Below are 131141 nucleotides of genomic sequence, written 5' to 3' on the forward strand. Positions count from 1 at the left end.
AAATGAAATCAGAATCGGCTAAAATCGGTATCGGCTGGTCAAACTCAAATCGGAATCGGCCTAGAAAATTGTAATCGGTGCATCTCTATTATAAATGCAAATTAAGGTAATTTAAAGATACAGATAAAGTTTGCATATATATACCAATGTATGTAGTTTCAAAGTGATCTGCACATTCCTCAATTTTATTTTCAATAATGCTGTTTATAATAAAAATGAAACAATGAATATCTTAGCCCTCCTCTCTCTCTCGACTTGCAACATGTTATGTGCATTTTTTTTTAAAGTTATGGTAAATTCAAAACTAAATTTCAGAGGAATCGTAATGCTCAATATGGTGGATTTTTGCTTAATCTAGAACATGCACCTTAGCTGGACGTGTATTACTGTTGTCAATATTTAGTCTTGATTTGAAATACTATATAAAACAATAAAGGGGCCAATAAATAATTAAAAAATGTTTTTTTTTTTTTATCTTTTGACATGTCATACTATAACAGATTCTGTAACAATTTTTTTTTAAACCGAGCTGAAAAAACTACTCGTTTTGCACTTCCTCCAGTTTGTTAGGTAATAGAGATGAGTACACCTGCCTGCACAGAGAAAGGCTAGTGGCTGTTTATTATGTGAAGTAGAGCGTTATTAGTTTGATGGGTTACTTTCACATTGGTTTCTTTGGTAATTCGATACAGACTTTACAAACAGACTTTTACGGATGTAACCAACAGTAATGCGACAACGTGTAAGTTTTAATTCTATTGCCTAAACAGTGATTTTTGATATGTAAATGAACTAATAATTTTAGTTATATCACATTATATAGCAATTTATGACATGGCATGATTTAAATTTATGGCCATTTAAACATGCAAGTATGCACTTCGAATAAATAAGATGACATTTATGGCTATTTACACTGGCTATTCACACTCTTAAAGTAACATACACCGACCATTACAGTGGGATTAATCAAAGACTCTCAACCTTAACATGTCCATAACATCTTTAAACGGCAAAAGCAGAACAAATCACACCACAAAAGAGGCCAGAGAACATGAGTGGTGTGGAGTAGAAGCCAGGCAAGGTTTTTTTTTTTTTTTTTTTTTTTTTAAGTCTGAGCGTCTGTGTTTTCTCTCACTCCAAGATCACTCTAATACCATTCCATCACGTGCAAAACACATGTTAACAGGCTAATGTTAGTGTTTCAATAAAGCATAAGACTTTTCTCCAAGTACTGTTTATGTATTTTTTCAATCAGTATATCTTGTGGCCAGACTTTTGTGATATATAAAAATATATATTTAAAGGATGTTACAGTGAACTGGGCATCATATTTGCTATGACGTGAACACAGAGTGGCTTTTCTCTCAAAACAGGGACTGGAGCTATGGAGCAGGAGCTGAGCGATTACAGGAACCTTTGAGTGCTGTCACTCCATACCTGGATCAAAGCCCTATTAACTCGGCATTCAGTATATGCTTTATGTGACTTAATTGTCTTTCCATCCTCAAGTATAGGACCTCTGAAAAAATCATTAAATATTTGCATAGTATAAAACAAAAACTTGTAACCCAAAGGAACCTGACTGATTCTCCAATCGAACATCCCTAGTTCTGATTCTAAATGAGAGGACAGGACACATGATCCTTAAATACTGCTGGGAACACAAAACATTGTAGCAAGTGTCAACTCTACAGCACTACTACTTCATCTATAACTGAAGAACAACTGAGAAGCTATGTGACCGCTATTTGTACCTTACTGCTCATCAAAAAGGGTTACAATGAAGATTTTGCAAAATAACTTTCCAATAAGATGTAAAACTGCAAAACATCTTAGGTTATGCTTGTAACCATGGTTCCCTGAGAGGGGGAACAAGACGCTGTGTCCCCTAGAGGGCACTATGGGGAATGCCTTCAGCATGACTGGTGCCTGAAACACGAGTCTAAACACAACAATAAACTTGACATTGGCAGGCGGCAGCCTATGAAGTCATTACTGGTGCGACCGTGAGTATAAAACGGCACTTGAAATACGTCATCCCCTTCTTGTCTGAAGGAGACGTGCTCAGGAATACCTTAAGCATGAGGCACGCAGCGTCTCATTCCCCCTCTCAGGGAACCATGGTTACATGCGTAACCTGAGATGTTCCCTTTCGAAAGGGAACTTGCACTGCGTCCACTAGAGGGCGCTATGGGGAACTAAAATACTGGCTTGATGGCTGACATAAGTCAAAGACTCAAAGGAGTCCCCATCCCTAAGGTGCACACCAGCATTGCGATTAATTCCCTGTGGCCAGAGCCCAAGCTATAAGACCGCTTACAGGCAAGATCAAGAGCTTGATATTTCTACGAACACCTTTGAGGGAATAATGTCATAGACCGGAGATTCTCAAGAACGTAGGCTTCAACAGGATGAGTCTAAAAGAGAGGAGGCCTAACTACGTTCTCTATTCAGATAGGCAATAAGAGGCCTAGCAACGTTCTAACCAAAAGGCAGTTAGCTAGCTACTTCTAACTGGCCCTGACATACCTATGCCTCAACATGACGACTCTACATTCCATGCTCAGGACAGCTTACAAGGAGGCTACAACTCGCAATTGTTATCCTGGCGGAGCTCTGGGAAGCGGAGGCCTCAGCAAGATAACTCTCTCTAGCGAGAGGAGGCCTAGCAACACTTACAGTAGCCAAGGAGACTCACAGAGAGCCTAAACACTTCACCTATGGCTGAGCTCATGGGATGCAGGCCTCAGCACTACGTCCTATGCCTGTCAAGGAGGCTACATTTGAGCCAGCAGCTTGACACAATATCAGACAATACTCAAACTAGTACAAACAAATCTCCTGAAGACAAGAAAAAGGATGACGTATTCCACAGGTGCACTTTAATACTCACGGTCGCACCAGTAGTGACGTCATAGTCCTGCCAAAGTTAAGTTCATTGTCGTGTTTAGATGTTTCAGACACCAGTCATGCCGAAAGGCATTCCCCATAGCACCCTCTAGGGGATGCAGCACAAGTTGCCTTTCGAATGGGAACTACATTTGCTTTACAAGCAAATCGGTTAATTCCGATTGCCGATTTTTTTCTTTGTTTAAGCATCCACAGCATTTTAATCACAATCCAAACAAAGATGCTACATACATGCAGCATGAGCAGTTATCACTCTCTGACAGTAGGTGGCACTTATAGAAGAGCAGCGATTTCCTTTACTTTGTTACCGCTGTACACAAAGCAGCGCTGCACTCATAAACACTACTTTATATGGAGGTAAGAGGAAAGAAAATGCCATCGAAACGTTTTTGTAAACAGGCAGAGATACATTGAAATAAACCTACACCCAGGGTCCGAAATTAACACCCGCCAAGCGCCAAATGCGGGTAGATTTTCCATTTGGCGAGTAAATCTCAAAAGGCTATCCGCCACACTGGCGGGTGAATGTTCATACCAAAATAAATAGTAATGTAATAAAATGTTTGTCCCGCCATAGCAGTAGCGGCGCCAGGATTTTGATTGTAGGTGGGCCTCCAGAAAACTGGATGGGCCAGTTAAAATAAGCCAAATAGTCCCCTTCATCTCCGTTTCAGCGCTTTTCTGAGGACAGCGACCACGTAGCCTACCTACGCAACACGTTCTAATGAAAGTGCGTATGATCGTATCTATACCACGAAGTGTATTTCTCGTGTCATTTATACGCCAAAAATGTTTTTGGTTTTTTTGCCTGCGCATGACACACAGTTTTCGCGTGCATATGGTACGCACTTTATGGCGTGTAATAGGCAGGCACTCCGCACCCCTAATCCTACCCAAGGGGTTTACAGTGCGTATATGCACGCAAAAACATGATTAAATGGCATGAGAAATAAAACTCTCTTGTGTCGCTGTCCTCTTGTCTTGGCAGTAAACATAAATATTATATTATTATAAATTCAGAAATTCATGAGATAAAAAACAAACATATTTGAATAACTTTTAAAATGAGGTGAAGTTGAACATGGAGCAGTTTTTCCCGTGTACGGGGATGGAAAACCCGGAGTGGAGTCAGAGCTGAGGGATTACAGAACGCTTAGAGTGGAGAGAGGAAAGTGTTTTCGCTCCACTCCAGGCTTTGATCACATCCCCCTCAGTAATGTAAATAGGCTACACTTCATCTTTCCTTAATTTAAGACCTATTCAAACTGAAATTAAGACATTTATTACACTATTTGAGAAACGTAAGCATATTTACGGCCTTAAAATTATGAAAAGTGAATAAAAAAAATTAGGACAGGCGGGAACCCTGCAATTAACAGAAATCCGTCGTAGCGGCGGAGAACTTTAATCCCTGATACAGACAGCCTTTGCGGGCGGCCTAACCTTACTTGCCTTGCTGGTGTGAGGGGGTGGCTACTGGAGGACTTGTTGGGGAAAGGGCGGCCGAGCAGGACGGAGTTTCCTCCTCCTGGTCCAGCTCCTCTGAGCATTTTTTGCTGAATTGAAATGAAAATAAGCTGCTTTGTTTTGTTTTGCGTTTCATATTAGCTACTGTATGTGTCTGTCTCATTGAGCTTGCTTGAAAAGCTTTCGCGCTAAAGTCATTCATTTCATTGGATCGCTTGATGGTGACGATGCAGCCTGTGGGCAGGCTTAAGAGTCCACACGTGGGGTAGAAGCCGCTGATTGGCGCTTTCACTCAAAGCTTTCCTCTGGCTGCTTATTGGATGAACTGGGTCAAAATGGGTGGGCCCGGACGGGCCCAATGGTAGCGCCGCGGCTGCGCCATAGTCTTATCTCTGATCGGTGAGTAGCCGAATGTAGACAAACTGCTGCGCGTGTGACAGGGCGCATGTTTAACTGAAGAACGAGCAGAGAGAGAGAGCGAGCCCCGGTCGCGCGCGCGCTCTCTCTCTCAGTGCACAGTCTCCTAAGCGCTGTCTTCAGCATCCCGCAATCTTCAGCAAATTAACACCCGCCAAGCGCCAAATGCTGGTAGATTTTCCGTTTAGCGAGTAAATAATAAAATAAAATGTTCGGACACTCGGGAGGTCGTGAGATATTGCACACGTTACGAGTCAGTTAAACTGATAATCGCGTCAAAGCAGCTGGTACACGGCACGACTGTCCGGCGGCAATCACATGAGCTTTCGCGCTAAACACAAGAGACCGGAGTTTTCAATGTTGCAGTTTTCAATATTCTTCAGATAGAAAATGACAGAAATGTGTGTGCAAATGAACAGTAGCCATTCCTTTCAACATAAAAACGAGAGAGAGAGAGATTTTGAGAGAGAGAGAGAGAGAGAGAGTGTGTGTGTGTGTGTGTGTGTGTGTGTGTGTGTGTGTGTAAAAAAAAAAAACTTTGTAATAGCCTACATTTCAAATTTTGCTCTGGACAATTTTTTATGTTTGTATTTAACATAATACCTTATCATCTCAATTAAATGTACTGAAATTAATGTATGTGACACAAAAAGGCTGTTTATTATTTTGGCCGGTAAAAAATATGCTTGGCTAGTGGATTTTTTCATCTACCAGTCCCCGTGGCAGGTGACCCAAAAAGTTAATTTCGGACCCTGCCTACACCCCCAATTGCACACAAATGACATTTTGGGAAATGATTGCAATGCAGTTTGTGTGCAAGTCCGGAATAGAGATCAGCCAAAATAAATTAAAAACTGGTTGCTGACCCTGCGTTTGAAGCAAAACATGTCTGGATCTGATTTATGGCCAGTCGACCAGTGCATCTCTAAGTAAAACTTTCCGGCTTCATTGTTGCACAAGCATCATGACGCAGTGTTATCTATGCATAAATGTGGGTACATTCCATATTTATGGGGCACATTAAGAAAACTGTCTTTTCACATTAATATGTAGCCATAACATTCCAATATTCCATATAATGACCTTTGACTGCTGTGAAAGTAGTTTGTGTATATATAAACCAAGCGTGCTGCACAAGACCTGAAAAGTGAAGCCAATGCCTCTTGATCACCCCCAGGTGGTTGGTCCTAGTATAGGTCACAAACCCCGCCCTCTCCATGTAGTTTAATGGGACGTGAAGCAAACTAAATCAAATTACACTTCAAAAATTTTTTTCTAAAGAAGTTTTCTGTCATTTTAGGTATTATTTTAGTTATTTGATGCTATAAAAACGAGAGTGTGATGTCATGATTGACAGCTGTGATTGACAGCTTCTTTGAGCGAAGTAGTCACTGAGGCACCAACAAAAGTTTTGGAGGATTTTCGGGAGGAGATTTGAGCTTCAACTTTAATTTTTACATTTCCATAGCTGTTTATTTCACACCGACATGAGTTGTTCTGCAGTAAATTGTACCAACCGTTTCTGCGGGAGTGTGGGTGTGGCCTGGATACCGCGGCTCCTCGTCACGATCACTACTGCGCAGAATCAGGTCTCAAATCAGCGCAAGATGTCAGCGCCATATTGGGACACTGAAAAGCTTCACTTTTCTACAATGGATCAAAACAGCGTTGTCCTGTCTGGCACTAACATTTTTTAATGAAATAACTGTGAAGCAATAATACACTGGAAATGGACTAGAATGACAAACATTTTCCTAGAACAAAGCTGGCTTTTCGCTCTGCGCAACAGTCATTTCTCAGACTATGTGACGGAGTCTAGGGTTGTCTTCTAGTCGTGTTCCGTTGCCTTGTGCACGAGACTGTGTACGCTCATATGGCTAGACGGTGTTCCCCTCTCAAAACATTTCACCAATTGATTCCATGGAAACTATTATTTCCTCTGTCTCTCTGTCAGCATAATCACTTTTTGCTGCCTTTACACACCACACTAATCTCCCAGGCGCACCGCAGAAGTGATTCACGTTAATTGGCGTTTATTGCATGGAATTATAAACTATTACAGCGCTACCGACGAACCCTGCCAAAACAAAGAGGGCTCATTTATTTAGCCAAAGTTCAAAGTAGTTCGACTAAAACTAGGCTAATACATAAAGACCGCAGACTGTATTGTGTCTTTGCTTTAGTGGTATGAAATGTCTTTATCATACTATTAAGCAGAAATGACCTTAGATTATAAGGCTAACACATTTTTAATTGGTGCAAGCCATTTTTATAAAGCCACAGCATGACGGTCTATTTTACTTGCTAGACTGCTCATTTTTTATTCCATACAGTAAAAAAAAATTATCATCAGAAAATCTTTTTTTTATTATAAATGACGTGGTATACTTTTGAAGCATTCCTAGTGTGCTTCTCAGTGTTTTCCGCAATTTCCTCATTTGATAATAGTTGGCTTGAGCATTGCAAACTGCATAACCACACTGTAATTCATCATTCTTGCAATGACACCCCACTGCTGTTTTTTTCCCACTCAGGGAACAAACATGGCCCTCGCTTCACGGTCGTGCCTTTGTTGCCATTTTCCAAACCCAACAGAATATGAAGTATTAGGAGCCCAGCTGTACCTTTCAATTACAAGAAGCCCTGTGGGAGGATACCCATTACTTACAGCAGGATTCTCCCACTCTTCCATTTGTTAACGCATCAATTATGGCCACAGGATTCCCAGATGTAGAATTTGTCAAGATTGGAGCTGTTCTGGCAGGTGATTATCAGCAGGTGGGCTTAGTCTGCACAGTGTTTCCCCAAAAATTGGCTGGAGTTAAGTACCTAGTCCAAGTGCACAGATCCAATTTTCTTCACTTGAGTTTGATTACTTGAAGGGTGTTGATAAAGGAGACGTGTTTAATTTGCTTCCTGCGAAAGCTTAGGTGGGTTTGAAGAACATGATGACAGTGACGAGAATGAATCCAAGAGGATGTGGGTGTATATTTCTTAGAAATTCAGTTGTTGGAAACTCTGTATCTCTATGGAAGGGAGAAGAATAGAACTTGTTCATTGTTAAAACGCATTACCTACCAAATTTAAAAGGAATTGTTCACACAACAAGAGTCATTATTCACTTTCTTCCTTCTGTGCAAAAAATTAATAAATAAATAAATACAATTAAGAATGTTCACGCATGCACAGACTACTCTTCCTTACAGTCACAGCTCATAGTGATGACTGCTGTTAAACTCATATAATTGTAGTAATACCCATAAATGTAGTCCAGGTATGTTTGAGGAACCGAACCGAACTGTCATGAATCAGACTGGTCAAGATTTCAAGGTAATTCACTTAGACAGTCTGGCTTTAGCAGTCCACTGGACAGTTATCAGCAAATATCAATAACGGTCTGTTCCAACCACATCATATAGTTTCAGAATAATTGGAATATAGCCTAGCACACAAGTCATATTCGTATAACCTTGTTTTTTTGCAGTTTTAATACTATAAACTGCTGAAGTCGCTGTATAAGGGATATTTAAAAGTATATTCTAGTATACACCATTCCAGAGAATAAAGAAAGTCAAACGGGTTTGACATAACATTTTCATTTGGGTGAACTATTCATGAGGTAACTATATAAAGTCAGTATGCATTGCATTCATTAGATTTTATTCCTCAACCCTGACACTAAATAGCATTTATTAAGGATTGGTCACAATTACATAATAATAACTGTGGATGAGGTTCCAAATATTTCTGATTTTGAATCTAAAATGACTGACTACATTTGATTATATTTGATTTACAATCCTGCACTGTTCCACATAAAATACGAATAACATGGTTGAAATGATCCAATTTAAGAGAGTATTTAAAAGATTAGGCCAAGAAAACTTTGTGCACAATATAGTAGAGAAGAACATAAAGATGTTCTGGAAAAATCATAATAAGCCAAGCACATAGGTTACTTTTAGTGCTAAAACCACAAAATGCTATTTTTGTTTCAGCTTCCAAATCCATGAGTTTTTCAATATTAGACATTTCTTGTTTTCAAAAATATATCTACCTCAATAATTATGGCATTTTGGAGAGGATAAATTGTATTATGTATAAAACTGCTTCTGATGTCTAAACAAGATGTGGGTCCTAATATATCAAATGTTTCACTATATTCATGCACTGCCAACTGCAAATTTACCAAAAAACAAAACAGTTGTATTGCAGTTTACAGTCAAAAGCATAGAATTCCTCCACATAGAATTCCTCCATCATTATCAACGACTTACAAAAGACCACACACACGCACACTGAAGGAAAATTGTCCAAAAATGAACAACAACACACTACTGTACAAAGCAACAAACAGGCAACAACCTTTGACCTCGCAAATTAGACTCAGAGAATGTGAAAGCATGTTCCCTTATCTAATCTTCTGGCTGATTCCTAAAGCCCCCTTCACAATATTTATCCTGTCTGCTGTCATACACAATCCAAACCTTGGAAGAATATTGGAATTACTATAATTTTCCTTTTGCTTCCACAAAAAGGGGGCTGACTCCTCTCTTCTATTTAGTGAAGTTCTCCTTATCTGCGTCTTATTTCAACCTCTGTAACCAAGAGGGAGAGGGAGAGAGAGAGAGAGAGAGAGAGAGAGGGAGAGAGGGAGAGAGAGAGAGAGAGAGAGAGAGAGAGAGAGAGAGAGAGAGAGAGAGAGAGAGAGAGAGAGAGAGAGAGAGAGAGAGAGAGAGAGAGAGAGAGAGAGAGTGAGAGAGAGAGTGAGTTGGAAGGTGAATGGAGAGGGCAGGCTCACATCTGCAACTCTGTAGCCTCCTCAAACCCACCTCCTCCAACCCTGTGCTTTGCACAACCCTGACCATGGGACACCAGACAGAGTGAGTAAGGGGGATTTTATTCAATAAGACTCCAGCTCCGTGCACATCCAATTCTGGTAAATCTTTGTCTTTCTTTTTTATTAACTGTTACGATGCATTGATTCTCTTTATTGTTGTGGTGTTTGCAATTTTTCCTCTGGCTGCAACCAGCATGTAGAAGATACTGTTTCACATCTCATTATCTGAAGGCTACCCCAACAGGTTAGGTCATTAAAGAAATGCTTGTTTGAAATTCATCCAGGGCTTCTTGAAAACCTTTTTTTTTTCATTTGATGGTGGTGTGCATTATTGTCTATGGAGGGTTGAGTTAATGTGTTTCTTTTTGAAAACATCTATAAAAAAAAGATGCAAGAGAAAACTGCATGTGCATAGAATCTCACATGCTTTGTCCTTTCTAAAAGCTTTGCACATCTTTGATCATGCATCGTAAATATATAAGAAATGGTTATCAGTTCCTGACTTGCGCCACTGTCACAAGTGAAGAATGAATGGAATTATTTAACAGGGCTTTGTCCGGCAGCCGGTTCACGGGTAAATGTGCAGACAAGTTATGTTAAGAAAGTTAAGTTAAGAAACAATATAGCCTTCTTTAACTCATACGAGTTGTGTTTCCTTGTTTGGGTAACAGCTATGATTAAAAAAGGCTGCACAGAAGAGCTGGAAAGCGCTCAAAAGGGAGATTCTCTAACAAACTCCGTAAGACATGTATTTTGATCACGTACGTAACTTGGTGGAAACTCCCTCGTAACAGCTCTGTCCTTGGTAGACTGTTGCCTTTACGGTCTTGATTATGTGAAATCGTTTCAGCGGTCTCTCTGATATAATGTTTTGGCTATTCCATTGGAGCCTGAGGAACTTGGCCCCCCATTTATTTTCCCCTCATGTTGGCAAACTAATTGAACATGCCTTACAGCAGTTGTTGATTTTGGTATTGAAAACCACTGGATTACAATAGCACATTTATAGCTGTGCAATGGAAAACAGGCAGAAAGGTTTTACTAAGACAATGGCTGCCAGTTAGAAAACATGAAGATAACTGATCCAAGACAAGCCATACACAATAAATCAAGAGTAACTACAGATGTGGAGCGAAATTAGAGCTACATGAAACATGCCTTTCCTGGGAAACCGACTAAATAAAGCATACATATTTGGCAGCTTTCCCACCTAAAATACGGAGAGGTTAACGCCTCATCTGGAGGACAGGGAGGAATCAGCTGTTCAACAAGAGTTTCCTGCCTCCCACATCCAGTTGGACAAAACCCATCAATGTGAAATAAATCTTAAACAAGTATCACTACAAACACGATGAATTACTTGTGCTAAAATTCCACTGAGATTTAAATGTCATGTTTTGGAAGATACATGCGGAGGATACATTCGGCTAAATTTAAGGGGGAAATTCCTTTTGGTAGCAGAGAATGTTTAAACGCGTTGCATTCCAGCTACATTACCGTTCCAAAGTCTCCTTCATCTTGACCTGGGGAACCATAAACTGTCTGGAGGTCCCCAATAACTTCCAAGGTCAATGAGTAGGTCATGGTGCAGAGAAAAGCCATATGGTTAGAGGTTGAGACTGGCAGACACACGTCTTTCCAGTTTTTGTGCGAGACTTGTAGTCATTAATTCCGTGAGAGTAATGGTGCATTACCAAATAGTCAATTCAAATTCATTCTGCACAGTATTTTTTTTTTTTGGTCTAAAGTTGCTTTGGCTTTGTCACATGAACTTGAGCTTGGTCATTGTCCAGAGCAATGATTTCTCTGGCAGAAAGATAACCAGTTCCAAGGAATAGTGTGTGGGGAGGCGTGGGCTTGGGTGCTTAGCATGCAGACATGCTCGTGAAAATAATGGAGCATTCCACATACCTCCCCTTGTGCTGGACTCTGCAAAGCACTGGAGTGAGGGCTAGTTATACCATAGTCTCTCGTAGCTAGACCTTCAGACTGACAGCAGAAGGTCTGGACTCCATTGCAGCTTTCATTGGCCAAGGACTGCCCAAGAAGACGTCTGACTGACATGTAAAGCAACCAATCACAGTTTGTTTTGTTCCGCGTCATGTTTAGGGGTATGAATGTCCCTAGGATAACAGACCAGCGTGCATGAATAATAAATTATTCATTCAAGAACGTTTGGCAAGTTTCCTGCAACAATGGAGCCACAAACTTCACATACTTCTGAAAATCCATGGATTTTATTTTCAGCATTTAGTTGATCCTGATTAGAGCTCATTGCCAGGTACAAAAACTATGGTGTTCTTCTTCGATGAGGGCATTTGTCGCCACAACGGCTTTGTTTCCAGGCGGACCGTTAAAGAACACGACACACAATTCAACCAATCAGATGACAACTTTCAAAACTCCTAAAGTGGTTCCCATTTTGTGTGCCTCATGCATCAGACGTTTAGCCAACAATCCGTAGTTGTGCTAAGACTATTTCTACCATGGCTGTCTTCTGATATACCTCCAGGTCAAAGACTGGAAAACCCCAGTCACATAACTAGTCAAGGTTGAAGGATATATAAAAGTTTCACTCGTGTTCCAGTCATGCTCATGATCTCTCAGCTGGTGAGGATGGTAACTTGCATTGGGAATCTTTGTTTGACCGCAGCAATCAGTAGGCCAAAAAACACCCCCACCCCTTCCAAAGGGAGCATATCTGGTCTTCATTTATTACGGTGTTTTTTTTATAATGTCTGCAGTTCTTTCTCTTGCTGGAAACAGCACACAGTTTCCAGAAGTCAGAGTTAGATGAAGAACTGTTCTGAACATGATTCTACTTGATGAGATTGTTAGGCTAAAATAATAACACCAATAATAAATTCACCCAACTAGACTACTTAGCGTTCAATACAGTTTAAGCTCAATCGACAGCACTTGTGGCATAATGTTGATTATTACAAAAGTAAATTTGGAGTGAATGGGGCAAACATAAAAATGCTTACTGCTGCAATAGCATAGCCACAAAATGTAAACAATATGCACTTTGACATGTTTGTAGTGAGAATAATGTTACTTTTCTGTGTAAAGTTCTATGCATTTTTACAACTTTGTTGCCATGACAACACAACGCCCAAAAGCATAAAACAAACTTGGAATAAGGACAAGAACCTTTACAATTCAAGTAATACGTTTTAACAGATGAATGGAGGAAACTTTATTTTATAAAATTGTAAGCTTTACATACAAGCTCCATAAACTTCACATTTGATCCAAAATCCATTTTAAGGTGTCTCACCATAAGCTTGATTTTTGCTTTTTGAAAAGGACATTTAGGCCTAAGTGATTACTTGATGCTCAAATGATAGAGAAGTATTGCAAAATATGCCTGTTTCTCATTCCAGTTGCACAAACAGGTTACACACTACCATAATTTCCATTCTGTGGTTTTCATAGCCAGGCCTAGAAATGCACAACTATCTTTGTTAGCATGTACCGAATTAACCGCATTATATCCTGTGCGCAACAAATGCAAAAAAACTGCATCTTCTCAATTGTTTTGGTTGAGATGTTTACATTGATTACAAAAAGCATGTTATTCATTTAACAAAACTATAAAAACTAAACATCTGCAAATCCAATGGCATTCATGTGAAGACATCTAAGAAATGCATGTCTTATCTTCATTTCTCTTCAGGTGCTAAACTGGAGCTTGGTACTTCAGGAACATGGGTTGCAAAATGAGATCCATGCATTTTGTGTTTTGGTGTCTTTACTTCATGCTCCTTCACTTGTTTTGCACAGCACAAGATGAGGACATGAGATTAAGTAAGCGTGCTTCTTTCATCTTCATTAGTGAATGTTGCATGGAGACTATTGATAATAACATGATCTAATGATGCAGTGGTCATTGTGGCTGTCTTAATGCAGAGCAAATGTAACAATTTCTGCAACTTCTTTAGAGCTATTTGGTCATCCAATTGGGAACATGAGACAGATTGTCAATACTTTAATAACATAACCATTACCACAAACATAGAAACAATAAAGATAGAACATTGGAGTCAAGTGTCCAAAATGTGCCTTGGTCCAATGGTCAACTCACGCTGTGCAAAATCTTGTATTCGTTCCTCAATTTCAGGTTGTAGGACAGCACCAAGTGATTTAGTATTCATACTCGATGGATCATGGAGTGTGGATGACATAAACTTTGAGATTGTCAAACGGTGGCTGATGAATATCACCATGAGCTTCAACATCGGTCAGAAGTTCACCCAGGTTGGGGTGGTGCAATATAGCGACGACCCCTTCTTACATATACCCCTGGGAAAACATTTCTCAAGCAATAACCTCATCAAGGCCATGGAGTCCATAGAATACATGGGTGGAAACACACACACAGGGAAGGCTATCAAGTTTGCCAATGACAAACTCTTTGCCCTGTCCGAGCGAGGTCCGAATGGCATTGCAAAAATTGCTGTGGTTCTGACGGATGGGAAGTCACAAGATGAAGTGCTGGCAGCTGCAGAAGCTGCAAGGAAAAAGGGGATAATTCTCTTCGCAATTGGCGTCGGGTCTGAGACCGAGGAGGCAGAGCTCAGGGCCATTGCCAACAAACCATCCTCAGCCTATGTTTTTTCTGTGGAAGACTATAAAGCTATTGCAAAGATCCGTGAAGTTATTAGGCAGAAGCTGTGCGAAGGTAAGCCTCCATGTTCATCTATGTCTCTAGGCTTTCATATCTCACTCATTTGTATAATATTTTTCACAGGTGTCACATTGAAATTATACAGTTTTATGGCCTCGAGCTTCAGCAGGGGAGCACGACTTTGTTGCTTTAGCATGTCATGTACCCATGTAGACAGGTTTATGGCATCTCCATGTTTGAGCTGCATGCATAATTTGGTGCCTCTCGCCTCAATGCACGAATTACAGTTTGATTTATGTCCTACAACATCCAGGTGTTATGAGTTCACCAAGGTGGCTATAAATTTTCTAAAAGTGTGAAATTAGGATCATGCATTGCTGAGCACGTTTCAGAGATTGTGACATCAATTTCTAGCAAGCTTACAAACAAGCCAGTCGGATTGTTTGAAAGTTCTGCAAAAGGCCAGTAATTCTGAGATGCGTGTACACATTTAATCCAAGTTTGGCAGATGCAAATGTCAAGTTTGTATAGTTCCCTCCAACCAAAATTATTTCATTACTGCAAGGTATGACTTGGAGTAAAGCAGAAGTAGCACAATATTAAGTGTAACAGTGGTGGAAAAGAAGTGATCAAATGCCAGTTGATCAACCTCAATTCTTGAAATGGGGAGGAAGCATATTTCCCAAGGCGCTATTCTGTTCTTACAATGGATTACCTCCAGACAGACTTGTTAAAAAGCAAAAATAAAAACAGATATCAGGCCTCCATAAAAGTTTGCTAAGACTCCTGAAACTCATGATAGAAAGTCTTTCCGGACACTGGAAAAGTTAATGATTAAGGCACTTTATGATAGAAGAGGTCATCTTTTGTCTGGTATTTCCAATGGCGGGGACATTCTTCAGTCGGACTGCATATTTGCACAATGTCCAGTGTCTCACTCCAAGGTATTCCTACGATTTTTTTAGACTAGTCTTCAAGCCAAATAAAATAAACCACCTCATTCCATAAATATTTAACCCTTTTCAGCCATTTTTTCTCACTGTGCACATATTTCTTGGGATATTAATATCAAATCAAATTCAAGGCAGGGGAATGATAGGGTATTGCTTAGTTAGCCTAATTCCGATTAAGGCATTATTTGTTGCAGTGTGGCAATTTACCTTGTTTTCTCTATTTAATGTACTATAGAGACTGTATGTCCAACAAAGATTCCATTTAATTCTCGGGATGCGAAAGGATTTGACATTCTTCTCTATCTCAACTTGGCTAAAAAAGCCAAAAAGACACAAGGATCATTTTATGGCAGCAAAGCCTACCAGGTGACATCCCGAGTTGACCTGAGTGAGAGCACTAGGTAAAGGTATTTATGGTATCAAGCTTCTCTGTCCTTGCAATAATACTCTGTTTGATTTGAAACATCATTTTCATCTTAATGTCCGTAGGATGTTATTTCCAGGCGGACTTCCTCCATCCTATGTTTTTGTGGCTACGCTGAAGTACAAAGGCTCTGTGGTTATGGAGGACTGGGATCTATGGCGTATACAGACTAAGGATGAAAAGCCTCAAATGGCTGTAACTCTAAATGGTCTGGACAGAACAGTGATATTCACCACCACAACCAGCAGTACACCAAGCGGAACTCAAACTGTGGTCTTCACAAAATCACCTGCTAAGGTAAATACAGAGCACGAGAAAAGAACACTGATACAAATTCATGAACTCTGTGTGCTAATTAGTCAAATCCATCAGTTAATTCGGAAACACTTTATTTTGATGATCCACTTTAGACATTCTACTACCTTTGAGTAACTTTGCAGCTAACTCTCATTAGAGTATTATGGCGCTTTTCCACTACACAGTACCAGCTCGCCTCAGCTCGCCTCGACTCGACTAGACTCGCCTTTGTTTGGTTTTCAACTGTGTAAAAGTTGTACCGGTACCTGCTTCCAGGTACTTTTTTTCGTATCACCTTCGGCGAGGTTCTAAGCGAGCTGAGGCGATACTAAAACGTGACGTGAAAACACGGCAGACTGCTGATTGGTCAGAGAGAATCGTCACTATTCAATGCATCATCATTGCACGCGCCAGACGGAGTATCCTGAATAACCCCAACATTTTTAAATAGTTTTGCCAGGGACTGCGTGATATACCCATTACTAATATTATGTAAAGCAGCATACACTCGATTTCCTCCATTGTCCTGTGTGTGTGTAGGTAGCGGGTGTGTGTCACGTCGCTATGACGACCAGGTACTATTGTGGAGGTACTATCTGCAATGGAAAACGGAGCGAAACGCGAGCCGAGGCGAGTCAAGTCGAGTTGAGTTGAGCTGGTACTGGTAATGGAAAAGCGCCATAAGTAGACAGTCTGCTTAATATCCGCTTCCACCACTTTATATGGATGGTCCCCAACAGACATTCTACGGACTATAAGTAACGACATGTCAACGTATTCAACATACCTAAACCTTAACACCTAACCCTAACATAACAGTCAACTACAGTCTACAAATACTTGAATGAATATTAGTTGACATGTAGTTCCAAATGTTAGATGACATGACGTTCCAAATTTTACTATAGTTAGTAGAATGTCTAAACCATCAAAATAAAGTGTAATCGTTCATTCTCCACCAGTTCAAATTTCCATGGCATAGTGGCATACACCTAGAAAATCCATGCTGATCATCACCAGCATACTACATGTTGTGTTTTGGATGCTTGGGATCCTCAATTGATGTGCTATCTCTAAATGGTTCTGCTTCACTAGATTCACCAAAAAGACCATGCTGATGCTGGTTGATGTTTTGGTCCATGAGCTATATCAGCACTTATCCAGCCTGAAAATCAAAGTGTGCCTAAGCTGGTTTTAGAAGGGATACTACAATTTCAGACAAATTTCACACAGAACATCCCTTAACAGTGGACTCACTGCCCATGGCAGCCAAGTAAATTGGATACCAGACTTACTAGTCCCATATGGATAAAAAGTTGCTGGAATTTGGAAAAGAAATACTGAAACCATTTTTATACATCATAAACTTGATCTTTTCCGTTTAGTTTATATTCTCTCCGATACACTTTATGGAATGATTCCTTAGTATTTCAATTATGAGCACCCAAAGTTGAGTGACAGAGAGCCCTAGTATGTTTATTATTTAACGTTTACATAAATCCTTCTTTTATGATGCCAATGCTACTGAATAACAGTTTACTAAGACGTTCTTATCTTCCTCATAAACTCCCATTTATGGTATATAAACTAAATGTACTAATGTAAAAATGTAATGTTAAAGACCATCATCTGCATTCTGCTATGTTTTATGTATTTTATAGAAACTATTTGATGAGAAATGGCATCAGCTGCGTCTTCTAGTAACAGAGGAAGACGTCACTCTGTACGTCGATGATCTGGAAATTGAAACCTTGGCACTAGAGCCTCCTGATGGTATTTTTATTAACGGAAAAACACAGGTTGGGAAGTACGTCAGCAAAGAAACAACTGTACCTGTAAGTATGTTAATGACTTCTTGGATCTCATTTTACAGAGTTTCACTGTTATGTTGTTACTCTGTAGTTACTGTTATTATATTATTTTTGTTAGTGAAGCACTCTGTGGTTATGTTAGACTTGCTTAAACTTGTATACATTGTATTCCATTATATTGAATTACTAAATGACAAATAATCACTCAATATCTTACTCAAGTAGTGTAAGTTATTGCCTGCTATAAGCACCAATAAAATATATTTTCTCACTGAATACACTGGCTGGTGCTGTGGAGATGTGATGTTGAGGTGATGCCTGTCCATTTAAGTGAATCCAAGAGTAGGAGAATTTAGAGTTTTATTGTTTTGTTTTTTGATTGTTGAAGTTAGCTTAGCTAACACTGTTATAAGGGAATCCTAACATTAAAGGGGCTATATATAAGAATTGTAATGTAATATTCGCTTTTTTTATTGCAGATACTTGAACAGCTTGTAACAACATTTTAAAAAAAATAGACCTTCCCCAACTTCCTAGCTGGTCTTTGAAAGCCTGTGGACTGATTTTTAAGAAAAAAAAAGAAGTTACGTTTAGGTGCGCTCCCGCGAATGACACATGAAACGAATGCTTATACAATGTTCAGGATAATGCAGAAAGAGCTATTCTTTACTGTAATATCATTAGCCACATTTCCATTACCCTTAAAAATTTTGCAAATTGAAATTGCGAATTGAAAATAGCCTACGCCCAATGGAAACACATCAAGTTCGCAAAAACTCCCATATACTGCAAAAAAGTTTTTACGCTTGCATGAGATGGGTTTCAGGCAATTTGAAAGGATTATTTCACAAAACTGCCATTGAAATAGCTTTTCCGCATTTACAGGTCACCTGACGTACGTAAAAGTTGATCGTTCTTTAAAGATGACGAGGAATGTTTGGACAGAAGACGAGACAGTTCTTCATTAAACTCATAAAAGACAAAAAGTATTACAGGAATTCTGGATTCTTAACCATAAAGAAATGCCGCAATTTATCAAGACCTTGAAGCAGATAGGAGGGAGAAACTTCTCATACGTGCCGTCCCAAGTATAAGAGGCTTTGCTTGCCATTAATGCTTGGATAACACGCCTACGTCTCCTTTGATAAAAAATAATGGCTAGTGCAGTGGCTGGATAAAGCCGTTTAGAAAATATAGCAAAAGTTTTGCGCAAATCTGTAATGGAAACGCAGCTACTTTGTCAAGCAAAGTAAATATATTAATTCAAACTATAGTATCAAATAGCCAGATATATATATATATATAGTCTTGAATATACTTTATAATCAAACTATCATAACAGTGTTATTTTCATTACCTCATCTGTCGACATGAGCTGGTGCAAACATATAAACATCATTTTGATCAGCTTTCTTAACTGCTATTTTCTCAACACTGTCATTTTTGTGTTTATTTTGTTATTGAGAGGAAAATGTGAAACACATATTTACCTATTCATCTAAACATATATCGCTGCTAAGGTTATTTCTAACTTGTTTTTACTTCTAAGTCAAGAGCAAAAAAAATCTTCACTGAGTATATCGGGCCTTGAATCACATTCAGGTGCTTGTACACTATGTTAGCAATACGATGCTGGCTGCAGTTCACTTAACAGCCACTGGTGTCGCTAATAACAAGAGTTTCTGAATTTTTACATATAGCCCCTTTAATATAATTGTGTGTGTGTCATATATCTCAACTTGATTGCCTTCAATTCTTTTTTTGGACTACAAACAAAATGATGACAAAGCTAATAATATAATTGTATGAAGGAATATTGGAGGTTATTGGAATGTGTGTGTGTGTGTGTTTGTGATCTTTTGCCAAAGAATAAACGTATCATGGAACATTTTCAACATGTGCAACACAGCAGTGTTCTTGTGGAAAAGCAGACACCATGTCATGTTGACACCAAATGTGTTTTATATGTAACAGGGAGCACCTTTCCCCTTCCCCACAGCCCCAGGCCTTGATTTTTCTAAAACTACCTGTATTTTGTACTCTTTCCCTCTTCTTGAACAGTTTGAGATTCAAAAACTCAGAATCTACTGCGACCCGGAGCAGAATGACAGGGAAACGGCCTGTGAAATACCTGGAGTTGTAAGTACCAGAATCTTGGATCTTTCCGTTTTGGCCCATTCAAATAAATTCCACCTATTAATGTCACATCAGATTAGGAGTGACTTGATATTTGAAATATTTTATCTTATTACCAGACCATTCTTTAAAAAGTCTTTAAAAACTGATAAGTAAAACACAAAGGACTTTGTAAATCCAGTCATTCCAGTCCACCATGTTTTGGAATGTGTTTAATGTACTAATCTGATCTAATCTGTTCAATTATACTAACAAGATAAAAGCACCTCCTCGGCTTCAAGCTGAGCATGACATTTGCTCAGAAATGTTTATTAGAAAGTCAATCACCGTCTTTGTCATAGTTCTCAGTTCACTAACTCAGTTTGCCTGACTTGGCACTATTTCTTTCAGACTCACTGTTTAGAGATATAGGACATTTATAAACACTGTGGCTGTTTATTTCACATTATTTTCCTTTTCTGCTTGTGCATGTAATGCCTTGTACCTCTTAGCAAAGTTATGTTTTTTGCCCTGGCCCCTTCATGTATTTTCACTCCTTTCATTTTTTAGGATGGAGAGGTATGTACTTTTGAAGATGGCTTTGCTCGCTTTCAAAAGTAACTGCTTATCTCATTTTGAATTGCAGAGGTAAGATTTGCCTCATGTTCTTTTGGAGTGTATTGTCATAGCTGGAAAAATCTTTCAAAGGACTGTCAGCAGCTTTGAGAATGTATGGCTGAATGATGCTGGTGTGAACCTTCTCACTCACAAAAGCTGAAAAAAGTTGGCAGTGCTATGGTACTCCACCGTACTTTAAAGTCCCCCTGTAGTCAATAATCTTATCCCTTAAAACTCAGCTTTGAAAATTACATATTTAAATGTTTTTTCCTTGACATTTTTTTTTCTTTGTGCCTTAAAAATAGCTTGAATGTAAATTCCACTCCAATCACTCAGATCCACTGGTTGGCGATCACACGTTGATCTGATTGGTTACAAGGTAGTTTGTGACGTCAGAAACACCAGCGATTTCAAACCGTGTTTTTGAGACCGTCTTTGGTTCACTGCAGTTTTAAGCAGAAAATACTCAGCAATGCTGTCCACTTATGAACTTACACATGGTTTGTCTTAAAGAGTATTAAAAACACCACATAGACACATAAACAACATTAAAAGCTGGATTTTCACCACAGGGGGACTGTGTCATTATCATGGTACCATGTCTAAATCTCTGTACTTTTTGGTGTATCACATGGTCACTTAAAGTCAGCATGAAATGGAAGTTCCAACTGTATTTTCTTCCCTATTGTAACATATGTCGGCTTCTCCAACAGAATAAATGTAGGGTGAGACCATTAGGAATTGACTGGATCGTTGTCGTTAGCTAATTGATATGATTGATGTGACGTGAGTGACAGGTTGCTAGAGGCGAGGGATTATTGTCCCGTCTTCACGCTGGTGCACAGGCCATCAGAAGAGGTCGAGTCCTTGCGAGGGGAAGCCATTTTTTATTAAAGATTACAAGGGCACATAAAAAAAAATAAAAAAAAAAATATAAACTACATACAGTTAAATCATTTAAAATTAACATGGCAATATTCCATACAAATAAAATTTGACAATTTTGATTTCATGGTGACTTTAAAATGGCTAATGTCGTGAAACCGGTTCAACAGTGTTATGCTAGGCTGTCTCTATTATTGTTGTTTTGCTATTTCCAAACTACTGGGCCGCACTGCTGAATACTGCAAGTTTAGCTTATGCCACAAACAGGAAATGTCTGACGCTTTATGTTGTTTTATGAAATGCAGCATAGTAAACAATGTTTTTCTATTTTCTTAGTGTGATAATGTACCAGGTGACATTGATCCAACCCCAGAGCCCTGCATTTGTCCACCTGGGCCACCAGGTACCCCAGGAATGAAGGTACGCTATAGCCTATCCTCAACCCCTTTGGCAGCTTTATACAACAGAACACATTATACAATCTCTTCATTGCATCAAAAGTCATTGCTTTGCACATAAACGTCTCCAAAAGGCAAGTTTGAAGTTTATAAGGTCATGCCTATGCTTGAAAACACATGCTGCTTTTCAGCAGGTGATCACCATAAAATAGCCCACAACACAATTCTGAAGCTACAGACAGATTTACTGCATTACTGTACTAGAATTTATATGGATTAATTTATTCAATATTATAATTATAGCTTACTGTTTTTAATTTCTCATTCAAAAGTCCAATAAATATTCTCATATAAAGCAAAGCATTTATGAATAAATATATGCATTCAGGGCTTTACATTAACTTCTGCCAACCAGCCAAATGTGGGTGTATTTCAGCAGTGGCGTGTAAAGCAATCACTCCAACTAGCCACTTTGTCGGGTTGAATTTTATATATATATATGTTTACACTTTTCAACTGTAGTCTTTTATAAAGGCACCTGAAATAATAAACTAAGTGTTAAATGGTTTTAATGGTGCCCTTGAAAAAGTATTTAAGAAAAAAAAGAAAAAGAAAAAAAACTAGCTTGTTACCTATTGGCAAAGATACAAATAGTTATATAAGCCTTTATGTTCTTTGATCAATAATTTGTAATGCAATTATGTAAATACTATTTGCATCACTTTCTCTAGGGAGAACTGGGCAGAATAGGAGATCCGGGTCAAACTGGTCCAGCTGGTGCTGATGGTAAGCCTGTGAGTACTACACAGTTTAATACAACCTCAAATTAACTTGAGCACGTGTCGTGTTCAATGCAGTATCCAGAACTGCAACATGCATTAACATCCCCAAGTTTGTTTTAGATAGAATTGTCAATGACAAAATTCACCTTACAAGAATGCTGATAATACCATTTTGAATGTAAGAATGTACAGAATGTAAGAGGATACAAGACAGTATGTCTGGTAATATGAGCAAATATACAATGAGTTCCAAAAATTTGATAGATCAGCTTCCAATCGGATACATAAATAATCGGATTTTGAACGTAGCCTTATAAACAAAGCGGAGTGTAGTCACTTATCTTTACTAAACAGCATTGCAACTAGTTGCATTAATATAGAATTAATATATGCAATGAATGTAACTTTGTTTTCAAATCATTCACTCAGTGACTTTTAACATATAAATTTACATATTTTTAAATATAAAATGTAATAGTTTTATGATCTGTCCTGACAGTGATTATTTTTTAATTTCATGAATAAATAGGATAAGTTAATATTACAAACTGGTTCTTTACATTTATTGTCAGTACTGGGCTCTCAGTTCACATGGGTAGGGTACTTTGTACCATGTGTGTGGATGACTGTGTTCTTGCGCCATTTTTAACACATAAAAAACCCTAAGGAACTGTCCATTTTAAAATATTAGTTGCACTGTTGTGAGTCTTATATATTGAACTTATTTGTTAATGTAAAGTCGTTTTTGCACTGATGCCAGACAAATTTAACAATATTATTCCATCAGTCATTTATATTAATATTTCATTCACTGGAACCCTAAATAGGCATTAACAAGTGGTAATTTTAAACAATTTTAATAAATGTATATATATATTTTATAAACATATGACCTTTACATCTCACTTGGTCCTACTGTTCACCCCTACATAAAAGTAAATATATGTATTGGTTTTAGAATTGAAGATGATAGGCCTATTACTTTAAGTATTAATTTCTTCTAGTACAGGGGCTTAATTCGTTTTTGTGAGTTTCACTGCGAGTTTTGACTGAAAGCTTTTAAAAAGAGTAGAGGGGCACTTATTTGCGGATCATCAGTCATCAAGCTCTGTAAACACTGGTCACAGACACATTTTATCCACATTTAAATGTAATCATTTGGCAGACAATTTTATCCCAAATTACCCCAGTTAGTCTAGCACAGTACATGTGGTTTTTTAAACATATATAGAATAGTAAGTGTTAGTATTAATGGGTCAAGTGTTGCCGAAAGAGAAGGTTTCTTGAAAATGGTTAAAGACTTGTACAAGGGTTGAGTTGGGCAGGTCATTCCACCAGCAGGGAACCATCCAGGTAAAGGTCAGTGAAAGTAATTGTGTGCCTCTTTGAGATGGCACCACAAGGCACTGTTCACTTGCAAGCTTCTGGAGGGCACATAGGTCTAAAGTAGTGAGTTTAGGTATAATGGAGCAGAGCCAGTGGTTGTTCTGTAGGCAAACAACGGTGCCTTGAATGTGATGCGAGCAGCGATTGGCACCCAGAGCAATTTTATGAGGAGAGGTGTGACGTGCGCTCTCTTCGGCTCGTTAAAGATCACTCTTGCTGCAGCATTCTGGATCAGTTGCAGAGGTTTGACCGTGCATGCTGAAAGGCCTGCCAAGACAGCATTACAGTAGTCCAATCTGGATAGAACAAGAACTTGGACAAGGAGTTGTGTAGCATGCTCCGATAGGAAGGGTCTGATCCTCCTAATGTTGTACAGCAAATCTGCAGGACCGGCAGTTCTAGCAATGTGGTCTGTGAAGTTCAACTGATCATCAATCACAACTCCAAAGCTATGTCCCAATTTGCATACTATCCGTCCTGAATAGTATTTGAAATTAGAATTAGTGTGTCCCAAATCGTAGTATGTTGAAACGAGTATTCATAAGATCCCCAGATGGTCTACTAAGTGCAGATCCATGGACACTCTAACGGCTGATATTGCCCACAACCCATTGCGCGTCGGACGGGATTCGATTAGAACTACAAACACAGGGGGAAAAAAGTGTTAAAAAAACTACAAACACGGCTGATGTCCGAGTCTGACGGTTAAGTAGAAAGGTTTAGACAGGGATTGGAGTGATTCATTATCAGTATCTAACCTGACGAAAAAATATTTATTCAATGTTATCTACATTATATTTCATCTGCAACAGCATTGTGAACTTTTGCAATGATACTTATAATGGCCATTAACTTTTAAATGCATCATTATTCAAATTGCAAACACATAAAGAGAGTCTAGACTCCACATGAAAGACCAACAATTGGCAGACCAACATGCTGCTACATTTCTCTCCAAAACGGTAGGAAATTTAATTAAATTGAATGTGGAGGATGTTAACTGTCGCAAGATGATTGACAGGGCAGTTTAAACAGTGACAGGATGCACGTAACGAAACGAAGACAGAGAGATGTCCGTTAAAGATGACGCAGTAGTATGTCCCAAACACTTGCCAACTCTTCTGCTACACACTCAAAAGTGTACTTTTTCTTCACAAAGTACATACTTTTAGGGTGACGTATAAGTAGGCAAATTGGGATCCAGCACAAGGTTCCTGGCTGTTCTGGATGGAGTTATGGTCGACAAACCTAGCTAAATGGAGAAGTTGTGATGGAGTGTTGGCTTGGCCGTGACCACAAGCGGCTCTGTCTTCGCAGGGTTTAGTTGAAGGTTGTTGTCCTTTATCCAGCAAGAAATGTCTGTCAGGCAGGCTGAGATGCGAGCAGCTACCTTCGGATCCTCTGGTTGGAATGAGAGGTAGAGTTGTGTGTCACCAGCATAGCAGTGATAGGAAAAAACATGTTTCTGAATGACAGATCCTAGTGATGACATGTAGATGGAGAAAAGAAGTGGTCCAAGTCCTGAGGCATCCCAGTAGCTAGATGTTGCGACTTAGACACCTCACCTCTCCACGATACCCTGAAGGACCAATCTGAGAGGTAAGACTTGAACCATTGGAGTGCGGTTCCAGAGATGCCCTTTGTCTTGAGGGTTGACAGGAAGATCTGGTGGTTAAATGTCTCAAAAGCAGCAGACAGATCTAACAAGATGAGTACTGAGAATTTGGAAGCTGCTCTTGCCAGTCTCAGAGCTTCACTAATCGAGAGCAGGGCAGTCTCAGTCGAGTGTCCGCTTTTGAAACCAGACTGGTTGTTGTCCAGAAGGCTGTTCTGTGCAATGAAGATAGAGACTTGGTTGAAGATGACTAATTCAATTGTTTCAGCAATGAATAGAAAAAGAGATACCGGTCTGTAATTTTCTAGATGTGCTGGATTTAGAGTGGGTTTCATAAGCAGTGGGGTTACCCGAGCCTGCTTAAATGCTGTGGGAAAAGTACCAGTGTGAAGAGAGGTGTTGATGATATGAGTGACTGAAGCTGCAGTTTTTCTCAGCATGAGTAAGTTTGAAGGAAAACAATAGTTGTGCACGAATGATGAACGACCCTCGGAAGAGCTCTGAACATTAGGTGAATGTGCAATAACAACACCTGGATGCCATACTTGCAAGTCTTCATATCTTTATGAACACATGTCCACATTATGCACATATGCCTGCATGTTAAGTCAATAAACAGCAGGTTTTTATTGATGTAAAGCACATTTCACCTCATGTATTTTCATTATACTTATAGTATTTGCAGATAACCAACAGTTAATGTACCTAATACAATGTTAAAGTAAACATCTTCTGTGCAGTTCTGTGCAAACTGTCCAAATCTAAATAGGCTATACAGATATATAATAAATAATAAGAAATCAAACATTGCTCTAATACTTCTAAAAAATAACTCAGTCAAGTGGGACCAAAGTACATGTTTGTGGAAAACCTTTTTCACCCTCTTTTGTGAAAATGTCTATTGTCAAGTCACTGTAAAGCTAACGGTTTAAATCAATAAAAAAAAATTATTGAGAAGAATCTCATGAATATATTGCCCTTTCAGTCTTGTCAATTGCGTAGTCTTCTCAGAGAAGCGTGCAATATTCTCACAAGTCAACAATATTTTTGTTTCAAATTTAAAAAACAACAACTCAAAAACAGTGGGGTTTATTTTATGTATCAAAAACAAAGACATGAGTGTCATCGTCCAGCTGGAGTCTGCACAAATGTTTCACGTAGGCGCTTACAGACTGCACACACTAATAATAAATAATACTCATGACATAAATATGCCTCTGAAATCTTCACATGACCTTTATCTCTTGAACTTGCTGCTTTAGTTCTTGTCTTTGTGTGTAAAAACAATGTCCTTTTCAAAATACATTTCACAGCGAACCAAGATCACAAGTTCACTTGTTACCAAAATAGTTCAACAATTTTATGTTTCCAGAAACCGTAGTTCCAAACAACATTTGCAAACAGCAAGTTGTGTGGGTCAAACTACAGTTCTCAACCTGTGGTTAAAAGTTTTCTTGTTAGTGTGATGTGACAGATTACACTTTATTTCTAACTGTAAATAACTTTAACCAAAATAAGCAAGCTAACATGTTTTACAATCTACATCTGTCATTCTATGCAAATTTATATGAGGGAGAATGGAAACACCATTATTGAAGATTATGCATGTGTGTAAGTGTGCTACAAGCCTGGGGAAACCCCGAAGTATGATGTAAGAAGGAATCTGCAATTGAATCAGACATCTAAAAATAAAAGCAAAACAAAATAGCAAAGTAGTCCTCAGATGCCATGTTCGTTATTACAGTTTTTCTCGATTGCTTAAACACTATAACCAGGCTTTTGAACAAAAATGTCAAAACCATAATGCCATTTATCAAAAAGCACACCCATTTCACTAAACTATAAACACAAATCCCTTCATTTCTCATTGCCTACACCATGTGGTCATTTAGAAAGCACTAGTATTCAGTATTGTTCACTCAAGTCAGCACAGCTTTAGCTCAGTTAACACACAATTCCCCAGGTGAAAACACTGAAAGTCAAAATTTAACACACATCAATCAGATCCTTCAATAGATAGATAAAAGGGCCCGAATCAGTTTATTGAGTTTTGGAACAATAGATCCAGAAAGACATGAAGAAAGAAGTCAAGGAGGGATAGGAGGAGGAGGAAAGGCAAAGGGAAGGGCAAGAAGACAAGTAGTCTCGGATGAAATTCAAGCCACTTTAGTTGACCATGTCCCTGTCCATGGCATGACTATGAGGGAGGCTGGGCTACGAGTAAGGCAGAATTTGAGACACTTCACCGTCGCCTCCATCATCAGAAGCTTCAGGGAGGTGTGCTGGCAAACAAAACTCTATCACTGAATAAGAGGCAAACATTTCCCATTGTCTTTGATGAGGTTTATTTTCTTGCAAGAAAAGGCCAGCAGTCGTACAGTCACACAGAGTGTCTGCAGAGTGTGACAGTGAAGGGAGAGCATCCTTCCTCCTTTATAGTCTTGACTCCCAGACTGTTATCTTTCTAGGCCAATGATGGTTTTTCAACCATACGTGGAACATTCTTAGACTTGTTCATCATATTTTATCCTTTAGTGGAGGCCCTCCTGTCACGACCAACACTCTTTACCATTCCAATACAATTCCATATTTGAATAAGGTTTGTGTGTGCTCTATTACTGTCATATGATGGTCACACACATCTCTTACGTAAGTAAATATAAATATATTAAAAAAAAAAATTAGAGGAGAGAGTAAACATTTTTTTTTACTTTTACAAGAGTACATGAATGAATAAAAATATGCCAATGTATCCATTAGTTGTGTCTTTTGTGTTCATCATGTGAAAAGGTTTGTGAGGGGGGAACCACAAGCAACATAACTTACCAGTTTTGGAAATGTTGTTTTGAATTTATTACACCAGTGTGTAAGACTATGTTGTAGTGTGTATGATTTTGATGGCTTGTGTGTGCAGTCTGAGGACAAAGTTTGGTTTTTCAGCAAGAGTGAATGGTTTTGAGTGTGGAGCTTCATTTTGACCTGAAAATAGGATGTTAAGGGAATTGGGTGAGACGTTATGGATTTGTGTTTACTGTTTTGAGAATACGAGGCATAGTTTCAAGAAATGTGTTTAAGCAATCGAGAAAAACTGTAATAGCAATAATCCAAAATGTATTTAATGAATGAGGTTAATCAGTTAATCTCAAACTGAATAACTGGTTAAAGTTATTGTTCACCACCTGCATCATTAACGACAGTTCTCTTTAACTGTATTCTTATTCTTAAGGTTTTGGGAAACAGATGTAACAATTTCTCCAATTATGCATTGCACTATGGTAGTTAAGAAACACTCCTCGGATCAGTTAACCTGACTCACTAGAACGAAAGGTTTAATTTCATCAACCTTTGGTTATTTTTAAACGTGACAGTAAGCAAACATTTGGTAACACACTAGCAACAATAAACCTGTTCCAAAAATAGCAGTTGATGGGAAATGCTATTCAAGTTGCAAAAGGCATTCATATAGTATTCACATAGTCATCTAAAGCCATACAATAGGTATTGGTAAGAAACTTAGATTTAAAATGTTATTCAGTTAAGTCATGTGTTGATGCACTAACGCCATCACAAAGTTTAACACAAGTCACTTTTGAAGCTTAGTTTCAATAAATGCACATTTTGAACTAAGGACTGAGAGTTAAAACTATGTGGGAACCGATCATAAGCTGTGATCTTTCTTTTTTTCTTTTAATTTGACTTAGATATTCATTTGTATGACTGTGGGTCAGACTAATACAAGACTCTTTCTTTATTAAAGGGTGTACCAGGTTTTAGAGGAAGTCCTGGCATTCAAGGTTCTCCCGGCATGGAGGTATGAGTGCATGTGTCATAGACATACTCTAAAACACTTCACTCTACACTTGATGACACTACTTTTCTATCTCTGTTTGAGCAGGGCCCCCATGGAGCTGATGGACATAAGGGAGAAAGGGGAAGTCCTGGGGAAGCAGTAAGGAGCTATGAATTTTGTCCCTTTTATCCTTAAATGCACCATTTTCATTTTGGCAACATATTTAGTCATCACATATTCACATTTGCTTTCATAGGTTTACTTATTTTGCAAGTTTTTGCATGCAGATTATTTGAAAAAACATCATAAAATTAAATAAAATCTACTTCAAAGTTGAAATGAAATTCAGCAAATTAATCTAAGGTAATTTTTACCTATACTGACAAAGTTGCTTTAAGGTATGACAGCTCAGGAAAAATTAACTAATACATATCTAAAATCTCAAAAGATTAGGTTAAAATCTTTCTACTTCTTGCCAGTTTTTCCCAGAAACCTCATGCATATTGCAAGGTTTTTTTGTATGTTGGAGTCAATATTTGTGACTGACATTTAAGTTCACGTTTAAACTTGTTTAAATGTACTGTACATACAGTATTGGGAGTGCCATCAATTTTGTGTTTTGCAGAGTTTGCTGCTTCAGTTATTGTGAGGTTGATTGACATTGTTTCTAGATTATTGCGCTGAGTGATCAGATGCACTTTAAATAATTGCAAAAAGCTTAATTGGCCAAAAACAAACTTTATAACAAAAACACAAATTTCACAGTCATTTCACTAATCACGTGAATGAGTACTAGTCACTCTAATCAATCACTCTATCATTCTGATCGGATTATAAGAGCAGACCAGTCTTAGCAATGGTTACCTCCAAAGAAAGAGATGCAGCCATCATCGCTTTGCATCGAAATGGCCTCAACATGCAAGAACATTGCTGCAAAGAATATTGGAAACCAAAGAACCATTTAACTGATCATAAAGTTGAGATGTTCAGCAGAAGTGAAGAAGGCTTCAGGGCGTCCCAGAGTGTCCAGCAAGCACCATGACGGTCTCCTCCTAAGGAGTCGGCTACAGAATCATGTTACCATAAGTGCATCTGGAAAATCGATTGTCCGGAAAAGAAAAGGTGAACTCTACCATGAGTCCTGTGGTGTGCCAACAGTGGAGCACCCTGAGACCATCCATGTGTGGGGTTGCTTTTCATCCAAGGGACTGGGCACTCAAAATTCAGCCCCAAAACACTGCCATGAATAAAGAATGTTATCAAATGTCCTGCAAGAGCAACTTCTCCCAACAATCCAGAAGCCTTTTTTTTCTGATAATCCATGCATTTTCAAGCATGATGGAGCACCATGTCACAAGGCAAGAGTGATAATGAAGTGTTGCGGAGATCATTACACTGAAATTTTGGATCCGTAGCCAGACAACTCCCCGGATCTTAATTCCAAACTGTGTTCAGAACTCAAAGACGAATGGACAAGCAGAAGTCCACAAATTGTGATCAACTATGAGCACTAATAAGGCAAGAATAAATCGCCATCAGTCAGGATTTGGCCCAGATGCTGATATCCAGCATCCCAGAGTGAATTGCAGAGGTAATGAAGAAGAATGGTCAACACTCTAAATATTGACTTTTTGCATATATTAAATGTTTTTGGGGTTTTTTGCCAATAAAAGCCTTTGAAACTTATTAAATGCTTATCGTTGTTTTCAAGGAGAGGACTTTGCAAAACACAAAAATGTGTCACTGCCAATGCTTTTGGCAATGGCTGTACAACCTTTATGTAGAATTTACTGAAATGAATGTTTTCAGTGTGTGTGTCTTTGTCTTTAGGGTGAGAGCGGCATTCCAGGTTTACCTGGGCCACCTGGCAAACCTGGTGAAAAGGTCAGTTTTAACCCCTTACTAGACAGCCCCCATTTTGGCATATGGGGCATAAATGACATACCCAAAATAAAAAGGTTGCTGCTCATAAGTCATTCTGGATAGACAAATAATCAACATATATTTAGAAAGCTGACACTTGAGAGTTTACAGTTCAAGACTCAGAATTACTCAGACTAGGGATGTGATGGTTTGACCTTCCTGCAGAAACTGCTGGATGCGGCTATACTTCATAACTCTTTATGCTCTTCGCATTTCAGGAGTGACGCGATGCGAGTGAACCATTTCGAAAGGGAATGTTTCAGTTACTAACGTAACATAGATTCCTTAAGATATGGCGATGAGCATTGTGTGTGCTGGCTTTGCTACAGCGCCGGTTAGTCGACTCTTGCTGCTCAGTCGAAATATTCGTATTAAATGGTATTAAGCGCTGGCTTATATAGGCAGATGGTAGTCATCAGGTAGTAGAGACGCTTTGTGTGGTATTCCAAAAACAACAACAACAACAAAACACACATCACATTAAAACAGCCCTAAAACGAGAAGTACATTTATAACAAGATCATTTTCTGCTATTACAAATACTTTGCATGCACACCTCTGTTTGTGTGCCGCTGTTACATTGCAGGTTATAATTTACTAGCACTTTTGTTCAATGTTATGTGGATTGTCTTATTAATGTGGCTATATATGTCTGAATAATGGCTAACTATTTAAACATATTTGGACCCTTACTGTAAATATGTAAGACTGTAGCATTTGATAACAAAGCAAGTGGAATGTACTTTAAAGAAAGATAGCACAGGCAAACAAAAAACAATTCCATGGTTTAAATGATAAAACAGTAGATACTATTTTAAATGAAGACAAAGTTTTGTGTTTCCTGGCTGTCAAAGTAAAACATGTCTATAACTTGAGGGGATGTTCGCAGATGCCAAATAGTTTGTAGTGACATTCATATATTTCTATACATGAATTAAAACTGTCCAAATACTAGTTGAGGTCACTGTATATCTTTATGTACCGGTTTGAAATTGAATTGAATTTTAAATTAAGGTCACCCAGATAATTATATATATATATATATATATATATATATATATATATATATATATATATTTACACTGAAAATAAATGTTTTACATTGTTATTTTTTTCTCATTAGGGATTTTCTGGTACTCAAGGCATACAAGGACCACCAGGCAAAGATGGGCAAGTGGTATGGTTACTTTAATCTTCATTTTCTTAACCCCATACAGAGCATAGAGCTTCCCCTTTCTATTTCCAGCTCTCAAAGGCAGTTTTATTTAAGCCTGTTGACATGATAATTTGTTACACTTGACATTCAGGATATTTTTGGTAAATACTTCTCTATGTCACCACCTGACCAGTAATGCTTTGTGTTCTTGTTCTAAGAAACACTGCCTTTGGATTTTATATGCCTCAGCACTTCATTGGTCATTTTCTTAAGCCCAATTTATACTTCAGCGTCAAACTTACACCGTAGCTACGTCGTAGGCTGTGTGTAGCCCAAGGGTGTAATCCATCCGCCGGAAACCGAAGCTTCCCCGGGAGCCGCCACTGGCTATCAAGCCATCACCTGCTGTTAGCATTCCATTGACTCCCATTCATTTTGGTGTCAATTTGACAGCGAATAACTTTACATCTGAGGCGTTTAAAGACTCCATTTGTCCATTATTTATTTATGAAGAAACACGACAATGTATAAAAGGCTTCATTACCTTGTATCTTACATTATGGCCCCATAGAAGCAGTTTTTGTAAAAATAGGCTAACTATTGCGTCATAACCACTCGACTCTCTGTCGCACAGACCAGAAATTACCGTATAGATCGGCAGAGAAGCTTGCAAGCAATCGGGGGACGTGGAGGCATAAAGTCTGATAAAGTCAAGGAAAAAGCCCATAGAGAGTGATAAAGTTGCTCCCGCTGCTAGCTCATGGACAGCTAATGCTCACGCTCTCCGTCTCTGCGAGATTCGGAAGGGAATGATTCAGATTTCTCTCGGCACAGCGACTAGAAGACTGACAGCTGTCAGACAGGTTGCTCACGTCACATATGCGTCATCAAGCTCAGTTTGAGCCTGCGCAACACGCTCAGCCATCAGGAAGTGAGTGCTTTTAATTGACTTCGCTTTTCTCCTTTGAAATCTATGGGGTCGCTGTGTCCAGTTTATATACTGTCTATGTGTGTAGCGCGCATAGCCTACCCTTCGGCGTACCCTGACGTGCACCTCTCCAAAAATGTAACAATGTGTCAATTCTACACGGACACAAGCGCTGTGATTGGTCTGCTAGAACCCCTCCCTCGGGTTTCACATGCTCCCTCTGCATGAGTAATTGCGCGTCAACGCGGACAACGACGCAGAAGTATAAATTAAAACCAACGCGTTGCCTACAGCGTAGAGGCTCAGGCGTAGGTCCGACGCAGAAGTATAAATTGGGCTTTAGCCATGAGGACGGCTAAAGCCCAATTTATACTTCTGCGTCGGACCTACGCCAGAGCCTCTACAATCCTTCTATAATCCTTCTTGGATACTTGCTAATGAACAGCTGGGACATTTCTTGCATCATCTTGGTTATTGAATAAGTCCCTGTCCTGAAAAGTGCTAAATATAATGTTGGAATGATGTACTTCATGTTTAAGGAGATGCTGGTATGGATAAATATAACAATATCTTTTCACAAAACAAATCTGTTAATGACTTGAACAGCATTGGAACCTCATTTGTTTGTTGTGTTCCAATACTTAATGCATTAACTGACATACTGTCTATCTTAGGGAGAAAAAGGGAGTATAGGCCCTTCTGGTCCACTTGGATATCCAGGAGAGCCTGTATGTATATTACTATATTTATCTTAATTTTGGTAAGTGGTCAGTAATTACGCTTTAATGCCATTTGTGTGTGTGTTTATCAAGGGAGCACCTGGCAGGGATGGAAAAGACGGAATTCCGGGAGGAATTGGTCTAAAGGTATGTACTGATCTAGTTCTTCTCATCGTAAAAAAATTTAACATGTTTATTGGTTTCCTTGAACTGTGAACATGGACCATTGAAAATATTTGGCAAGCCCACTTCGAGGAGGATACGCAAGATCCTAAAATGCCGTATTATTTGACAGAATTGCATGAAAATTTATGCTAGTACAGAATCTCCTTATGGAAAGCCATAAAAAGGTTTGCACCATCGTTTCCTCTTTCATGCTGATCTACACTGTCTTTTTCCAGGCTTACAGATGGCTTATATTAAACCAAGCTGTTCTTCAACATCTTGGTGGTTGCCTATATGATAAATCCTGGATTATATGCTTAGTTTCAGATATTCTATAAACATGCACTACTCCATTAAATTTTAGCCATGCAGAGAAGAGTAATATGCACCCTGGGCAGCTTAGCAATGACTTTACAGAATTATAATCATTATGTTGGCAAACTTGCCATGATTAAGTACTTACACACTTTCTTGTCTATCATACCCCTTGCTTTGAGAGACATTAATAATGCGTTCAGTGCCTCATGTTCTCAAAGTCATGAGACGCCAATATCTGCAAAACACACGATTGCTTTCTTGATTTGATTCCCAGCTGATTCAGTGGCATGCCATTTTTTCCCCCAGCATCTTGTTTATAATTAAAAAAAGATGCATTTTAAGTGAAAGTAATGTTCTCCATATTGTGTACATGAAAAACGTGCTCAGTTTTATTTACATGGACAATTATTTCTCCCAAATGCAGTGTGTGTAGCCTATTGTCTGCATCACCAAATTGAAATACTAAAACAATGACAACTTTCCAATAAATTTCAAACACTCCAATCCACCTGCAACGTTGCACTTTTATTCTGACTATGTGATCTCTGTCTCTTCAGGGAGATCCAGGACCGCCTGGAATTCCTGGAGTGGATGGAAGAGAGGGACATCCTGTGAGTATATCTTAAAACAGCTAAGATCATTGCCAGGTGTTTTAGTGGGTGGACCGCATTGAAGTGCAAGCTGTTAAATAATACCAGGCAGCATTTGAGCATAGAAACTCGTGAGAAATACACCCTTTTTACTGCATCTAATACAATTTTCCAGTTTGGCTGACTGAATTGACATGATTTGAAGTCTTATTGGTGGTTAAGTCTTTGCACCTGGACAGGGCAGAAGAAGATTTCTATGTAGCCTGAGAAAAAAAACATGAGTGACTCAGCAATGCAGTTCAACAGACTAGCGCTGGCAGTTGAACTCTTCTTTAGAGAAATGGGGTCTAAGAGCCATAGTTTTGTGGCTCTACTGAGTATAATGAAATTCTGCTAACTGGAGCCATCTAGCTGGTCTTGGGATAAACAGCAAGCAGACTAAAAGCATACAGTACAATGTCTCTCATTTTAGATGATTTAGTTCATTCTCAGCATTTGCTTCAGGATCCAGATTTTACATTAAACATCAAGTGGTTGACCCAACATAGTACAAAAATCTAATAAATGGTACCAGATTATTATTCTGCGGACATTGCGACCATTCAAATCCAGAAAACAAGCAATATCAAAGTGAATTGACCAGGTTTAGAAATGTTGATAATATCCTTCTTGGTTGAAGAGGATGGCTCCTTCCTCTTGGCCATTTTTACTAAAACACAACAAATTATGTCTAATAATCAATGAGTAACTGCACTACTCATCACAACGTCTTTATTCATATTTATTTATACAATTTAGTCAAGTAGAGAGAAAAGTGTCTTATATCTTTGATACTCAGTAAGTGTACAAAGTAGCCAAAAAGATACTTAAAGGGGTCCTTTACCGCTGGCAAAATAGGCTTTCAATAAAACTGGGCTGCCTAGACAGTAGAAAGAGAATTTCATGAAAGCCTTGGAAATGTCAAAGGGGTGATGTGCAAAACACGTCATCCAGCGGACTTCTGCTGACAAATAAACGTGAATTTATTAGTCCGGGTAATACAGAGAATGAGTAAACATTGTTCATTTACATATACTACTGACATTGTAACAATACAAAGCGGGTTGAAAATTGGTGAAGTTATGCTTTAAGTACAGTAACTAATTACATTTCCTCAAATGTTTTACACCACTGCTAATAATAAGGCTAACACGGTAAAAATTATGTCCGCACAATTCGGGCATGTTTCATTGCATTTCACAAATTAATCAATTGAAATGCTGCATACCACGTACATTAGGCTAGTTTTACACCCCAAGCACAACTAGTCTAGGCCTATATCTCGCAAAATTTTAAAGTTTGGAAATGTCAGGTCTCCTTTGGCATACATTACTTTTGGCCATGTAATGTACCTACAGTAATTAGAAAGATTATATTCCAATTAGGCCAAATTCAGTTCAATTCATTGAGTTTCGGTTTAATTTTAGTGCTTTACTGGCATTACAGAAACAGAACTGTTGTCAAAGATTGGGCATTGCACGGGTAATTGATAATTGATAGTTGATAATTGGTGCTTAACTAGTTTGGGGGGGGGGGGGGATCATGCACTATATATACATTAACACTCACTGTTAGCCAAGTTTAGTTTTTAAAGGTGAACTAAGTAACTTTTTTACCTTAATTGATCAACTTCGGAGTCACTGGAATGGTTATATTACTTATTTTGGGTTGAATGGTGGTGGTTTCGCACCCCCCTGGTGCCCGTGAGCGGAAAAACAGCGTTTGCAACTTTGGGCCGGCGGCCCGCCGGCCTCTTCGTCTGGAAGTATCGTGTGATCCCAAGTCTCGCGAGGTAAAGAATTGCTTTACTGCAAAAAGAAATCTGCTATAATGCTGTCAATATTGCGCTCCCTCACGCTGTTGGAACCCGAATGAAGACGACGTTGCAAAGAGTTTCCCATCTGCTTTGATGTCGTTGATCTACTAAGCCTCTAGTGTCTGAGAATAGCCAGCGAGTTTTTAACAGTTGTTGTCAAATATCTATTCCGAAGCTGCGGGGGGAGCTCTAGAGAGAAACCTCCGAGCAAAACGCGAGGATACAACAAAGAAATCCCGATCTTACTGAGTGCTGCTTTAACTCTTGTACTATTCTTTTCCAAGGTCATTTTCAGTGACATGAGAATTTATGTCCTCAAAGCAATGGAAGGTACTTTTTGCAACAAGTTTCCATGTTCTTTTACTGGTCCCTGCAGAGCAAACTCAGACCAAACATCTGCTTCCGCTTATCACGGAAAATGCCCAAGGTGGCTTTGTTGGATATGCTAAAATTGTAAAACATTGTTTATTTTGCTGTTCATTCATAAACCAACAACTGTTTATTACCGTTTATACTGAGGCTATTTAAATGGATACTACCTTTAGACATGCAATGGTCCCAAAAATAATTATCAAAATTGCTAACACTTATTGTTGGATCATGATATCTTATGCTTTACCTAATTGAACTTTATTGGAAATTGTTAAAGGATAATTAAACATTTACTCACTTAAATTTGATCATTTTCATTGCATTCGATGGCAAACTTTAAAACTTAAAAAGAAAAACAATAAGCAAACGACAACCTTTTACACACATTGGCAATAGAATCGCCATTGGCTTGTCATTTTTTGTGTACTTTCCAGACTTAGCCGGCAATGGCTTCTGCTTAGTCTTAAAAGCTTTAATTCCAAACTAATTCTGTCATTTTGACAGGAATATCCCTCTCTTCGCGTATGTGTCAGATAAAAGAAGCAGAGTGTGCTGTTAGCTAAGTCGGACGCCTACACACAAGTTTACATTGCGTGAGGCTATTTCTCTGAACTAACTTTTCTGAGCAATTTTTACAATGACTTTTAACCAAATGGTGTCAGTGTGATTTTAGGCTGTGTTCGAAATCGCCACCTATACCCTCATTCACTATCCCCTATACATTACTCAACTAATTTAGTTCACTTGAAGGAGTGAATGACAACGAGTGAGTAAATTGGGACACTGAGTGTGCCTGGAGGGCTGTTGATGTTGCATAGTTTGTACAGCTGTTTAATAATCATTTGAATTTTAGCAAACCGGCAGCTCCAGTTGTAATGAAAAGATTATCTTGAACTCTTGTCATGAAAACTTATAAACCTTAATGAAACTTTTTAATAATCAATTAAAAAGGAATATATACCTGTATGATATTATGCTGTAGCCACATTGGAACAGCGGTTTGGAAAATGGATAGATGATGATTCAGCTGCAGGCGCCATCTTATGGTCAGATGCGGGAATTCATTCGGTGCATGACTCGTAGTGCATTATGGGTATTCTTTAGCTGTTGAGCGCACATCGGTTATACAGTCATTATTGGTGCATTATGGGATTGAATGAGTGCACTCAGTAACATCCAATATGGTTTCGGACACCACTACAAATGGCTGTCCCCTCAAATTTAAGGGTATAGGGGGCGATTTCGGACAGAGCCTGTATGAACGTAGTTGCACTCAAATTCACACAGGTGTAGTAGCGAGTAATGACAGATGTAGTTCATCACATTAACTTTGGACATGTTTCACTAACTTCTACCAAATAAAAAGAGTCCAAATATTAAAACCCACTACTTAAATATATATTTGAAAAACTTTGAAAAGTGTTGTTGTGTTAGCTTTAAAATAAATGGCACTTGTCGTTTCATGCGTTTGTCAAAATACGTTTGGGGCCACTCCACTGTATATGTTATATTTTTCCTCTCTGGATAATGTTCTATGCCCTGCTCAAGAAGGGCCTGCCAATAACAATTTACAGCATAACATTTGTGGTACTGACGTCTAAACATTGTACTTGGCAATAGTTGCTTAAAACATTTATGCATTGACTCTTGTTTCACTTCAGTAAGACGATGTTCAGAAGGCACCGCCAAAATCCTGGCAGATGAAATCAAGACAGCTGTTTCTCAGTTTCTTACAGACCCACAGCACAAAGAAACCGCATATAAAGAAAGAGATGCAGATAATCCGAACAGCGCTAGTTTTAAAAGTGTTGGGGTGGAGGGAGGTCTTTCACAAGATGCACATATGGGGTCTTCAGCGTTTTTCAGGGCAAGGACCCTCAGGCGACAGAGAAACAGAGCAGGGACTCCCGATACAAAATGTAAAACAGATCTACTTATGAAATATAGTTTTCGATATTAATAGAAACCAGCCCTATTGTGATAGTTATATTATGTTAAGACAATCAGAACTATGCACGTCGTTGTTGTTGCACATGCATCATATTACTTTTCATTGTTAAAACTGAGATTTATGCATCATAACAAATACACATGTTATGATAAAATAACATTGTTCACCATTGATATAATCACAATTATGTAAATTGATTTTAATTTTCATACATTTATATTTTTCTGTGAGGTGGACAATTAGACATTTACTAGAACTTTAGTTTTAAATTTACTAAAAATTCACATTTTAATTTTACTGTCAGATAGACAATTAATAATCAATCAAGGGTGCTTCTGAAATCAGCAAGGGTACTCTAGTAAAGTGCAGATGTAATGTGTAAGCAAGCAATGGCTCCATCATAACAAGACTAGCAATGTACAGTGAGACATTTAAGATTATTTACAAGTCATTACTTTTACAAATTATTGGAATATAATAATTTTTTTTAATTCTATGAATCTATTAGTCTGCATTTACATTGCTTAATGCGTATCTATTTTGACATGCCATATTTTTATCCTGTGCTAGTTATCACTTTGTCAATCATTGACATTTCGAGAATGAAGTCTGCATTTATGCAGCATGTAATTGGCCATCAGTCCTCTAAGCAGCATGAAAAAAACTTTTATTCAATGGATTATATACAGTATAGCCGCAAAGTGTGCTCCCTTTATAATCACTAGCTGTCACTCATCTCATTCATTACGATCTCACCAAGGTCTGTAATAATCAATGAATCTGTCTACACTGCACAATTAATCTCTTATTTATAGGGATGCACAATATATCGGTCACCATATCTGTCATGAATTTGCGTGGAAGCAAAGGCGGTAGACCGATCTAAATGCAAGCAGTAGACTTTAATTACTCAGAACAGGATAAACTCAGAACAAGGAACAGGAACACTCACACGGAACATACATACAATCACTGACTACGTTTACATGCTGTTAAAATTCAGGTTATGGTCGGGTTAAGGTCACTATTCGGGTTTCTGAAACATTCGGGATAACCCGTTTACATGCGTGAGCAGAGAGAGTTACTCCTGTATACATGGAATGTGTAATCAGTCGCCAATATCCCGATGTAAACGGCGACGCACGGTTAGCGTACGGACAACATTAAGATGCAATATGCGTCATTTCCGATTCTTCTTCCTGTATCCAAAGACAACAGCAGCAGCAGCAGCAGCCGGATAATGAACAGTTTGGGGCAGATAGCGATAGTCTTTGTTTGCGCTATGGCGCTGGTACTGATCCACCAGCACCACTTCACACTACTGTGCCTCATGGTCTTTATTAATAGAAGGAGAGAAATTGAGCAAGAGATGGGAAATGTAGCTGGAGCTGTGCCACACATATGAAGAAATTGGTCTCCTCCTTGCTCCAAAAGTGTGGTGCTGTGCTGCGTCTCGCCATGTTAACCTCGGCTTGTTTACTTCCGCTATACTGCACGCGGGTTTTTTTATGCGCCGTCTCTACTCAAAAGACCAAGATTCCTTGCGAATAGAACATGCGCAGAACACACATTTTGATGGGGATATACCGAAACGCGTTTACAAGACCAAATATTCGGGTTAGAAAAGGGGTCAACCCAGGTATAATATATGAGTATATCCGGGTTTTTGCCGGTGTTTACATGGCCGTGCGCGACCGGGTTATTGCTAATATCCCGGTTTTGAACGGGTTATTGGCTGCAAGTAAACGTAGTCACTGACAAGGAACAAGAGAGAACACAGGGTTTAAATACACAGAGGGGAACAGGGAACGAGACACAGCTGGGGCAAATGATAACAACGAGAGGGACCATACAAACTAACAAGGCAACACACCTGAAACAAAGGAACTAATAAGTAAGCATGCTAGGGATAATTGAATACAATAAGCACACGCAGAATCAAGGAAACTGAATTAAATAAAACAAGTCCAAACACACAGAAACATGACAAAAACAGAACCTGGTCATCACAATATCGGTATCGGCCGATATATGTAAATTTTTACGGTTATCGTTATCGGCCTGGTAAGAAAATTATATTAAAGCCGATAAATAATGTATTATTTCCTTCAGATGAGACACTTCAGATGCGCACTGTTCACCATGATGGATTTGGATTGCTTGTGATATTATTTGAATCACTTCAAAAAAGGAAAATACAGTTCAGCTCAACATGAGCAGCACAAGTCTGTCATATCGGCTACATAACATTATAATGAGAACATTATAATTGTGTGTTTGGGACATGACTTTTAATGGTAAGATTTTTGTTTTTGTAATCAGGCTCTCAAATATTATGAATTAGATTTATCGGCCCTAAATATATTTATCGGCTTTCAAATATAAAGAATTATTGTTAACGGCCACAATTTTCATATCGGTGCATCCCTACCTGTGTCTAATGAGAGGTTAATGAGAGGATTCGCGAGTGTGCAGAAATCCAACTCAGTAAGCCAACTCAGATCCTTGTTATTCTCCTTTCTGCAGACTTCAGTTCCAACCCTGCTCCATTATTACACGAATAACTGCCTGTTCTTTTCAAGTAGCTGAATACCTTGATTTGCTGGTTCAGGTGTGTTTGATTTAGATTTGTAATACGAGCTGTTAAAACCTGCACTCATAACAATTATAAAAGATCTAGCAAAACATACTTTATTTAGTGACTAACATTTCCAAATTTCCCAGGTATTTTATGTCAACTACCCATCTGCAGATATGGCCTTAACCACTGTAATTCATGTCACATAGCATTACATATGGTCATTATGAGATATTAATAATTACATAGTTCTGGCATGAAACTGAATGGTGCAAGCTTATTGGTCTTTAACTGATTGGTAGCAATCATGTCATTATCTACATAGCACAGCTGAGCACTTGCCAATGAGCTTGCTGCTCAAACATTCAAATACTTGCCATAGTTTTCTGTTACTGTCTGCAGCGCACTTTCAGAACGCATCTGGAATTAACATCTAAGATAAAGAAAAATTCTCTTTTATTAAACATCTCTGCACATATTTTTTGGTCTTGCACATTGATTCGTAAAGGTTTCAAAGCTTCATGAAGCAGTGTTTTGTAATTGCCATCACTATTTCATATACTGTTAGTCTGGGAAAACAGTTAAAGTGATAAGCATTACACTTTAAATGGCATTCACCATATTTAGTGGTATAACGCCATGACGCGTTAATTTATTTCCAAGAGTATGTTTTCATTAGCGATGCTAAATGTGTGTGGTTGATTCAAATGCTTGTTGTGTTTGAGTCACGCTAAAAGATCAATCAATACAGTTAAAATAGCATCATGTTTATAGTCTGGCGAGTATTTACTATGCATAACCTGAGTGTTATGTAGTTGTGTGTATGAAGCAAGGCAATGTTCTATCGTTTGTATCTGTGAACATGCTCTCTAAACTAAGCTATTGATGAGAAGGTTAAAGTAAAACAAGCACTTGCATAAAAAAAAAAAATCTTGACTTATTTTATTCAAGGGTAATGTTCATTAGCTATGCTTAACATGTAGGCTACTGTATGCAGCGTCAAGGTAAGGTTGGCAAGGTAGCCAAGGCGCACATAGCCTTGAGTCATTAGTGCCAAGCCGGTCAGCATGGTAGCCAAGCCGCACAGCCTAAGGTCACTAGTGCTAAGCCGGTCGGCAAGGTAGCCAAGGCGCACATAGCCTTAGGTCACTAGTGCTAAGCCAGTCAGCAAGGTAGCCAAGCCGCATAGCCTTAGGTCACTAGTGCTAAGCCAGTGGGCATAGCCAAGGCACACATAGCCTTAGGTCACTAGTGCTAAGCCAGTGGGCATAGCCAAGGCACACATAGCCTTAGGTCACTAGTGCTAAGCCAGTGGGCATAGCCAAGGCACACATAGCCTTAGGTCACAAGTGTTAAGCCAGTGGGCATAGCCAAGGCACACATAGCCTTAGGTCACTAGTGCTAAGCCAGTGGGCATAGCCAAGGCACACATAGCCTTAGGTCACTAGTGCTAAGCCAGTGGGCATAGCCAAGGCACACATAGCCTTAGGTCACAAGTGTTAAGCCAGTGGGCATAGCCAAGGCACACATAGCCTTAGGTCACTAGTGCTAAGCCAGTCAGCAAGGTAGCCAAGCCGCACAGCCTTAGGTCACTAGTGCTAAGCTGGTCAGCAAGCCAGCCAAGGCGCACACAGCCTTAGGTCACTAGTGCTAAGCCAATGGGCATAGCCAAGGCACACATAGTAAAACATGTGGTCTAATTAAAACGTCTACAAATGTATAAAACTGACCAGAGATCAGGTAAAACCTACAGACACTTGTTCATTGGTTCTCAGTGACTCCTCGTGATTAATGAGTTGACAGACATCATCGTCCCCGGCAATGAACCATTGAAATTTCGAAGTGCTTCAAAACCGTTATGAAGCCTCTTTTACTGAAATCACGTGACTCTGGCAGTTTGATACACGCTCCAAACCATTGATTCGTAAAGGTTTCAAAGCTTCATGAAGCAGTGTTTTGAAATTGCCATCACTATTTCATATACTGTTAGTTTGGGAAAAAAGTTAAAGTGATAAGCATAACACTTTAAATGGCATTCACCATATTTAGTGGTATAACGCCATGACCTGTTCATCTATTAGGTCATTAGTGCGAAGCCGGTCAGCAAGGTAGCCAATGCGCACATAGCCTTAGGTCACTAGTGCTAAGCCAGTGGGCATAGCCAAGGCACACATAGTAAAATATGTGGTCCCAAAAAAAAAAAGTACATATGTCTTGCCAAAAGATCTGCTTGTTTTGGGGGGGGTTTGGTTCTATCTATTCCTGTCTATTAGGGCTGTGCTGGTAAACTTGACACCCACACCACCGCGGTGGCCGAGTAGCACCTGCGGTGGTCCGTCAAAACAACTTTTTGGTATGTGAATGCGGTTTTACATGAATATTATGATTATATGATTATAATGCACAAAGCTTTGTTTACAAAAAAAAAATAATAGGTTAGCAATAAAATGTTACATGGCAGCCATGGAAACATTTGGATTCATGACGAATGAGAGAGTTGTGCGTGAGCCCATACATTTAAGCTTTGTCGGCTTTGTATTCTGTTTTGCGATCTGGTCACCCGATCATCAGCGAATTGAACAATATTACATTCGTTATTCAACTGGACATAAAATCTCTCGTTTCTTTTCCCAAATCTTCACTCACGTCTCACCCATTTTCGCAGGGGATTATAAATGTTTCTTCCTTTTGGTTCGTGTTTGATTAGGCCTATTATATCCGCATTCTTTACTGTGGTAAATTAGAAAAATGCTGTAGGACAGATAGCTTTTTACTTGCACGTCAAATTCTTTTTAACACCATTTGTGCTTGTTATTAGACATGGTAAGGCGCGTAAAGTTTATTTGTAAACCGTGTTTCACACACACGGTGTGGTTTCGCTTTCTCTGGCAGTGCAAAATCAAAAAGCCTAAATGCCTTGCCCTTGTGGAAGATAAAATTCGCTCTTCAGATCTTTTACAACAAGTTTCAGTTGCTTGGAACATCAGGAGAAAACATGAAAATATTAGAAAAGAGATTCTTTCCTGCTCGTGTCCCACATCCCTCTCAAAGCGCAGAGTGGTAGCCTATGATGCATCTGTGTGGAAATATAAAACAAATGTTTTTTTTTATATATATTTAACTTTATTATATTATTTAAGTTATCATTATTTACTGATATTTATTTAAATGCTTTACAGGCTTTAGTGTGTTGTTTCTTTGACGGAATTGCTCAAATAAACACGCATGTATATTACGAAATGGGTGTTTGAGCCTTGTTTATTTTATTGTTTTTTATTTACCAACCCCCCAACCTCCACCCGTAGTTGGTCCATTACCACCACGGTGGTAAAAAACTGCCAGCGTCACAGCCCTACAGTCTATGTTAGGGCTGTCACTTTACATTCGAAAATCGATTGCACAATCGATCGGACCAACCAACACAAGTTTCGAAAACGAAAATAGGGAATCGGTTTTAACGGCCTTCTCTCGGAGCACGTCCAGCTCGTCACGATACGCCCGCAGCAAACACGTGTCACACAGCAACTGCAGGCTCTGACAAACACGCATAACAGCAAACTATACTTCGGCATGATGTGTCTCTTTTTACAACAAAAATGTGAATTCTGTCGGTATTCAGACAGTCTCATGCATCTATACAGATTCGGGCAATCGCCAACGTAGGAGAAATTTGTTTGACATTTCTAATCGTAAACACAGCATGTTGAAGCCAGCAGTAACGTTTTTCATTGATGTTATGGCAGTCCACTCTGCTTATTGTTTTTCGAGAATGTTGCACGCCAATAAATCATCAGAAATATTGCTGATTTGTATGCATCTCAAGCGCCCTCTTTACTTTCGCCCTAATGCCTAGTTACCCGTGGATTTGCCTATATTTGGCGTTTAAAATGGAAACGAATGGAAAATGGAAAAAATGGAAAATCGATTTTACAATCGATTCAATGAACCCTTATGTCTCAAATCGAACAGGATTTTTTCACAAAAGTGACAGCCCTAGTTATGTCATCATTGCTCATCATTCTTTTCAGCTGTTGCACAACAGCTTTATTGGCATTGGTTGTGCAACCTGTAAATGATCAGTTTGGTTGTTTGTGTTGAAGAGTGCTCTGCCCTTTTCTCTTGTCTCCTGCTTTGTTGGGGGGTTGATTCATGTATGTTACATGTGCAGCATCAGCATGTCTTACATGCTCACAGCAGTGTCTGTGAAGGTACTTGCTCTGGAGCACAGCAGCAGCGTAGCAGATCTATTCCGTCAAGACCAAATACTGTACATTAACATTGCCATATCCAATTACCATGCCAATCTCTATTACCAAACTAATCTCCTGAGTTGTCACTACAGAATGAGAATTATTGGTGATTCTTCACAGTAAAACACTTCTCATAACAAGTACTCTCCTTTGCATGCTTTTGTGAATAAGGCTTTGCTAGTTCTCCTGATATGAATAGTTTATTGACTTCTGGCAAATACAAGTCTGCTTGTCTACTGTCATGATTATTTTTTAAAGGCTCAATGCTGATTTTTTTTTTTTTTTTTTGCACTAATACAAAAATAGAATGCAGAGCTTGAACAGCTGTAAAACTTGGAAGTGAAGGAAATGTTTTCTGCAGATTACATGGAAGTGCACATTCATCATAAAGAGGAAGCATTCAAAGGGGAAATGTGCTTGACCACGAGATGCTTTATAAAAGATAGAATGACGACTCTTGGCCCATCTTGGCATGTTCTGCAGTTAACCTTAACTTTCCAGAGATCTAAAATGTCACGCTTTCTAAAAGCAGCAAATACAGACATCAATCTGTGCAATGGTCTGTACTTTGGGTTTTGAGAAAAAGTTTGATGTTCTTCATTTTTCTTCTTTTTTTTTTTATCATGCAAACAAAGTCTAGCCAGTAAAACATTATACAAACACTTTCCAGGGGAAACAGGACAATCCGGATGTGCGTACATAACATAAAATCTGTCCCTACATTTTGCGAAATGATGTGAGTCAGTTATAAGTAACAAGGTGCATGCTTTGCACAGAGAGGGCCGATCAGGGGCTCTCCTGCAGAGAAGGATATGTTTGTTTGCACTGTATTTTATTGGTGGGGCCACTTGCACTATAACATTTATACTAGCATACTGGGTGAACTAGGTGGTTGCCAGATCATTACTCTGTGGTTGCTTATTAGGCCAAGTCAGGAAGATTTCACACCCAAGTCTCTGAAATTCTGCAATAGAAATGTCTTGTATCCTTCCCTTAGTGCAGTAATGGCTGTGTTCAAAATGGCATACTATTATACTAATCTATTTCTGCAGTATTCAGTATGTATAGCTAGTGTGCATTGTATCCAAATTTTCTGTATTTTGTAAACTCACTCCCCTGGCCTCAGGAGGTGTGTTAATGAGTCTTAAGTCTTTAGTGTCCTTGTAAGCACGCCCGCCTCGGCGCCTCCCAATCCCTGAAACGCCAGGTTCGAATCCCGTTTGGAGCAGGGCGAGTAGAACCGGAGGGGTTACACATGTAATACCTGGATGACCTACTACATTTGCCATCATCTGCTAAATGCAACTCAAAAACACTGAAATCGATATGGAAGCCTTGTTCAAAATGATTCATACCACCATACAACCAGTGGCGGATGCAGAAAGTGGATGATGGGTGGGCCAGAATACTTAGCATCACCCCATGTTTTTTAACCAGCTTAATTTGGAAGAAAAATAGTTTGTGTGCGACACTATAATCGCCCATGACTTAAAGGTGAAGTATGTCATATAAAGATTAAACATGTCATGGACACGTCAAAGCAAACAGGGCATTGCATTGCAAGGTGCTACAAATAACGCTTAAATACAACATTATCATGCACTCGTTCATTAAGACAAATGTTCCAGTTTATTAAGTTTCATTTGATGTGTCCAGCACAGCCTCAAATAGTTGTGGCGCGTCATGTGCAGATAGATTGTTGGATGGAAGTATTATTTATAATACTTATCGCTTATAAGCGTGATGCTTGTGTTCGCTCTAGAATGAGTGTTACCTATTTGATTGCTTATTCATGACACATAGCTACACGGCTAAAAGTAGTGATGGGTGCTTTCGAAACACTGCTTCATGAAGCTTCAAAACTATTTTACACGCAGAAGGGCTGTTTTCAAGGTTGGTTTATTTTTGAAATTACGCTAGCTGCCACTAGTGTCTCAAAAACTACATACTTCACCTTTAAGCACGAAAGCGACTTAGTGCACAGCGCGATCGAGTGTGAACGGCCGCCACGCAACAAAAAAATAAAACAAAGCAGAAGAGAGATCCAACCCGAGTCCTGATAACAACTACATGTCTCGACAACCTGGGGGGTATTCCAGAATACAGCTTATGTGACATACCCGGGTATGTTTAAGGGTAAGTAAGTGGATAACCTCAACTTTCGGTTCGGTTTCGGTTTACTTCAGAGGTGTTCAGGGTTAGTTTACTTCAGAGGTGTTCAGGGTTAGTTTACTTCAGAGGTGTTCAGGGTTAGTTTACTTCAGAGGTGTTCAGGGTTAGTTTACTTCAGAGGTGTTCAGGGTTAGTTTACTTCAGAGGTGTTCAGGGTTAGTTTACTTCAGAGGGGTTCAGGGTTAGTTTACTTCAGAGGGGTTCAGGGTTAGTTTACTTCAGAGGGGTTCAGGGTTAGTTTACTTCAGAGGTGTTCAGGGTTAGTTTACTTCAGAGGTGTTCAGGGTTAGTTTACTTCAGAGGTGTTCAGGGTTAGTTTACTTCAGAGGTGTTCAGGGTTAGTTTACTTCAGAGGTGTTCAGGGTTAGTTTACTTCAGAGGGGTTCAGGGTTAGTTTACTTCAGAGGTGTTCAGGGTTAGTTTACTTCAGAGGTGTTCAGGGTTAGTTTACTTCAGAGGGGTTCAGGGTTAGTTTACTTCAGAGGGGTTCAGGGTTAGTTTACTTCAGAGGTGTTCAGGGTTAGTTTACTTCAGGGGGGTTCAGGTAGGGCTGGGCGATATGGCCCAAAAAAAATATCACGATATTTTTTTTTATATCAGTCGATATCGATAATTATCGATAAATGTCAAATCTTTATTTATTTCAAGTTTAAAGACAGATTTGTACTCCTAAGTGAAAGCTGTAGAAACCAGAGTGTTGTGTTTTTAAAATACTCTTTATTGTCAGAACATTTCATGACAAACACTTGCCAAACAGGTGAACATTTCACAAATCCAAGGTAGAACATTCAAACATTTGACATTTTTCCTTAACAAAATAAATATCTTTATTTCAGTAGTATTAGCTTGAGTTAGGATGCAGATTTACTTTATACAATTTATGTTCATTAACAAAAACAGTAAAATCTGTTAAAAAAAGTAACAACATTATTTTTATTTGGTAAAATGTAATATTCTTTAGTTTTATTAAAATTAACCATTGGTCATCCAGCATCATGCATTTAGATCATGATAACCACAGATAAAATGTAACTTTATGGTTTCTATGGTATTTATGAAAACCAGCAGCCTAAATACATTATTAAAAACTGTAATTATAATCCATTAGTCTTTTAATACATTGTCTACATTAATAATATTATACAATTCAATATATATATATCCCACATTTCATGGTGCAGTTAATATTACTAGGCTAACGTTACAGTAACGTTAAATCCGTGGTAAATGATGGGAATGTGTAGACGGAGAAGCTTCTGACTGTATCGTTGCGCACAGTGTTTCTCCTGTTCGTCAGCCCTGCTTCATCTGCCTTTAAACTGGTTTAAATCACTGAGACATTTGTGTTCCTCGCTGAATTCAAGCGCTTCTCACTGGATCTAGTGACCGAGACTGATCAGAGTAACGCCGCCTTCACACTGGCAGTTGAAATCAGCTCCGTAACACGCAATACGCCCCCAGTGCACGTCGTACTACACCGTTGAAATGCGTCGGAAAGCTTCGGAAGCGAGTAGAACAAAAATGGCGGAGAGATTAGAATGATTAATATTGTCAATGTCTGAGTGTTCAATTCTCTATTATCTCTCTGATGAGGGTTATAGAGACCATCATGGAATTTATGAATAAGCGGAAATTTTTTGAATGAGCGGGGGTCACAATATTTAATTATTCATTTTAATTGTATTAACTGCCCTAATAATGTTAGAAAATCATCAAAATAAACAAATGACATGACAACTTATCGTTATAAAATTTTATTAAAAGTTAAGAATTCAGGTTTGTTTATCAGTACCATAGCAACGTTACACTTCCGCTGGAATTGTCGGATAGGAACCGTCCGTAGCCTTTCGCAAGAGTTCAATTTTTTGAACGCATCCGGACGACCAACGGACACGATTTTTTTCGCACCGCACTCGTTCGGACCATAGACAGTATATAAACTGGACACAGCGACCCCATAGGTTTCAACGGAGAGCAGTGAAGTCAATTAGAAGCACTTACTTCCTGATCGCAAGGCGAACTGCGCAAGCTCAAACTGAGCTTGACGACGTAGATGTGACGTGAGCAACCTGTAGGTCTTCTAGTAGCTGTGCCGAGAGAAATCTGAATCATTCCCTTTCGAATCTCGCAGAGACGGAGAGCGTGGGTATTTGCTGTCCATGAGCTAGCAACGGGAGCAACTTTATGACTCTCTATGGGCTTCTCCCTTGACTTTATGCCTCCACGTCCTCCCGATTGCTTGCGAGCTTCTCTGCCTGTCCATACGGTAATTTTTCGACTTGTGCGACAGAGTCGCGCGGGTATGACGCAATCGTTAGCCTGTTTTTACAAAAACTGATTCTACGGGGCCATAACGTAAGATACAAGGTAATGGAGCTTTTTATACATTTTCGTGTTTCTTTAGAAATAAACAATGGACAAACGGTGTCTTTAAACGCCTCAGATGTAAAGTTATTCGCTGTCAAAGTGACGCCAAAATGAATGGGAGTCAATGGAATGCTAACAGCAGGTGGGGGTCCGCTAGCCAATGGCGGCGCCCAGGTCGGCTTCAATATCTTTCGGAACACTGCCCCCCTGGTTCGGACCCGATTCGGACCCATTCGCATGCGGTCTGCGAATCTCCATAGGAAATGAATGACTTCCGGTCGTTTCGTTGCCGTATCGGAGCTGATTTCAACTGCCAGTGTGAAGGCGGCGTAAACGCGTCTGCTCTAGTGAGCTCGCGCTGCGCTGCCGTTTGGACTTTGAGCCGAGCGGATAAACGGTCCGTGTGGCGCGCGCGGTTCAAATGAGATTCGTTCCGCTTTTGGCGCAAAAACATTATCGAGCATTTATCGAGCTCTTGATATCGTTTTATCGAGAAAAATTATATCGCGATAATTATCGTTATCGTTTTATCGCCCAGCCCTAGGTTCAGGGTTAGTTTACTTCAGAGGGGTTCAGGGTTAGTTTACTTCAGAGGTGTTCAGGGTTAGTTTACTTCAGAGGTGTTCAGGGTTAGTTTACTTCAGAGGGGTTCAGGGTTAGTTTACTTCAGAAGTGTTCAGCGCATACGTGCCCTATTGATGAGGCTCTAGTGGGACAGATTGCGCACAGTATTATATATTGATATATAAAGCGCTATTAAAATAAGGTAATGTTAATTTTATTATAATATATAACTTAGCTATATAATTATCTCACACATCGTTGATCTACATTCAGACATTTTTTTTTAGTTTTGCAACAGGACATTTTCTATGCTATAATGTATTTCTATAATAAAATATATAATATGATATATTACCTTTCAAGCAATGTGGAAGCAAAATGACTAAAGAAAATAAACTTATACAGACATGTATGCAAGCACAGACTATTTAATCATTATTAACGTTACTCAACTTTTAGTTTTATCATTATTACTCAACTTATTTCTCAACGTTTTATTATATAATTAGCATCAAACTAATAGTTCTTATTCACAGTGACTAAAGATTATTAAACGGAAATATTTAAAAATAATTGAACAACCACCAAATTGGTGGCAATATGCACTAAGTGTGTAAAGCAGCATTTAACGAAAGAAGTAGCCTAGTAGGCTATGGCGCGCTTCTTAACGTCTGTGTCCATGGTGACTCGTCGATTGGTCGATCTTTTGAGAACAGACTCTGAGTTGCATGAACTTACTCCCGGACGCGTTTTTGGAACCAGCATACCTCGAGTTAGCAAGGTTTGGTAACTGTCAACCGACAGTTCGGGCCGGGGTAAGTTTGACAGTAGACCTTGCTGTCTGGAATACCCCCCTGCCATTGATAAGATACAAGTGGCTTATATAGCTACATCTCAGAAACCCCTTGGTCACAAAAATTAAATGCAAATAGGCTATAGCATAATCATGCCACGGCGGGCCAGACTAAAAAACACACGACCCATTACCTGTAGTGCGGATGTCTGTTAGACGGAGGCTGGGCTTGATGTTGATATTGATAATCGTCGTAATTTAAATGATCTGTTATTCAATTTCAAAATACAAAAGTGTCAAGTTGTTACACCTGTCATCTTTATCTAGATGTGTTTATTTCTTACATGTGTCACAGATAGTGATTAAATTTAAACCATTTTTGTAATAGGATCAAAAGGGCGCTGCTAGTTGGAATCCGAATATTGGCACGAAGAAGAACATAATACGGACGTGACGTAACTGAAGAGACGAATTTGCATATTCTTATCAATATTAGGACAGTGTTCTAATGCAAGACAAAACAAATCACATTTAAAATAATTATTGCAGAATTGTTCAAGTTAAGAAAATTGTATAGACTAATGTACAGGGTGGGCAAGATGTCCAACTATATCGCAGTATGCAATGTGCATAGGCTACTGAATTATTTGAATTACCAGATTACCAGATTATCTGCATCTGATTCTGAGGACACAACGCAACGCGCTCAATGTGATGAAATAATTATAAATGTAACACTTTTACTGTAAACACACACATTACTGTAAAGTACAAACTAGCTGCACAAACACTATTGTTAGTAGCACATGAATTGTACTTTAATCTCTATGGCATGGTTCCAATCAAGTCGAATCAAGTCACCCTTATTTATAAAATACAGATTTCAACGTAGCTTTTTTTACAGTGATAAACAGGAAAATAATGATTCTGAGTTCAATGCTTCAACAGAGCTCTAGAAAAAGCGTCATTGTTCAGATGAAGTCTTGTCATCCCAAGACAACCAGAGACAAAAGTGTGCCAAAATAAACCCTTATGGTTTATGGTCTGTACACCGAGTCAAGTGTATCCGTTGTAGTTCATTTGATCGTGATGCGCTCATGGCCTTAAATGAAGGAGCACAGATATTGGCTTGGAACAGAATGTTATAATGATACATTATGACAGTCATTCTGTTTTGGGAAACATGTGCTTCTTAGTAATGTATCTGCTTTATCTAAAACTTAAAATTATAATTGTGTTGCAGGCTGGGTTGAGTCAGTATTCTCTTGACAAATAGGCCCAAAACCATATATTAACACATCAATAACTTTTTTATGCTGACAAAATATAGTGCAATAGCCTTATTATGTTGTCAAGCAAAATAAATTTGAATCAACTGATTTTAAGTGAAAAACATGATTTAATTTGACCAAATCATCTTGACTTTACACCAACAAACAGGAAAACAGAAATAGGATTTCAAACCACATGAATGCAGCTCGAAACAGATTTTAAAAAATCGCATTTCTTGTGATTTCTGGCCGTTCACACTAGCTAAATCTGATCGGATATCGATCAGATATGCACAAAAATCTGTCACGAAAGTCTGATAGAGTCCTCTCCTAATGAGCTGATGATCTGAATCAAGTGTGTTAGATAAGGAAGATATGTAAAGTGTGTCCCCCAAGGGTCATTTCTAACTTCAAGTACACACTAGGCTTAGTAGCTAGTTTGTAACTGACTCCATAGGCCTACTTTATTTGGTTGCACCATTTGTTCTTAAGGCTGAATGTAGGTTGTAAGCTCTCTGTCAAGTAATGCGCATAGTCACATAATATGACATTAACCCTCACTGATCCAATAGCAACCCTCAAAGTGAATTTCAGTTTACACATCTCCTTAACAAGGTGCTGGACCTGAGATGCCTTTTATGTCTGAAGCACAAGTGTTGAAGTGTAATACTTTGGGTCAGGTTTGTTGACATCAGTAGCTGCGTTTACTTGGACTTTAATAATCTTGTGATTAGACTTTTAGCATTGTCAGAATAAAAAAGTAATGTAACCATGTCAATTGGAATAAATTGGCCAGATTCAATTTACATTTATTGTAAGGGGTGATGTAAACCTTTTCTAATCCGTTCGATGAGGCATGTACTTGATCAGAAAACTGAAAACTGAAACTGCAAAGTTGGAAAAATGGCGTAATGATGTATGACACACAGAAGGAAAAGAACATTTCCTTGTTGTTGAAGGAAATATTTTTCTGAAATTCTCACTCATGGTCTGTGAAGTTTGCAGGACGTTGTTTCAGACTCTCATCCACAGACGGCTTGTTCAGGAATGAGTGTTTTTACTGCTGGATAAATAAAAGCAATGGCTTCATGTGCTCATCTCCTAAATAGGTAAATATTAAGTCTGCTTTTTAAAACAAAGAAAATAAGCAATGGTTGTCTGGCTAAGTCTGTTTACACGGAAACGGTCTGAAGAGAAAACGCAAAAGTGGCGTTGCGTTATCACTTTTTATTCTGCGTTTAGACGAGTGTTAATGGGGGGAAATCTGCGTGCATATGGTGCGTGCATATCGTGCATATGGTGAAAAGTGTGTGAAATTCTATGTAGTGTGCACTCCAGGCGGCTAGGTGGCGATGTGGAGCACTGAAAGTGAAAGAGACGCTGACACTGTTTTTCATGTTTAATACGGTAAAGCTGCTGCTTTAACCCTCGGTGCTCTTCACTTGCCGCTCAAAAATTACAGATTTTTTATTTTTATTTTTGTCAATTAAATTAATGCTATATTTTAGTTTGATAATGTTTTGTTATTTTCCTGTTCTGGCGCATTCCTGTGACGTAAACACGTACACGACGCCTTCACTGTCTAGTGAAACGTTTTTACCGTTTTTACCCTTTAGACGGGAACGTGATGGTGGAGCATTTTTAAGATTTCCACTCTGGAGGGGGGTTTCACTTTTTTGTGTTTTTAAGCCCCAAAAACGCCGTCGCCGTGTAAACGAAAGGCACATCCAATAAAATATTTTTACGGTTTTACCCACGAGCGTTCTCGTGTAAACAGGGCCTAAGTATGCGCAAACACCGGGAATCTTTTTATTCCGATTGAAACAAAAAGTCTTGTTTCCTAACCCTGTTCCTGGAGGCACATTTCAGATGTCTCTCTTATCTGACTCCTCTACTGATGAGTTGAATCATGTGTGTTTGATTAGGAAGAGTTTGAACATGTGTGGTGTTGGTCTGTCTCCAGGGAAGTAACACTTGCCTAAAAGTAAAATGCAAGATTGAATAGTAATGTACTGCAGTACATTGTGATTTTAAGGCACAGTATGTAAGTTTCACAGCTGAGTCACTTATTCAAAGCAATAACAGGTGTAGTTTGATGATGCAGTAAATGTGTGTGGAAGTTGGGAGTTGTAGTATTCACCTCCACAGCCGATGGAGAGCAATCTGATGGGACTCAGGCAGAAATCATATTCACGGATGAGCAAATGCATTTTGCAAGTGCTGAATTACTCATACGTCAATTAGGGCTGTTACTTTTTAGAAAAATCTAATTCGAACGGATATCAAATACCTAGCTATGTATTCGAATATCTACCCCCACCCCCGCCCAAAAAAAAAAAAAGGTTATTTTTAAAAACCGGATAGTTTATTTATAGTTCGATTACGGATATTCCACGTCATGTTCGAATGCATATTCGAATATCGAATAAAAAGTGACAGCCCTAATGTCAATTTATTTGACGAATTAATATTGTGGGGTAACGCAGTGCTGTTTTAGTTGGTCAAAACAATCTTTCTAAAAATACATTTGAGTGTGTTGAAACTTATGTTGTAACATTACTCTGTAAGCTAGATCAATATTAGAATATCATATTAATAAAAGCTAGGTGACTTGTGTTGTTAAATGGCATGCAATTCATTTTAAAATGTATTTTATGGTGGAGAAAATCCTGTATTATTGTTACTACAAATAAAGCACGTTCTGATTATGCTTAAGTTAGCCACTACGTACAAACATGTTACTCGTGTTAAATCAAGAAAACAAGATATTCAAACAATAAGACTAAGCTGAGCTATATAACAAATAGTTTCTCTGGATTTAAACATTATTGGAAACATTTGGGATAATGTAAGTACACAAGTCAACAAAATATATATCGTTGTTCTAGTGGTTTTTTGATATTTTAATCCTAAAATATTGCATATTGTGCCTTTTAATGATAAGCAGTTATGACAAAACATTAATCTCATATATGTCTTGTACAGTGTGGTTTCAAGAATCATGTAAAACACATTATAAACTTACTCTATCATTTTTTTAAGCTCATTTGAGGAAAACTATTAGATTAATAAAGCAGTTGCATAGACTATATAGACTAATAAAGTGTACACAATGAAAACTATATAAAAATAGCCTAATGGTTATAATTTGCAATTAGCAACCCAAAGGTTAAAGCTATTAAACAAATGTCCATTTGTGTGCATTCATTTCTCTTATTTACTAGATCTATTTTTGAAAACATTATTGTTTTTATATATTATTGTAATGCTATGTAAAATACTAGCACTTTAATTATTATAGCAGGAAAGATAAAGTTGCAGTACTCAATCCTCCCACAGATCGTGTAGGTTGGTCTGATGTATCTCCGGTGGAGCTGCTCCTATATTACAGTAGTGTCCGAATTTAACAACGTCCTGTTAAAACTATTACTTTCTCTGGCTGACAAAGCTTCAAGATGCCAGGAGGGATGCATTTCATACGTGATTAATCCAGACATCCCATGCATGTTAGCTTCATCAGAGGCCAGGAAAACCCACTGGTGTCCCGACCCAGCGCTGTGTTCACCACGGACCTCAGATGCTCACTACATCCCGGAACTGGGTTTCAAACTCTGTCTCTAGTGCTTAAAGCTGTTCATGAATGTGTTAAATAGTTCATTGTTAAACAAGAACTGAGCAAGTTTGTTTTTTAACAGGGCATGCCTGGTATACCTGGAAATGATGGTCAGAGGGGAATTAAGGTGATGTTTTCCTTTGCTCATGTGGACAGTTTATTTCTCATGTGTTGTTGTATAGAGGTTATGCTTCTTGCTCTTTTACAAAACTTAGTTCTGCATGGACAGACAATATTTTGAGTGCACATCCAACATTATTATTGTACCTATTGGCAACTTAATTCTATTAATTATAAATATAATTAAGTAGCATGTTCTTAAAGGATTAGTTCACTTTAAAAAAAACTTTTGCTGATAATTTACTCACCCCGATGTCATCCAAGATGTCCATGTCTTTCTTTCTTCAGTCGAAAAGAAATTAAGGTTTTTGATGAACACATTTCTCCATATAATGGACGTCAATGGGCCCCAAACGGGTCAAGGTCCAGATGACAGTGTCAGTGCCGCTTCAACGGGCTTTAAACGACACCAGACGATGAATACGGGTCTTATCTAGCGAAACCATCGTCATTTCAAACATAAATAAAAAAGTTTAAGTTTTATAAGCACAAATGCTCGCCTTCCTCTGTTCTGTGATGCGTTCGTGACGTCACGTAATACGCAATTACGCTGAAAAGGTCACGCTTCACAGAATCAGTGTTTACAGATGTGCGGAAGGAGGACCATACAAAAATTTTCGTCAGGATAGAAATGTTTTACTTTTCATAGAAGCGTGACCTTTTCAACGTAACTGCGTATTACGTGACGTCACGAACGCGCATCACAGAACAGAGCAAGGCGAGCGTTTGTGCTTATAAAACTTCAACTTTTTATTTATGTTTGAAATGACGATGGTTTCGCTAGATAAGACCCGTATTCATCGTCTGGTGTCGTTTAAAGCCCGTTGAAGCGGCGCTGACACTGTCATCTGGACCTTGACCCGTTTGGGGCCCATTGACGTCCATTATATGGAGAAATGTGTTCATCAAAAACCTTCATTTCTCTTCGACTGAAGAAAGAAAGACATGGACATCTTGGATGACATCGGGGTGAGTAAATTATCAGCAAAAGTTTTTTTAAAAGTTAACTAATCCTTTAATATTTTCTTTTTATTCAAAACCGATTTAACTTTTTCTTAAAGTCTCCAAATATAATTTTGCGACCAGTGTATTTTGTTATTAGTTTCATTATAAATTAAGCTATCCCAAACATATTGAAAATGTACATCTGTTGGTTTCTTTAAAGGGTGAAGATGGCCTGCCAGGACCAAAAGGAGCCAAAGGTATACCTGGAGACTCTGTAAGTAAATCTAAAAATATAGTAAACACTTGAAAAATCACAATGCAAAAGTGAGTGTAACTTTTAATATGCTTGTGATTATGTCCACTGATCATATCATAATGCAATACATTTGTGTTTTCCTTTTAAAACATCACTGAGAGAGAAATAAGTTAAACAAATGAGGCAATCGCATTATGTGTTGTACAAATGCTGTAGACAATAGGACTATTCTCAGTGGACAATGAGCAAGTTAGCTAGGATTGTGGTGACCCTGCTGCTCAAATCGCTTCCATTCGTTGGCATGCGAACATAAGAGAGAGGAAACACTCGCACATGTGAAGAGATTTAGATTGTAGATCCGTACTAATGTTTGCTGGACCTGTGAATTCATGCAGTATATGATGAAAACATGCTTTACCAATTGACAATGCCAATGTCACTTATTGATCTCTTGGCTCAATACACCGAATATTTGACATTTTGAATGTGCCTGTAATTTGTGATCTAGTAGTTATTAAAAACAGAAGCCCTAGATAATGTCATCATATCCTGTTGCTGATATCCATGCTCAAAGCTAGTGTACCTGCACCTAATAAAGTAATAAAGTGTGTAGTGTTGCTGTGTGATCATGAGAAAGCTCCAGTTCTTCTCTATATCAGTGTCAGTGTTTCTGAACTCCTGAAACGCCTCCATTGTAGTCTTGAGTTTCTTCCGGGAACGAACACGTCACAATATTCCTCATTATAATAATTAATACGCAGAATAAAGGGGCGGGGCCTGGTTGAGTTAGCTAGTAGTGTGTTAAACTGGAGGTTATGGTGAGGGGCGGGGCATTTCCCAAACACACTCGATGCGCTCGACCAATCACAAACGATCAAGAATTGTTCTTATGTTTAGACCAAGCTTATGAACCGAGTGTGAAAACAGTGTAAGTTTGGAATTGACCTGACTTAAAGGATTTTAATGGATGTTATTAACTGATAACGGTTTGTTGAAAAAAAATTTGTTGAGTAATTTACAACGGCTTCGAACGCAGCTCAACCAATCAGAATCAAGGACTGGAACTATCCGTTTTATTAGTATGATTTAAGCCATGCCAATAAAATTCCACTAATGCCAACATAATTTTCAAGTCTATTCAAAAGATAATTAGTATACTAATTGGTAATTTAGAAATGTATACTGTATGTAACCTTTATTTTGAGGTTTTTAATATTTAAATTTTTTGGTCACACTTTAGATAAGGGTCCAATCCTCACTATTAACTACGACTTTTGCTGCTTATTAATAGTTAGGAAGGTAGTTGTTAAGTTTAGGTATTGGGTAGGATTCAGGGATATATAATATGTTCATGCTTGATAAGGCATTGATATGTACTCATAATGGACCCTAAACTAAAGTGTTACTGATTTTTGTTAATGGGGTACATCTATGCAAAGGAAACCATGTGGCATGAAAGTTGAGTAACAATTTACATAAAATATGCCATATTGTTTGATGGGGACATAAAATCCACCAAACTGACCCATTTTTAGAGTGAAACAGGATATTCAACAAGAACAAAATCAGGGCAGGACTAGGTTTTATCAATCAGGAATTGATTGGATCATGAAAAGTGGGCATTCCTCATAGCGATTGGATGTCAGCCGGAAAAAGACAACAACTCTGTTTCAGAAGCAGAACAACTTCATTTTGATCAAGTATTACAAAGACAAGTTTCTAAAAAACAAACAACCAAAAAAAACACACAACAAATCGTGAATTCCGATCGCAAGTGACCTGCTGTAAAGTTAAGACTGTGTGTTTGATTGTGTTTGTCTCTCTACAGGGCGAGATGGGATTGCCTGGAATGCCCGGTTCGAGTGGACAACCTGGCCCTAAGGTCACAATGCATGTATTTGCCCTTTGTAATGTTGAATTCATATGGAAACCATTATAGGGATTGATTACTGAGTTGGAGTCACTATTACATTATTGTAGTGATTTCAAAGCACTTGCTAGACAGATGGCGAAATCCCTTTGTGCTGTCTGCACCGCTTTTCTCCGTCGCCTTTCATCATTTGTATTGACATACATGTGGATTGCTACATGTGATGTGTAATTGTGCAGATAAAAAGCCATAGATTATAAATAGTTATGATACTTCAAACTTGTTCCGCTTCAAATCATGTTTTTTAGATTGTGTCCAGGGAAAGAGAAAACAAAGCATGTCCAGATTTCAAATCTCTAGTGCAATTACCATCAAACTTCAAAATACTTGCCAACAACGCTTTTCTTCATGACTTATTGAACACTTTATGACACAAAATGGACATTTTTCAATGAGTGCAGAGGAAAGAAATATGTGCACACTGTTATATTGTATAATCCAAAGAGGCCTGTCAACTTTTATCTCGGTTTGGGGTCGGTAAGATTTGTTCATGTTTTTGAAAAGTCTCTAATGCTCGTTAAGACATCATTTATTTGATCAGAAAAAACAGTAAAACACCACTACTGTGAAATATTACTACAATTAAAAAAAAAAACATATTGTAAAATGTGATTTATTCCTGTGATCAAAGTTGATCATTACTAGCAAAGTTTACAGCATTTATTTACTGTCTTTACTGTTACTTTTGATCAATTGAATGCTTCCTTGATGATTACAATGATTAATTTCTTTAAAAAATAACTGACCCCAAACTTTTTTTAGTTCACTCTTAAGTTCACGTATTAAGAATATTCAAAAATGGATATTCTGTCAGTTACTCTCCCTCATGTCGTTCCAAACCCGCAAGACTTTCCTTCATCTTCAAAATACAAATGAATATATTTTAATAAAATCTGAGAGATTTCTGTCCCTCCATTGACAGCTACGCAACAGCCACTTTCTAGTTCATAAAGTTCATATGAATCGAGTGGTTTAGTCCAAATTTTCTCAACAGACACGATCACTTTATATGATGAACAGATTGAATTTAGACTTTTATTCATATATATATAAACATTCATCAACGCATAAATCAGTTATGGTAAACAGAAGCTCAATCAAGTTCGCTTAATTTGCAAAAACCAATGAGGTCATTCTCGTGTTACGCAGCACGTTCAACACGATCTCATGAAAGTGTGTATCTATACCACAAATGTTATTTCTCGTAGCATTTATACTGCAAACATGTTTTTTGCGTGCATATGGTACACATTGAAAACCCTTGGGTAGGATTAGGGGTGGGGAGTGCACGCGTATAACATGCCATAAAGTGCGTATCATATGCATGGGAAAAATATTTTTTGGCATACAAATGGCACGAGAAATAACATTTGTGGTATAGATACGCACTTTCATGAGATCGGGCTGGCACGTTTGAGTTCAGCAAGAACCGATGAGGTTCATTCCAACACATGAACGAGAACCGCACGCCTGAAGCCTTTTCCCACTCCTCAAGCCTTTAGGATATTTAATAAAAGTTCTTACTGATAAACTTTGACACCCAAACTTGAATTTCCATTATTAGGGCACTAAAGGGGGAAGTGGAGGGCCCGGTCAACCAGGACCTCTAGGGCACGAGGTAAAATATTATATTCAAATTAAACCTTATCGGGTGGTTGAAAGAAGAGGAAACATACTTGATGAACTGCATCTTTATATGCTTTAACTTTATTTATTATGCTTTTTAATGAAGGGTAAGCCTGGAGAGCCCGGGACCGCTGGTCAGCCAGGACATCCAGGAATGCCAGGATCACAGGGACAGAAGGTGAATAATTGATAACCACTTCATAAAGATTCCACATCACATTACATCTGGGGTTTGGATGTCTCATACATTTATGAAACTTTCTGAAAATGATTTTGTTACTGCATCCAAATTGCATTTATTTCTTCTGATTTTAATGAGAAAGAAAACTCTGACATTGCATTTTTGGTCAGTCTTGGAGGCGCAAGCCCACTTTATGGTGAGCAGATTTTCCAAGTGTAGCTCTATTAACTTCAGTAAGGTAATGATCTACCATGGCGAACAAGAAAAGCATTCATGAAAATGTTGCTTGTGGTTTACAAGCATTGGCCGCTTTCAGTGAAACTTCATGAATTATTGACAGCTGTTTTTAAATTTAGAGCTAAATCTTAATTACTATGGGTTTGCTCTCTGTTAGAAGTGGCAATTTTGTTATGAATCTATCATTCAGAATTTTTGTTTAGTCTTTTGAAAATGATCTCAAGACGGTAAAACGGTAGCAGTAACTGCCTCACACATGGTACTTTACACGTGATGCTCTTCTTAGAAACTCATTTCATCTTTGGAGAAGGTTTTCAGTTTTAATTTAGTTCATTGAGTTATGATGCAAGTTTAGAGATACATAATGCATAAATCATATGTATAGTTTGGTATACAATTTTAAACTACAGTACTAGCCACAATGCATTAATACAATATTGTTCGGTACAAATTACAGCATAGTAATTTGAATGTAAACATTTACCTTAATTTCAGAATGTCTCAGTGTTTTGGGAATCACAAATAAGACAGAAACCCAGCACAGTAGCTCAATGGTTGTTGTCAGGAAGCCTTTCTGTGTGGATTTTGCATGTTCTCCATGCTGTACGTCTGCATGGGTTTCCTCCAGATGCATTAAAGAATCGCTTTATTAGTTGAGGCAAGAGGTTACTAATACATGGAGCAGAGTTGCAGTGTCTTTTGGGCTTAAAGGGAAAGTTCACTTTGAAAATGAAAATTATGTCATCATATACTCACCCTCAAGTTGTTTCAAACCTGTATGAACTTCTTTCTTCTGCTGAACACAAAGGAAGATATTTTGAAGAATGTCGGTAACCAAACAGTTAACTGGTCCCATTGACTCCCATTTTTTCCTACTATATGGAAGTCAATGGGACCAGTTAACTTGTAGTGTCTTTTGGGCTTAAAAGTAAGTGTTGACGTGTAATGTTGTGAGGGTGGAAGAACACAGTAAACGGCGGAGAACAAGGGAGTTAATATGGGCTTGAAATTAGAGGTATTCGAAATCTTAGATTAATTAGATCAAAGTAACAACACGCTACATTGGATGCTTCAGTACCACACAGCATAATCATTCTCCTGTTCAGCGCACATACCTGTATTTACATCCTGTTTTCGGTCGAAGTCCAAAGTAGTCGATTATCGAGTTCACGCGCGTGATCATTGGTAACTAAACCTATGCGCGTGAACTCGACAATCGACTACTTTGGACTTCGACCGAAAACAGGAACTAAATACAGGTATGTGCGCTGGCTGATTCATTTTTATTAATATCTTTCACATCTACTGCAGTCAGATTCACTCGTGTTCACTCTGAAGGAATCACTCAACATGGCTGGGCACTTGTAATGACACATCAAGGATGATAAGAGAAATAAAAGCAGGTATAAAATTAGACCCCATTCAAGTCAATAGGGTGCAAATTTTAAAAAGAGGATAACACGATTTTGTCGTTGTTCTCTGTATTGACAGCTCTCCAAATTTACAAAAAATTGAGCTCAATGTTAAAATTGACCGGAGTTCTCCTTTAAGTTTTCAAAAAGCATTAGACATATGACCCACTATTAGTGAAGACGCGAGCCACAAGAGAAAACTGTATCCGCGGCAACACTGATCGCAGCGGCAACGAGCACTTTGATCACTTCATAAAAAATAAACACATTTCAGCGCTAGATCGTCTCTAATTTAACAAACGAACGAAATGAATGCTCTGCTAGTTAACTGGAGATGTTTTATGTTTTTGTATTGGTACATTCGAGATGTTTTAAAAAGTGGTGCGGACAACATCGACCCTGGTAAAAAGTGGTGGGGACATGTCCCACCCGCAAATTACGCCTATGTTAGTTTAGAATGTTTACTTAGACGTGTCCAATGTAAACCGCCTCAAACAGACACGTTGGGTTGGTTTATTATCAGAGAGACATTCGCGTTCGCTCTACTCAGTATCTGTGATGATTGAGTTGGAGGCGAATCGTGAAAGGCACGTTTAAGGTTGTTTGAAAATAAGCTTTATTTTGTAATTTGGCTAGGTGCCAAAAGTGTCACTGAAACTACATACAGTACTTTAAGTCTATCACACCTTAACGTCTATCACACAGTGATAGAAATGTATCTTAGGTTAGGGCTAAATAACAACATCAAAAAGTAAATAAGTAAAGGCTGATGTGCAAGATTGTATTTAAACAAAGTGGAGACAGAATTGTTTGCCTTCTTTAAGATGGATATATGAGTTCCTACTTTTATTTTTAGCCAAAGTAGCTCTGCCGGCTACCTGATATAAGTGCTGTTGGTGTTTTTATAGACCCCGTCGGAGCAGATACATAGATCTAAAGGCCAATGCCCAACGACTTTAGTTTTAGTTGTGTATTGGTAAATGGTTCGACCAGATGTCCCCAGCTAAATTTTTTTTATTTTGTTGATATTTTTTTCTGGTGAAAGACATACATGAATGAAGAAGAACGCATAGATGAATATTTATTGAGTAATCCAAGATGTTTGTCAAAATTAAAATTTTCACCTAAGATTTGGAGCCAAATTACAGGGGGGTAAAATTATTTTAGAAAGATGGCAGCATCATTATTTTACTGGTTGGTCTGTTAGTAAAATCTCTGGACTTTAGCCATCTTTTTTGCATTATATATGCCAATGGTGACAGTTGAAAAATGGGAAAAAAGCACTTCTTGAGTTTGTTCCCCCTGAAGTTTGCATACAGTAACTCAAGAAGCATTAAATATCTCTTAATATCCTTTTAGGTTTTGGTTAACTTGTATTATTTTAAGGCCCTATATTGTTAATTTCAAAAGGATTGGGATGCCTGACCATTACACCAACAGGGACTTTAATGACGTAACATTCTAAACACATAGACATTATTATGGCGTTGGTCTCCCTTTGCGACTGTAACAGCTTCCACTCTTCTGGGAAGGCTTTCCACAAGATTTTAGAGAGTTTCTGTGGGAATGTTTGCACAGTCATCCAGTAGAACATTTGTGGGGTCAGACACTGATGTTGGACGAGAAGACCTGACTCGCAATCTCCAATTCAGTTCATCCCAAAGGTGTTGGATGGGGTTGAGGTCTGGCCAGTCAAGTTCTTCCAAACTCATCCAACCATGACTTTATGGACTTCATGCTGGAATAGAAAAATTTGGAAGCACAGCATTGTCAATGAATTGGTATGTTGAAGCATTAAGATTTCCCTTCACTGGAAGTTAGATGCTAGCCCAACCCCTGAAAAACCCATTCCCCTCAGAAGCCCCATACCATCATCCCTCCTCCACCAAACTTTATAGCAGACACAATGCAGTCAGACAGTTCACGAGTTCACACTTACAAATAAGTCAGATGGAATAAATGGTATGCATATTTGGCGTGCTGTCCGAGGAGAGGGCTCCGGGCTCGGTATTCGGCCCGAACCCAGAGTACTCCCCCCGTATTGCTGGTTTAGGAAGTAACCAGGCGAGTGTGAGGAGATGGGGTGGTGGAAGGATGCTGAAAAACTGTCGAGGAACGTTGGTGAGTCAAATGAGTATGTATATAGGTCTCCACTCATGCTGATTGGATAGAAATGTTGATTACTGATTGTTGACAGCTGGTTGGAATGATGTGATAATTGGATCAATTATTTGAACGTGCTCCTCCCGAACTTTGTTTATAAAACATCATTTAATGTTCTCCATCAGAGCATGTTTGCTCTGCTCCACACTCAAGTGCCGGTGTGCTTTACACCATCACATCGCTGACTTGCTTGGCCATGGAAACCCATTCCATGAAGCTCCCGCCGCACAGTTTTTTGTGCTGATATTAATTCCAGTGGAAGTGTGGAACTCTTCAGCAATAGAATCAGCTGAGCGTTGGTGACTTTGGTGACTACACACCATGCGCCTTAGACACAGTAACCCCGCTCAGTGACTTTACATGGTCTTCTGCTTCGTGGACGAGTTTCTGCTGTTCCTAAACACTTCCACTTTCCAATAATACCACCTACAGATGACCGTGGAATATCTAGCAGGGATAAAATTTAATGAACTGACTTATTGCAAAGGTGGCGTGGCATCAGCACTTGAATTAATTGAGCAAATTTTTCCACAAATCTCTGTAAATGCAGACTGCATAGCTGCTTGATTTTATACACCTGTGACAATTGGTCTACTGTAATTCAGGGGTTTTCAAAGTGTGGGGCGTGCCTCCCCAGGGGGGCGCCAGAGCATACCAGGGGAGGCGTGGCGAGTGGTAAAAATTATAGCCTAGAATAATTCATTCGTTTAAATTAATAAATGTAAAAAGCTAAATTGTTATTATTTTTAAAATAAGTCCTCGTTTACACTGCAGGACTTGATGCCCAATTCTGATTTGTTACCGTTATTTTTTGACCGTCCGAACACGTTCTTTCAATTGTATCCGATTCATGTTACACTTGCCATCTGAAACATTGCGCATGCTTAAAGGGTTAAATTCTCTTGCACAGATGGACGAACGCGAAATATGCTTGATGCTAGCTCTGCAATATGCAAAGTTCGCCAAATATCACCATGATTTTGAGGTGGAGGAGGACGACAAGTTAGTTGTGTCAAAAGAGAGGCTCGCTGTCTTAGACTTTGAAAACCCCTGGTCTAATTGAAACACCTGAAATCAATAATTAAATGGTGTCCCGTGTTTATACCAATACTCAATATTGCTAATTTGGAAATAGTTAAGCAACATTGCGAAGTTAAGGTCCTCGTATACTGAGTCTGAAATTCTTGTCCGAAAGTTTCGCAATTTAAAAAATAAATACGACCTCACGTTGTGTCAATCACGTTTACACACTGCCTCCGAAACTTTAGTCCGTCATAAAATACATTCGGATCGGGTTCGATTTTCTGCGTTTTTCACATCCGTAACAAGCATTTTGAGAGGTGTTTTGACAACCCAGAGCCACCGTACAAGCTAACGCCAAAATCCAGAACTGTTCAAGATCAATTGGTTAATGGAAATTAATTAGTGGTCTTGTTTTCACAGTAAATCTCTCGGGATAATCCCGCAGCGAACCCTCCTTCCTCTCTACGCAATCTCAGGATTGGATGAACCCAATATTTTCTCTTTCTTTTTTTGTTTTTAAGAAGAGAGAGGACAACAAAATCATCCTCACTGCTGGAAGACTTTTAGAATTTTTTTGCAACGGATTCATTAATACGCATCGGACTCAGTGTGCAAGGTTTCTGTGCGTGACAAATTTTTAGGATGACGAATATGGAAAAACACATACGGAGATTTTTCTGCATGGTTTTTGGGAAGTCCTCAGAAATATCTTTTGATTGAAGCATGATGAGTGACTATTACCAGGTGTCTGTTCTTGATAAACACACTCCTGACTTCTATCCCATTAATCAAAACTTCAGACTCGAATGACCCGTTTAATTACCACTGCTGACCTTAGAGGTTCTCATGCTTTTCTCCAACAAAGACATGTTTGTCAATAAATATGTGAAATAATAGGAAGATTTCTGTATTTTGATTCTTTTTATCTAGTTATAGAAATTTAAATTTAATTTGTAAGTATATATTTGTATGGTTTTCCAACTAACCTTACTGTGAATGTTTTTTACAGGGTCAAAGAGGAGATGCTGGTGAAAGAGGAGCTGATGTAAGTTAACCATTTACAGTTGTGGTTTACTGAAAAAAGGGGAAATAATGGCTAGAGATAAGGATTAGGATTTTGGTGGAAATGTTTTCTTATCTCTCAGTTATTAGACTGAAAGGGAACCTTCTCTTCTAACTTAAACTCTTTCAGTCTTCCTCTTCAGACAACTCGATTTTTGCTGATAGAAAAAAAAATCTAAAATGTTTTGTTACATGATCACTAGTAAATGTTGGCGAATGTCTTTTGGCTTGTATTCCAGTGGAAACTGTGGCGTCTTGCGAGTTCTACTAAACGGTTTTCAGATGTAATTACAGTATACTTACAATGACATGTAAGATGTTGCTTTTGTCACTATAGTGAGGTCCGAGGAAAACACGGCTGGAATCATTAAAATCCAGTCATAAAAATGGAATTTACTGTATAACGCAGAATGTAATGGAATTTGGCAACATTTGGATGAATAAATCAAATATAGGGCTGCAGACTTCATCAAATCATAAATACTGATATTTAAATATGATTATGAAGAGATTAATTACATTTTTGAAGATGAATGCATTTGTTTAAATACCACTTTTTTTTGTTCATGAATTTGTATTATAAAATACCGAATCCAGGATTTTTTAAAAAGACAACAGGATTTCTAAAAAAAATAAATATATATATATATATATACATTTCATAAGGCTCTATTAACATTTTAATAAATTATAAATGTGTCAAAGTTCGATTAATTCAGTTGATTAGAAATTCTTTTTGATTTTAAAAATGGAACTAACCCATTAAAAAGGAAATACATGAAATATGCAGTTTGGGAAAAATTAAACTACTTTCCTAGGGCCCTAATATATCTTGAATATGCTGTATGAGAATGAAAATCTCTGTGACAAGAAGGATTGTCATTTATCTCAGATTCAGTTGGCAGTCTAATTCATTCACTTCATGGGGGATTTTTTAAGGAGCAGAATGTTACTGTCCCTAGGAAGAATACAGTGTAAAATAGAATATTATTGAAGCATAAAATAAAACAAATTCTGTGAAATTTAAATGAGGAAAAAGTCAAAAATGTCAAGTATTCTAATTTATTTTTAAGCATTACAAAACAAATATTAACTTGGTATTTATTTGCAAATTTTAGAATTTAGAATGTATACGCTGATCAAGGCCATGATCAGATCTTTAATGCAGGGCAGATGATATAAATCCATTTTTGACATATTTGAAACAAAGAAGTTTAATTTGTCAAGATTTCAAGTACTCAAATGTATTTCAGAAGTAGCCCATGTTGCATTCAGTACGAGTGATGTTAACGAACCTAAGATGTCCTAGAGTCGAATAGGTCCACATATTTATATGTATATGTAACTAAAAATGTTATGCAATTGAACAGGGGATGAAAGGTGAAAGAGGAGACTCTGGGAGACCTGGTGTTCATGTAAGTTTGCATGTGTGTGTATATATAATGCACACTCATATTATTATATTTATGGCAAAATGTAACTTTGACCATTTTTTCTAATAAAACCCACAGCGCATTCAATTTTATACATTTAGGAATTACAGGACTGGATGAAGAGATTCAATAAATAAACACTTTAATAATAAGTAACAATTTGTGTATCTGAAAATACACAATCAACCACAAGGTGGAGTAGTTACTCTGGCTTTATTGCCATTTGCAAGGCAAGACATTTTATAACACTTTTATTGCAATAAAGTAGTATTTTGCATAAAAATTTAGAACATAACATCTTATGTTTTTATTTAATGGTTAAGGGTGAGAAACAAACTACAGTGAGAAGTCCCAACTATTTGGACAATTATGCCACACTCTTTAAGTCAGTGGCTCATTTTTCAAACAGGTACAGGGAAATACAGTGACAGCAAAACTATACTGTACACTTTTTATGAATTTACTACAAAGCATTTAGATTCTGATCTAGTGATTTTGCAACATTTTACAGATTTTTATTGAAGTGTTTAATCACAGACTCATTTCTTGTCCGTTTTAACAAGAACTAGCATCACATAATATTAGGGATGCACGATATATCGGCCACCATATCGGTATCGGCCAAAATATTTTCATTTTTACTGTTATCGACATGGTAAGAAAATGTGGCCGATATATTAAAGCCGATAAATAATGTATTATTTTCTTCAGCTGAGACACTTCAGATGCGCACTGTTCACCATGATGGATTTGGATTGCTTGTAATATGATTGGAATCACTTCAAAAAAGGAAAATACAGTTCAGCTCAACATGAGCAGCACAAGTCTGTCATGTTGACTACATGGAATTATAATGAGAAGATATTATTTCGTGTTTGGGACATGACTTTTAATGATGAGACTTTCGTTTTTGTAATCAGGCTCTCAAAAATGATATACAAATTTGGAATTAGATTTATCGGCCAATACATCGGTTATCGGCTTTCAAATATAAATAATTATCGTTATCGGCCAACATTTTCTTATCGGTGCATCCCTACATAGTATTTTGCCAAATCATACAGGTGTCTTTGTAAAAGCTAGTGTTGCTCTGTTGTTTTGTAACACAGTTGGTAAATGTGGCTTGTCTCCACACAGGGTTTAACTGGGCCAGCTGGGCAGAAAGGAGAGGTGAGCACATGTCTGATCTGAACGTACAGTCACCGTGAGCTCTGGTGTGAGTGTGTTGAGCTGTGTGTGTGTGTGTGCATGTCAGAAAGGGCCAGCAGGAGAGCCCGGTCAGAGGGGCCCGAACGGCCACCAGGGGGTCCCGGGACAGAGAGGACAGACGGGACCCTCTGGGCCCAGGGGACAGAGCGGAGAAACCGGCCCCGCGGGAACACCTGGACCTGAGGGACGACCTGTACGTGATATGTTTCCTAATAACTGTATTGTTCAGTGTGTGTGTATGCCTTCCTCTCCTGTAAGATCATCTAGTCAATGGAGGATATAATATTATGATAACACTTTACAATAAGGTTCAGTAGTTAACATGAACTAAGAATGAACAATACTACAGCATTTATTAAGCTTAGTTCATATTAATTTCAACATTTGCTAATACGTTATTAAAATCAAAGGTTGTATTTGTTAACATTAGTTAATGCTCTGTGAACTAACATGAGCAAACACTGAACAGCTGGATTTTTATTAACTAACATTAACAAAAATTAATAAATACTGTAACAAATGTGTTGCTCATTGTTAGTTCCTGTTAGTTAATAGTTAACTAATGAAACTTATTGAACAGAAACTTTTTTGGTGTGTGTTTTTGCAGGGCAGAGAGTTTTCTGAGCAACACATTCAGCAGATTTGCAGAGACATCCTTCGATGTGAGTATCCAAAATTATCTGGCATTTTTTATATTTTATTTTAAAGTGAATCTCACACAAAAAAATCCTGTTCAGGTCATCATCCAAAAAAATAAAATAAAATAATTAATTAATTAATAATAAATTATTTAAATATTTGCAAATATTATTATTATTTTGAAAATGAAGCCTTTTAAGGACCAAAATTATTTTTGAAAATGCTGAGAACAGTGAGACTGTTAATATTGATATGCAGAGCCGTTGTGTGTGAACATGATCCCTATTTTAGATCTAGACTAGAGTGCAACTCACATAGTTCCCTTTCGTAGGGAACTCGCACTGCGTCGTTGAAAACGACTCTTTGGGGACGCTCCCTAAGCGTACGCCTCTGAAGTATGAATGAAACTAATCCAATCCTGATTGGTGTTGCGTCGTGACGTAACATGTGACGGCATAACCGGATGCATAAAAGTGTCGCCGGCGCACACACACATTAGCTTTTCGCTCTTCAGCAAGCGCTCTCTGTTTTTGTCTGTCTTATTTGGTGTTGTCTGTCTGATCCAGTCACTGTATTATGGCGAGTGAGCAATTCATTAGATGTGTGCACCCCTGCCCAAAATATATTACGAGTGGGGACACGCATCAGTTGTGTGTGAATTGTTTTGGAGTGTAACACACGCACGGGCAGCTCTCGAGGGGGCTGTCTGTGATCTCTGTGAAACACTCCCTATCAGTACTGCGCCTGCGTTCCCCGTGGTTCAGGTCCCGCGTCCGTTGAGGCGGCGCGGTGACTCAGATCGCGGGGTTCGCAAAGGGATCTTGCAGATGAGGATGAGACTGCTGCGGCACCTTCTCATTCTTCATCTGAAGGTTCTAAGGCTCTCGTTCATGGTGCAGAAGCCCGCGCTGCGGCTTCTTCTGCCCGTGACGAGACCTCGATGTTTGAACTATCTGCTTCCGAGGGAGTGGATGTGTTCAGCATCGAGGCGGCCGGAGGAGCGTGAGTTAAATTCACCAGCTCGCGTTCCCCGCGGTTCGGGTCCCGCGTCCGTTGAGGCGGCGCGTCGACTCAGATCGCGGGGTTCACGGGGATCTTGCAAATGAGAATGAGACTGCTGCGGCACATTCTCATTCCCTATTTGAAGGTTCTGTGGCTCCCTTTCATGGTGCAGAAGCCCGCGCTGCGGCTTCTTCTGCCCGTGATGAGAACATGATGTTTGAACTATACACTTCTGAGGGAGTGGATGTGTTCAGCATTAAGGCGGGTGAGCGTGAGTTAAATTCACACAGCTCGCGCGCGGCGAATCAGATCGCGGGGTTCGCGATAGGATCTTGCAGATGAGAATGAGACTGCTGCGGCACTTTCTCATTCCCTATTTAAAGGTTCTGGGGCTCCCGTTCATGGTGCAGAAGCCCGCGCTGCGGCTTCTTCTGCCCGTGATGAGAACCTGATGTTTGAACTATCTGCTTCTGAGGGAGTGGGTGTGTTCAGCATCGAGGCGGATGAACGTGAATTAGACTCGCCAGCTCACGTTCTCCGTTGTTCAGGTCCGCGACTCAGATCGTGGGGTTCGTAAATAAAATAAATAATAAAATATGAACTTTGCTGATGAGAGTGAGACTGCTGCGGCACTTTCTCATTCGAATGGTTCTAAGCCCGCGATGCGGCTTCTTCTGCCCATGACAAGCACCCGATGTTAAAATAAAAAATCTTCAACATCGAGGCTTAATAGCGTGTTGTGATCCGTGCTGTGGCCAGATGAAAATTAACTGGCCACATGTTAGACAGGAAGCGCTTAATAAATAACTAAGAAAGGAAATAAGTGAACACTTCCTGCAGCAACAATCACAACATCAGCGCTGGAGCTTACCATTTTTATTTATTTATTTATTTTTCCTGACTTGTATAATTATCTAAGTCATGGGATAAACCCCACTCCTTCCTCTAGAGCCCCTCCCTCTGGAGTTTGGCAACAGATAAATTTATCTCGCTCTTTTGATCAGAAGGATGACCTGAGGGCCGTCCTTCAGGCAAGAGGGCTTCAGGAAAGAGGTTCTACCTGAAATAAAAATTAGACCCTTTCCCTCCCCCCCGTTGTAGAGCAACTGAGGTTGTTCTCACAGCGGAGCCCTCAGGAAAACTATGTGGTTGCCCGCCGTCCAAGACGCTTCGGGCCACATCAGTTTCCAGCGAACGCATACTGTTGTGTTCGCTCCAAAAAGCTTGAAAAAGGGCATTGACTATGGTTACAAAATCGGTCTCGACTAATCCCTGCCGGTCATCTGCTTCAGGGGGTCGAGAACAATGCTCAAAGAATACCCGAAACCAGCCTCAAGGGGCTGGTTCCCGTAATAGATTTTGTTGAAGCGTGTCAAACGCTTACCCAACATATATGCATGGGTCCTGCGTATAAGCAGGATTGGGTGATGGAACAAAAAGTATACTCGTTACTGGTCAGAGAGGCCATATGATGGGTTCCTCCTCCAGACAGGGAGTCCGGATTTCTCAGCCGGTACTTTATAGTTCCAAAGAAGGATGGAGGGTTCCTGCCGATTTTAGATCTGAGTCACTTAAATCGTTCTCTGAGGAGCTTCAGGTTCAAGATGCTCATCGTGAATCAAATCAGGTCCGAGGACTTGTTTATCACGATAGGTCTAAAAGACGCATACTTCCATGCTCCATCCTTCCAATTTACAGGAGGTTCCTGAGGTTCGCTTTCGGGGGCGAAGCGTACCAAATTCGGGTTCTTCCGTTTGGCCTAGCACTCTCCCCTCACAAAAGCTCCAAGTGTATGGATGCAGCTCTGGTCCTACTGAGGCTTCAGCACATCCTCACACTTAATTGAATCGACGACTGGCCCATTCTGGCTCAGTCTCGAGCAATGGCAGTTCGGCATCAAGATGTCGTCCTTGGCCGTATTCCGAGCTTGGGGGTGAGACTCAACACGAAGAAAAGCGTGTTGGTACCAGCTCAGAAAACTACGTTTCTGGGCGTGGTATGGAACTCAGATACAATGTGGGCACATATGTCTTCCGCGTGTATCGAGTCCATCTGGGCCATGGCATCCGGGATAAAGCTAGGCCAGGCCATCACTGTAAAGCAATTTCTAAGACTGCTGGGCCTCATGGCAGCTGTGTCCAACATAATACCTTTTGGACCTTCTACACATGAGGCTCCTTCAGTGGTGGCTGAAAGCCAAGGGGATTTCCCCAAGGGGGAATCCGTTCCGAACAATCAGGGTTACACGCCGATGCCTTCGTTTCCCTAATTAATATGGAAGAAACCTTGGTTCCTGTCCCAAGGGCCAGTGTTAGCAGCGTCATGTCGCCGGAAAACCGTTTCAGCAGGCGCCTCCTTCACTGGCGTGGGCGCGGTCATGGATGGCCGCTTTGCCAGGGGTCTGTGGCAGAACCATCAACATGTTTGGCATATATTTTGCCTAGAGATGTTGGCTGTGTTCAGGGCTCCGAGGAGCTTCCTCCCAGACATCAATTTATCTGAACCGACAAGGGGGACTCAGATCGCGCCCTCTATCCAGAATGGCGCATCAGATTAATCTATGGTCCCAGGGGAAATTATTATCTATTAGAGCAATATATGTCCCGAGGGTTCAGAATCAGGGAGCAGACATCCTGTCGAGGCAGGGGCTGAGGCCCGGGGAATGGAGACTTCACCCAGAGGTGGTGAAGTTGATATGGCAGAGGTTGGACCAATGGAAGTGGATCTGTTTGCGTCTCGAGAGACGTCCCACTGTCCACTTTGGTTCTCCCTCACTCATCCAGCCCCACTGGGGTTGGATGCCATGGTACAGGCTTGGCTGAGGCTTCGCCTGTATGCTTTTCCCCCGATCGCTCTGCTCCCGGGAGTCCTGGAGAGGGTCTGTCAGGAGGGCATCAGTCTTCTTCTGATAGCCCCGTTGTGGCCGGCCCAAGTATGGTTTTCAGACATATTTTCACTTCTGATAGCTCCGCCGTGGCAGATTCCTCTGAGGAGGGATCTGTTGTCTCAGGTGGAGGGCACAATATTCCACCCTCGCCCGGAGCTGTGGAAATTGTGGGTCTGGCCCCTGAGGGGGCTCAGTACCTAGATGCCGTTCTATCAGCTGGGATGGTCAAAACCATACTTAGCTCTAGGGCTCCGTCTACTATGAGATTATATGGCCTCAAGTGGTAGGTTTTTCCACTTGGAGTAGAGAACATGAGTTAGATCCAGTTAACTGCCCAGTGGCTTCAGTTCTGGAGTTTCTTCAAGATCGTTTCTCTGCGGGTCTCTCCCCGTCCACACTTAAGGTGTACGTGGCTGCCAGTTCGGCGGTCCATGCACCGCTGAGTGATGGGCCTTTGGGGAGGCACCAACGGGTCATACTATTTCTCCATGGTACATGGAGGTCAGGTCCTTCCTGGGACCTGGTGGTGGTTCTCGAAGGGCTATCCCTGGCTCCCTTCGAATCCCTCCAGTCGGCTTCGCCTAGGACCTCACGTTCAAGATAGCCTTTCTCTTAGCTGTTTCTTAAAATTATTAAGAGAGTGGGAGATCTCCAAGCCCTGGCACTAACGCCAGCTTGCTTGGGGTTTTGCCCCCGGCAGAGTTAAGGCCATCCTGCACCCGAGACCCAGCTATGTGCCTTAAGTGCATTCTAACATGGCTAGGTCCATGGTCCTGCGAGCATTTCATCCTCCACCTCATGTGTCGGCAGAAGAAGAGAGGTTCCTTTGCTCTGCCAGTCAGGGTTCCGAGTATTTACCTTGAGGGGTCCTCTTCTTCGAGGAGGTCGGACCTACTGTTAGTGTGTTTTGGGTCACCTAATAAGGGGCTCCCGGCATCCAAACAAACCATAAGTAGGCCTACAAGGTGCGCAATTTGCCTTCACCTTTGGCCGTAAGGGCTCATTTTAACAGAGGCATGGCGTCCTCTAGGGCCCTCCGTTCGGGAGTGCCCCTCCAGGAGATCTGTGAGGCAGCCGGTTGGGCTACCCTGCACACTTTCATCAGGTTTTATTGTCTTCACCTCCTTAGTGCGTCTGGCGCACGAGTGCTCTCGTCCTAGCTTAAGTGCCTGAGATCAACTTCACTCTAGGACAGGCTTTTTCGGTGCGTGGCCTAGTGGGTATTCGTTCCCCAAAGAATCATTTTCAACGACGCAGTGCGAGTTCCCTACGAAAGGGAACGTCCCGGGTTACGACTGTAACCCTTGTTCCCTGAGGAGGGAACGAGACACTGCGTCGTCTTGCCACGCCCCTTAACTCCTGGGAGCGGCTTGTTTCATCGCGAGGCTAATGTGTGTGTGCGCCGGCGACACTTTTATGCATCCGGTTATGCCGTCACATGTTACGTCACGACGCAACACCAATCAGGATTGGATTAGTTTCATTCATACTTCAGAGGCGTACGCTTAGGGAGCGTCCCCAAAGAGTCGTTTTCAACGACGCAGTGTCTCGTTCCCTCCTCAGGGAACAAGGGTTACAGTCGTAACCCGAGACGTTTTCCTTTATGTGAGACTGGTATGCTAGACTGCATGGATGTCCAGGGAGTTCTTGCCCAGAACAGAACCATACCGCCAATCCAAACTATATGCTAATTGTCAATTGTATTTGACGATAGTGGTCCTGACATAAATATTTGTATTGTACATCTTTCGGTAATAAAGTCTATTCTTAATATGAAATAAAAAATAATAATCCAATTTTTTTTTTTTCATTTTGCTCTTTTTTTTCAAACCTAAATTCTTTAAATTGATTGACGACACTTTGTTCATTCTTGAAGTGAACATTTGCCTGGTGATATGATTGACGGTTTTGAACCGCCGTCTTGATCTTGAGAATGCGAGGCCAGTGAAGCGTCCAGTGTGTGATTCCTGTCTGGAGCCCTTGGACACAAGGACACTTTACAGCTTTCAAATGGATGTTTAATAAGGCTTCAAAACATTAAATCCAGTACACTGACTCTTGTGAGGAAACAGCTGATCACTTGATGAATTGACAGCCTGTCAATCTTTAATGTGTTCACCATTAAACGTTCATTTTGGACTCAGATATATTTCGAAATTACAACAAAATAAATCCTGTTTTATAAGAGAAGCCACTGAGAATTTTTTTTTTTTTATAGTGTCCACAAACAGTGGTTGACTGTAATAAAACTAAAAGGTACTCAATGATTCATAATCTGATTTAATAATAAATACATTTAAATCAAAGCAGTCATTTACAGTAATATGGTTTATTTCTAATGTTTTTGTTTTGAACTGTAGAAGTTCTGAATAGCCTCTAAGTTAACTAATGTAGTAGCCAAATTGGCTGGTGTGTGAAAAGGGTCACACTTTAGTTTAGGGTCCAATTCTCAACTATTAACTATGACTTTTGCCTCAATAAACTCCTAATTACTGTTTATTAATAGTTAGTACCACAGTTGTTAAGTTTATGTATTGGGTGGATTGATGCATGTAGAATATGATCATGCAGAATAAGGCTTTAATATATGCTTTATAAGTACTAATAAACAGCCAATATCCTAGTAATATGCATGCTAATAAGCAACTAGTTAATCGTGAGAATTGGACCCTAAACTAAAGTGTTACCAAAGTTAATTTTAAACGTTGAATGTATATATTCACAAGTTTTGACAGAGGTCTTCCTGTGTCTGATTCTGATTTGTGGTTACAGCTGAGATTCCTGCTCTTCTGTTGAGTAACCAGCACAATCATCACAGAAGCTGTGAACACTGCTACACACGCGTGGGACACCCGGGGCCTCCGGGGCCACCGGGCCCTCACGGCTCTCGAGGATTCCCAGGTTTATCTGGCTCGAACGGGCTGCAAGGGCAGCGGGGTTTACCTGGGCGGCCTGGTGTTCCTGGCATGCAAGGTACAGACATGCTAAACACACATCACACTGTGTCTACGTCTACATTAATCCGGATACATTTGACAATGGTGTTTTCGTTTAAAAAAGCTGTCTGTCCACACTAGCGTTTTCCGACATTTCAGTGTGGATTAGAAACTATGAAAAACGCTAAATTCCCCTTACTGCACATGCGTAAAACCTCAGCAAAAGCTCACTGAGATGATGCAGACGGAAAAATAAATGATAAAGTTACATGTTAAAGATTTATTTAGCAAAATATCTCAGCATTCACTGAAGCACAGGTCACACTCACTTACCATTATATGTTTGGAGTAAAACGCAACTGCTTTCATGTTTTGCCGCAGGACAGCAAATGTGAGTGAATTTTCTGTCATCTTTGCAGGACTGTGATATGAAGAGTGTGTGAATTAACATATTTTAGCAACAGTGTGAAAGTGAACAGCACATTACAGACACAATACCGGTATAAACATGAATATCTATGGGTTCAATGTGCGTCACATGACAAAACTTACGTCATCGTTTTTAAAGTCGGCATGAAATCAAAATTGACCCTATTTACTTTGTTAGCGGATATTACTAGTCTTGTGGTGAACAATTAATCCGTGCAAGTTAATACACAGAAAAAAATTGTTTGCCGAAGTTATCTTTAATCAAAGTCTGAAAAGTTACTTCCGGGTCTGGAATGGTTCTTTTTCTGATGACATAGGCTTGACGGCTTGGGTTGGTTAATCACTTAACCACTCCCCTCGAACCGTTACTCTGCTATGGGCGAGAGATGGAGAGGAGGAGCGCTAAAGTAAAACCCTGCCCTCTGTTCAATATTCCTTTTCACTCGGAAATCACAACACTTGAGAAAAGTCGTTTGCAACTTCCGGTTCACGCGGACTTTAAATACCTCCGTTTCACAGTCCACACTACTACACGAAAACAGCATTTTCAAAGGTATCCACTTTGAATTAGCGTTTTCAAAAAGCCTAGTTTTCATGAATAAAAACGCCGTCTCAGTGTGGACGGAAGGCCAAAACGGAGAGAAAAAGATGCGTTTTCAAACTAAAACATATTAGTGTGGACATTGGCCTGTGTCTACAGCGCTGTACATTATCTCAGAATGTTCACAGATTTCCATTGATTTATATACTGTAATTGCTCTCGTCTTTGAGACGTCTCACTGTCCATTCTGGTTCTCCCTGACGGATCCAGCTCCTCTGGGACTGGATGATATGGTACAGACGTGGTCGAGGCTACCTTTGTACACTTTCCCCTCGATCGCTCTTCTCCCGGGAGTTCTGGAGAGAGTTCGCAGGCACCAAGTTTGTGGCCGGGCCGAGTATGGTTTCCCGATTTGGTGCCTCTCCTCGACGGGCCTCCTCTAGAGTTACCTGTCAGGAGGGACCTTCTGTCCCAAGCAGGGGGCTCGTTTTGATTGGCTCGATTGTTCACCCCCGTCCAGAACTGTGGAGCCTGTGGACTTGTTCTCTGAGAGGGCCCAGCCGTCCAGAACTGTGGAGCCTGTTGGCTTGTTATCTGAGAGGGCCCAGCCGTCCAGAACTGTGGAGCCTGTGGGCTTGTTCTCCGAGAGGGCCCAGCCGTCCAGAACTGTGGAGCCTGTTGGCTTGTTCTCTGAGAGGGCCCAGCCGTCCAGAACTGTGGAGCCTGTTGGCTTGTTCTCTGAGAGGGCCCAGCCGTCCAGAACTGTAGAGCCTGTGGGATTGGCCTCCGAGGGGGCCCAGCCGTCCAGAACTGTGGAGCCTGTGGGCTTGTTCTCCGAGGGGGCCCAGCCGTCCAGAACTGTGGAGCCTGTTGGCTTGTTATCTGAGAGGGCCCAGCCGTCCAGAACTGTGGAGCCTGTTGGCTTGTTCTCTGAGAGGGCCCAGCCGTCCAGAACTGTGGAGCCTGTGGGCTTGTTCTCCGAGAGGGCCCAGCCGTCCAGAACTGTGGAGCCTGTGGGCTTGTTCTCCGAGAGGACCCAGCCGTCCAGAACTGTGGAGCCTGTTGGCTTGTTCTCCGAGAGGGCCCAGCCGTCCAGAACTGTGGAGCCTGTGGGATTGGCCTCCGAGGGGGCCCAGCCATCCAGAACTGTGGAGCCTGTGGGCTTGTTCTCCGAGGGGGCCCAGCCGTCCAGAACTGTGGAGCCTGTTGGCTTGTTATCTGAGAGGGCCCAGCCGTCCAGAACTGTGGAGCCTGTTGGCTTGTTCTCTGAGAGGGCCCAGCCGTCCAGAACTGTGGAGCCTGTGGGCTTGTTCTCCGAGAGGGCCCAGCCGTCCAGAACTGTGGAGCCTGTGGGCTTGTTCTCCGAGAGGACCCAGCCGTCCAGAACTGTGGAGCCTGTTGGCTTGTTCTCTGAGAGGGCCCAGCCATCCAGAACTGTGGAGCCTGTGGGCTTGTTCTCCGAGAGGGCCCAGCCGTCCAGAACTGTGGAGCCTGTTGGCTTGTTCTCTAAGAGGGCCCAGCCGTCCAGAACTGTGGAGCCTGTGGGATTGGCCTCCGAGGCGGCCCAGCCGTCCAGAACTGTGGAGCCTGTGGGGTTGTTCTCCGAGGGGGCCCAGCCGTCAAGAACTGTGGAATCTGTGGGATTGGCCTCCGAGGGGGCCCAGCCGTCCAGAACTGTGGAGCCTGTGGGCTTGTTTTCCGAGGGGGCCCAGCCGCCCAGAACTGTGGAGTATGTGGGATTGGCCTCCGAGGGGGCCCAGCCATCCAGAACTGTGGAGCCTGTGGGATTGGCCTCCGAGGGGGCCCAGCCGTCCAGAACTGTGGGGCCCCAGCTCATAGCTACTGGTCTCTCAACTGAGATTGTGGAGACCATTCTCCAGTCCAGAGCTCTCTCCATGAAGTGTAGTGACCGTCAGTTGGACCCAGTTAACTGCCAGTTGGTACAGTGCTGGAGTTCCTGCAGGAGCGGTTCACTGTAGGTCTATCCTCGTCCACTTTGTAGGTTTATGTGGCGGCCATATCTGCTGACCACATTCCTTTGAGTGGAATGTCCTTGGGTAGAGACCCCTTGGTATCTCATTTCCTCAGTGGTACTCTGAGGCTGAGGCCTGCAGCTCGTACCAGGGTGCCGACATGGGACCAATGCCTTTCCCTGGCTCCTTTCGAGCCCATCCAGGAGTTTCCGGGCCAAGTTTCTGAATTTAACTGCTTTGTTTCTCCTTGCTATCTCTTCTCTTAAAATGATAGGAGATCTGCAAGCCCTGTTGGTTTCTCCCTCGTGTTTGGAAATTGCACCTGGTATGAAAGCGTTACTTCACCCTAGACCAGGCTACGTTCCTAAGGTCCCCACTAATGTGGCTAGATCTATTGTGCTGCAGGCCTTTTGTCCTCCTTTTTAAAATCCGGACCAGGAAAAGAGTAACCTGCAGTGCCCAGTCTGGGCGCTAGATGCTTATGTCCACAGAGCTGCCATGTAGCGTAAATCTGAACAGTTGTTTGTGTGTTTCGGGCCCCCTAACAAAGGGTACCCTGCATCAAAGCAGAGAATGAGCAAGTGGGTGGTCGAGGCTATATCACTTGCTTATGAGTTGGTCAGACAACCTTCACCTATGTCAGTCTGTTCCTACGTATGACGGCCTCCAAGGCCCTTATGTTAGGAGTTGCTCTCCAAGATGTCTGTGATGTGGCAGGCTGCTCCTCACCACACACATTTGTTAGGTTGTACTCTTTGAACCTGGACTCTACACCAGGGTCCCAGGTGCTCTCATCCTAGTGCTGCTCTTCTCGATTTCACACAGGACAGTCACTTCTTGCTATGGTGGCGTTGGTATAGACGTTCCCTCAGCGACAATCGAGGCAGCTCGAGTTCCCTTGAAAGGGAACGCCTTGGTTACAACTGTAACCTCGGTTCTCCGAAGAGGGAACGAGACACTGCATCATCAAAATAATAATAATAATAATAATTCACTAATAAACCATCACCAATGTGCAGCATCCACCTGGATAATGCGACGACAGCCATATTGCGTCAGAACTCCCACCACACACCAGCTTACTGGTGAAGAGACAGAGTGATGAAGCCAATCGGTATATGGGGATGATTAGGAGGCCATGATGGACAGAGGCCAAGGGGCAAATTTGGCCAGGATGCCGGGGTTACACCCCTACTCTTTCGAAAGACATCCTGTGATGTTTTTTTTTTGTGAACACAGAGAGTCAGGACCTCGGTTTAATGTCTCATCCGAAGGACGAGCATCACCATGCCATATCTCCTACGTGCCTGTCAGCGACTACTTGTGACTTTTACGAAGGTAGCGCTGCTTGGTTTTGGGCAGGCTTTATAGTTTTCTGGTTTGTGAAGTCATCCGCCTCTGACGTTCCACCACACCATTGGACTGATTTCGCATGTGCTTCAAGACGTCATCACACATTCCCCTCAGTGTCAATCGATGCAGCGTCTGGTTCTCTCTTTTACAGTCGTAACCGAGGCATTTTCAAGCCTTCAAAACGCCGTTGTTGTGTAAATCAACGGCCGTTTTCAAAGGTTTTTATTTGAAAATAGTGTTGTGTAAACGGAGCCTAACTTTACCTGCATTAGTTAATGTTTCCTTTGTCCCTGTTTACTGGTTGCTATGGTTATTTGTTGGTTAACTGATTCACTGCACCTGCTCCTTGTGTTCCGTGACACAGACTAAACAGATTTGGAAGGGATTCAAATTGCAAAGTATATTTTTCAGTTTAAGACTAAGGTTTTGTTTACACGGAAATAATCTGAAGAGAAAACGCAAAAGTGGCGTTGCGTTAGCACTTTTTATTCTGCGTTTAGACGAGCGTTATGGGGGGAAAATCTGCGTGCATATGGTGATGCAAAAGTGTGTAAAATTCTATGTAGTATGCACTCCAGGCGGCTAGGTGGCGATGTGGAGCACTGAAAGTGAAAGAGACGCTGACACAGTTTTTCATGTTTAATACGGTAAAGCTGCTGCTTTAACCCTCGGTGCTCTTCGCGTGTCGCTCAAATTTTGTAATTTTTTTGTCAGTGAAATTAATACTATATTCTAGTTTGATAATGTTTTGTTATTTTCCTGTACTGGTGCATGCCTGTGACATAAACGCGTACACGATGAGAGCAGATCGGTGCCTTCACTGTCTAGCAGACTTTTGAGTTTACCCTTTAGACGGGAATGCGACGGTGGAGCGTTTTTAAGATTTCAACTCTTCACTGAAAAGACACGATCGCTTTTTATGATGAACAGATTGCAATTAGGCTTTTATTCACAAATAAACATTGATCAGCGAACATAAACATTTTCATTTTTCGTTGAACTAACCCTTTAAAAGCTTCCAAAGTGAAATCTGTATCAGCATACATTTACATATATTAATTTATTTTGTCTGTTTTGAAGCACACAAATTGTTTTTTTTTCTGGCTATGTTTAGGTGATCCAGGAGAAAAGGGTGATAAAGGAAATCAAGGACGATCACAAATTGGAGACCCAGGTCTCCCAGGACCTCCAGGTGAGCAGATACTAACCACCACTACCACTAATTATTAAACAGGCCATTCATGTGTGTATTAAAAGGGTCATATACTTTTTATCATTTTAGTTTTTCCCTGAGACGTGCGCAACAAAAATGATGTCACTGAATGTGTAGTATGTAAACCAAAAAGATACTGTATATTCAACAATATTCAAAAATAATTATTATAAAACATTTAAAAATGTGAAAATATAAATCCTGAAATATGAAACATGGCTCTTACAACCGGATGGAAACAGTAATGCGCCTCGGCTGACCTCCTGTGATGGGATCACTAATCTTCTTGTGATTCATTTTTAACATCCACGATGCATAGCGTCACATTTTTGCATCACAATATATCGTTACACCCCTACTTAATAGTATACTAGCAATTAATAGCAAATCCTGACTTTTTTTCTCGCAATTGCGAGTTTATATCTCGCAATTCTGACATCTTTTCTAAGAATTGCGTGATATAAAGTTGCAATTGCATGTTATAAAGTCAGAATTGTGAGATACAAATTTGCAATTACCTTTTTATTTTATTTGTTCATTCTGTGGCGGAAACAAGCTTCTGTTTGATTCAGATGTAGTCTTTGACAAAACATTTTCTCATATTTTCTCATATTTTTGCTCACAATGTATCTTTTTTTCATGAAACTTCCCCACATTCAAATGTTGATAAAAAAGAATGCATTAAGCTAAAATAGCTTAATGCATTTTCTTTCTTTTTTTAAAGCCAGTTTTAAAAACTTTCTTTCTTTTGAAATATTGCATGTTCAGATATTCATACAACAAAATATTCTGGGCGCCATGAAACTTTTGTGAAAATGTTCAAAAATGCTTGCGCTCACTGGCAACGTATTTTCAAAAACGCTGGTGGGGAAAGTGTTAAATAATCAGGGTGGACATTACAAGCAGGCATAATTATTTACATGGTGGACAGTAGTTGAAAATGAGCACACAAAGAGCTTGAATGCTTGTATTCATGATAGAAACTGTCAGAATGTCCCTTTGACACAGAACATCTCTTTGACTGCAGGTCCGATGGGTCCGTCAGGAGTGGGGAAACCAGGACAGGCAGGGAAGCCGGGGTCACCGGGTCACAGCGGAGAGGAGGGGAAGAGAGGACACCCCGGGGAGCCCGGCCAGCCAGGAGTGTGCCATCCGAACATGTGCTACGCTGCAATGATGAGAAGAGACCCTTACAGTAAAGGGCCAAACTATTGACCGAGGCAGACAGTCAGTGAATGAGAGAAACAGCCAATCTTTCCAATCTCAGGACGATCAAGAGTGTCTCACACTCATGGACACATGAAGTACCTCTTAAAGTGTAAATAATACAGTAACACCAGCGATTGTCCTCAACTCCATTCGACACTTGCTGTCACAAGCTGAGATGTGCCATGATTTATTCACGCTGTTTGTCACGAGGAATGAGACGCATCGGCTTGTGAAAAGCATGTGAGGAGACGTCGTCCTCGCTCTCTTGCTCCCTCAAGTGGCGTTCACCATCACCAGCCCAGCGTCTCGCCGTATTTATGATGCCGGACTCACTGTCCCTTCTGCATTTGTTCTTCTGCAACGCTTCATGCCTTCTTCATCCCTTTAGATATGGCTAGGGTTCCCACATCTTTGTGACCAATGAATTTTCACGACTTTTCCTGGTATTTGTGATTTACAGGAAACTATTTAAAACAAATTGTAATTTCTAGCCTGTAATATTTTAGAGCAGAAAAAGTATATATCCACTATAGAAATGTCCATGAGTGTTTAAGATTTTATTCATTTCCACAGCTTTTCCAGGCTTTCCATAGTCTTCGGATCACACACGTGAGTGTGGTTAGATATCTATATTAAATGTTGAAATGGTAAATTTAACAAATTTATCGTATACATTTCAATCCGCCTTTCTCAACAGTAAATGAGACACAATTCTGATGTTTCTCTTTCTTTTACCCTTGGTTGATAAAGGGTGTGTAGAAGAGTGTAATAAAGCACACCTTCCAATAAATGTATAATTTTTTTGTTATTTATAAGAACTGACATCAGTTGCAGCTTCTCCTGTGAGAGCGCTTTCTTATTTTTGCAGTGATTATTTTTTTATAACATTCATGTGTTTGAATGACTTTTAATAATATTAATTAAAGCCTTTTTTTTATTTTTATTTTGTCACTGTTGTTGCTTCATGTTCTGTTCCAAAAACAGTATTATTTATGATGTTGTGAATGTTTTGTACTATAACTTCCAGCACATGTTTATCCCTATTTCTTATAGTGTCACATAACAGGGTCATAAATGAAACCGAAAAAAAGGGGTGAGGAACAAAAATATTCTGTTGGACTCCCGTCCATGCCCTGCGATGGATTGATCACTTTTTTAATTGTAATTGATATATTTCTTAATGATCTACTCTTATAGCATTACACCCGTTCATGGTGAATTCATTCTAGGTAACAGGCAATCTAATCAAATTAGTCTGAGATTATGGAGTATTACTGTTGATTACATGAAATAATAATACGTGAGATTCAGCAAAGCTTTTACTGGTCAAAACGCTGCTCTTGTGATGAGCCCCAGATCCAGTCCTAGGTGGCGCTGTTGCTCTTTCTTACATTAGGATGTTCCCTGACAAGACTTTCCTGCGAGGTCTTCGTCTGAGCCTGATGTGTCCTCACGGGGAGCTGATATTCATAGGATTTTTACACTACAGTCAAAGGTTTGGGCTCACTCACTCTTAATATGCGTCTCATTTAGTACAGCAGGCTAAGTCAAACCAGTATCAACTCCATACGGACCCTGGCTCTGTCATCAGGAGCATCCTGCCGCTCTCTTTCTACACAGTTGTGACCCAGGAATATATGTATTTAGTCAGGACTTTTTCAGAGATGTTTGTAGGTTTCAACATGTCAACAACTTCTCTTTGGTCTTTAAAAAGGACTGACATTAATTTAGTGATCAAATTTAGCACTCCTATGCACTGTAAAAAAATTGCTGCGATTATTTATCACAACTTACAATCCAACATTGTTTCAACTTTGAAAAGTAAGTGTTCATGCTTGACTTAACATATTAAGTTTAGTTAACTTTAGTTTAGTTTAGTTAAGTTGGATATTTAAGTTATCTCAACAAATTTTAAGTTGTTACAACTAATCGCAGCCACATTTTCAGTGTGGAAATATTATCATATTTTGTAATTATCATGCTAATTAAAATTTGACAATTTTTCAAATTGCTTTGTTCTGGGGTTTCTAATCAAAATATGACTTTCTGTAACAAAACAGGGCATTAATTAATGTAGAGACAGCAGGACTTGCAGCTTGTTTAATCGGGCATTTTAGAGACACAACAATTGAATAGGGAAATCAATTATATATCAATATTCCTGTGGTATAGTAGATATTATTACGAAAAATGTTGCCAAATCTTACTTCTATTACTTCTTTTTTATTACATGATTCCCCAAGAACACATTCATATTCCAATTAGATACAGTGTATAGATACATTTAGATACATTGGGATAACTCATTTATGGGCACTTTATTTAATAAAGTTAAATGGTATATACATTAATTCCGTTATATCTTACTGTATATAACATGTTGAGGACCATCTTTATACAAAGTTTTCATTTTTTTATTTTTATTTTTTTATCCTGAAACCTAAAAATTGATTGGTGAATGGGAAAAAAATCCCATCGTTTTTGCCTATACGTGTCATTTCATGCCTTGTGTTCACATTGCATAACCAGCTATGCTTAAAAAAAAAACTCGCCATTTTTTTCTTATGCTCTAATAACATGAAAAAAATACTACATTACTGTCCTTCACTAAATACTCAAAGTAAAAATACAATTTTAGTTTTGTTAAGAAATGAACACGTGGGTACAACAATGTAATCCTATCATAATCCTTCAGTATTAGCTTTAAATCCAGCGTTTACAAGATTTGAGTTTGCAAACGCGCAGAAGTCTCACAATAGCGCTTTTACAGAGAATGGCACTGCCATAGCGAGCTATAAGCGCACTCGAGCTGTGAGCTGAATATAAGCCACAGACCCAGCAACGCTGAAATAAAGCTGACAGGTGTTTGCCCGCCTGGACTTCTCTTTGACTAATCACGAAAGGTCTCATATATCAAGTGTCTCTCATTTCACGGTGAGCTTGCATTCATGCCCCAGGTCAACGATGTTTTATATACGACCGCTAGAGGTTGATGCAAACCCTCCAGAGTGTGGGCCGGACTCTGCTTTCAGCACTTCTTCAGGGATGTAGTCTTGTGTTGATGCGCGCTCAACTTCACCAGTTCATGCACTGACTCCTGAGAGCGCGCGCTTCTGTTCACAGGCTGTTCTCAGTGAATGCACAGGGGAACAGAGTCCTTGTAAGTTTTGCTTTCTCTCTCGTATTTGTTTGATGTTAAATAATTCAACTGAGAATGCAACTGAACGGCATTAGTGAAGATGTTGCCTAACAGTGGCAATAGGCATGACCCGAGGCATCACTTTGAAAACTAAGAAGGAGTTATTCTAAAATATACTGAGTAAAAGACTTGATTAGGCTAGTAAAGACACTAAAACAAAGTTATTAATGGTGCACCATGGAGAGCGCCATCATCAACCCAGCACTCGCTTGGTGAACGCATCATCCTGAGAGAGAAAGATGAGAGCGCCAACATTTGGACTTCTGTGGAGCTGTCTCGGTTTTCTTCACGGGGTTCAGTGCGGTTTAGGAGACAACCATGTGCATTCGAGCTTCATTTACAGGCGGTTGCGCAACCACGAGCGGCGCGAGATCCAGAGAGAAATCCTCTCCATCCTGGGCTTGCCGCACCGTCCCCGGCCCTTCTCCCCGGGGAAACAAGCGTCGTCGGCACCGCTCTTCATGCTGGACCTGTACAACGCGATGACGACCGACGAGGAGGACGCGATACTCGGGAAGGCGCTCGCGGGGACACCGCGTAAAAGCGCGCCCGGAGTTCCAAATGGATACTCGCGCGCCGCGCATCAGCCGTACCGCGCGACGCCACTGACCAGTCAGAGCCCGCCGCTGGCCAGCGCGCACGACAACAACTTTCTGAATGACGCGGACATGGTGATGAGTTTTGTCAATCTTGGTAGGTATATGCTATAGAATTGGGTGTTTCATAATGCTATATGTTCGATAATAATAGTATTTGTTTTTACTTACTATCAATTAAAATAGGCTACTTGGAAATTGGGTTTCACTTTGATGGTCCCTTTTTAACACATTCTGTTGACTATAAGTAACGTTGCACCTACATGTCTACTCACTCTCATTAGAGTATTAGTAGAGTAGCCTAGACTGGTAGGGTTAGGGTTAGAATAAGTTGACATGTAGTTGCAGTTACTTATAGTCAGTTGAGTGTCTGTTGGAGGAGGATCACAATAAAGAGTTATCAGATATTAAACAGACTAATACTCTAATGAGAGTTAGTTGACATGTAATTAAGTTACTCATAGTCAACAGAATGTTCAAAAGGGACCATCAAAATAAAGTGTTACTGTAATTTGTTCCTCTGATCTAATCAAAAATTTAAATTTGAATGTGTATCCCCATAGTTTTACTTATTTCGGTAACACTTTATTTTACAGTGTCATTGTTACACTGTTATACATTTATATAACATATAAATTATGCATAATTACATGCAAGTAACCCTAAACCAAACCAAACCCTAATCCTAAACCCTACATGTAATATTACTCATTACTTAAATGTATAATTACACTGTAACAAAGACACATTCAAATAAAGTGTAACCCTTATTTCTATACGTTTATGCATTTATCAGAAATGTGAATGTTAAACAGTGACACTGCTTACATTTGGTGTCACATTATAGAAAGAATAAGTAAAACTAGACATTTGAGTGCATTTCTACAGCATTAATGCCAGAATTACCAGATTCATCGCATGTATTTGTTGTATATCTGCGGTCTTATGTGCTGGTCTTATGTGAAGTTTTGTTCTATAAAAGTGAGCGAGTGAGGCAGTGGCAGTCTGAAGCGCGTGTTCTCGACAGAAAGGGCCTCGCGGCTCTCAGACTCAGAACACGGAGGCTCAACTTCAAATATGTGCTCGTTTACAGGAGGAATGCAGTTACAGCCCGCTCCGGATTTAAAATGCTCATTACTGATAATTGCCAGCTACCGTTAGGTTTGTCACATATTACAGATTTAGTGCTTCGCCAAGTTTATAAAATGTTAAATTATAACCTGTTGTGTAGCAGACACACTGGAGTCTGAGAGTAAACACACTTCTGAAGATTTGCAACAACAACAAAAAAAACTTTAGATGATGTCCATTTGCTGGATATTAAAGTGAAAAAAGCTTATTGGAAAAAAAAAAATGCTAGATTGTACAGGAATTAATGGATTGTGTGAGTGTAGCGTTCAACAATAATGATGATATAAAAATGCAATCAATATGTTGCACTTTGACTTCATTTGCTTATATTGTGCCCTGAAGTGATTGTACATTTATATTAGACTTTTATAGCCAGTTTTTCTGACGAGATTAAACACTTTGGTCCTTGAAATCATCTCTTTCAAAGCTATTAACATCTTGTTTGATCTCAAATATAGTGTCTTGTGATTCCAATGAATGTTAAAATAGCAGGTGCTTTTTTTCATATTACTGGAATATAGTCCTCCACATTTACCCTGTCCTTGAAATCTCTATAAACTGCGTATATATAGGACTGTATGGTTACTGGAAACTCTGAGGCAATTGCAGGTTCTAGAGAGAAAATAAAAATGTGGCTATAAAGAGTGTTATTATATGTGAATACACTCGCATGCACGTACCGTAGTGAAAGGAGAATCAAGCAAATCACGCACGACGTTTACAAGCCGGGTTAGTTAATATCCTGTCGTTAGTAATAACTGCTTTGTGCTGTTATTCGAAGAATGCTGTGATAAGATTGAACTGTATACAACTTCAGTGGCTGTGACCTCTCACCTCACAGTCCATGTAAACTTATCGAGTGACTGTCTGACCTGAGGATAATTTGCTTTAATTACTTCCTGTTGTTAAGCAGAGGAAAGAGCTTGAAGAAAGGCCGCTTTTCCTCAAATCTGCTAATCTGGTGCCAGCAGCTACTGACTTTTTTTCACTAGCTTTGCAGATGTAATTTACGCCTTAGACGTAGAAGGTTTTGCCTTCTCGTTCTTCCATTGAAGGCCATTGTTCTGTTTATTAACAACATAGAATCTTGGACACGGATGAATCACACAAAACGTGAGCGGTTTTTATGGGTTTGTCAGACAAATACAGAAGGGAGTTCTGTGTAAAGAGAGTCTGGGCCTCAGAGATGTCCGAGGAAATAAGCGTGTGTTCATCACCTGAACTGCTTCCACTCATCAGGGCAAAGCTATCAGACTCAAGTGCTCAACAGATTCTGGATACATTACAGCCAGGGTTTAACATTGACTTATTTGCTCACCAGCTAAAAGTTACGAGCCACTCAGCATTTTCACTGGCCACAGTTCTGACATCGATACCATGGGGGAAAATGTAGATATTTTGGTTACACTTTATTTAAAAGTGTCATTGTTACATTGTAATTATATATTCAGGGCCGCGCGCATCACGCGCTGTGCGTAGGGCACCAAGAGCTGAGGGGGCACCAAATAAATACCCTAATGAAAAATCAATAATTATAATGCCGATATTATTTCAATACAGAAATACAGACATCCCGGGAGTCTCCCGCGTATTGATAGCGGCTCACTGATGCCCACGAATTAGTTAAAATCTCCCGGAATCTAGAGCGAGCGCGCCCGCGAGACAGCGACTGCTCCAAACCGCGCAGCAGAGAGCAAGAGACCACGCGCGTGCCTCATAAAGCGCATGTAATATCATCATAAAGGAATGATGCAATTATGCTTAGGGCACCAAAATGGCTAGCAGCGGTACTGTATATATTTAAGTACCGAGTAATATTAATTACAGTTTTTTTGGATTGCTTAAGCACGATTTTCAAAACAGGGCCCGTGTTTTCAAAACACTACACACAATTAGCACAACCACAAACCCAATTAGCAAAACATTACAGATCCTTTGCAAAATTAAACACTCTTGTAAAAACTATACACTTCTGTTTAAAAACCACACTTTGTTACCATATGAAACACACACGTTTCACATTGCTATACTCTGTTTGCACGAGTTACACTCTGCTGTGATAAACATAAAACACTTTTAGCACTTCTACTTCCCTATGATTAGAGTTGGCTACCATCAACAAAGTACAAATATAATGTAAATTCACCAAACACTACACAAGACCAATGTTGCAGACTGAAGAAACTCATTTATTTCTCAACAAGGTCAAAATGTTGACATGGAGATTCATAATACTGTAACCAAACGTCACTTTACGTAAAAAAAAAAAAAAAAAAAAAAAAAACACACTAGACATTGTCTCTGCGCCTAGCTGGATCTGGCCAGAGAATTTCATCAACATCGCAGGCAATGTTGTCATTAGCAAGACACCTTGGAAAGAAACGTCTTGAATGACGAATCCATCCTTGTATTGCTGCTACCTCCATCTGGTCACAGGCGTCCTCCATGGCTTGGATGAGGGGTATCTCAGCCTGGAGACGGAGATCATATACCTTCCACCGCCATGCCGAGAAAAACTCTTCTATAGGGTTGAGGAATGGAGAGTATGGTGGAAGATATAAGACGGTGAAATGTGGATGTTGCTGAAACCAGTTCTGAACCAGAGCAGAGCGGTGGAAAGACACATTGTCCCAGACAACGATGTATTGCATATGATCGATTTGATTTGCTGCTGTTATGTTGTGCAATTGGTCCAAGAATGTAAGTATGAGTGCTGTGTTGTAAGGGCCCATGTGGGCATGGCGGTGGAGGACCCCATTCCGTGTAATGGCTGCACAGAGTGTTATATTACCCCCACGTTGCCCCGGGACATTGACTATAGCCCTGTGGCCAATGATGTTTCTTCCCCTCCTTCGTGTTCTCGTCAGGTTGAAGCCAGCCTCATCTACGTAAATGAACTCATGCTGGATCTCCTCTCCATCCATTCGTAAAACTCTCTGAAAAACAGTGTCAGGCAAAATTGTGTAGTTCAGTGTAGATCTAGTATACATATTACAGTAAAAGATTATGAGACAGTATGCAAGATCACACTGCTAAAGTGAATACATACCTCTGCATAATCATGCCGCAGTCGTTTCACCCTTTCGGAATTGCGCTCGAAAGGCACTCGATAAATTTGCTTCATTTGAATATGTTTTTTTTTTAGGATGCGTGCCAATGTTGATGTTGAGACCTGATGGATATTGTTGAAAATGGCGTGGTCATTGACAATGTTAGCTTGGAGCTGCTTGAGTGTTATAGCATTGTTGGCCAAAACCATGTTAACTATCTCCCTCTCTTGCTGTTCTGTGAACATAGGAGGCCTTCCCCCTTGTCGTCCCTGACCCTCAATCCTATGTAGAAAAAAAAACAGTATACAATAGTACAGTAATTTCACAGGAAAAGGTAACAGAAGTGCTGATAGTGCATAGAATACAGTACTGTAAGCAGTTACTGAAACCGTGCAGATGTTTTTGATATGATGATATTTTTACAATACCTATTTTCCAGTCGAAATGTTCTTAACACACTTGCCACTGTGTATCGGCTTAGATTTGGCTGTACTCGCAGTCCAGCCTCCCTCAGCGTCAGGCCGTGGTTGACAACGTGGTCAACCAGTGTTGCGCGGATCTCATTGGTCAGATTCGGTCCTCTTTGAGCACCTTCTGGTCTTCCCCTTCCTCCCCTTCCTCCCCTTCCTCCCCTTCCTCCCCTTCCTCCCCTTCCTCGTCCTCCTCCTCGTCGTCCTCGTCCTCCTCCTCGTTCTCCTCCTCCTCGTTCTCCTCCTCCTTGTTCTTGTTCTCCTCTTCCTCCTCCTCGTTCTCCTCCTCCTTGTTCTCCTCCTCCTCCTCGTTCTCCTCCTCCTTGTTCTTGTTCTCCTCTTCCTCCTCCTCGTTCTCCTCTTCCTCGTTCTCCTCCTCGTCCTCCTCGTCCTCCTCGTCCTCCTCGTCCTCCTCGTCCTCCTCGTCCTCCTCGTCCTCCTTGTCCTCCTCGTCCTCCTCGTCCTCCTTGTCTTACTCTTTCTCTGACTCTTTCTTTCCATTGTGCTTGAAGACAGATGAACTCACCTGCTGCTTTTTATAGTGCTTATACACCTGATTGGTGTGTCTGCAATTAAGCAAACGAGTGTTTGCACACCTGATGACTGTGTTGAACCAATTGGTTGTACGGTGCGGTAATTTGACAGTCAGTGCTTTGGTATTGCAAGGAAGTGACTTCATGATAGATTTTTGTGTGTAATGTATGTTAAGTGTGTTTAGTGTTTTGCAAATCACTGTGTGCAGAGTTTTGCAACAAGTGTGAGGTTGACAATGTGCTTATAGTTGTGCAAATATGGGCTGATGTTTTGCTTCTTGGGTGTAAGGTTTTGCTAATAGTGTACTACTTTTAATTTTAGTGTGTTAGCAATCCAAAAAAACTGTAACTACATGTACTTACTATAGGGTTAGGGTAGGATTAGGGTTTGGTTGAGGGTTAGTTGCATGTAATTATGCATACTTTACATTTATTACTATGGTAAATACATGTAACATATGTAACAAGGGCACTGTAAAATTAAGTGTTACCGATATTTTTAATATTAATAATTTTTTTTGCAGCCGTATATTAGTCTGCTGTCCCTTTAAGACCTGACGCACGGATCCATTACACTGTTACACACACGTTTTCTTTCTCCACTGTTTACGTTAAAACAGAACTGACTGTGTTTATGTGAATACTCATCAAGAATTTGTCATTATGTTTTGTGTGTATTTGAATGTTGAAGTGCAATAAGCAGCAAAAAAGAACTAAATTTAGCACTGAGAGGCGGCTCTTTGTGCGCACTTTGAATGCGTAAAATCATGCGCAATACACACAATCACACGGCAAAATTCAATCCCAGTATCAGCAACAATATTAATCCGGAGCGAATGAAATGAGCGAGTGCGTGGAGGCGGGTTTTGTGTGTCACTCGCTGTCGGAGAGATGAGAGAGAGACTTCTTATACTTTCAGTATCGATATGAATCGGAAAATTTTTATATTTTTGTCAACACTACATTGCACTTAGTTTATTATTTCAGATGCATTTTTAAAATACTGCAATTGAAAAATGTATGTAATGTATACATTATATATCAAATTCAACCTGACAAAGTGTCTAATAGTAGTGGCTGCATTACACACTGCAGATTTGCATTTCAGTACAAAATCTGTGTATGTTGTAGTTCATGGGTTTATAAAACTACAATAGAAGGATGAGAAGTACAGTCATAGGAAAGAAGAATTAGAAGAAAAACCCCAACTATGAGTGCAGCTTAAGCCTCTGTTCAAAGATAAAAGCTGGATCATTGCCATGCACTCACAATATACTTTAAATGATGTCTTGAAATAAATGCACTGAAATAATGACAGAATATCTGCTATTGGCCGGAAAGCACTCTCTCCCCATCATCCTCTGGTGTTCATTAGCATGCAGGATGCTGGAGTTGAGTCTGGCCAGCTGCTGTAACTGTGGCCTGACCTCTGACCTCTGCGTGTTAAGTAACTGCAGACTTTCACTGTAGATAAACTATCAGAGAGGCCGAGCTGCGCTGTTTCACCGGCACCGCAGCGCACACACACTTCACACTGCGCTTCAGAAGCAGTGCTGGACGGTCAGTTAGTTCCTTATACGTTCAAGTTCAGTAATTACAACAATCAGTTTCAGTTTCAGTTTCATCTCGACCAAACTGAGCCATTCATTTTAAAAGTACATTCATCAGTTCTGTCATTTAAATAAAATGCCTCCCCACTTAAACATATAGGCTATCTTTTATCTTTTAATGAAAATAGGTTAATAAAAAAAAGGATTTTATGTTGGAACACATTAATACTGTATACAGTATATAAAGCAATTATTTTCTCGATTGTTTAAAAACAGCCGATGATCAGGGCTGATTATATCCTGTCAATCAAAAGTGTCTGGAAAGCCGAGACTGCAACTCATGCTGTGTGTGAAGAAAATCTCTCGTGTTGAATTTAGGGCTGTCAAAGTTAATGCGACGGAAACACAGAGAACGTGCTCTATCTGAATCACCCGTAGTTCAGGGTTGCAGGTCCTGGTTCTTCCATCAAACATTATTCAGGGTTCCCACACCTTGGTTAACCTCAAATTCAAGGACCTTTCAAGGACTTTCCAGGTCCAATGGACTAAAATTCAAGGACCTAACCCTCTGGTCATCTTCATTTAGGGGTCACACTCGGCTACGTCACGGTCAAAAGTGACCGAAGCCTTGACATGCAACTTCCCCCCCAGGAAAACCAATGTAATATATTTTTGTTCAATAATATTTTTTGATTATTTCGAATTTTGAAGGGATTTTATGATACTATGCAATATTTATAAAAATTTTATGAGCTATTTTTTTTCCCATTTGAACTTATATATTTATATATATAACATTTATTTTCACATTTCACATTAAAAGTGGAAGCCTTTAAAAAAATGTTTGAAGTGAGGAAAGTGCCATTTGGAGGCATTGAAAAAATAAAAACTTGTAATGTCCTGTAACCAACTGTGTAGCTCCCTATATAAAGGCTAATGGTAAATGGTAATGGTAAATGGACTGCATTTATATAGCGCTTTCATAGACCCATGGCCACCAAAGCGCTTTACAATTTGCCTCTCATTCACCCATTCACTCATACATTCATACACCGACGGCGGTGTCAGCCGTGCAAGGCGCCACTCAGCTCGTCGGGAGCAGCTGGGGTTAGGTGTCTTGCTCATGGACACCTCGACACTTGGTCCAGTGGAACCGGGGATCGAACCACCAACCTTTCAGTTTGTAGACAACCTACATGAACCACTGAGCCACTGCCGCCCCCCTATATAAAGGCTAGGATGGCTTGCGTCGGGTGCACGCAGTAGGTACGGCGTAGCATACGCATAGACGTGTACCATACGCCGTACCCTGACGCGCAAGATCTGTGATTGGTCGGCTTGGTAGCATTGCGTTTCCTCCTATGCGTTTCCGGCGTGTTCTTCTGCACCGCCCGCCATTTTTTAAATTCAGAAGTTCTGTAAATTCAGAAATTTCACTAAAATTGTCTTTTTCCAACTCGATAAGCTCCAGCTCCAACATGATCCGCTCTCTTTCAGTCGCCATTGCTTGTAGTAGCCAAATCAAAACAGCCACGAGGAATCTATACACAGTGGAACATTAAAACCCGCCCCCGCACACTAGCGTTTCGGCGATGAACTGCAGAGCAACGCAGACATAAACGCAGAAGTATAAATGCTCACGATGGCGTCACCTACGTACGTAGCCTACGACGTACACTACTGCGTACACCCGACGCAGAAGTATAAATCAGCCTTAACTAACGTAAATCAAGCAAGCTAGAACGTATAGGCCACAAAGTGTTGCCGAAGTAACACATTAGCGGACCGGAGGGAATAATATGGATTTTTTTCCAGAAAACTTCTTGCACAAAATAAATTCAAGCACTTTCAAGGACTTGTATCTATTATGATCGTTTTCAAAAACTTTCCAGGGCCTTGAAATATTTTTTTCCAATTCACAAACTTTCAAGGATTTCAAGGACCCGTGGGAACCCTGATTATTTGTAACGCCTCACATCCAATACTCACAAAGAGCTTTGTGCTCGTCACTTCTCTTAAGAAACAAAGTCTCAGCTTTCAAATTCTGTCCATTTTATCATGAAATTCAAACAATAAATGGTGTTTTGTTCTCTTAAATGTGATGTGACAGAAGTGTTTTCTTCCACTTTATTACGAGTTATAGCATGAAAAAACAAGTATGAACAAACATCAAAAAGTATGTTTAAATATACAGTACAACTTACCAAAATGAATCATGTCTCATGTAATCAGTGTTTCAATCGCGGAATGACGTCAATAAAACAGAACTAAGTTATATACAAACATTTCCGTTTTTATTTGAGTGAAATTATTATATCTGAAAATAAATAGCAGGTCAATATAATAGTGTGGGCTCTGTTGTCAAAAAACCCTCTGATATTACAGTAATGTACCAAACGAGAGGGTTTCCAGTGTAGTTTACAGCAGTGGCTGGGAGAGATTTATTTATTTATTGTTATAATCAGAGAAATTTAGTGTATCACTTTATTCCCTTAGAAAAATGGACCATGGTATCCATAGTTTCTACCAAAATAAAACAAATGTATATATAACAAAATATATATATAACAATATAACAATACATATGACAATATATATATATATATATATAAGTATAACAATATATATATATTTTTTTTTTTTTTTTTTTTTTTTTTTTTTGGTATCAGCTCAGAAAACATGTGCTTGCCTTCAAGAAAAAAAAAGAATATCACGAAAATGATCATGTAATGACTTATTCCACAGCTGATGACAACCTGTAGTGAAGATGACGTAATCTTGAAACCTGCACTGATGACCCAGTAACTCATGATTGTAGTGATTCTGAATGGCAGAGATGCCACAGCCGGACTGGTGCTGTACTGGTGCTGTACTGGTGCTGTACTGACTGAACACTGTACTGACTGAATACTGTACTGGTGCTGTACTGACTGAACACTGTACTGACTGAATACTGTACTGGTGCTGTACTGACTGAACACTGTACTGGTGATGTACTGGTGCTGTACTGACTGAATACTGTACTGACTGAATACTGTACTGGTGCTGTACTGACTGAACACTGTACTGGTGATGTACTGGTGCTGTACTGACTGAATACTGTACTGACTGAATACTGTACTGACTGAATACTGTACTGGTGCTGTACTGACTGAATACTGTACTGGTGCTGTACTGACTGAATACTGTACTGACTGAATACTGTACTGGTGCTGTACTGACTGAATACTGTACTGACTGAATACTGTACTGGTGCTGTACTGGTGCTGTACTGACTGAATACTGTACTGGTGCTGTACTGACTGAATACTGTACTGGTGCTGTACTGACTGAATACTGTACTGGTGCTGTACTGACTGAACACTGTACTGGTGCTGTACTGACTGAACACTGTACTGGTGCTGTACTGGTGCTGTACTGACTGAACACTGTACTGGTGCTGTACTGACTGAATACTGTACTGACTGAATACTGTACTGGTGCTGTACTGACTGAACACTGCACTGACTGAATACTGTACTGGTGCTGTACTGACTGAACACTGTACTGGTGCTGTACTGGTGCTGTACTGACTGAATACTGTACTGACTGAATACTGTACTGACTGAATACTGTACTGGTGCTGTACTGGTGCTGTACTGACTGAATACTGTACTGGTGCTGTACTGACTGAACACTGTACTGGTGCTGTACTGACTGAATAGTGTACTGGTGCTGTACTGGTGCTGTACTGACTGAAGACTGTACTGGTGCTGTACTGGTGCTGTACTGACTGAATAGTGTACTGGTGCTGTACTGACTGAACACTGTACTGGTGCTGTACTGACTGAATACTGTACTGGTGCTGTACTGACTGAACACTGTACTGGTGCTGTACTGACTGAACACTGTACTGGTGCTGTACTGGTGCTGTACTGACTGAACACTGTACTGGTGCTGTACTGACTGAATACTGTACTGACTGAATACTGTACTGGTGCTGTACTGACTGAACACTGCACTGACTGAATACTGTACTGGTGCTGTACTGACTGAACACTGTACTGGTGCTGTACTGGTGCTGTACTGACTGAACACTGTACTGGTGCTGTACTGGTGCTGTACTGACTGAATACTGTACTGACTGAATACTGTACTGACTGAATACTGTACTGGTGCTGTACTGGTGCTGTACTGACTGAATACTGTACTGGTGCTGTACTGACTGAACACTGTACTGGTGCTGTACTGACTGAATAGTGTACTGGTGCTGTACTGGTGCTGTACTGACTGAAGACTGTACTGGTGCTGTACTGGTGCTGTACTGACTGAATACTGTACTGGTGCTGTACTGACTAAAGACTGTACTGGTGCTGTACTGACTGAATACTGTACTGGTGCTGTACTGGTGCTGTACTGACTGAACACTGTACTGGTGCTGTACTGGTGCTTTACTGACTGAATACTGTACTGGTGCTGTACTGGTGCTGTACTGACTGAATAGTGTACTGGTGCTGTACTGACTGAACACTGTACTGGTGCTGTACTGGTGCTGTACTGACTGAATACTGTACTGGTGCTGTACTGACTAAAGACTGTACTGGTGCTGTACTGACTGAATACTGTACTGGTGCTGTAATGGTGCTGTACTGACTGAATAGTGTACTCGTGCTGTACTGGTGCTGTACTGACTGAATACTGTACTGGTGCTGTACTGGTGCTGTACTGACTGAAGACTGTACTGGTGCTGTACTGACTGAATACTGTACTGGTGCTGTACTGGTCCTGCACTGACTGAATACTGTACTGGTGCTGTACTGGTGCTGCACTGACTGAACACTGTACTGGTGCTGTACTGGTGCTGTACTGACTGAACACTGTACTGGTGCTGTAATGGTGCTGTACTGACTGAATACTGTACTGGTGCTGTACTGACTGAATACTGTACTGGTGCTGTACTGACTGAATACTGTACTGGTGCTGTACTGGTGCTGTACTGACTGAACACTGTACTGACTGAATACTGTACTGGTGCTGTACTGGTGCTGTACTGACTGAACACTGTACTGGTGATGTACTGGTGCTGTACTGACTGAATACTGTACTGACTGAATACTGTACTGGTGCTGTACTGACTGAATACTGTACTGACTGAATACTGTACTGGTGCTGTACTGGTGCTGTACTGACTGAATACTGTACTGGTGCTGTACTGACTGAATACTCTACTGGTGCTGTACTGACTGAATACTGTACTGGTGCTGTACTGACTGAATACTCTACTGGTGCTGTACTGACTGAATACTGTACTGGTGCTGTACTGACTGAACACTGTACTGGTGCTGTACTGACTGAACACTGTACTGGTGCTGTACTGGTGCTGTACTGACTGAACACTGTACTGGTGCTGTACTGACTGAATACTGTACTGACTGAATACTGTACTGACTGAATACTGTACTGGTGCTGTACTGACTGAACACTGTACTGGTGCTGTACTGGTGCTGTACTGACTGAATACTGTACTGACTGAATACTGTACTGACTGAATACTGTACTGGTGCTGTACTGGTGCTGTACTGACTGAATACTGTACTGGTGCTGTACTGGTGCTGTACTGACTGAATACTGTACTGGTGCTGTACTGACTGAACACTGTACTGGTGCTGTACTGACTGAATACTGTACTGGTGCTGTACTGGTGCTGTACTGACTGAATAGTGTACTGGTGCTGTACTGGTGCTGTACTGACTGAAGACTGTACTGGTGCTGTACTGGTGCTGTACTGACTGAATAGTGTACTGGTGCTGTACTGACTGAACACTGTACTGGTGCTGTACTGGTGCTGTACTGACTGAATACTGTACTGGTGCTGTACTGACTGAACACTGTACTGGTGCTGTACTGACTGAACACTGTACTGGTGCTGTACTGACTGAACACTGTACTGGTGCTGTACTGACTAAAGACTGTACTGGTGCTGTACTGACTGAACACTGTACTGGTGCTGTACTGACTGAACACTGTACTGGTGCTGTACTGACTAAAGACTGTACTGGTGCTGTACTGACTGAATACTGTACTGGTGCTGTACTGGTGCTGTACTGACTGAATAGTGTACTGGTGCTGTACTGACTGAACACTGTACTGGTGCTGTACTGGTGCTGTACTGACTGAATACTGTACTGGTGCTGTACTGACTAAAGACTGTACTGGTGCTGTACTGACTGAATAGTGTACTGGTGCTGTACTGGTGCTGTACTGACTGAATACTGTACTGGTGCTGTACTGGTGCTGTACTGACTGAAGACTGTACTGGTGCTGTACTGACTGAATACTGTACTGGTGCTGTACTGGTCCTGCACTGACTGAATACCATATGGTGCTGTACTGGTGCTGTACTGACTGAACACTGTACTGGTGCTGTACTGGTGCTGTACTGACTGAACACTGTACTGGTGCTGTAATGGTGCTGTACTGACTGAATACTGTACTGGTGCTGTACTGACTGAATACTGTACTGGTGCTGTACTGACTGAATACTGTACTGGTGCTGTACTGGTGCTGTACTGACTGAACACTGTACTGGTGCTGTTCAGACTGAATACTGTACTGGTGCTGTACTGGTGCTGTATTGACTGAATACTGTACTGGTGCTGTACTGGTGCTGCACTGACTGAATACTGTACTGGTGCTGCACTGGGAGCTCACAGGCCTGTTCGAGGGAATGCAGTGTCGGATAGCCATCTGGCAGAGCAGTTTCTGGATATATGGAGAAAGCCTTATCTACAGGCACTTCCTATATATCAAATATGTTTTCTCGTTAAGGTTTCCACCGTTCAGGACATGTTTAAGAGGTCGCACTGCATTTCTGACAGTGATAACCTCTCACCCACACATGGTATTTTCTGCAGATTAGAAATGAGAATCTTGGGAGGTCAGAAAACTTGTGATACATTGTTCACAAAATCATGGAATTTGTGTCTTGTCAGCTTTTCTCCGCTAGCGCAGTGTGTTATTAGCGCCGGGCTGTTTTTCTTCCCTGACAGCTCATTCATCACGGACACAGGGAAAGGCCTGTACTCTGCTACCTGTGCTCAGACGCCGGCTGTAATGGACCGCTGGATGTTGCTTTTGTTGGTCCTCCAAATGTTTGGACTAGGCGTGGAATGTGACCGTTTTGATGAATGACTTTTTAAAGAAAGCAGCTCTCGACACTTAGCGTGTGTGTGTGTGTGTGATAGTCCTACAGTGTGCAGCTTCTCATTGTGCGCTTTGTGTTTCCGTGCAGTGGAGAGGGATAAGGATTTCTCCCATCACAGACGACACTACAGGGAGTTTCGCTTCGACCTGACTCAGATTCCCGAAGGCGAGGCGGTGACCGCGGCCGAGTTCAGGATTTATAAGGATCAGAGTCCCGTCAGATATGAGAACATCACACTCAAGGTCACCATATACCAAGTCATCAAAGAGTATCCCAACAGGTGAGAGCGTTACACATTTCACACCGTACTATTCAAAAGTCAGAGCAGTTTCGCATGATCCGGTTCCTAAAATTAGTTTTGTAGAATGCCTGGATTTCTTTACAGAACTAAATTAAAATAGATAATTGTGTGCATTTACACCTGCAGTCATGCACTTCGGGCTTTTTAAGGAGCCAATTCAGAACAATTGCAATAGAGATAGCATTCAGCACATATTTTGCCCTCCTTTTAGTTATAAATAATTAATTCTCAGGGAATTTCCCCACAACATTTATTTAAACTGTCTGGATGAGCAGTGAAGAAAAGCTGCAAATAAGTGCGTTCTTCAGATGTGTTTAATTCCTCGTGAGTTTGCAGAGCTGGAAAGAGTGGCTTTGAAGAGCTCAGTTTGTTTCTGTTAGATCTATGTTTGCATTGTCTTTGTTTCCTATGTTCCCGCTTCTCATTTGTTGTCATAGTTACATTGTTTGATTGATTAGCCCCACCTGTCTCGTGTTTTCTCCCTCAGTTAACTTGTGTGTGTATATAGTCCTCTGTTTGAGTTGTTCTTTGTCTGTTCATGTAGATGTTTAGTTGCTTTGCTTTTCTCTTGAGTCGGTTCTTTTGTTGGTTTCTCTTTCTCTCCTTCATGCGCTTGTTATTTTGACTAAAGTTGTGGAATAAAGTGACTGCTGCAAATAGATCCCGCAACTACTCTCGTCACAGCACGCAGCCTGTGTCATTTTCATTGTTTTGATTACTTTATTGTTATTCTAAAATGTAGAAAATGGTAAAAAATAAAGAATTAGTCGTGTATTTTGACAGGTTGTGTGGAATGGTCAAAGAATGATCATGTTGCAAGCGCTTGCTATGTAAAAATAATCTGCCTATATTTTCACACTCCAAACACAAAGAACTGTGAAATAGAAAGTTTTGTGGATACCGAAAGTTCAAAAGAACAGCATTAAAGGATTAGTTCACTTTTAGAAAAACTTTTGCTGATAATTTACTCACCCCGATGTCATCCAAGATGTCCATGTCTTTCTTTCTTCAGTGGAAAAGAAATTAAGGTTTTTGATAAACACATTTCTCCATATAATGGACGTCAATGGGCCCCAAACGGTTCAAGGTCCAGATGACAGTGTCAGCGCCGCTTCAACGGGCTTTAAACGACACCAGACGATGAATACGGGTCTTATCTAGCGAAACCATCGTCATTTCAAAAATAAATAAAAAAGTTTAAGTTTTATAAGCACAAACGCTCGCCTTGCTCTGTTCTGTGATGCGCGTTCGTGACGTCACGTAATACGCAGTTACGTTGAAAAGGTCACGCTTCTGTGAAAAGTAAAACATTTTTGTCCTGACGAAAATTTTCTTTTAGGCTTTTTAATATTCCAACACTCAGGATACGCACACGAAATGGGCATTTTAAACGATAAACTGACACAAAGACATTTGAATATGTGTGTATGGTCCTCCTTCCGCACATGTGTAAACACTGACTCGTCAAGCGTGACCTTTTCAACGTAATTGCGTATGACGTGACGTCACGAACGCGCATCACAGAACAGAGCAAGGCGAGCGCTTGTGCTTATAAAACTTAAACTTTTTTATTTATTTTTGAAATGACGATGGTTTCGCTAGATAAGACCCGTATTCATCGTCTGGTGTCGTTTAAAGCCCGTTGAAGCGGCGCTGACACTGTCATCTGGACCCTGAACCGTTTGGGGCCCATTGACGTCCATTATATGGAGAAATGTTTTCATCAAAAACCTTCATTTCTTTTCGACTGAAGAAAGAAAGACATGGACATCTTGGATGACATCGGGGTGAGTAAATTATCAGCACAATTTTGTTAAAAGTGAACTAATCCTTTAAATTGAACTATGAATGTAACATCATAAATGTCTGTAGTGTACCATACCAAAACTGGAATAACTACCCAGGTGTTTGAGCAAACTATGTTTTTATAATAAATTATAATAATTAATGTACAATTAACATTCAACTTGAACTATAATATAATATTATATAATATAATATTATATTATATTATATTATATTATATTATATTATATTATATTATATTATATTATATTATATTATATTTTATTTTATTTTATTATATTATGCAAGCTTTAATATATAAGCTTTTAAACAGATTAAGCTCATGTGTATTCTTTTGAGCTCTTTGTGAAACTATATAAATGATAAGGCCTGCATTGATTTTTTCTTTCCGCTGCCTTCTCAAACTTTCTCTGCAGCAGCAGTGTTTATTCCTGCTTTGTAAATACATTTGATTTCATGATATTTTTTCATAATGATCTTAATCTTCAGCAAATAAGTCAATTGCGCGGCTCTCTCGTGAGAAGTGAATTAAACTGGCGCTCTCCATGTTTCGTGTGATTGGCTGTTTGTCGCACGTCTCACACTTTCAGGCGCACACGCTTCAAACTCTGGATTAAACTCGAGTCGACGTTTATATACCGAGCATTGTGAGCCCGTTGAACCTGATCTAAACCAGGCTGGATGTGGATTTGTCGACTCTAAACCCGCTCTGAAACTCAGAGTTTGTTCAACTAGCTTCATGCAACAGGCCTCAGGTCTGAAATTGTCCCTAAACTTTTGACCAAGCGAGACTTTCATTAAATGATGGAGAAACGTTATCAGAAAAAGACACTTTTACTGGCAAATGTATTCATGAACTGAATCCAAATGGCACTAAACTAACTGGAATATTTGTCTTTAAATGTCATAAGAGGAAATACATGCATATAAAATGAATCATGCTTAATGAGATGAGATGATGAGAGATGAGATGAGATGATGAGAGATGAGATGAGATGTTGATAAAACACTTTTAAAGCTGAACAAAAGCATCAGCGGCTGTTTTTACCATAGAGCAACACACTGAGTTTAAATGAAACCTGACTTCCAATTAAACCTGTAGGAAAGTCTCTTAAAGCTGGGCCTGGTCTGGGAAACACTTTAGGCAGGAAATCAAGCGGAAAATAAAAGCACATCCTGTTTACACGAGCGAGTCTGGAGTCTGTCTGGAGGTTTCCCTCGTGACGATAAACCGCATGCGTCAGGATCTGTGAATCGCCATCGAGAAGCTGACAGTATCACACACTGCCTCGGATTATCCATCAGTTTCACAACATATGTGGAGGAAGTTAACATTTGGCTGATATTAATATAGCATATTATGGAACGTGGAACATTATTCAGGAACACAATTGATCTTTCATACTTAAGTTGGACGATGACGCAATTTTCTTCTAGAAACAAACTGTGTTGTATTATTTCCATGTTATCACTGTGAAAGTGCTGTGATACAGTCTGTATTGTAAAAAGTGCGATATAAATAAAGGTGACTTGACTTGACAATGCTTTTACAACTACTGTAGGCTTGTCATATTTACTACCGGATCTATTAATATGTAGCTGGATGGAAAACCTCCAGATGCCAGACTAGTATCTTTATCATTCTGAGTATTCCACAAAGAAGATTTACTTTATGGAGTTTTAAAACCAAGGTTGGGGAGGATCTCGTTCATATGATCCTGTCAATCATTACAGAAGAGTATATAAACAGCTGCGCTGCTCATCCATGATGACTCTTCCAGCATCACGCCGTCTCCTGCCTTAAATCTGTTCATTATAGCGTTGATATTACACCGCGCGGTCGAGTCGAACTCCACTAGCCAGTTCTGTTCATCTTTATCATACTCCAGTGTTCAGATCTCAGCTCTAAAATATTAGTATATTGATGAAATATTGCTCAACTTATACAAAATGATTTTGAAAAAAAGAAAAGAAAAATCCATTAATCATAAACAGTTGTCATGGAAATGTATTGTTTATTGTAAAAGGTGTGTAATACTTTAACATAAGATTACATTTGTTAACAGATAAAATATACTAATAATGAAAAAACTTCTAAAGCATTTATTAATCTCAATGTTAATTGCAACATTTATATTTTATACATTATTCAAATCAAAAGTTGTCTTGCTTGTTTTATAGCTTTGATATAGTCCAGTTGAGTCTCCAACTTGAGAGCTAGCCAGTTCTGTTCATCTTTATCATACTCGAGTATTATATGAACTTTTGAAATATCATGAAGAAATGTGCATGATTTAGTTTCAGATCTCAGCTCTAAAATATTATGTTTAATTATAATTTTATAAGTATAATCATAAACATTTGTCATGGAAATTGATTGTTCAAAAATGGTACATTGTTTAAAATATACTAACAATGAAAAATACTTCTAAAGCATTTATTAATCTTAGTTAATTTTATTTTCAACATTTACTAATACTACTTACTAATACATTTTTAAAAAATGAAAAGTTTTATTTGCTAATATTATTTAATAAAGCGAATGTAAACTAAAAATGAACAGTTGTATTTTTATTAACAGACATTAACAAAGATTAATAAAAACTGTAACACATGTACCGATATTGCTCATTGTTAGTTAATGTTAGTGCATTAAATAATGTTATTGAATGGAACTTTATTGCAAAGTTTTACCAGTTATATTATAGACATTTAAAATACACTGTAAAATGTGGTAACCTGCAATAGTGTGATTTCTACCTGATTTAATCCATTACAATTAGTTTTGTTGCTATGAATGAACTCTTTCCCCGTCATTGATGGAAATTTCTGTGCTTTCTGTGTCATACGGTAGGGGGCGCTATTACACATCTTCTGAAAGAGTAGACAATTTAAAAAAAACAAGTAAAGAAGAAGCAGAAACAAGCGATAGAAGCAATACTGACGCACAAGTAAAATAACAGCATCATCAAACATTCAACAGCATATAAATCAAAACTGCGTAACGTTACTGAATGAAATGTTGAACCCATGAGGAGGAAAGACTGAAGCTTGAGGTGTTGATGGACTCGATCTAATCCATCTGTGTGCGATCTTCTGAATCCCATCCATACGAAGTCTTTGACAACACATTCAAATGTTCAAAATTTAGCTTTTTTTAAATGAAACTTCCCCACATTCAAGCGTTGATAAAAAAGAATGCATGAAGCTAGAATAAATAGTTTTTTTGTGTGTTGGTTTGTTTGTTTAAAAGCAGAAACTCTGTTCTTTCTCCTGATAAATTGTATTTTCAGATATTCATACAATAAAATATTCTGGGGGCCATGAAAGTTTTGTGAAAATGATTTAAAAAAAAATTGGTGCTGGCGGGGAAAGAGTTTGTGTATATATAATTTGGTTCAGTGATGTTAAATCATAGTTTTGACTTGAATAAAACCAGTTATTTCAGATTTCCTTTCAGGCCACCACTCTTTCCCAGTGTTGCATTGCTCATGACAATGTGGCTCAATAAGGTTTGAGTTAGAATAGTAACTCGAGTCCTTCTCCACATCTAAAGTACGGGAGATAATGCAGACGATGAAGATTGCACAGCCGCTGTGGAATGATGTATGGGAACAGTTTTCCTAAGAAAACAGCGTTGCTGATTTTCTAGGATATAGCCAGCTGGGCTCAACTAAAAGTCCATGACATCAGGTCAGCTTTGTTCCGTGACGTTTAGACCACCTCAAAATGTTCGCCCACCCGAACCAAAGCAAACCTGTTCTTCCTCAGTCTCACCAGATAGACTGGCTGGTAATGGCCATGGATAACGCTTTCCATTAACAGCTCATTTGCAAGTTCCAGCACTTATGAGAGTCTTGAAAGTCCATCAGTTATCACTCCTTGCATATCTCGACAGCTTGTCAGAGCGCTTGCACCCCAGACAGGGCCATCTGGCCTTAATAGACTTCCAACTCTTCCTAAAAGTGAGCCTGTGCCCACCTGCCTCTTCACGGCTCTAATGGTCCTCTAATCTAGATTGAGACCCGTGACTTATCTTGAGTCATACACGGGCACATCATGAATGAATGCAGCTGAAACATTAAAGTGGAGATACGGCTCTCCTGGGGCAATGAAACAAGGGTTTAAAATGGATCCTGCCATCAGAAGCACTGGACCTCACGGCTGTGTTTACGAGGCATCCGCGTCCGGCAACTTCTCACGTTCCCTTCTGGATTTTCCTGTGATTAATGGAATTTAGTGTTTGGCAGTTTAGCACCCACTTCATATAGCCGGCCAAAGCGTGCCCACTGCGAGTGTTAATGGCACGGTGGTAAACGACACCTTTACAAAACAATACTGTGGAGGGACCGTGATACCGTAATGGGATTGGGAATAGAGAACCAATTCTAATTCAGATCTGGTTCAGTTGTGTGCTGTGATGCTAGTGTATCTACAAGCTTAAAGGATTAGTTCACTTTCAAATAAACATTTCCTGATAATTTACTCACCCCCACGTCATCCAAGATGTCCATGTCTTTCTTTCTTCAGTCGAAAAGAAATGAAGGTTTTAGAGGAAAATATGGTGACTTCAATGGCAACCAACAGTTTGAAGGTCCAGATGTGAGTTTCAGTGCAGCTTCAGTCTCGACACGATCCCAGCCGAGGAATAAGAGTCTTATCCAGCGAAACGATTGGTGATTTTCAAAAAAAAAAAAATATATATACTTTTTAACCACAAATGCCCGTCATGTACCATCTCTGAGATGCGCCACGCATTGCGTCATCACGTTGGAAAGGTCACGCGTCACGCCATCTGTCTAAGTTATTTGTCTGTGTACTCCAGTTCACAAAGGTAGGGAAAAACTCCACCTCATTTTCTCCGCCAACTTCAAAATCGTCCGACATCTTTGTTTTAATTTATTATTATTATTAATTTATTTTCGTAACCTTTCCAACGTGATGACGTAATGCGTGGCACATCTCAGAGATGGTACAAGATGGGCATATGTGGTTAAAGAGTAAATTATTATTATTATTTTTTTAAATGACCGATCGTTCTGCTAGATAAGACTCTTATTCCTCGGCTGGGATCGTGTCGAGACTTTGAAGCCGCATTGAGACGGACATTTGAACCTTCTTTGAACAGTTGAATGGTTGGTTGCCATTGAAGTCCATTATATGGAGAAAAATCCTGGAATGTTTTCCTCAAAAACCTTCATTTCTTTTCGACTGAAGAAAGAAAGACATGGACATCTTGGATAACATGTGGGTGAGTAAATTATCAGGACATTTTTATTTGAAAGTGAACTAATCCTTTAATGGGAAAGGAAAATCTGAATTTAACACAATGAATAGATATGCACATGTTTCTGCTCCGTTGTCCTCACTGGTTGTTTGCAGTTCGATGTAATCTAATTCACATTATGACTGAATGACATTTTAACTCGTGTGAATCAGTCTAATGACTCACTCACTGGCTGAATCTGTGGGAGCGACTCTTGACTTTTTCACTGAACCGCAAGTCATTACTTTTGTCATGTGTAATGTTCAACCGAAGGCTCATAAGGCTTAACTCAGTGTAATAGAGTTCAACAGTCGGGTTCTGGAGGAAAACAAATCTATTTTTATTAACTTATAAACCTTTACAGACAGCATTATTGTGAGCTACGAAGTTGTTAATCGATAGTATTTGCTGCAGTTGAAGCGTCACACGTATTTCAACTTAGTTTTAAAATAACGTTTAAATAATGTTTAACAGCAGAATCAGAGTCGAGACTAGAAAAGCGTGCCAAAATCGCTTGTTAGCTCCGCCCACTACAAATACCGCTATCAAGTCTTCATACTCTCTCAAAATACTTCCATATATGGTAAAAAAAATCACTTAATTTTTCTTTTGAAAGATTTTGCACACATATTGTTAAAGTAAATGTCGTATACAGTATGTAATTAAGTAAAATATACTTTAAGTTAAGTTAAATTAACAAAGAAATTAAGTAACTTTAACTTTGTTGAGTGATTTCTACTTACAGTAGTTGAAGTTTACTTTGCAATACTGGAACACCAGTATCAGAAAGTTGAGTTGGTTATAATTATATAACAATGATATTTGCTTTCATTTCTACAAGATTAAATTAAGTACTAATATAGAATTGACTTTGTATTTTTAAATTCTTACTTGAACTAACTTATTCAGGTAATGTTGTAAATTTAGTTTTATTGATGGTTAAATATCATATCCATACTTGTATGGAAATAATGTAAGTCCTCCTTTATATATTTCTTTGTTATTTTGTTAAACTGGTTCAGAGCTTCAAATGCTTTGAAAAACATAATAGAAAGTCTGAAACTATGTTTCTCTTTGTCAAAATATTGATTAATTTAGTATTTTTTCCTTTGATGTCTGTATCGGTTACCTGTTTGTCTTCATCCTTGCTCCTTGTTTTCTTTCCATTCCTTTCTTTTCTTTTCTTTTCTTTTCTTTTCTTTTCTTTTCTTTTCCTTTCCTTTCCTTTCCTTTTCCTTTCCTTTCCTTTCCTTTCCTTTCCTTTCCTTTCCTTTCCTTTCCTTTCCTTTCCTTTCCTTTCCTTTCCTTTCCTTTCCTTTCCTTTCTCTGTGAGTTTGTCCCAATGGGACAATATTGTCTTATATTGTTGGTTGGTCCCTGCCTTATGTACATTCTGCAATAATAATTTAAAAAAAGCTTATATATATATATATATATATATATATATATATATATATATATATATATATATATATATATATATATATATATATATATATATATATATACACACATGGGATTGTAGTTCACTAAAGCCGGTCAGTTCACAATCTTGTATCTTTGTTTTTTTGTCCGATTTTCAAAAACGGTTTTGCTTCAAATCAAAGTTTGTAATGTTATGATTCTCCTCAGCTGATTGGCTCGGTTCGTGGCTTATAACCAAGATCTTTTTGAAATCCTTATGGGAGAAATGAGTGGGAAAAAATACTTTCGGAAACCAAAGCCGCTGAAAAAGACATTTAGAACAAGGTTTTTGACATAACAGATGGTACTTTAATAAATGAAATACAGAAACAAATACCATTGTTTTGGTTTAGAATATTTGCTTGAGGACACATTAATATGGCTTGTGGTTTCTCTTACTAAACTATTAAAAGAAGCATCAGTGGAATCTAAATGTCATCAGATGGTCACATCACGGCACTTTGACGGAACTGAGCTGAGTGATTTACCATTAGCCATGGCACTCCAAGCTACTTCAAAGGATACCATGGTACTTTTTTGGAAAGTTTTGATAACATCTGTTAAAATCTGTTTTTACATTTCTCTGTAGACACACAGATAGTCTGCTTTGTGTCAGTTGTGTTCAATTGCTCATGCTGAAGTTAAAAGAAAAGGAGAACACTGAGATGTCACAGGGACGCAGGAGATCGTCTCACTGAGGCATGCTGGGACATGACACCGTCTCTGATCATTGCTCTGTCTGTGAGATCAGGGTCTCACTGTGTGGCCCATGTGCTGTTTTAGTGGAACATCAGTTAAGTAGATGAACAGGAATGGCTTGTTGACAAGACTGTGGTCGAGATGAAAAGGAGGAGTTGAGAGAGAACGAGGTTGCACACATTTCAATATTTGTTTTTGTATGGTATAATCAACACTGCTAATTAACATGCAGAATGACTGCAATTAGCCAAATCCAGCTCGTTCGTCTCGGGTTTTAAACATGTCATCACTGTTTAACATTTATCTATTTGCGTGGGAGAGTGAAATATTATATTCGAAGATGTAATGTAAATCATAGTGCATTCTGATTGTCTCATTAGGGATCCTGAAACGTTTCTCTTGGACTGGAAAAAGGTTCGCGCCACTGACGGGGGGTGGCTGGTGTTTGACATCACGGCCACCAGTAATCACTGGCTCCTGAACCCTCAGCAGAACATGGGCCTTCAGCTCTGTGTGGAGACCACTGACGGTAAGACCCTCACAGATCCACGGTTTACACTGGAGGAATCTCTGACGGAGCTTTACACACACTTCAGATACTGGAAAACCAAAGTACAGGACTTTCAAGGACCTTTCAGGCACTAGGACCTTTTTTTTTCAAGGACTACAATCAATCAGAGATCTCATTTGTGACCCTGGATCACAAACCCAGTCTGGAGTCGCACGGGTATATCTGTGGCAATAGGCAAATTGTATGGGTCAAAATTATCCTTTTTTATTTTATGCCAAAAATCATTAGGATATTAAGATCATGTTCCATGAAGATATTTTGTACATTTCCTACCGTAAATATATAAATATTTATTTTTGTGAGTGAATGCAGCACAATCGTGAATATAAATGCACAACTTTAAAGGAGATTTGAAGGAGGAAAACCTTATGCTGCGTTCACACCGGACGCGAATAGCGCGTCAGGCGCGAGTGATTTCAATGTTAAGTCAATGCAAAGACGCTCGTTACGCTCGTAAAAAAATCCTGCGGCGCGAACGAGGCGTAGAGTGCGGCGCGGTAGACGCGAATACGCCTCATTCGCGCGTCAAGTGCGCGCGAATTGAGCGTCTGCCGCGTTACGCGCAAATTATTTTATAGTGCATTCACGGGTTTGATGCGAATTCGCGTCTGCCGCCCGAGTTGAAAAATCTGAACTTCTGCGTCAATTCGCGCCGCGTTAACCAATCGGAGCCTGCTTGCTGCTGTCACGTGGTGAAGTGACGTGATAAACGGGGGAATGCCCGATGTCATTTTAAATGTTTGGCCTCAATAACTTATGTTTGGCCTTAATAAATTATTTTGTAATGACTAAATGCCCGCGTGAAAGAAGGAATGACATTGTTCAGATGTTAACTATGAATGTGACACTGAACACTTGCAGTCATAGGCTACATTTCTGAATGAGATGAAGAAAAACTCACATAACGTTAATTAAAGAAGTCGTTTGACCTACGTTATAACGAGTCATTAATGTATTTTAACTTATATGTTTCATATAATTGAGCCGAAGCTATAGATTGTGAATTTAAACATTTCTGGTTTACCAGCGGCAGACGTCAGGAGGACTAGCCGAAGTAAGGCTGTTCAGGCGGGTTACATGAGCGCTGAGCGCTCGCTGATCGCCTGGATCTCACAACTCCCAAACGTCAGATACAATTTTTTAAATAGGCGCTATCTTTATAAACAAACCACAGATTTTAGCTTTAAACAACTCCATTCTCGACTGAACAACTCTTAAAACTACATTTCGTGACACAATAACAGTAGTATTTTTAAATTTCCCTTAGCACTTGCCTCTCCCAGAAAAAGCGGATTTCGCCTCGGACGCGCGTCAATTTCGCTCCAAACTCTTGCTTTTTACGCGCGTGTATTTCGCGAATGCATTCAAAATGTTCAAGCGTCAAACTAGACGCGGCAGGCGCGAATTTGACGCGCTATTCGAACAAACCATACATCAATGGAAATATTATTTATTCAGCTCTCAGATGATGTATACATCTCAATAAAAAAAATTGACCCATGTGACTGGTTTTGTGGTCACATTTATCGAACATTATCTTTCTTTATTATCATCTTTAAATTCTAAAAAAGGCAAATATATCAATACAAATAATCTAATAAAACAAAATGTTACAAATAAAGTGCAGCACATGCAATGACTGTGGAAACTTTAACCATTGAAAGGATACTATGACAAATATATCGCTTTACTTATTCAAACTGATGTTTTCTCCCATGAATACAGTATATGATCGAATTGAAGAATAAAAGCTGTATCATATACTTGGATATTTATAAGAGTAATATTACGCTCATAGCTATACGAAATGTCTCTATATCAGACGGACAGCAGCTTTAATTATGTGTGAATAGATTGTTTTATCAACAAAATTAATTTCAAAAAGTCAAATTCAAATGACTTTAAGCACCTTGTATGAAACAATATGTAAACTCTGTTTAGACAAATATAAATGCTCATGAAATTGTCACATGGTCAAAGTGTTGCAAAAAAGTTACAATAATCCCAATTTGTTAACTACAATATCTTTTTTTATATAGTGCTTTATACAATACAGATTGGTTCAAAACAGCTTCACAGTTACAAACAGGTAAAGAACAGAATCAATGATGCAAGCTTCATCAAATATGAGACATATTTACTTTTCTGCTGTAAAGCAGCTCTTAAAAGTGTCATTATTCCTCTCGAGTCAGTTTAAGAATTCAGTGTCGATGTTGCAAAATTCGTCAAATACGAAACAAATTTGATATACTTATAAAGCAGCTCTACAGAAGACAATAGTGTCATCTAGCTCAATTCAATTCAAGATTTTAGGAAGTACGGAGCCCCTAAAGGGACATGGTGATGGGGAAAATGCACAAGAGTTTGCTAGGGAATGCAAAAGCATTGAAACTACGGTTACACTTTATTTTAAGGTGACATAGTTACATTGTACTTACTATAGAGTTACAGTTAGGGTTTGGTTTAGGGTTAGTTACTAGTAATTATGCATCATTTAGTATTATTACTATAGTAAGTACATGTAGAAACGTGTATACATCACCTTAAAATAAAGTGTTACTGGAAATACAGCTCTCGACCTGTGGCAAGAAACATAGTTTGTGACATTGGACTTGAATGGATCATGATCTTGACCATAATAAGCAAGCTAACATGCAGTACAATCTATATCTGTTCATCCATATATAAACTTGAACTGAAACCTGCAACTGAATCAAACATCTGGAAAAAAAGCAAAATAATGAAGATTAAAGGTAATGAAGTTGTCCTCAGTAGCCAAAGTTTGTTTTATACAGCAATAATCTGACATGAATCTCGAACCGGTTATTTAACAGTTGTAATTAGTCATTAACGACAGTTCTATATTGTTGAACCAGTGTGGTTCGAATGACTGGATATGCAATAAAGTTACTACGGTTTCGAGACTGGCCAGTTGATCTCTCCAATGGTGAATTATACTACAGTGGTTAAACAGGGAGTTACATCGTTGAAAGAGAAACACAAACTGTGAATGTGGGATGTGTTTTGCATTTAGTGTTACTTTACAATGGATCTCTGCCAGGTTAATTCTAGTCTATGTTACTCATTTGTTGGGGAATTTATTGAATAATAACCATTATCGGTCACTTTAATAGCGCTGTCATATTTTAGTGTTCTTTCCTGCAGACGGCCTTTTGTTGTTTTCAATTATTGTTGCATTCCCTTTTTACTGGAAATAAGGACCATGAAATGCAGCTGGTTTAACTTTCATTCACACAGTCATTATCTTAGCTTCAACACAGACAGGTTTACCAATGTGAGACTCCACAGAAGTATCATCTTTGAGTCACGACTACACCCAGTTTTTCCTCTTTCTTAAATGGGAACCTGATGCCATGAAGTTGTCAGCGTTTTAGGATCAGTTTCAGTCCTCTCCCTCTCAGTTTGACATTCAGACAATCACTAAAGCATCTGTGCGGACCATAGAAAATGTCATACATAGTTGTGGTGATTTAGCCACCCAGGACGAGGTTTTCTTAATCACGGCTGTTTGTCTAACGTTGATCTCTGTAATCGGATGCATGCATCTGTTGGGTTTCCAGGTAGAAGCATCAACATGAAATCTGCTGGCATCATCGGAAGGAACGGACCTCAGTCCAAACAGCCGTTCCTGGTCGCTTTTTTCAAAGCCAGTGAGGTTCTGCTTCGTTCGGTGAGAGCAGCAGGAGGCAAGAGGAAGAGTCACAACAGAAACAAAAGCAAAGCACAACCGAAATCTTCACCGGCTCTTAACAGTGGAGGTACAGTGCCGTTTTACAAAACTCACAGCATTCAGAGTTGTTTCTCTCACTTCCACCAAACAAACCAGTTCACTCACTTATGTCTGATACATGTACAACATCTTTGTTGATACTGGAACAACCTTCCAGTCAACCACATTTTAAAAGGATAAGAAATTAGATTTGAGAAACAAGTTTACATGTCAAATTTAGGCCTACAACCAGGGTTCTACGTCAATGTTATTCACTTATCGTTTTCCTTTTTTTTTTTGTGCTTTCTCTAAAACACCAGTTGAGTATGGTCAATACTCTGACCATTTGTTGATCCTGGAATAACATTCCTGTCCCAAAATGTAGTCCTTACCCTATCCATATCCCTAACCCTAACCTACCCATAACTTATCCCTAAAATCAGAGGGAAATGATAGGTGAATAACACTGATGTAGAAGAACCCTGGTTCTAAGCCTAAACTTGACATAAACGCTAAACTTGTCCCTCAAATCTGATTGGTTGATTGGAAAGTTGTTCCAGGATCAACAAAGATGTTGATCTAGGAACATGTGGTACTTGGTGAAATCACGTTCACCGTTGAATATAATGCTATCCAGTGTTTCAGATAAAACATGGTAAAACACATTACTTGTGTCAGTCACTGGTATGGTTATTGTTAGGCAGTGCTTGGCCTGAATAAGCTGCAATATTGAAAAAGTCAGCAAACCAAAATGCTCAGAATGACTGACAGGTAGAGTGCGCCTCAATGTCTCCTGAATGCAGCTGGTTAGCGTCTCTTAACATTTTTTATCATTTAAATGGACAATGACTGTTGACCCATATTGACCCAAAATCAGCTACTGTACAGAGCTACATTTAATCTGCTGTCCCAGGAAGGAAAGGAGGGAAAATATGACATAGTTAAAACATTCATCGATAAATAACATACATACAATTTAAAACATCACACCTAATTAAAAAAATATATATTCCTAGTAATAATAATAATACAATTACAAGCACTATGATGATATTACATCTGAAAGACAATTAAAAAGTGCTCAGGTCACTAGAATGCAAGTTGTTAAATCATTACGGTTTGGCTCATCTTTAGCCATATTTTCAGATGCAACACATTGTGCAAAAGTGGGTCCCTTTCTAATGTTAGTTGGTAGCGTGTTCCAGATATCGGTGAAAACTCAATGAGCAAAGCTTGTGGCTCTAGTGCACTCCACAATCTTGAAGAAGCTCAACAATATCAATGTGTTTGCCATTTACAAAGCTAAGGCCTTTAGGGTTCGGTGATATCTGTGATTTTTGAGTGATATTTTCTATTCTATATAACTATTATATAGAATAGAATACTATATAACTAATATAACTATTCTATAAAAAGAAAATCACCTACTGCATCTTTAATTTGCATTTAATAAGTAGCAGTTGTCAACATTGCTGTCCTTCATAGAGGAGTCACTCGAAGAATGCATGTTGAGCTTACCTGATGTTTTCTGAACGTAGGGCTCTTTAATGCCATCAAATCACTGAGTATTTACTGCATTTAGAGTCTATATACAAAGACGTCCTGCCAGCTGCAAACATAGAGCACATTGAGCCCACACACACTCCTAGACTAAACAACACGACTACTTCAGTGTTTGAAGGCTCAACGTCCGTTTTGTTGCTGTTATCTAGATCAGAACACCAGTGAACAGAGGCAAGCCTGTAAGAAGCATGAACTTTACGTGAGCTTCCGCGACTTGGGATGGCAGGTAAGCGCATGTGGCGACTCGCAAGACATCAGTTACAGGACTGCTTGCAGCCAGAACTTACATCACTGTCTCGGTCTGTCTCGTTTCAGGATTGGATCATTGCTCCTGAGGGCTACGCAGCCTTTTACTGTGATGGAGAATGTTCATTTCCACTGAACGCACATATGAACGCGACAAACCATGCGATTGTGCAGACCTTGGTAAATGTCCATTGTTTCATTATTTAACACGTTCAGCCAGAGCCAACATTTTTAAACATTTTCACAAAAGTTTAATGGCCCCCAGAATATTTTGTTGTTGGAATATCTGAACATGCTTTATTCTGGCTTCATTCATCAACTCTAGAATGTGGGGAATTTCAAGCAAAAAGCTGAGAAAGACAAGTTTTTGTCAAAGACTACTTCTGAATCGGATTCAGAACGATGATCAAAACACAGATGGAGATCGAGTCCATCAACTCCCTCAAAGCTTCACAGTCCTAAAGCTCGGTCTTGATTTAAACTGTTTAATTTTCATGATCGCGTTATTTTAGATATGCATCTGCTTACATACAGTATGCTATCTTCTTCTCTTGTGTTTTGATCAGGAGATTCTGTACTCTTTCAGAAGATGTGTAATAGCGCCCCCTATCTGAAAACACTGAAAGCCGCACAATTTCGTCAATGGCTAGGAAGGAGTTCATATTTCTAGAATTGTTTGTAGTAGTGGTTAAAAAAATGAGCCACAGTTTTGTGCAAATAAATGCAAATTAGGCTTAAAGGTAACGCTTTAAAATAAGGTCCCACTAAATAAAGCTGGTTAATACATGAACTAACTGTCACGTCGCAGGCAAGGAAAGAGGAGCAGATTATCTATATTACAGCAGATTTAAATTATTTACAAAAACAAAGGCACAACAGAAGGCAAAAATCAGCGTGATAGCTTCATACATGTAAAGACAATGCAGGACCATGAGAAGAACCAAACTGAGGGCTTGAATACATGCCTAAATGAGAAACCAAACACGACTCAGGTAAACATAATCAAATAACCAATGAGTAACCATAGAAACCAGAAACGGGAACAGAATCTAAACACAAGAAGGAAAGTTGGGAAAAACACGAAGCACGTTAACATTAAATTATAATGAGCAATACATTTGTTACAGTATTTACTGATCTTTGTTAGCTTTAGATTTAGTGTCAAGTTTGAAGGATATTTTTTGTTTACTTGCTGTATGATAAACCATTTTCTGCTCAGTCAAAACCCATCGGTTTTCGTCCAACATATCATAGATTTGTTTCATTTTTCCCATCACAGGTCCATCTAATGTTTCCTGATAACGTGCCAAAGCCTTGCTGCGCGCCGACCAAACTGAATGCCATATCAGTGCTGTACTTTGATGACAGCTCAAATGTAATTCTGAAGAAGTACAGGAATATGGTGGTGAGGTCCTGTGGATGTCACTGAGGGCAGAGGAGCGTCGGTGTCATATTGCTGGAATAAATAACATATCAAAAGAAATAGTTTTTGACATTTGATGTACAGTATTATGTATATATTAGCTCACAATTCCTCTTATTTATTTGGCTTTGTTTTGTAATAACTTTTTTAATGTGTGATGTAGATCAGTTCAAAGTTACCACTCTTACCCCAGATCCATGGCAGATTGCTCTTTCTCTGAGGATATGTTAATGAGTTAGACCAGTTAGAGAGAGTCATAGACTAGAGGATCAAATATAATTTTCTTTCTTTTGATCACATGTCATAAATTCATAAGCAACCACTCCAAAACTGAACTGCTGCTATTTTACAAAATAAATCTAAAGGCCTTAAACCCTAATCACCTATTTACTTGTTTTTTATGTTGAAAAAGAGAACAGCCATATTGGATTTAGCAAAAATAAATAAATAAACAATAATTCTTTGTTGATAAAATGAGTGTAGTGTTGTTGTAAAAGCACTGAGTATGTCTATACACATTTCCTCAAATAGCCCACAGTATTGCAGCCCACTGCTGATTTATATTAGTTTTCTTTAGATATCAGTGTGTGAATATGCAAAAAATTAAGGTTTTCTGAGCAAATATTTTTCCTTCTTATATACACTTGTATTAGTACTCTGAGTAATATATATTATTATTTTTTTGGAAAATAATTGCATTTAATATTTTAGAACCATGTTTGTATGTCATTAAATCTATTTTCAAATATATGTTTCTGGGTCTTTCTCTACCACAGTTGATTAATCATGTTTGTTGCAGGATTTACATGAATTTGCTGAAGAAAATAAAATCAATAATTATTGACCTTTTTTTTTTGCTCCATTGCTGCATTTGGGCTCACTGAGTAAAAAAAGAAAAAGTAAATTTTATCGAACAATTCTGACTTTTTTTCTTGCAATTGTGAGTTTATATCTCGCAATGACGTTATATCTCACAATTGCGAGAAAAAAAGTCAGAAATGTAAGATAAAAAGTTGCAGTTACCTTGCAGTTATTTTTTATTCTGTGGCGAAAATGAGCTTCCATGCAAATGTGCCCAATTACTTGCAATTTTTTTGCAATTTTTTGCAATTCCATGCAATTTTTTGCTGTTTTGAAAAAACATTGGCAAACAAATGGATTAATTTCGACATGTTTGCATGCAAATCTATGCTGACCTTATCTGATCACAAAGATTTTTATGAAGTACATTTTTTGCTGAATGCCAGAAAACTGAATGACTGTATTTGACTTGATTCAAACCAGTGGTCAGGGTACCCAGACGTTATGTGGTCCCGATCTAAAAAGAGTGTTGACGTCCCATGAATAGCGGAGGCCACCTGCTAACCTCACTTCTAGCGGTGTGGATGATGTGCATTCCTGCGGCCTGCTGCCCTGCACGGTTACTCCTGCTGCTTCACAATCCCATCTACTGTTTAATATCATGGATTCCGTCCAATTCCACTAAATGTCTTCCTTTCTACAACAGCAGCCCAGTATGAATGCTGCTATTTTAGGGAATCCTGTGCCAGTGAGCAGACTCTCTTAGTATAAGCCCTGTGGCCACATGAAAGGGGAAAGAGATGAATTTACTGTCCCGTTCCCGGCAGAGAGCAGAACACGTATGCACACAATTGATCAGACTGGGGCTCTTCAGGTTTTGCACACTGATCTTCACGCTCTACCTAAATAACAACGTTTACATGATTAATATCAGACTGGTTTGTATACTTTCAGTCATGAAACTTTAACCTAGCACTGATTGTTTCCTCTATTGCCGTGGATTAGCCAAGCAGATGTACCAAACCATGTGGTTGTTCCCTAGCATGCGATCGCCCTTTATGAAAACTTCTCTTTACCCCTCCTCCTCCCCAGCACCACCTGTAGAGATCTGCTCCTGTGGTTTAATATCTTCTTGATCTCGTACGCCAATATCAAGCATTTGCCAATGAATGCTGGTTAAATAATTTATTCTGAGAGCCGTCATGTTTGAAATATATTAACCCAATTGTCGTGTAATCATGTCGTGTCATGTAAACATGTCAATGCATATCAATAACTAGTGGAACACATAACATAAAATTATTATTTCTCTAAAAATGACCTGTCTCTGGGATTTTTCACAGCTGTCTGTGCCTCGGGTCACAGCTCTCGTAATAATTTGGACATGCACAGATTTAAATAAACAATGGATATTCTGGTAACAATTTACATGAGCTTACAATGAACAATACTTCTTCAGCATTTATTAATCTTAGGTAATGTTAATTTCAACATTTACTAATACATTATTGAAATTAAAAGTTGTATTTGTTAAATTAATTCACTGTGAACTAACATGAACAAACAATGAACTATACAATTTTTTACTAACATTAACAAAAAAATTATAAATGCTTTAAAAAATATGATAACATTTTATTTTGATGGTCCACTTTAGACATTGTACTAACTTTAAGTAACTTGTCAACTACATGTCATCAAACTCTCATTACAGTAGACCGTAGGTTAGGGTTAATAGAGTAAGTTGACGTAGTTACTTCTAGTCAGTAGAATGTCTGTTGTTAAGCATCAAAATAAAGTAATAGCAGATATTAAGCAGTATTTCTAGTTAGTAGAATATATCTAAAGTGGACAATCAAAATAAAGCGTTACCAAATATATCTTGCTAGCTAATGCATTACCTGTTAACAAACGAGTCCCTAACGTGTTACCAGGATAGCAACTGTTTATTTAAATCTGTGCGTGTCCAAATGAAAGTGATTATGAGCGCTGTGACTCAAGGCACCGGCAGCTGTGAAATATCACAGACCCAGGTCATTTTTAGAGCAAAAACTTTCCCCCCCGGATTAAAGGCTTAACCCGACTATGGAACTTAATCGGAAAATGCTGTGCGTGTAAACAGGCTTGATGAAATTGTTCAGAGTTTAGGTTTTATTTGTTTTGAACCATAAAACCAGGGGACACCCACACCGCACCACAAATCTGTGCCTCATACGTTGCTCAAATTGCCACGCTGTTTCTGCCTTTCGAGTGCATTACATTAATGAACTTCATATGCTTGTTGTTTTGTGTTTTCAAAGGGGCGATTGTCAGTCATATCCATGTTACACTGCAATAAACGTTGGTATGCTTGAAATGAAACCACAACCTACAGTGGACTGCACACGAAACGCTGCTAAAAATGCAGTTCTGTTGTTCCGTACACATTAAAATGATTAGGGATGTGTTTTATCTTGTTAGGTAAATATTTAGGACACTACACCCCAAGAGAACACAATCTCCACACGTGCAAAGCTTTGTTTAAATCAATGGAAAACACATGATTCTGAACCCACGTGACATTAGTAGAAATATGTGAAACACCTCAAGGCAGGGAAGAGTTTGTTTTGTGATTTCACACAGTAAAAAAACAAGTTTTTTCTTGTTCTGTTTGTGGACAATTAACTAAAACAAACAAACTGGTGACACAAATAAATAAAATGTCAATCATTATCGTAAAGTATCAACGTTGTCATATTTATTTGTGAAATTCCTCTCCCATTACTTTACCCTATCCTAAGCTAGAACATTTTTCTTTTCTCTGGCCTCATAGTTTATTTTGAAAGTGTCCGCTTGCAGTCGGCCCACAACGCTGCTGAAACTCGATCTAATCAAAATGTTTTCCAGTTTACTTTCTTCATCTTTCCACATACCCTTTTTCTAATTTGGCTTCGGTGGGTGGGCTAGACCCTTATTACAGCTCAATCAGACGTCCCTGAGCAAGTCAACCATCTGGGTCACATTTTTTACACGCTAGTTACCAGGACAAGGTCACGGCTCAGAATACAGAGGATGTGTTCTGAGTCCAGTGTTCTCTATGTGTGTGTGTGTGTGCACACGCTTGTTTTGCTGTGAAAGAGGCGAGAGAAGACTACATTTGACCCCAGAAGTCTCGTTCAATCTGTGTAAAAAGAAACACCTGTATTTTCATCCGCTGATTCCCAGTGATTGCTACAGACTGTGTGATTTCAGAAACCCTATAAGATCATTACAAATCACACTGGATCTAATACACTTGGATACGACATGTACGTACGGTGATGACACCTATTGAATCGTAGGCTACGACGCACGTTAGTATAGAAGAATACAATGTTATCAGCTTGTGCTAGTGGTAAACCAATGCAAGATGAATCACGCTTCAGCAATTGTGGTTTTCGTGTGCACTGAAAAAAAAGAAAGAAGAGGACATGAAAAGGGAATATATATGGACCCATGGATTGGGAAAGGAGGCCAACTTGACATGCCAATCTTGCAAATGGAGCTTGAGGTAAGTAGGTTTAAGGTTTAGTCCCATGTCACACCAGTAATGTTTTCTGTTTATAAAAGCTACTTACATTGAACTAAGGCTTATTCTGAGCCCTGTCTGTGAAACTAGGCCTATGTGTCTATGTTTAGCATTGGGAATTGAGAGTGAAGCCATGGCAGCGCAGACAAGAGTCCTTTCAAAAAGAGCAGGCAGACAAAAATATTACCTCACATCCCATGTGGAAGGGGTCACGTTTTCCGCATTGTTTACTTTCCCTCTCATGCTCGTGTGTTTTCACTGTTGAGAAGGGGCTTTCCATGGAAATCTCTGTGCCACTCTTTATTCTTTATTTCACGCAAACATCATTGAATTTGGTGGTTCACATTCACACTCTACATTTCATTCCAAGAGGGCCGTATATTATTTTGAAGTTAAAGCCGTCCGGCTGATTAATATTTGGTCTAAATACTTTAGCATGATCAGGAAAATACCTTTTCTATAGAGAATTACTTTATTCACACTTTAGCCGTTGGCAGCTGTTTTTTTTCTTCTTCTTCTTTCATTTTTCACATCGCTCCTGTAAATGGAGTGCTGAAATATATCTGAAACCTTTTTGAACTCATTGGATTTGTACTGTGTGTGGAGCGCGCCAGCAGGATCTCTCAATGGAGCAATTAAAAGTTCCAACCGATACATCTAGAAGCACATTAAAACATCTGTCCACATGTATCAATGTCAAAATGTGTTAACACTCAGTGTTCCAGCGAAGTAATCCAAAAATCCAAAAGCAAACTATGCAGAATGTTATGGTCAATCTGTGATGTGGTGGACTCAGAAAGTTACATTTTTATTAGGTTTTTCAAAACCAGCTGGACTTCCACACATGCTTGACGGGATCGAAAAAGAGCTTTTCTGGAAAGGTAAACCATATGCTTGAACAGGTGAGCACATTGTACTGTAATACAGAGGTCCATTATCACATGTTGGGGAATGAAACATTTATTTGACACCCGTAACCAAAACTGCAGTTATGAAGATATTATATGAAATTATTAGTTTTTGACTGTTTTGTGTGCGCCAATCAGCTTTGACATGCATAATGAGATTATAATGGGATTTTGGCAATATTGCGATTAAACTTTACCACATGTAAAATAAATACAATACTTCAATCAAACTAATGTGATGAAGCTCATAATCGTAGTAACCATAAATCACATTAAGATATGTGGTTTACGGAGATTTTAATCACAATAAACAAGCATGAAAACACTCGGAGCAAAGTGCGCTCGGATGTACACGGATGACGTGTGTTGTTCACACAATATCATGACTGAAAGTTTTCCCTCCACTTCAAATTGCTGAACAGTCTTAAGGTCCTTGCACACCGAGTTTGAAATTTTCCTATGGGTTTTTTTGTATTCGTCATCCTAAAAATTTGTCACGCACAGAAACCTTGCACACGGAGTCCGATGCGTATTAAATAATATGTTGCGAAATAAATTCACAAAACAATACAAAATGGAGTATTCAAGCAGTGAGGATGATTTTGTTGCCCTCTCTCTTCTTAAAAAGAGAAAAGAAAGGAAGGAGAGTTCGCTGCGGGATTCAAAGTTTACTTCAGGATGTCAGCGGCTCAGTTTGATGCTTTGCTAGTGATACTGGAGTCACGCATTAAAAAGAAAGACCAAGACGTGAACTAATTGATCCTGAACAGTTTTAGATTTTGGCGTTCACTTGTACGGTGGCTCTGAGTTGTCAAAACACCTCTTAATGCTTGCTCCGGATGCGAAAAATGCAGAAAATTTAACCCGATCTGACTTTTTTTTTATGACGGACGAACTTTTTAACGTTAGAAAATTTCTAACGATAATTTCGGACTCAGTGTGCAAGGAGCTTTATCTTCTTCTCAAAATGCTTGCTCCGGATGTGAAAAACGCAGAAAATTTAACCCGATCCAAAAAAAGTATGAGGAGCTTTATCTTCATCATATTTTTTAACGTTCTAAAATTATGAAAGCGATAATTTCGGACTCTTCATTAGGAGTGAAGAATGTGATGCATCATGGGAAATCCCAGTTGCAGCAGCATATCCATATACATCCATAGAAATGAGTTTTGTCGAGCCACTAAAGGGGCAATGAGGTGAAATTAAACAATGAGATGACTGGACAAATATATATTTTGTAACTTTTTCGTTCGCTCACCAAACAATTGCGTTCCTCTAAGAAACTTTGCTCGCTAGCAAACAACACAAAAGTTAACGGGGGAACGAAAAACATCTGCGAGAGAACGCAAAAGCTTTAAATGAAGCTCTAGCGTATAGTTCTGCCGGGAAGACTCAATTGTTACGTAACTTATTACCTTCTCATCTATCCAATCATATCCTGATACTTTTGCAGGCTACGGACGGGGCCTACGCCAGAGAACTTGATTGCTTGCTGAACTCCTAATAAATGTTAATTGTCACAGTATTTATTCTCCCGAGTCTTTCTGGTAGAACTTATTATTTTTCCTCCCATCTAATTGTTTTTCCACCACGTGTCCCTTTAGGGGTTCCATAGTTTTGCATCTGTTGTGAGTTGATTAAAACAGTGGCCAGTAACACACCGACTGTGTGTGAGTTCATCATTCGTGCTGTGCATGGGGGTATGAATAATGTTGGAAAAATAACCACACTTAATAATCAGAATAATGAAAATAGCATGTAAACAAAAGTGAAGAGTTTTGCTCGTGTCACGCAAACATCTTACTGCGATTAACAGTACATCTTACTCTGGTTATTGTAAAAAATAACAACAACAACAACTAAATAATGGTGCACATGTTAATGCAGTCAATGTCATGCTTCAAAATAACTGAGTGTCAATGAGTAAATGTCCGAATCCAAATGTAATCTGAATCCTGCACCAGCCAAAACTGCCATTGAAACACTGATTTACTGACCCTCAGGAATAATACATAATACAATATTTTTTCTAGGCTACTGATTTGCTTCATAAGAGAAAATCCACGTCATTCTAAACACACCTGCCAGAAATACTCTTCATTGCTTTAGGTGCAAACCTGCAATTATCCGAGAAGCACTTCTGTTATCCTGAACTCTCACAAGCTCTTGCCGAGCACAGCCTGCACTGGCCACACGCTTCCCACAAGTGGACACACGGAGCTTTTGAAGTTACAATCAAAGCTTGAATCTATTCTAGCAGCTTCTATGGGACAATTGAAATCGTATGGACGAAAATTGATCAAATCTGACTTGAGTTTTGAGCAGTTCACTATGTTTTCAGGATTTATCTGATGGCTTAAAACCTCTTTGATGCTTCATCTAAACCTGTTCCCCGTAAAGCATATTTCTCACATCTGTTTCCATGCTAAGGATGAAAAAAGGGAAGAACTAAACTCTTTCACTGACATAATGGTACAGATTACACCAGCTCTCCAAATAAAACATCCAAAGCAGGGACGTGCAGAGAGTTCCTCAGGGGCAGGGGCTCAAATATTAAAAAGGGCATATATATAAATATATATGTGCTTTGCATCACAGAAATAAATTATATTTTTTAAAGTATATTAAAATAGAAAAAAAAATCTGTATTTTTGATCAAATAAATGCAGGCTTAAAGCGCATACTTTAAAAGGGACTTTAAAAAAAAAATAGTAATGTGTGTGTTCAAAAATGTTAAAATAATAAAGTCACCATTTCGCGTGTTGTTGTCAGGCAGCCTACACTTCACATAATAGGCCTGCAGTAGGCCTGGGCTTCATTTAACAAACTACGATAGTTTCATAATGGTAAACGGTGTATCAATATAGACTAAATTCAAGTGACTTGAATATACTTACCATTAATGCTACTTTTAGTGCTGGTTTGTAGTCAATTAACATCCATTAGGTCAACGACGGAGATTCAGATCACTTCAATGTCAATTCGTCTGGATGTAATTTTCAAATGATTTATTTATAAATGACCGTCCAATGATATTTGAACTTCTTGTGCCAGATGACGATTGGTCGGTGTATTATGCATGACAAACAGGCTTCAGCGAATTAAGTAATATTTTAAAATATGTGTTATGTGGATTTTTAATTGAATCGACAGAACCTTTTATTATAAAAAATAATAATAATAAAAAAAAAAGCTTTTTTTTTTTTTTCTGCCGTCGAGCCATACTGACTGAAAGACGCTCGAGAGCATCGGTTCCCAAACAGACTGTGTGGGATACCTACGTGTAAACTAGTACATTTTCATTTTAAAACGCATAACTTTTGCTACGGTTATGCCTGCCGCCCACACACTACTCCGGAGTTTTAGACCCTCGAAAATGGAGACCGTCAGTCAAGACCGAAGCAAGACACGCACAACTTGACGCAAGTGACGCAACCCATAGCAACGCGTTATAGCAACGACACCTCAGACTGACAGAAACGTAAAAATAAACGTGAATTTAGGCTACTTTAGTCTTGTGCACATTGTCATGTAAATTATAAGCAAATGCATTTTGTTTTATTGACCACAATATTATCAATGATATTTGTTTGAGAAGGGCACTTTTGATTAATTTTGAAAAAGGGCAGGGGCTCGAGCACCCAAAGCCCCCCCCTCTGCACGTGCCTGATCCAAAGACGGCTTCGTCGCATCTGCCATTTATCTTTTCAATTCATCCACGGCTCCATTTCTTCCCTCATTAAAGTCATCCGCCCGACGTGAAAGCCAGTTTTAGTCATGGGTAAAGTTTGTTACGCTGTTGTGTACTAGATTTCACTGGAACTAATGCTCTGGGAGACTATGAAAGAGTTTTGTCCCTGTTAACAGCATTTTATTTTTAGTTGGAGATCCAGTACTCAAAACCTGGAAGTGTGTGTCTAAAATAAAACAAAGATTATTAGGCGAGAGCGGGGCACAACCTAACGCTTTTTGACTTTCTCAGTTTGTGTAAACCTACTTAGGGTTCAGAGTATTTATTTTTCCCCACATTGGTTTCCCACGTATAGTACAACTATGTGGTTTTGTTTCATTAATACGGTGTACACTTTTTCTTGATTTACTCTGAAAGAATGGAAGTGAAATGTGCATAATACATAATACAATTGTTCAATGTAACAACCATATAACATATTCAAATGTTTTCTGATCTAATCAAAAAGTTATCCAAGACAAACTAAAATATTTTCTCAATGAAATAAAATTGTTAACTTTTTCATATTAAATAATGGCAATTTTGTTCAGTTTGACAATGAACACCGCTAAACACAGCTATACAGCATAGTTCAAAACATACTAATAATGAATCATTGCTGAACATTGACTCTCAGTCTTTATTCACCTTTTTCTCATGTTTTTTTTTATAGAATTCATTAATTATAGAATATAATATCATAGTTCTAATAGGGGCTCATTGTAACACAGTGTGACAACATGCCCCAGCTGCACAACTGGGATTTAAACCCGGCGAGTGTCTTCTGCTGGTTAGATCTGCATTAGAGAAAGATCTCAACTGTGAAATAACAAACTGATTATTAAAATTATATCAGATTTGTCTAATTTTAAACAAACACAAAAAACAGAGATGAAAAATTAACACGTACTTTTGCTTGGTTAAATACATGTTTAGTGATATCTTCCAAAGATTTCTGAATTTTGGCACCATTTTTTTCTCTATATAGTGTTGATATGGCAACTAGTAAATACACTAATATTCATCAACTGGCATGTGTGGAAGTATTTAAAACAAGTGTGTTACAACTAGCCCCGTGTGTTGTGTCCCGCTCACCCATATACTATTTCAGGTTTTCTACTTCTAAATACAGCTTTGACTTAAAGTGTTACTTGCCATTTATTGGTAATTGTTTGTGAAATTTATACACCGTAAAAAAAAAACATGTTCATGATTTGTAAGCACAATATTTTTTATTTTGTCAAATCAACTGAGATCATTTATGTGGTTCAGATAACATGATATTTTGAGTTTCTGATGATTAAATCAATCTCCTTCATTGTATTAACTACATTTTCAATTTCAATGAATTTAAAATTTTAAGGAAAACTTATTTTTTTAAGTAAAACCAGCAATATTTTTTTTTACAGTGATTTCTTCACCAAATTCAGAGTGACTGAGAGTATGACTCATTGTAATGTCATCAGTTACACTCAGGGATGGATAACAAAACGACCGGGAACACAAACTATTGCTTTAATTCACAAAATGTTTTCCTCAATGATGTTCCTCCTCATTACAGGGCCAGAGACAATGCTCAGCGACAGTGTAATGGAGAGTCACTAAGAAACCTGTGTTGAAAGATGAAGCAGCGACTGTATTGGATTACGAACCGTAATGATTTCATAATGCTTTGTCTGTAAATTACGATTTTTTTTATGGATATTGTTTTCAAATCACTTTCTCACTGCAACAGAGAGTGGGAGTAGATACCATTTTCTATGCAGTAACGTTAGCCAATCACAACAGTGGGCGTTTAGTGACAAGCTTTAAAGGAGCCGCGCCTTAAAAACGGATCATTCCAGACAGACGGTCAGAATGAGAGTTGAAAATAATAGTTTTTCTGCATATATATTTGCTTAAACTTTATAAGTGAACCGCAAGAAACATTTTAAAACAATAAAAAATCCATATAATCACCCCTTTAATATGTATCCAACATAGTACAACTTTTATATAGTGTACAAAAGCAATAAAACGTCCATAAATTCAAACCTCACAATCCCGTAAAAGCGCCACAAATGTGTGATTGAAGATCCGCTACTGTGGTTTCAGTCGCCCAGCCTGATGATGTCTGACCTTTTATCCCTTTAAAATCTTTACATATTTACTTTGTATCTAAATTCGGTGTCTACAGCCAGCCCACAAATCTAGCGGCCCGCGGGGGAAACACACGGTGCGCCCCACAGATAGTCCAGCAGTGATTACTCTACAAGAGACAGCAAAGCATAAATATTTTACCTATTTAAGTTCACAGAGGCAAAGGTTAATTCGCGAGAGGCCCGAAGCTAACCCAGCAGGATTTGTTTGTGCAAAACGCAGCCCATCGCATAGAAGTCTGCTCCTAAATCATCTACAATTGCAAGAGGACTACGGTAAAAAGAGGCGGACATCTGGTACGGCCAGAATAACCCATGCTTTCAGCTAATTGTGCTTTATTCAACATTTCATCCCGCTGTCATGCTCACTGGCTAAATGTTGACAAGAGCAGGTTCGGGATGATAAAAGAAGTCGGGAAAAGCCCCCACACTCGCTCACCTGTGCTGTGTTACTTTACATTACCCAGCATGCCCTGAAGGTGCAGCTCACCTCTTTGAAGTAAACCCCGACAGCTGGTATTTGTCAAGAT

General features: G+C 39.4%; 2 protein-coding genes across 3 annotated transcripts; both read left to right on the forward strand.

Moving 5' to 3' along the window:
- The first annotated feature begins 9614 nt into the window (after nt 1-9614).
- col21a1 (collagen, type XXI, alpha 1) lies at nt 9615-85639 on the forward strand. 2 transcript variants are annotated; one of them, XM_079634683.1, is made up of 29 exons: nt 9615-9736; nt 13317-13447; nt 13761-14321; nt 15456-15621; nt 15710-15941; nt 17603-17776; nt 19814-19891; nt 21707-21790; nt 22500-22562; nt 29309-29362; nt 29447-29500; nt 31172-31225; nt 32388-32441; nt 34023-34076; nt 34161-34214; nt 35108-35161; nt 57009-57053; nt 58212-58265; nt 60076-60129; nt 61742-61795; nt 61910-61981; nt 67829-67864; nt 69252-69296; nt 70452-70484; nt 70570-70716; nt 71131-71185; nt 77824-78024; nt 83398-83475; nt 84524-85639. In XM_079634683.1, exons 2-29 carry the CDS (start codon nt 13348-13350, stop codon nt 84709-84711), a joined length of 2898 nt encoding a protein of 965 aa, XP_079490809.1. In that variant the 5' UTR covers nt 9615-9736; nt 13317-13347; the 3' UTR covers nt 84712-85639. The 2 variants fall into 2 exon arrangements, with proteins under 2 accessions (XP_079490809.1, XP_079490810.1); XM_079634684.1 differs by having other exon boundaries at nt 9619-9680.
- A 2067-nt stretch (nt 85640-87706) lies between these two features.
- bmp5 (bone morphogenetic protein 5) lies at nt 87707-120229 on the forward strand. Its single transcript, XM_079634707.1, has 7 exons — nt 87707-88597; nt 102505-102697; nt 112334-112482; nt 116106-116303; nt 117967-118043; nt 118133-118243; nt 119343-120229. The coding sequence occupies exons 1-7, from the start codon at nt 88144-88146 to the stop codon at nt 119490-119492; spliced, it is 1332 nt and encodes a 443-aa protein (XP_079490833.1). The 5' UTR covers nt 87707-88143; the 3' UTR covers nt 119493-120229.
- Nucleotides 120230-131141: the final 10912 nt, after the last annotated feature.

The sequence above is a fragment of the Phoxinus phoxinus genome (genome assembly GCF_949152265.1).
Source record: "Phoxinus phoxinus genome assembly, chromosome: 14".
Lineage (NCBI taxonomy): Eukaryota > Metazoa > Chordata > Actinopteri > Cypriniformes > Leuciscidae > Phoxinus > Phoxinus phoxinus.

Excerpts from the sequence above, each read along its gene's own strand:
- col21a1 (XM_079634683.1), top strand. The coding sequence starts at position 13,348 with ATGGGTTGCAAAATGAGATCCATGCATTTTGTGTTTTGGTGTCTTTAC. Across the intron at positions 32,442-34,022 it reads CAGGCAAAGATGGGCAAGTG|GGAGAAAAAGGGAGTATAGG; the intron begins GTATGGTTACTT and ends TGTCTATCTTAG. Across the intron at positions 61,982-67,828 it reads CAGGATCACAGGGACAGAAG|GGTCAAAGAGGAGATGCTGG; the intron begins GTGAATAATTGA and ends TGTTTTTTACAG.
- bmp5 (XM_079634707.1), top strand. The coding sequence starts at position 88,144 with ATGAGAGCGCCAACATTTGGACTTCTGTGGAGCTGTCTCGGTTTTCTT. Across the intron at positions 116,304-117,966 it reads ACCGGCTCTTAACAGTGGAG|ATCAGAACACCAGTGAACAG; the intron begins GTACAGTGCCGT and ends GCTGTTATCTAG. Across the intron at positions 118,244-119,342 it reads ATGCGATTGTGCAGACCTTG|GTCCATCTAATGTTTCCTGA; the intron begins GTAAATGTCCAT and ends TTCCCATCACAG.